The sequence below is a fragment of the Glycine max genome, chromosome 11, assembly GCF_000004515.6.
Source record: "Glycine max cultivar Williams 82 chromosome 11, Glycine_max_v4.0, whole genome shotgun sequence".
In the NCBI taxonomy this organism is placed as follows: domain Eukaryota; kingdom Viridiplantae; phylum Streptophyta; class Magnoliopsida; order Fabales; family Fabaceae; genus Glycine; species Glycine max.
In genome coordinates this window covers 10,698,640-10,841,288 of record NC_038247.2, presented here as the reverse complement: position 1 = coordinate 10,841,288, position 142,649 = coordinate 10,698,640, and the positions used below count along the sequence as shown (strand labels likewise).

The following is a 142,649-nucleotide window of genomic DNA, read 5'->3' as shown; positions in this document are numbered from 1 at the left end:
GTTATTCTATTGAGCTAAATTTACACAAATGGGGTAATTTTTTTAAAAAAAAATTATAGAAATAAGTATTTTTTTTAAAAATATTATAAGATATGAATAAGTGGTGTTTTAAAATACGAATTCATATAAGTCATATTTTAAAATATAAGTTTAAAATTGTAATTAAAAAAAATACTGAAGTCATGATTAAAAATATGACTTTAAGTATTTTATATTTTTTTATAAAAGAAATTGTGATATTTTAAAGTTGTATTTTAAATTATGACTTACTTATATTTTTAATATTTTAAAAATCTATCCAAATTTTTTTTTAAAAAAAATCCTATTTCTGTAAATTTGCCGTCTATTGATCATATGATTGTATTCTTTTTTATTCCCCTCCAAGTTTTATGGATGACATGTTGATTTGTAAGCTCCGAATCGGATATAATTCCGTTTTGTTTCTGGGCGTTTAGCCTATTTAATCATGAAAAAAAAAAAAATCTCACCACTTTCCCAATTCCTCAAACATAACAAAACATTTTAACCAAACAAAATAGAAGAAAGATATCTTCTTAACTGAATAATGAACTTTTGGTGTAAATAACATACTTATTTAAGACAAGATGGACATCTCTGATGTGCCTCTACCAAACAAAATTCTTTTTTTTCCAACGTGATCGAGGGCTTATTGGATTATGTGGTTTATGTGGACATGTTGAGTTTGAAAGAGATAAAGCCATAAAGGGAAAGTGGTTAAGGGAGGAAGGTACAAATAATGAGTGTGTTTTGATTCATTGGGTGTCGCCTCTACACTCTGAATTTTAGATTTTAGGGTGTGTTTGGAAATCGGTTAAAAGCGTTGTAAATGGAAAATCTCACTTTTTAAAGCACTCAATGTAGATGGAGGAAATGAGGTGAATTGGTGTCTATTCAACTAAACAGAATTCCAAACAGTGAAAGCGTTGAAAGCAATGCAACAGAGAAGCAACCCTCAAGTCGCCTTGGCGTTTTTGTTTTGGAAAATCAAATTTTTCTGTTGAACATGGTTACAAACACACTTTAGTCGCCCTGAAAGAATCTTTGCTTGTTAGTTTTATACTTAAGATTGATGAATAATGTTGGTTTAGATTGATTAATGTTTGTTTGGCCGGCACTGAATGGAATCATTGGGTAAAATCTATGGGATGATGAGTTCTGATTAGTGACAATAAGTGAATGGAATCATTGGGTAAAATATATGGGATGATGTTTAGTGCTTGATTCTGAAATTTTTTCTTAAATATACCTTCTTTTAATAATATTTTTTCAATTTACATCAGTTTCTATTTTATTAGCTTAAGTACATTAGTTTTTAGGTATTTTGAGAAGTCGGGATTGATCACCCCGACTTCTTATTTTTTTAATTTAAATTATTAAAATAATAAAAATATTAGACTATATGAAAATATTTTTAATTAATTTTAAAAATAATTTTTTTATTAAAATAATTTTTATTTATTTAAGAAAATGATGTTATTAAGTATAATTATTTTTTTATATTATTTAATTTATATAAGACTTTTTTTAAGTTAACATTTTTTTTAAAATCTGAATTTTTTCTTATAATATTTTAGCTTTAATAAAAAATTAAAACTTTTAATATTATTATTTTATTAAATATAATTTGTTCAAAAACACAATACATTTGCGGGTGTCATATTTGATGGAGGAGACGTACTTCAAGATTAAAGACTAACAAAATCAAATAATGATCAATTTTAGGTCAACAAACATCAAATACTTAACGAATTTGACACATACACAATCACACATTTATTATAACAGAAACTTCATCCCCACTTCAAACAAGGAGGACGTTCGATTTTCTTAGACAAATGTCATTTTGTTTAAATATTTTATTTATAATGTAATATAATATTCTTTTATAAATAAATTGTTAAACAAAAAGTATTATCATTTTAAAAAAAAATCTAATGACAAACAAATAAATTATATTTAGTAAAATAATAATATTAAAAGTTTTAATTTTTTATTAAAGCAAAATATTATTAGAAAAAATTTAGATTTTTTATTTAAAAATTAAAATGTTAACTAAAAAAAAAGTCTTGTATAAATTAAATAATATAAGAAAAATAATTATACTTAATAACATTATTTTCTTAAACAAATAAAAAATTATTTTTAAAATCAATTAAAAATATTTTTATATAATATAATGTTTTTATTATTTTAATAATTTGAATTAAAACATAAATCTAAAAATAAATTAAAAAAAAGTGCCAACTTCTAAGAGTTGAGGTTGTCAGTTCCGACTTCTCAAAGCACTTGACTTCTCAAAGCACTTGAAAACTAATGTACTTTGAATAATAAAATAGAAAGATATGTAGTTTGGGAAAATATTAGAGAAAGAAGGTGTATTGGTGGAAAAATTCCCTTGATTCTTGTTAGTGTGATATTTTCTTTGAACTTTCCATAGAAGTAAAATTGGAAGAGTGTGTCATGTGAACTTTGAAATTATAATGTTGACAACTTATGAAATTTTATTTTTAAGTATTGTTCATTTATGAAAAAAGTAACAATACCATAATCATGTTTAAATAAGCTTTCCTATAAATACTTACTTAGGAAAGAAGAAAATAAGAAAATAAAATGAATTGAAATTTTCATGAAGTTAACTTCATTTATAAAAACTCTTTTCATTTAGTATATCGGTTTGTAAGTTTTTTTTTTGTTAATACTTTTTCTCTAGTTAGATGGAGGGTGACAATCAATCAAACTGGGTTTGTTTTACATTTTGTTGAATTTTATTTTAAGAAATTAATTTATGTTTAAATTTAATCAATTAAAGTAGTGGGTCTAAAACATATTTTACTCAAATGTCAAAATAAAATAAAATAAAAAAGTTTTGGGATTGTCCCGAAAATACAGGTCCCTGACCCTAAAGCAGCATGCCAGCCTAATTGCCTTATCGAAATTATGTACTATAGGCCTTCATCCGAGAGGTCAAATACCCTCTAGGATATACTGACCCAGTCTTCCAGCCTTTTTTTTTTTTTACAGAAACCCAGTCTGCCAGCTTAACTATGCATAAAACAATAAATGTGCAGAGCAACAACTAAAACTCAGAAATAATGGATGACACATTACTCTAAGGACAATCCCAAAACTCTTTTTTTTTTAACATTTGAGTAACATATGTTTTAGACCCACTTCAAAATACTATTTAAAGGAAATTAAAAAGGTTTTATTATTAGATAAATCTCCACACTCGATGAAAAAGTGAGTTTTTCTTATTTATTTAAAGGAAATTAAATAATATAAAAAATGAGTGCATGTTGTTTATACTTTATACCTATTGTAAAGAATTGATTTGTGCATAATTGGAGGCACAAATTGATGGAATTAAAATCTTGCATTTCTAGGAAACAATGTACTAATATAAAAACTGTGCGAATATCAATAATTATTTAATTTGAATCGTAATTTCCTTTCCCCTGAAGGTGGCTTGTAGTTTCAGTTGGAACTTGGAGTCTCCAACAGAGACAAACATGAATACGCGGTCACGCAATCTATTCTTTCTTAGCTATTTATCCTGCACGAAAACTCGTATCACCCTGTGTCTTGATGCATACTCACACTTAACACCCCACTATTGTCCATTTCCTTCTTTGCAAAGAAAAGGCAATGGCAATTTTCTCGCACTAATTAACCGCGTCACTTCCCTCTTCCCAAACCAACATTGACATACATTATATATAGTGCAGTGCCCTCAATTTCCAAGCATATATTCCCATTGCTTTGCTTCCCCATTAGAGAACATTTTACCAATTGAGCACTTTCAAACAACGTTGTTGTTTTTTGTACACAACCATCAGAGATAAGGAGAGTGAGGTGGGCATGGCTAGTTGTTTAATGTTACTAACCAAAGTTAGTGATACCGAAACCCCATCAAGAAAGAGGGTTCTAAGTGGTGGTGATTTTAAGTGCAAGACTTGTAACAGGAAATTCCAATCGTTTCAAGCACTTGGGGGGCACCGAGCCAGCCACAAGAAGCTAAAGCTCATGGCTTCAAACCTTTCGTGTTCGACCGTGACACAAAAGATGCACCAGTGCCCCATTTGTGGAATTGAATTTGGGATTGGACAAGCACTGGGAGGGCACATGAGAAAACATAGAGCTTCCTTAAACGATGGTTTGATAACTCATGATCATGTTGTGCCAACATCTAGTGGTACTAAAAGGCTTCGTTTGTGCTTGGACTTGAACTTGGCACCGTACGAGAATGATCTCAACCTCAATTTAAGGACACCTACTTTAAATTTGTTCGTTTGATCGATTTGAGTGTTTTTAGGGCGAATTCTTGTTGGAAATTGTTTTATTTTTATTTTTTGTTTCTTACTTTGCCGTGCTTTTTAGTTTATGACGTACGCGTGATTCTATAGGGTTCTATGTATATTCATGGTGCTAACTTGAAAGTACAGGGAAAATTTTGCTGACTACCGTTAAGCAAAGCATATTAAGCATACTATCATGGCTCTTTTCAGGAACATGTTTTGAAAAGTCACTTTCAATATGAAGGATTCAGTTACTGTTAGTTGAGGGTAGTAATTATTGGTTGGATCTGTTATGATAGATACCATTAACTGTGAGATTAAAAACAAAATAGAATTGCCCACACTTATCTTTGTCTACCCATCATTTTTTTTCCTACTCGAATACTTTTCTTCGGTCCTTATCTAGCGGGATTATTTTCTCCTATACCCGTCCCCACAGGTTACTGCAGTTCTCGAAATTTTAAAAAAATATTAATTTTAAATTTTAATAAAAGTAAATTAAAGAAAAAGTGTTGTATATTATGTATGTTTTAAGTGATTAAGGGTATTAAAAATATAAAAGTAACCCTAACGGTAATTATGTAATTTTTTTGAAGCAAGAGGTGTGATTTCCGTCCCTACCATGCCACGGGAGAATGTTTATATCTTCCCCATTCCGGTGGAAAAAAAATCCCCGTCTATCATACCTCATATAGAACAGTCCCCACCAAAATTACCCTTTGCAAGTTGAAATTGACATCCGTAGCTTAGACATGCAAAAAAGGATCCAAATCTTAAAACATATGGGCCTCGGTGGTATTGAGTCTACCGATAACCAAATACACAAGCATTTAGAACAAAATTCAAAAAATATATAATAATTATTGACCAAAAATATACATATAATGACAGAAAAAAATTAAAAAATTTAAAATAGTTAAAAACTAATGAATTTATAAACAATATTAGAGTAATATAAAATTTCAAATTATTTTTTATATAAGTATGGATGATATGATAATTTCATTAATAAAGTGTGTGCGTGAATAGATTTATTATAGATTAAATTGACTAAATTTTGATAAATTTCTAAAGTTATATCTAAGAATCAATTTAATGTAATAAAAAAATACTTTTACTTATTCAAAATTTTCATTTTTTTTTAATTCTATTATCAATGTGAGAAGAAATTTTAATATTTTTCTTAAATTTATATATATTTTTCTCAAATCAAATAATCTAAAAATTAATTTTATTTCTTCTCTATTACTCTCTTCTTTATTTCCCATCTCCCCCAATACATCTTAAAATTTGTCCCCCCTGCAGTCTCTCTTACACCTCACCTATTAGATGTCGTAGAAGTTAATCCACCTGAGCAACGGTCCTGATTTATTTTCTATCATACACGTGTACGCCATCGAGTAACCCAACCGCGAGTTGTGCTCAAATATAAGTTCATCCTATCTTAATTCCTTGGATTAGAAAAGATCTAGTGCTCCTCACACACCCTATCATATCATATGAATGAATCTGCACTCTCTTTGAAAACTGTCACGCTTTCACCGGCGTCGGAAACATCGTCCGGTTAGGGTTCCGGCTATCGCTAAGGGCACGGATCGTAAAATCTTCCAGAAGCTTCTATGCTATTACTCAGTATTATTACCATTTGCCAAGGTGATCAATCGCTTGTTCCCAATTTCCGAGCTCGAATAGCGGCATTTCTTGAATTTCATTCTTTTTCAGTTTCTGTGATTTCTTTTTTGTTGAAAATTCCTTTGATTGATACGTTGTGTGGTAATTATCATTATTTGAAAGTATAATATCTATGAAATGTGAACATTCATTCATTCTTATATATTTATTTTATTTTCTTTGGTCACTTGCTGTGTTTGCATTTTCCTTCGTTGTTTAGATGTTGAGGTTGAATTATGTTTGTGAACAGTGTTGAGAGGGTTTTTTCTCTTGTTGCAGGTGTTGTTAGGCACCATTTTTATCACTTGAAGTCAGTCAGCAACAACTTTTCTGCGAATTTTTCAGGAATATTTTCGCCTGAAAAAGTTGGAGCAAATGGTATTTATAATTGTTAACTTTCACTTGATTGATTAGGTTGTGCCTTGAATACTCTCTTTCTTTTCACTTAAGTTTTGTGTTGTCCGTTTTGTGCCTTTGTAAGGGCTGAATCCCTCTCACAAGTAGTCAAGTTCACGTTGGATTGTAATGTACTAGGACAGTGCTGTGTTTGTTTGTTTCTCATTGGAAATTGGAATTAAGGAGCTAATCATGCTTTTAATTCTTTTTTCTTTGGGAATTGGGGGTAGTGTTGACACTCGAGGAATCTAATTGTCGACTAGAAAATAAAAGATTAACAGTTGGTAATATGATAAGATATATGTACATGTATAACAAACTACGGATTTAGAATCAAATCCCTGAATTTTCTCATCAATAGTTGAGATCCTTCACCTTTTCTTTTAAAGTGGACCCTCACGTTAGGAAAGTCAAATTAGTATATGACAGCCTTCATGTAAGTAGATGTGAACATCACTGGTATATTAGGGCCATGTTTGCAAATAACTTGCATAAGGACTTTTAGGAAAATAGCTCGTGATAAACGTTCTTATGCCAAAAGCTAACTTCTAAATGAGCTACTTGGAAAGCATGAATTTCTTAATTAGTTAGGAAACTCAAACTTGTAGGCCAAGTCATAGTAGGTTTGCTTTTTATTTGCTTTATTATAGACTTGGTGTTAAGTCCATGAGATTTCCAGCAAATTGCAATATACCTGGTTGTGTAACACAATCTCTTGAATGTGAGTTGGACTTAACTCAATTCCAATAGTTAGTTCATGAGATGAGAATTGTCCAAGCCTATTTAATTAATACCTCCCCTCTTGTTTATATAGAATATTAGAATGTGACTATCCTCCGCTATCCTGTGTCATTTTGAGTGAGTGAAATAGAAAAGGACAACTATTTTAAAGATGCACAGTTATATGTGAACCATAGTTGAAGTTTTTATTGTTTTTTTTCTGCAGTCTTTGCAAAACAAGGGATTTTGGATGGTAAAGGGTTCTGGACACATTAATGACAGAGATACAGTATTTGATAATCCCACCAAAATTGAACCAAAACGACCTCATCAATGGTTTGTTGATGCTGCTGAAGTAGATTTTTTTCCAAACAAGAAACAAGCCGTAGAAGATGCAGATGAAAAATCTAGTCCTGGATTTTCAAATGTAAATATTCCTCCCTGGGAGAACAATCCCAATTTTCATTCAGTCCCAAACCAATTTATTGGCCGGTTATTTGGGTCTGAAACCAGGCCTGTCAATTTCACTGAAAAGAATACTTATGTTTTGGCTGATGATTCTAATGTGAGATCAAAGATGGTCACCAATCAATATGGAGATGAAGCATCTTTTGGTTTGTCTATATCTCATTCTATTGAAGATTCTGAAGCATGTGTAAATTTTGGTGGAATAAAAAAAGTCAAAGTAAATCAGGTTAAGGAAGTTGATGTACAGGCTCTGGAGGGACATAATTTTGGTAGGCAGAGTAATGGTGATCTACATCAGGCCTATAACAGGGAAGTTGAGACAAGGTCTGCATCAATAGGGCAAGCCTTTGACAAGGATCGTGATGCCACTTTAATGGGACTCACCTACAGCAGAGGGGATGCACATGTCAGATCATTTGGTGCCTCCTTTGTCAAAGGTGATGACTCAATCGTATCGATTAGTGAATCCTATAATAAAGAGGACACAAATATAATTTCTTTTGGTGGGTTCCCAGATGAAAGGGATATTATCTCTGTGGGTAGGCCTGCTGCAGAGTATGATCAATTATATAATCAATCTTCAGTTCATGTGTCAACAACAGCCCACGAGAAAGAGTTGGATGTGTCAAGTTCTGATGCAGTTGCAAGTACACTTCAGGTAGCAAAAGTTAAGTCTGAAACTGTATCCAAGAATAAACAAGAGCTCAAAACAGCAAAGAAAGAAGCTCCAAACAGCTTCCCTTCTAATGTCAGAAGCTTGATATCTACTGGTATTCTTGATGGAGTTCCTGTGAAGTATGTCTCAGTGTCACGTGAGGTAAATTTTGGCCTTTGTTGTCTAATACTACTTTTGTTTGAAACATTGTTCAATAAGCTATACTCATATTCCTGCATGGATGAAGGAACTTCGAGGAATTATAAAAGGCTCTGGTTATCTTTGTGGGTGTCAGTCATGTAACTATACAAAGGTACTGGTGTACACCCTGACCAAACCGTAATTTAGGTTTTTCTATATTTCTTAAAATCTGTGATAGTTACTCAACGACTGATTGATAGTTTACATTATCAGGTTCTGAATGCTTACGAGTTTGAGAGACATGCTGGCTGCAAAACAAAACATCCAAACAATCACATTTATTTTGAGAATGGGAAGACTATTTATCAAATAGTACAGGAATTGAGGAGTACCCCCGAAAGTTTGTTGTTTGATACAATTCAAACAGTTTTTGGTGCACCAATTAATCAGAAAGCATTTCGCAACTGGAAAGGTAATGAAATCCTTCTGTCCACTGCACACATGAACACATTTACGTTTGTTTGGTATGTCACTTATCCAATTTTTTTATCTCCTGTCAACTTTATCCAGAATCATTTCAAGCAGCAACACGGGAGCTTCAACGCATTTATGGAAAGGAAGAACTTAACCTATAAGTCCCAACCCTTTGTGAAAACGTAACTTGGGATAGATTCTAGTGTGCATAGTAAGATATGTCTATTTTTACCATTTTCCTGTGTCTTTTATATGGCTCCGCAACCTTCAGTAATGTGCTCCTTTGGATGCCTTGCTTAAAATATTCGAAGCTTTATAAGTTAGCTTATGTACAAATCAATAGTATTAATAGGTGCTTTGGTGGACAGAATTATCTATATTACATTATCGATAAAGCTAATGTTCTTGTGCAATCAAACGAGCAAGACTTCTTTCTAGACTTCTTAATTTTGGGGCACTCGACTAAACTCGTGAATCGTCAAGTGTCAATGTGTCATGTAATTTTTTTTAATCTCCAAATATACAAAGATAAATCCAAGTAAATCTAATAGTTCCTCTTAGGTTGGCAATAGAAAGAAAGGTGTGCAAATAATGTTCGTTTGCTGGCTATTGCTTTGCGCATCAGTCAAATTGTTGGTGCTCTCAAATTGTTGGTACATCCAGCACAAGATGAATAATTTTAATATTATCCTTCCATAAAATTGATATGGATTTGTAATCTGTAAGAGTATTATAATTTGTAAGATTGCATAATCTGTAAACTTATGGATTTATAATCTTTAAGTTTACGGTAAATTTATGGATTCATAATTTGTAAGTTTATGTAATCTGTAAACGAATTCGTAACACATAATCCGTATATAGATTGGTAATTTGTATTTTGATTTTATTATAATTAATTTTGATCTAATAATGTATTTTTTAACATACATAAATTTTAAATAAAAATCATAGATTTTATAAAAATTTATATATGTAAACAAATTAATTATTAGATCAAAATTAATAGTCACAATTTATCAAGTAAATTTACATATACATTAAATATACATTAAAAATTTTAATATTATATATAACAACATTAATTTTAAATACATGTTGGTTAAAGAGACACTTTCAAGTTTTAGCACAGGAGTTTCAACTCATGCAATATTTGAATATGACTTTTAAATTATTAGCATGTTATTTTAATTAACTGAATTAATAAATCAATTATGTTTTTAAGTACAAGGACTAAAGAAGAAAAATATATTGTACTAAATAAATAATTAAACTTATTTTTTTTTATATCAGCTTTATGCCAAGTAATTAAATATGTCAATTGTATCAAGAAAATCTAACTCACTTAATTGAACGGGATTCATGAATTGTTATAAATCCTATAACACTTCTCTTTAATTTTTACAGATAAAAAAAATAAGAAAATAAGTAGGGTGTATTTAGATTTTTCACCATGTTGCCTATTCAGAACAAAATTTCAAAATGTGTACCAATTTCAAAATGTGTACCAATCCAGCACAAGCCATCGCATTTATACAGTCAAAGGAAAATAAAAAATCAACATTCAATGGATCTCACGTTCCCCAACCAAAGAAAGTGAGGGGCAGTTAGACATGCAATCACCACAATCACATTTAGTTTTGGATTTAATGTAACTTGTTAAAAAAAGTCAAACACTACTTATCACACAAATTTATAAAGAATGACAAGGTTAAGCACAAGTCAGCATCATGATCATTAAACACGTAATTTCTTCTTTCCTTCTTGTTCTTGGACAAGAATGTTGCCTCCAATTTGTAACATTTGTCCTCAACCACAACAAGCCGATTTTTGTGCAGCCTGTCCAGCCCCTCCTGACTGGTCTTGGTTGATTTTGATTGTTGAAGGCTGCAATGAAAATATCACGAGATATTCAACTTGAGAGAGGGACAGATAAGAGAGCTTTGGGGAGAGGAAACTAAGTACACATTAAAGTATGGAAATTGGCAAATGTTAAGAGTACACCCCATTTTTGGGGTGTATGGTTGGAAGGAAGAGAATGACAGATAAATTAATAGATATGATAAATGATGCTATAAAAAATAAAGAGACAAATAGGAAGAAAAGTTGGGTATATGATAATAATAATAATAATAATAATAATAATAATAATAATAATGCTTAAAATATTAAGAGAGGAAGTTCAGATACCTCTGCCTTGGAGTCAGTGTCAGCCAGCCTTTGTTTTATATCTCTTGCTATTGAGAAGAAAACTTCCTCCACGTTTAGATTTGTCTTTGCACTCTGCAATAGTGTTTTTCATGAGCATAATGACATAAAAGTTCAGGGGTTTCGATTATTTCAACTATACACCACTTACAGTTTCAAAGAATTTGATCCCATACTCGTCAGCCAGTGCTTGGCCCTTGGACGTAGGCACAGCCTTAAAAGTAAGCCAAAGGTATATTATAATCAGAAACATTTCAAACCTGACATGCATGCATACATACATAAGAGAGAGGAGGCTCCCAGATGTTTACTACTTCAATTGATGGCATCAAATCAAAACTAAACCCTCTTTCAAACCTCCCCAACCTGGCAACAAAAATATGTTTCATTCACTCGCAGCAAGTCCGTAACACAATTTCTCTAACATCCTCAATGATGAAAATCAACTATCAGTAAAACTTGCATAACAATAATGGAAGAACATTTGATGACAGTAATGATTGTTTTTTAAGCCCCTTTGATCTTATCTCTGCAACTCTGTTGTTCAAATCAAATTGGTGTTTGAAAGATGTGAGGAAAATATAAAAATGAGTTTCATTGAACATTGCAAAGTTTGTTGTTTACCCTTTTGCTTTCATCCATATCAGCTTTGTTCCCCACCAGTATTTTGTTAACATTGTCTGAAGCATGTTGCTCAATATTGCGAATCCAATTCCTGATATCTGAAATTAGCAGAAGCTGGATGAATATTCCAGATGGAAAAGCCTTCAAAGTTTGAAGAGTTGTGAAATGTGAACAGATTGGCAAATTTCAAAATTAAGCAATAGCTGGGAACTTTACTATTAAATGATGCTTCATCTGTAACATCATAGACTAGCAATATGCCCATAGCACCGCGATAGTAAGCTGCCAAAAAAGAGATTTTAGGAAAAGATATGTAGCACAAAAAACTTAAATGACAAATACTCTCACTTGTACATTTTTTCAAAAAAACAATGAAAGATACAAGAATTCTAGGGTAACATGAATGAAACAATGGCAAAGGATGGATACCTCTGAAGTTTAACGCTGGATACATTAATACTACAGGTATATTAGGATAAACATTATATCACTCTAACAACAAAACAAAGCTTTATCCCACTAGGCGGGGTTGACCACATGGATCACACGACGTTATTCGGCACAATTCAAAACCAGGAATATTATTTAGCCTAAGATCTCCCTTGACGACTTCCTCCAATATCCTTTTTTTTCTCCCTCACCTCCTCTTCACAGGATAAACATTGTATAACTCTTATTTATTTATTTTAAAAAATGCCCTCCCCTCCCTTCACCTCCAAAACCCAACTCTCAAATATATCCTAAAGGAATCTCCATAATATTCATCTCACGTAAATTAAATATAGGCTCACTAGTTCTAGTATCTTTACATAAATAACATTCAATAATTAACTTGAGTAAAAAATCTACATGGAAGCTGCTCCATGCCTCCAAGAAACTCTTTCAACTATAAGTTCTACAAGGTTTGCAGTAGTATAATGGCAATCAAAAACAAGGATCAGGAGACTATTTTAGGCTTCAGCTGGGACATAACTTAGGGGCTTCAAATTTTGCCATATCCTAAGTAGTTAGAATTATCTTCGAACTTGAACAGCAAACTACCTATACATTACAGTCTAACATATCAGATCAGATACTGAGTAACAATTATGATGTTTCTCACTGGTTACTTCCCTTTTCTATCCTGTCACTCTTTTCTCTAATTTTATATTTTTCTCAGTACTATTTCTCCCTTGTTTTTTTCACTATCTTTTAATCCTACATCAGGAAGTGCCACAAACCAGATGCCAACTGGTAAAGCAACAAGTTTCCATGTGTCACATACAATGATACTAAAATCAATATAATAATACCTGTAAGAATCATAAACCTTACCAGTTGTAATTGTCCGAAACCGCTCCTGCCCCGCAGTATCCCAAATTTGGAGCTTGATCCGTTTTCCATCAAGCTCAATGGTTCTTATCTTAAAATCAATGCTGCATTAGGAAGGTAGGCCTTGTGAAGCTAGAGAGAGAAACTTATGGCAAACAAAAATCTGCAGATTTACTCCTAATTCTAAATTGTAAAAACGTACCCTATAGTTGTGATGAAACTAGTGGTGAAAGACCCATCGGAGAAACGCAGGAGGAGGCAACTTTTTCCAACACCTGCAAAAAGACAAAACATAAGAGATTAACTTACAGCTAGGTTTCACACAAAAGCAACATAGTTATTCCACTGTGATTACTATGTTGCCCATTAAAATACTTCTAATCCTTCCTGGAGCATCAACCAATGCCATAATTTTGAGATTAATTTATATGAACTATTAGTGTTAAAAGTTTTACTCAATCAACTAATCAGAAATCATCGCTGATAACTTGGTATAACTTTTAAGATAGTAATTGGATGGTAAAAATCCTTTACACCGTCAGTGCATACACTGTTTACTCTAATTTTTTAAGGGAAAAATGAAATTGAAGGTATCGATAACACAAGAATAACCGGTAGAATAAACTAGGCCGCCTAAGTCGTATTTTGGGAAGCAAATACTTTGAATTAAACAAATGATTAATGGATCCAAAGAGAAGGTTAATTTTAAACGATAACCACACAGATCAGCACCAATTTGCAATTCAACCTCTTGACACCAAAATTAGCGTCACAACAACAGAAGCAATGATTCAAACGCAGACTCAAACCAGATCATGAAAAGATCAAACCTCTCACGATTTAGAACAAACCCCATTTCAAAAAAAAAAACTAGATGTGCATTTGTCACGAACTCCAAACTCAACGATTCGTGATAGATAAATAAATAAAAATGGTGAAATTACAAGAAGGGAACCCCTAGTGAAATCCATCATTTATCAATTACACAGAAAAATAGCCCCATTCTTAAATCACAATTTTTTCCCCTTGTTTTTATCTTAAAAACATTTTTTTTTGCCAACAAATTAATTAAGAGAGAGAGAGAGAAAAAAAAAAAAAAAACTTTACCGCTGTCACCGATCAAGAGAAGCTTTATGAGATAATCGTAATCGGCACGAGCCCTTGCCGGTGGAGCAGCCATGAACCTTCTTCAAGTTATGACTTTGCTTAAAATGAAAGGGTGAATCTGATGGCGAGATCTGGAATGGGAGAGAGAGGGATCTCGTCCAGAGCTCAGAAGTGATGAATATGGGAATTTCAGAGAGAAAAGAACGGTGCTTATGTTGTTTTGTTTTATTAGAAAAATAAAAATGGAAAATATGAATGAGGAGAAGAGAACAACAGTAAGAAGGTGGAGGTGCTTGCAACCTTGCACTTTGAAGCTGTCCCCGACTATTGTGGGTGTGAGTGAGTGCCCCTCTCTCCACTGCTATAAGGAATATGGGGATGATAAGTTTAAGGCTTCATAATTGTTTTTATTTTCTTAATTACTACATGTATATATTTCTCTGCATTTTTATTATGTTATTATGTCAAAAATTAATATATTATAATAATTTTTAGTTATAATTTCTGAATTATGTTCAATAAATGACATTTTTTATATGAAAAATTAAAAATAAATTGAATAACACAACTAAAAATAATAATAATTGATTTATTATAGGAAAAACATAATAATTTTGATTTTGAAAAAAAAATATTCTTCCTCTCTTCTTTCATTAATTGTCTTTCTGTTGATAATCACAGTTTCTAACAACATATTTCATGAAAGACTTGTTAAATTAATTAAAGCAGTATTTGGTAACGAACAATGGAAATAAGAATAGAAAGATGTGTAAAAATGAGTTGAAATCAAAAAATTAAAAAATACATAAAATGATGAGGAGGAGGACCATAGAAGAAGGATCATAGGAGGAAAAATGTGTTATTTATCAAAATTATTGTCATAGAAGAAAGCTTCTTTGATCAAAATTGTAGAAAGGATATAAAATGGAACAAGATTAAAATAATAGAAAAAAAAAACATAAATATGATTCGGTAGAGAAGAAAACTAGAAACAACCATAATTAAATGATAGCTTTGAGAAGAAGTGCAATTATGTTTATAGATAATGTGAATAAAAAATATGAGTGCAGTTTTTCAATTTAAAGTGATGAGAAGTTACAATTGGTAATTTAAAGTGATGAGAAGTTATAATTGGGTAACTTATGTTGGTTGGTGACACATCATGTAGAAGTGAAATAAATGGGCAAAATTGATTAGATGAAAGTGGAAAGCACCGTAAAGATTTTTTATTTTTTTATTTTCCTATTTGTATATGTTGTTATTTTTAGGTTAAATTATTTATTTGGTTCCTATAGTTTCATGATTCTTACCTTTTTATTCTTTATAATTTGAAAGTAGTTTTTTAGTCCTTTTACATTTTAATTTTCTTTTAATTTTTATAGTTTAAAAATATTATTTTTAGTCTACACCACCAAGTTTGACAAGAAACCTTAATAGATGACATTAGACATTCTTGCGCCACTTAAAGGAGCATTTTTTACTGGCGTTACAACTTACAAGTGTTCAACGTGGCAAAAATCTTCATATTGGTAAGTAGTTTTTTGACCGGCCTAGAATGATAAATATTTTAAAAAAAATAGATTTGTAAATTAGCCGAAATATTGGGGGTGGTAAGTTTAAGGCTGCTTTTTTCTCTTAATGTTTTTAGTTAGTACAATTAGGATGTCTTTTTTATAGTCTTTAAATGAAAATTTGTATTTTTTTTAGTTCTCAAATTCTGACAGAAATTTAAAAAAATCAATTTTTAAAAATTATTATTATTTATTTGGAGGATTAAAAAAATAGGCATTCTGATTTCAAAAACTAAAAATATAATTAAGTGTTCTTTTTTATTTTGTGAATTTTAATTTTTGATTTTTTTTATATAAATTTAGTTTCTTTATTGATTTAATTTTATAAATTTGTATTAATAGTTAACTTTTTTGTTAAATTGATAATAGCATGATGAACTAACATAAATGTGATTCCTATGCGTTAGTGTAGCTTATGGAGTGACACAAAAGGTTTAATTGCACTTTGATCCTCTTATTATTATAATCTCTCAAGATAGATTTTTCTTATTTTTTTAATTATGCAAACGTGAGTATTACCTGCCCATCAAATAAGTTATGAAAATGATAATCTGACGTTATGATGTGTTTTATTACTTGGAAATGTGGAGTGTGAAAATGTTTTAAAATAACATAAATAAAATAACAAATTACGCTTGCATTCTCTTGCATTTTTTTTAATTACATATAATATTACTTTTTTTTATTCTTACATCAACTTTCCTTTATGTTTGAAAATATTACAATCAGACTTCCTTATATCTTACACTAGAAGACTCTTAATGTTTGAAAATACTACATCACATCCCTTTATATATTACATTATCATTCTCTATTAAGGAGATTATTGTAATGGTTAAAAAAAATAAGAAGTGTTTGTGTAAAATCATAAAACCTTAAGGGTAATTAATGTAATTTACTCTAAATAAAATATAAAATAATAAAAGGAAATGTTTCAAAAATAATTTATCTCTAACTTAAACTTTCTTATTCCCTATTAAGGATGTTATTGTAATGGTTTAAAAAAAAAAAGAGATGCTTGTGTAAAACCACAAAACCTCAAGCTGATTAATATAATTTATTCTAAATAGAATATAAAATGATAAAAGAAAATGTTTGAAAAACAATTTGCCTTCCACATGTAACCTTTCCTGCTACAACCATTTTCCCCATCAAAATTGAATCCTTGGTTCCAAACAATAACCATAACCCTTGAACCCTACACCGCAACTCACCGAACTTGTATCATCCCCCTAGCCAAATCACCCACACTCCACCATATGATTAATTCAATTCAAGAAAAATAAATTAAATAAAAAAAAGTAGATAAATACACAAGAATCATAGAGTTTATGTTTATAAAAGATTGCTCAAATGAATTTATATTAGTTCACCTTAATTAATTACTAAGAGATTCATTCAATCCCAACTCAAATGATTGAGATTTCCCACTAGAATAATCAATTGTACAATCAAGATATCTATCTCATTTGTTGAATCTTGGAATACCTCACCGTTAAGACCGCAGAATATGAATCATTTCACGTGTAATCATATTTTATTCAAACCATTCAAGATATGAATCACAAGAAAAACATAAATGCGTGAGTTATTCTTTCACAACATTTTAGTCAGTTAATGCATTAAAACATGTACAGATGCTCCATAAATCTACGTATGTTGTAGATTTACCACTCACCAAATATTCAACCTTTTTAACGACATCTCACCCTCATAATGCTTGGAATTCCTATCCCAAAACTTAAGATCGCATAATACTCAAAAATCATTTAGCCTAGATGATAGTTATAAAAGAATTTATGAGTTCAAAATTATTCTTAATAAAGATATATAATATCAAAATCCATTTTATATGGAATCTTGTATCAAAATCATCATGGATGATCAACGATCAAATTACCCAGTAAGAAAAATCACGAGGAATTCAATAATAAAGAAAAAGAAAAAGTACATCAACATAAAATACTAGAGCAAAATCATCAAAACATAAGATGATCAAAGTAATTTTTTTTGTTACCAAAAACAGCAAGCAAAGCTCCATAGTGGCAATGATCCTAACTAGGTCAGCACGACTGCCACTAAGAAACCTGAACTGCAAGCTGGCAATATATAAAAGACCAAAGAAAAGCCAAATAAAAAACACATGGGGACATGAACCAAACCCATGGAACAAAACTTAAGAGAACCTATAGTTAGGGAAACCAATTCTATTTCTACTGAACTCTGCTCCAATGAAACTAGGAGGGGAGTCCCACCATAAAAATCTTGAGTATTTACTCCCTCAGAAGCTGATAAATCTACACATGTATTGCCCCCACAGTAAATGTGACCTACCAAAAAATTCATATTTTTAGCCAAAGCTATACAATGTCTCCACCTATTTTTAAGCTTCCAAGGGACGATAGTTTCATTCTTGAAAGCATAAACAACAAGAACTGAATCACACTCCAACCAAAGGTGATTCCACCCTTTCAAAACAACGTTTTCAATTGCAAGAATAGCTCCTACCAATTCCTCAAAAAGAGCATTTTGGATACCATAGTGAGAAGCAAGCCACCAAAAAATCAACATTGTTATTGCGAAAGATGCCCGCACAAGCTGAGAGACCAAAGGAGCCTTTAGAAGCACCATCAGTGTTACATTTTGTCCATAGAGGAAGAGGAGGATGCCAACCAACTTCCTTGATGATAGGATGCTTGGGAGTATTCCATCAACTGAAAATAACTTCAAGATGCTCAGTCGCTCATGCTAGAAGACATGCAACTTTTAGAGATAATCCTTGAAATTTTAACGTTAGCACGAACAGAAATGATAACAGATTCAAAGCTTCAGTTGGAATTATGAAATTGCAACTGATTCTAAGAATTCCAAATAGCCCAAACAATGATTATAATTGAAGACAAGATAATATCATTGACTTGAAGAGCCCAACTGCTATTGCAAAGAGAAATGATATTAACAAATGAATAGCAGTCAATAGATTTGCTAACATTACTCAGCCAACTCCAAAGCCTTTTAGCAAAAACACAATTCAAAAAGAGGTGATCAATGGTTTCTTAAGAATAACCACACAGGTTGCACATGGAAACAACCAAGCATCCTCTACACCAAAGGTTATTGTCAGTAGGAAGCTTGTTGTGAAAAAGACGCCATAAGATGAAAGATTTAGAATGAGGGATGCATCTAAACCAAATTAACTTACTCAAACTAATATGGTTACCTGGGGAGTTGTAAAAACCATAAGCTTGTCTGAAGGAAAGTTCCCGAGTTCGTATCATTTCAAACAAGGTTGTCCACATAAGAAAAGTCAACCAAATGCACCTTATCAATTCCCCTCACCAAATTAGGGAATTTGTCATACGAAGTTGATTAATTTTTTTTATCAAAATAAATTTTATTTTATTTTTAAATACATCAGTATCACATAATACATTTCAGACAAATAAGATATATTATAAAGTATCAGAATGACACCATTTTTTTTATTACTTATTTCGAAGTAGTTAATAGTTGTCTCACATTTGTAAAACTGAAATAGATGAAAGAAATTTAAAAAAAGACTAATAAAAAAAATCAAAGATATAATTAATTTTCTTTTGTATCATATCAAAATGCTATATAATATATAAAAGTCACATCACAATTGATATTAACCTATTATATTATCACATCATTACTAATGTAACCGGAAATGATAAGTCTAAATTTAGAAAATTAAATTAGTAGAGTGAAAAAATTCATAAAATAAAAGAAAAATTAAGGAACAAAAATTCATAAATTTGAGAAAGAAGGAAAGAATAAAAATACAATTAAATCTCTAACTCTAATTATAAACATACATCTCCTAAAAAAATATAAACATATATCTACCTCAATTTTTTTATCTCATTTTAACTCTTTTTTTTATATTTATCTCTTCTTTTTTCGAGAAACAACTTGTCATATTATTTTTGTTTTCTTTCTCTTATTTTTCTCTTCTTATTCATCTTTCTCTCTCCAAAATGAATCTTAAGGGTGGTAATCAGGCAACAAGAGTTACCTTGATTTTACACTCAAATATATTTTTATCCACTTAAGTATCTCTAAATTTGATTTTATTTTTTTCCATAAATTTTTTTAAAATAAATTTTATTATCATTTATGTTTTATTTGGATTAGAAATGAAAAAAAAAACAAAATAAATAAATAATAAAAAAATAAAATTAAAAAGTATATGTAACTTAGATAAATAAATAAATAAAAAGGAAATTAGTAAAGAAATGGACTCATTATTTATTTTAATCGAATGATTATTAGCAAGGCAAAAATATAATATTATGAGTTAATAAATTAAGCCATATCAAGTTCAGTTAAGCCTAATTAAGAGGATTTAAACTTGATTTTAATTAAATCTAATTCACATATTTTTAGTTGCACCAAATTCAAATTTGGTTTCCTTATTTTTAAATCAAAACATTTAATCTCTATTTTTTAGGCGGTTAACATAACACTTATGTGGAAAAAAAATTAAATGAAGTGAAAAAATAAAAAATGTTTTTAAAGGAATTGAACTCATGACCATTTATTTATAGACAAGATAATAAATTACCAGCACACTTATTTTTTTTAGTTAATTATGTTAATATTATATTTTATATATCATTACTCAAGAGTTATTAATTTATGTTTTCAAATTATCATAATTTATAAATTAAAATATATTTAATATATAAATTTTAATTTTATTTTATATGTTTTTATTTTGAATAGTTTACATATTTTTTATTTTACCAATTTATAATTAAATTTCATAAAATAAAAACATATAAAATGATATAAAATAAAAATAAAAATTTATATATTAAATATATTTTAATTTATAAATTTTGATAATTTAAAAAAAAAATAATAACTCTTGACTAATGATACATGATACATGAGAAATAATATTAATATAGTTAACTAAATAAAGTAAATATTTTATTGCTTTGTCTGTGAACAATTTTATGTAAATAATCAGAGTAAAGATAATTTGTATATTAAAATCAATTTACAAAAAAATATTATGTAATTAATTTACATATTAATTTATGAAATTTAATTATGAATTATAAATAAAAATAAAAATATGTAAATTATTCAAAATAAAAATATTTAAAATGATATATGAAATATGTTTTAATGAAACATAGAAAATAATATAAATATAGTTAACTAAATAAAACAAGTATATTAGTGTTTATTTCTTTGTATTTGAATAAATGATCATGAGTTTAATTCATATTAAGAAATTTTTTATTTTTTACTTTATTTAAATTTTTTTACATAAGTGTCATGTTAACAATTTATATAAGTTTCATGTTAGTATTAATATGTCATCTCAAAGTCAAGTAAAAAGATTAAAATTACAAATTTAAAATTATAAGGGATCAAAATTACAAGTTTTAATTTTTTATTTGGGTCAATTTATTATGGTTAATTTCTATTATCGGTGAGATGATGAGTTTTCCACTTTAAAATTTCCTAAATAACTCAAATGACTAGGCTTAGTTCTAATCTAAGTTAGGTTATTATAATTAATGCGTAACTTTGGTGTTTGTTAACTTATTTGTAAGTGCACCAAATTATCTCAAGTAATAAAGTATTCGAAAGTACAAGTGTCGAATCCACTTAAATAAAAGATAAGGAATTTTAAATAAAAGATAAAAAAAAATAGAAGATAAAATAGATAATAAATTTTAATGGAAAAGATAAGAAAAATAAAAGATAAAGACGATGATAAAAGATAAATTTAGAATGTGATAATGTTGAGACCTAACATTCCTTATGCGAAAGATGTATTGTTATTTTAGATTTTTCTTTATCAATTAAGTTAATTTTTTCTACTCACGTCTGTTAGAATACTTGTTATGATGTCTCGCGATGACAAGCTTATCTTACATATTTATGTCTCAAATGTCTTTGCAAAGACTGAACAGATAAAATGCATGAAGTTTTCATTCTATATTTTCCTTTGAGTTCTATTAGAAATTACCATCTATCGAACGACTAATTCCTATAATTGATACATATAAGACCTTTCTTGTATTTATACTAAAGGTTACCCTCTGACAAGTATCTAACCCTTAGAGATGGCGTAAGAATGAATGATACATAAAGTTAAACTAAGAAAGGATAATAGGAAAGAAAAGACCTATTTGTATTGATAGATATGAAACATATAATACATTTTTTGGCTTTTTAGGTTTGTGAGTAACTAAGGGGGTTTAGCCTTTTTTGACTTTGCTTCCTATTTCTTTTATAGGCCCAAGGTAGTTTACTTAAGCTAACCTGGGCTTTCGCACTAAATGAGCCTTTGGGCTTCCTCGTGTTAAGCCTGAGTTTTCCCGCTCAGCGAGGATGCATACTAAACCTGGATTGCACCTTAAGTGAACTGTCCAATTCTTCCAATTTTCCTTTAAAGTTTTTTTTTTCAATTTTTGAATCAATTTTTCGTTAAAATATTTGAAATCTTATTCTTTTAACTTCTGCTCATAAAAAATTATAAAAATATTTATTTCTTTATTATTTCATTAAAAAACAACCGTAAAATAAAGAAATTACAATCTTTTTTAGCCAAAATTAACTACCAAATTAATTCAAATTTTACAATTATCAGTCTATCAACATTTATAATCAAAATTATCTTTTAATTATTATAATCAAGTGTTATATATATATATATATATTAACTGCTATGCCTATAATATATTTAATATATTTTGTTTCAATATTTTCTTAGAAGAAGTCTCCGTTGAATCATTTTAAACCGCACTAGACTCAAAACTTCATATTTCACAAAAAAATAAGAACTGGATTTATTTATCTCTTTTACTGCAAAGTGTCTTGATAAGAATTAATTTATATGAATCGTTAGAATTATTTTTTTACCACGCCATCATTTCCATTAATATGATATGGTGAGAGAACGAATTTCTATCAGACGTCTATGTTAAAATGTTTTACGATGAAAATGTATATAAATTAAACTAAAAAACAAAGCATTCCAAAATCATTTATTAAAAACCTTAATCTTATGTCCTTAAAATATTTTAAATTTTTCATTTTTTTACATCTAAATATTTTAATCATTTTAAATCTCATATCCATCTTAAATCGCTAGTTCTTTGAAAAAATTGAGAATTTTATGTAAATATGTAAATAGACTTAAATGTAACAGTTAATTTAAAAAAAAAATGTTGAGATAATAAAGTCAAAATTTTAAGCGAAGTGGAATTTAAAAGACAAAAAAGAACATAATTGAAATCAATATTTATTAAGAAATCTCTGTGGTATTATTTCTTCATTGGACAGCAAAGCCTTATCAACTTTTTTTAAAAGAAATATATGTGGGCTCATAGTTGTACATATTGACATATAAAAAAAAATCTCGTACCACATAATTATTAAGATGTAACTAGTCATTATTGAGAATTATAAAATAATTAAATATATTAAGAAATTATCACTATTGGTGCATATTTATCATTTTTGGAAAAATGATTTTTTTTTATAAATAAAAATTTAGGTGAGTGTTTGTAGAGATGTGTTATTGTATATTCACCAAGAAAGATGTCGTATTGATGACACGAATTGAATCCACATTCTTATATGATTCAAGCTTGTTCTTTATCAACTTAAAAACGATTTTATAAGATAGATATTCCAATTGGAGTTATACAAAATTTAATTTAATATATAAACAAACCTTTAAATATATATTCTATATTACATGTGGTATATTCTAGATGGAAATCAAAATTATCACATTGTTGTTTTTATGTTTTCTTATGCCCCTAGCTTTTTTTTTATGTACAATAATCACATTGATGTTTAAATTTAAGATTTCATTCATATTATCTCAAAATCCATCACTTGGCTGACTCCAGTAATTGCCTAGGCCTGTCTGGCATAGTTAATTATTGTAGTTTTGTCCTAATAAATAAATCAATGTAGTAATATTCGTTCTACTATATATAGTGTTTATTCTTCTAACATTATATTTATAATTTCTAGCGTATGGTTAAAGACAAAGAATGTCACCTCTTTATAAAGAGTCAGATTAGTTAGTATGAAAATGAAGTTTAATTTTAATACAAGTTTCGAACCACACGATAAAGACCGATGCATCCTTGACATGGGTAACGAGGACAAAACTTCTAAACATTCTGGCTGAAACAATAACTAATCAATGCTCCTTTCATTTTTAAGGAAAACATGACTTGGTCTCCATAATGGAGCAAAAGCAAGAAGTTCTTCTCCTCACGAAACGAAACAAAAAAAAAATGATGTTATTATTATTTTTATGCTCGAATAATGTTTTCCATAACCATAGGAGAAGTGCATAAAAACACAAAAGCAAAAGCACGGTGAAAAGTTCTATATTATTATGTCAATAATAGTTAAGAACGTAACATTACAACTAATCTGAAACGCATTTATTTTATATAAATTATATAATTCCTTGATAGAACCACCAGAGTCTCTTTAATAGTTTAATGTATGTGATAACTATTTCTTATAAATTGTTTTTCTTAGCAAATAAACTTTGAGTATTCTTATTCCCTTAAATTGTTTTTTCTTCTTCACGTAAATCTAAGAACAATATTATTGGCGATCGGTTAAATATTCATTTGATTTAAAATTTGATAGAATATATTTTGAATAATTAAATCTGATTGAGATGTCTAAATTAACCTGAATTGTATATTTAAGTTGACATTAATTAAATTATTAACATTCAGCAAATTCCTATTTATGAAAGTCATTTTTCCATTTTTTTTTTCATTTGACATTAGGGATGTTCATGATGCAGTAAAAAAAAATCATAATTTGTCGCATCTTAATAACTTGCTTCAATCTCAAGGTTAAATTTGATGAGTTTGAGCTTTAAAATTAGGTCTAATTTTAGAAACAAGTCCGGTTTATATTTTAGGTTATCTTATGATCTCAATCTAATCCGAATATTTTTAATATGATGTGTATATATATAGTTTTGAAAAATTATATATTAATAATAAAATAAAGTGATTTTGACTTAATTAATAATATTTGATATAATATGATATTTTCTATCTTGAAATATATATTATAAAATAAAATATATCTTGATTATAATTATTTTAAATGCCTTTAATTTTATAATTCAGATATACATAGTGTTTAATACGCTAACATATTGCATTGATTTGGTTTTATTTCATATATTATGAAGTCTTAATTAGATTGAGTTGAAATTCAAATAAGATTATGTTAACAAAATTTTGGATTGAATAAGAATAAACTTATTCCGCCTCTCGATCATAAAACCTTCACATGACATAACTATTTGCTTGACAGGGGCAATACATATTAATTATTTCTGTCCACTTCATGTAGACATAAATAAATAACTAAAAATTGCGACCCTTCTGTACGTATTCAACAAAGCATGTGTGATGTGTTTGGTACAAGTGAACACCAAAGTAGTATAAGAGAGAAAGAATGATGTATTACAATTATATCTATATGTACGGTGTTAATTGTTCTTATACATTTTTTTTATATATATGCAATAGTACCGTTTTTCTTGGGTAAAAAATGTACTTATGCATATTACTGACAAAAACATAAAAGTAAATAGGTTGAATAAAGAAGTTTATATTATTATTTAATTAGAAATTGTTATAAATTATAAGTTTTTTAGTTTTAAAAATAATTATCATAAAATAGTTTTATTTATCATATTTTTTGTTGATTAACAGTTTGATTTTTTTTACATTGATACCACAGAAAAATTAAACTTAAAATATTATCCTTCCACTATCATAGAAGTTGAATTCTACATCATCAATCATTGTTTTTTTTATGATTAATTGCAATACACCTTTAATTAATGATTAATTTTTATTAAAAAATTAGACAAAACACCTTTAATAAGTCCTCCTCCCAGGTATTTAAATTTAAATAAATTGCAATACTATTTTGTCAAGAAATATTCTCTGATTTGTTTATCAAACAACAGATTTCGAAAAGTTTATAAAGTATTAATATTTTTTATTTAATTAAAGAAAATAAATTTAAAAAATTCCAAAATAAATTCTTTTATTTTCTTTTTCTTCAATTTAAATTTTAACTTTGATTCTCTTCATTTACTTTCTTTCCTTTCAAGTGAAATTCAATACCACATATATTCAAAGCCACGTATACTCGCACTCAATGTCCAACTGTACGCCATCCGTTGGGCCACAGCTATTAATGCCAAAACTGATAGCTTAGTCTGCCAAGAGCCAACAACTTTCTTTTTTAAGAAACAACGGGTTATTTGGGAATAAAAAACGTTAAATAATGGAGTATGTAAAAAATAAAAATATGTAAGAGAATATTTAAATTTTATTGTCTTCTAATTTTACTGTACAAAAAGTTATTTTTTCAAAGATAAATTTTAAAGTCGGGTTAATGTGAGAATATTTCATTCGGTCTTAAGAAAAAAAATACATATTTTATATTTATTGAAAAATTAATTAATTTTATTAAATCATGTTATTTTTAATTAAAAATAAATATTTTTCTTAAATTATATAACATTGAAATTTAATATCAAACATAAAAAATCTTTAATTTTATTAAATGAAAAATATTGTATATATAATTTCATTAAGAAAGAGATAAATAATTGAAATTTATTTATATTTAATACTAAAAAATAAAAGATTTTTATTATTTATATTTCACATCAGTACGAATACTTCTCTACTGATCTTCACCAGATATAACATAATTTTGCAGGTTTAAAACTATGCATAGCTTCATCAGCCTCTTCAAGCTTAGATTCCCCACCAACTAGTGTTATTTTTTAAAATTAAAATTTCCCAACAAACAAGTGATTTGCATGCTGCAAAGATATCATTTTTATATTACTGAAAATTTACTACAACAGAAATTATTTTTGGCTGGACTTTTGCAATCTTTGGATAATGTCTGCAATTGAGCAAGAATTCAATCACGCTCATTCTAAATGGCATCAATTGCTTATGAGTTATGACTTATGAGCTATGAACAATCCTTTATTAATTGACGGACTCGTGTTCATTTTATTTAAATTGGAGTCACAATTCGCTACTAAGTACCAGCAAAAGCTACTAAAGTGCAATTGGTGAATTCATAATGTTTATTATTTAATTAATTGCTTGTAAAAAAATGTTTATTAATTGGTAAACTCAAATCAAAATCCAAAGCAGGAATGTGTGGCCGAATACTTAACTTCATTTGCGCTTTCAATATGCGATCAACAGATTCTTCATAATTGACTTAAAAGTGTGCTTCCCAATGCTTTGTTAAACTAGCTTTGGGTATATTTAACTAACTCAAAAAATTATTTGATTAAGCTAGACTTATTTAATAAAAAAAATTATTTTTATAGATTATAATTTTTTGCAGTATTTTTACATTTGAACTTAAAAATTCCTATATTTTTCATTTTTATCTTAACTATATTATCGCTATTTTTTAATGTTTTTTAAAGGTAATGTTATTTTATATTCATCATAATTTTAGCAAACAATCAATTAAGTTGTCTATTAATTTTGCCAAACACTAATGTTCAATTAATGCAACTAGCTAGTGTGTACCACGTGCCATGGGACACCATTCAATTGCTACCCATGAGTCCATGACCCCAGCAATAGCCTTTCCTATTTATCAAGGAAAACTAGAGGACCCATTTTTCGCCTTTTTCATTTTGTCATCTTTCTGTTTTAGAAGTTGCGATTTAAGTAGCAAATTCAGTAATGAACGAATGACATCTCAAATCGCATAAAAAAGTAATCATTTCATAGAGTGAAATCCAAGACAAAGACCATTTTATTATATATTTTTTTCTAAGTAGAAAAAAAAATAGCAAACTAAAATCTTTAGGCATATCCACGTTCAAGAAAACAATTATATTAATTATTCATAGAAAATATGCTAAAAGCATATGTGAAAAAGAATGGGCCAGCAAGTTAATGCTCTAAGCATATGCTTGGAAGATCCTCTGAATATGTCCCCACCCACGCCCTTCATACCCAAAAGGAAAAGTACCTTCCCATCCCCTTTATAATTTAGAAAACGTTCATTCCCCTGTTCTCTCTTTGAGCAAGCATCTATTCATACCCTATAATTACCTACCTAGGTGTGTTCTATTGCAATTCAATTTCAAGATGCTAATTCGGATGGCAATTGAGGCATGCAAGAGCGAGATTAACGAGGGTGAAGACGAGGATGGTGACAACATACAAGTCGTGATCAACCAATGACAAATTGCAAGTCTTTGGATATGACTTGTTTGATCATTTGGGCAACTGAAGATCCTTTGGCAGTGACACCCTTTTGGAACGAGATGACAGAGATGGTCCTTGCTCCTCTATATACATTTTATTTTCCGAAGAAAAAACGAGGTTGTTGTTGTGATTTTGAAAATGTTAATTTCATCTACATATGCAGCTCCGTACGTGAAACAATACTAAGTTGTGGACTTATATATATGGTTTCTTACTATAGATTTTAATTAAGCTTTTTTTTTTTTATACATGTGTCCTATTCTACAGCTTTTTGCAATGTTATCCTCATTTTTGCTGATTTGTTCTTTCTAAACTTTTCTTGTTTGAGTTTGTTCTGTTCTGGCATTTAGAAAGCTACCCAGAATAAATGTGATTAATTTGCGAGATATGGTATGTTCTATCTTATGCCCGTACCTCTTCTTCGGTAATAACGTGTTGCGATAATACGTGCCATTTAATTTCGTTATCATATGTTTGTCTTCGTATTTACATCGTACACTGTATAATCCCGTACTATATTCAAGGAATTTAATGCGGAGATATGAACTGTCTATGATGAAATATGCTCTATTGTATCTGCTGTTACTAGGTATGAAAAGGCAATGGAAACTTGAATAAGAAAAGGGTAATGGTAATGTTCCCGTTTTTTATATGTTTTGTGTGGGAGTAGATAATTCTACCAAGAGTTCAAAGTTGAACTTGAAACACTTCAATTCAAAGGATGGGAATTTTCGTCTTGATTTTAATGGGTATTGAGATCTTGATTTGGATTATAATTTATCTACTAAAAATAAACAAAAAATAATAAGGATTCAACCTGACCTAACATTTTCCTGGGTTAGTTCAAGCTAATCCGAAGGTTTACCATTATATTCCTAAGTGTATTCTCCACAATTTATTGAGATGAGCTAATTCAGTTTCTGTAAAAAAAAAACATTTTCCTAGGTTGATTAACTTTATTTTCCTGGGCTTGAGAACTATATAACACAATTGCAAAATCCAACTAAAGTTTTTTCATTAAAAACGATCATGATAAAAGTGAAATATCAAATGGGAGCACAACTTCTTTGAGAGGTCTGGTGCAACTTTGTTATGGGTATTACTTTGGGCACCCTCCCCAATTGTTAGTACACCTAGTAATTAATGTGAAGTGACAAAAATGTCATTCACATTAATTTTAAAAATCCAACCTTTCCTCACATAGTCCTTCTTCTATGTGAGTTCCCTATAGTGTTACTATGCCATTTTTTTCGTGGTTGTCCTCGTTTTCTCCTTCATTGCCATAAGTTGGTCCTTGCATTTTTTGTTTTTTTTTTTTTTGTACTGTCATTGTCATTGTTGTGTGTCGAAGGAGATTTGTATAAGTTATACAGATTGTCAATTTGTATGTCTTATACGGATTATCAATCTATATTAATTTTATTAATTTAAATTAATTAATTAATAATTAAATTATTTAGTTGTTATAAAATTTATTTAATAAAAAAATATTGTTGTATGTTCTTAATATGTATTTAATTAATTAATTAAAATTGTTATTTTCAGTTGGTTTGTAATAATTTTTTAATTCAATAATTTTTTTTATTGGTTTATGCAAATTAATTATTTATAACATTTTTCTTATTGGTTTTTCGAATTCAATAAATTTGAAATAGTTATTTTAAAAAATTTGTATATTGATTTAAGAATATATAAAAGTTTTTTAAAAATTAAATAATAAATTGGTAAAAATATATTTATGAAAGTGATATATTATTTGAAGAATGACATTAATTTTTATGACTATTTTAATGTGCAGTACAGTGGACTATAGTAGCTCAAGCATTATTTGTTCAAACAACTATAAATAACACAGAGCGCCTTCAATACAATCACACAATTCCGCACAACACACTTTCACAAACCAAATTCAATTTCAATGCTATGACATTCTTGGGAGAAACAAGCAGTTGGACCATTGTTAACTCGAGATTAGCCTTCATTTTTCTAAATGGATCGATCATTCACAATTAAACTCGTGTTTATTTTCGAAATCTTACTTCAATACCAATGTGAGCTCCTAATGATTGTTCTTTTGAGACACTTAAAAGTAGAATGCACAACACTTTTTAGCCAACCAATGACCAACTTGTGGATGAAATGTATTACCGACAGTCATTCATAGATGCAGGCCAATAATAATTTTTTTCAATCTCTGTAATTGAAAATGATAATGATGTTTACACAGTGTTAATGTGCAACAAGCAATACTCATGTGTTAGTTCTATAGAATTATTATGTATCATAAATAGAACACCAGATAGTATACTCAACCTACTTCAATTCACCATTACTCCTACTCATGATGCAGTCTTGTATTACAATGAGAAGTAGAACATAACACGCCAAGGTGAGTTTTTAGGTTACTCATTCACTGTAACAAACCCAGTAAGATTTAACATTCCTTCGAGATGCAGCATCGATAAATTCAAGGATGTCATCAAGCAAGTTGCACCTCTAGGGGTTTCCCCTTTGTGGAATTCACGAATCACAGGTGGTCAGACGATTGTTCTTTCGACAGCTAGGTCATGCTAAATATTTAGAAAAATTAATCGAATATGAAATAACAAAGTTAAAAAATAGTGAAGACATGCTAAAGGTGTTAGCAGAATCCAACTATTGGAAGCAATTCTGACCAATAGAAATTTTAGCTATTTTTATCAAACATATAACTCAAATGGAAGAAGACATGTCTCATGCACAATAGAAATTTTAGTTATTTTTAAAGTAAGTAAATGAATGTTCCCTAAAGACTAAACTTGTATCGATTGTATTGTAGGTGCTTGTCACTCATGTTTCACTCGACGTTCATATAATTATATATTTTACTTAAATTTCAAATGTTATATAATTATTTATGTTTTTGTGTTTAGGGTTACTAAAACCTACTTAGTCATCAGGGTCATTGAACCATAAATTGGGACTAGGGTTGTTGGACTACCACGAGCTTCCTCGCATTGAAACTTCAAGAGCTTCCTCTCCATTTATCTATTTGTCGTATGCTGCAGTTCTCTTCCACAAGGGACACAACTACACAACTCCGGTGAGGTAAGTGGCTTTCTCCCTTTTTTTGTGAAGCATTTTGATTTATGGACCACCCTTTCCGAAAGGAAAATAATGGGAATTGTATCTGAAATAGTCTTTCCAGAAAAGTGCTAAATGTAATTATGAAATGACCAATCCATAACACAAATTAGCTTTTGGGATAGTTATTTTAGAGCAAGTAAAATATGGTTTTGAACTGATTCCATAAATGTATGTATTGACTCCGGAGAACTCATATCAATCTCAAGATAAAAAAGAAAACCTAGAAGTTAAAAGTTATTAACAACAAATACATACCATTGTTAAAATAATTTTAAAAATCAACAATTGTAATAATATAAAAGAACTTCTCGATCACAATTCAACATATAAACTAATAAAGAACAAGATTTAGCAACATTACATTAAGGAAAAACAAAGAATAAATGGTTTTATCTCCCAAGTAAAAGGAAATAAATAAATGTGGATAAATGTAATTTTTCCAACAAGTAAATATGAAATTCACTACACTGGATTATTTATGTCACATGTTAGAGATTGATAACACCAAGCTATATAATCTCCAAAATTGTGATAATTTAACTAAAAATATGGATATGAGGCTTTATAAGAATCAAATCTAACTTATTTATATGATATATACATGTTTCTTTAGTTTTAATATAACATTTATGATCTTATTTTAAAATATATTTTACAACAAGACATTTGAATAAAACAAATTTATTTTTCAATAAACTTAATTATAAACTTTAACTTGATTTTTTACGTAGATCAACATGATTAACACTTTAAAAGATAAAAAATGTGAGATTTTAATAAATTTAATATATTATTAATACTAACTATGAATAATTATTTGTGATTTTTTAAATAGATCACCCTATTAGACCTAAAAGACTTTTTGAATGTTTTGGAGCATGTCTATGTTTAACTAAAAGTCTTGACATAACCTATTTTTTGAAAATGATTGGTCTAATCTGAGTCTATTTTAGGATAGGCCATAGACCTTTCCTGAGTAGTCTGACCTATCTCCACTCCTAATTAGTGGTCAAAGTAGAGGATAAAAGATTTAATTGACTTGGCAAATAGACAAAATACACTTGAATGTTTTGGTCAGACCATCTCAAATCCTAGAAAAAATCAACACTAGAACAAATTGTTTAAAATTATTTTATATAAAATAACAAAAAAAGGGTAAAATATGTTTGAAGTCCCTATAAAATTTGAAAAATATTAATTTTGTTCTCATATTTTTTTTTGTATTAATTTGGTCATTGTAAAAATAAAATATAGTTTTGCTGTTGTTTTATCTCCCTCTTAATCTCATTAGAAAGTGCGAGAAAATCGTTTAAGAAATGATAAAAAAATACAATTTGGAAGGGGGGGGGGGATAGCCTCCTAAAATTGTCTAATTCGTTTTGAGAGGTTTAGTTACTACAAATTATTTAATTAATTTGAAATCAAATTACACATACAAATCTATTAGGTAAATCGGACTATTGTCTATTAGAGTTATTGTTGAAAATCACCAAAAATGTTTTACCAAATTAATAAGAAAATCTTTATAAAGAAAAAACTAATACTTTTGATTATAATCCAAATTGGATCTAAAAAATTGTATCTTGTTAATCAATCAATCAATAAAATATTTTATTAGATATCACAAAAAGAAGATATTGCTGTAAAAAAAAAATACTGTTGACAATTTTTTTTTCCTCATAAAAACCTCTTTACTTTGAATTTTTTTATGCAAAATTTTAAAAATTATTAATATTTTCTTAATCCCAATTTTCAAACACATCTAAATAGTAACAATAATTATATTTTTTCTTTTTATTTCAATCAATCAAATTAGTACTATAGATCATAGTTGTGAAATCTAGGCTAATCATTAACTTGATCGAGGTAATGGGTTAGTGATCTAACCGATGAGTGAGTAATTGGTCTGATTTGATCTAATATATATTAAAAATTCAAAATTATATATATATATATATATATATTATAAGTATATAACTAATATTATTTGTGTAAGAAAAATTTATTTATACTAAAAAAATTTAAAATAACAATTAATAATAATGAGACATGAAAACAACATCATAAAAGTGATCAATTACTTAACTCATCCAATAATAAAATCGGTCCAACCACCGAATCTTGAATTTTACAACTATGGTATAATATTTAAGAACATTATTTTGCGAAATATCTAAAGATTTTAGCCAAAGGTAAACCGCTTGATGAAAGCGGAGGGAGGGAGTGATGTCTATTTGGGCGCGCAATGAAATCTCAAAAGCAAAAGGAGAGGGATTCCAATTTTGAGGAAAAAGACAAAAACCATCTCAACCGTCCATCTACAGGGTCCTTGATCGCCAGCTCATCAATCCGCACCTCACTCAACTCAATCGTAATAGATCGTAACCGTCTATTTTCATTTACTTCCAAAAATCAAATTTGACAGATAAAGAAGACCCACGTCATCGATCCGCGCCAAACCCCCCCTAGCCAATAAGAACACGAAAACCTTTCTCTATATTAACCATTGCTGCAAGCCCTTCTCATTCACAACTTCAATCCCTCTTTTGCTTTACCAAATTCCAATTTCCAATTCAAAACCCTAACTCCGTTCGAAGCACCAAATCGTGATGGCACCAAAGGCAGAGAAGAAGCCAGCAGAGAAGAAGCCCGCGGAGGAGAAGAAATCGACGGTGGGAGACAAGGCTCCGGCGGAGAAGAAGCCAAAGGCCGGAAAGAAGCTTCCGAAGGAGGGAGGCGCCGGCGGAGAAGGGAAGAAGAAGAAGAGAAACAAGAAGAGCGTGGAGACATACAAGATCTACATCTTCAAGGTTCTGAAGCAGGTTCACCCTGACATTGGTATCTCAAGCAAGGCCATGGGAATCATGAACAGCTTCATCAACGACATCTTCGAGAAGCTTGCCCAGGAATCTTCTAGACTTGCCCGCTACAACAAGAAACCCACCATCACTTCGAGGGAAATTCAGACCGCGGTCAGGCTTGTGCTGCCCGGTGAATTGGCCAAGCACGCCGTTTCTGAGGGTACGAAGGCTGTCACCAAGTTCACTAGCTCTTGAATTAGCTATCTTATCGCTTTCCAAAGACTCTTTTCTGTCCCAATTTGAGATTTTAATCAGTAGTAGACTTTTTTTTTTTGTTTGATAGGATTTGTAATTGAAAGAATGGTCCTGGGTTGATCCTTTTGTGTATTGAAGTGGCAAGATGTATTGATTATATAGGAACGCAGTATTGTTTAGTATTATACTTTCAAGAATCTCCAATCGGCCATTCGTTAATAATTGTTTTTTCGGATATTTGTTTGCTTGAACTTTCCAGTTAGTTATTAATAGTGTGCAAATCTTTTGAAAACTGTAACATTTATCGTATAGGAATCATTTTCCCTAATCGATTAACTAGAGTTGATATTTGTTGAAGGCGTGTGTGTGTGTCTAACAATGAAGGCGCAGTGTTGCATGCTATATTGCCAAGATTTGTCGATTCTAGGAGACCTCTTGATCGATCGTTTTGAAATCTGAATCGGATATTTCGTGTATTTTCTTACATTTGATGGATAGGTTGATTTTTTTAATAGGCGATTGATAGGTTTGTTGATTGCATTAAATTGTTTTACTATTTTTATAAAATCTTTTCAAGAGAATTTAGAGAACAAAAAGCAATTTTTAGTAGGAATTTTCGATGGCTGTGTAATCATGGCCTGAAATATTGTATCTTGTTTGTTGATGGTAACATTCAAGTAAATATATTTGTTTTTTCACAGAATTTTGAGCACATAGCCCATTCTACTCTTTAAAGTTTTGACAGGTTCAGATTTCAAAATTATATCTGATGTGTTTTAAAGAGGAGTTAATATTATATCTGGATTCTGGAGTCACTCTAATAATTTATTCATGAACTATTGGGTCTCAACTCTCAATTTGGTCTCAAATAAACAACCTTTACTTTATTAATCGATGTGAATTAATACAACTACTTTTATTGACGCCTCAAGCTTTTAATTTTTGGCATGGTATTTTTAATGGATTCCATTAGTCCTTGAAATTGTATGAACGAGACATTTTAATTCTTCAGATTTTAAAAATCTTTCATTAGTTCTTAACTTTACAAACCAGCATTCACTTTATTTCTTTTGGATGCAAAATGACAGTGAAAATGTAAGGATTAAAATGAATGACTTTTGTAAAACAGAGATTTACCAAAAGATTTTAATTTTACAGAGACTAGTCACTATAGACTAAAATTTAGTCTAAATCAGTATGTACACGTAGTCTACCCCTTTTTTCACAGCTAGATGCGCCTGCTAATAGGTTGCAAGTCAGTTTGAGAGGGCATTGCCAAGAAATCTCTGCATTAAAGGGTGTAATGTGAAGAGATTTGGACCGATTAGTGCTGCATTAGAGGGTGTAATTGCATTAAAACATACACAAACGCCAATCCATTTTTAGAAAGAACACAGTCACTTAAAACATCTAACAGTACCAATCAAACTAACAAAAGGTAACAACATTTAACAGCACACTTCACTTTCTCCCGCATTCATACCACAAATCGGATTTAATCATTGTAAGAATTTCCTTTTAATCCCTTTGATCAGAACTATATAAAGGCACAAAGTATAACCTAAGATGTTCAAAACTTGATCTACTGTTGTATATACAAAAAATCCAAATCAGAAACGTTAGTTGCAGAAAACCAGAAAATGCTTGTAACATGAACATAATGTGTCTCTAAGAAAATCTCATTAAAAAAGGGTTGTTGTCTGCCCTAAATATCAAGCTCGACTTGTATATGTCCAAAGATCGGTAACTACACCAAATACTTTCAACGTGTGAATTTGCCAAACATAAAATGCTGTCCAATTAAATTTTCCTTACATTTGAGGAATGCCCACATTGTGGCACATATAAGGTAGCATCAAATGAAGAATTGTCAAACCCAGCGATATCCTAAAGTCTTACTCTTTCTTTCGTTCTAATTAGAGGATAAAGAAAATATGGCTGAACAAGTGACAGCTGGCAACAATGCTCGTGAATTACAAAGAATAAGAGGAAGGGGGAAAATTACCTTGGGAGGTGCAGTGGATCATAAACATTGAAATAGTGATGGAGCATTGGAGCTCTCAGCTCTCTAAGTCAAGTGGCTGCTTCATTTTATGTCATGAGAGGCATTGAATGAGAGTAATTAGAGGGTAAGCACAGACAAATAATTTTATAAAATTTCAGACTCTTTGTTCCATCTCATTCTACCCAATTTGGAAGGGAAGAAAATTGAGAAAAAACAATGGTAATTGATGATATATGTATGTTCCATCATTTTTTTACCCATATCCAAACAATGAAATTTAATCTCACTACATTTCACTCCCTTCCATTCCACATCAATCAACCAATCAAAACACATCCTGAAAATAGAAAGGGAGACAATGCACAAGTTTCAAACTGCTACAGCCATCATCATTCTGCTGCCAGTAACAATTAACGGCAAAAAATCACAAGAAACAAACAGGGAAATAGCTGAGCCCCAAATTAAAGATGAATGGTCAATGATCGTATTTTAGTCTTTCAAGGACAAGGAACATCAATTTGAACTATCCACAAAATGAGAATATCTAGAAGGCCACTAAGTAGAAAATTTGTTGAACGACTAAAAGCTAAGAATATGGACTTCTAGAATCAAGGTTAGAAATTTAATATATTGCAAATGTGAACTCTTATGAATTGTTGCCACACTTGGTGGCTACCCTTTGTGTGCATAACTCACTTGAATGCGTCTGCCGTCCAGTATCTGAAACAATAAGGAACAAGATGCAAATATAACAATGTTAGATGAAATAAAAGCAAAATTTTCAGCCAAAAAACCCACATAATTTTAAGACAATGATATACAAGTGAGTTCATATTAAAAAAATTGGGAAAATAAAAAATAAAAATCTGGCCATTCATTTCTTTGAGTTGTGGTGGCAGTAGTTTCAGAAATGAAGCGAACAAATCCATACCCTCTTGATTTCCCAGTCACGTGATCACATTACTTTAGCTGCAAAAGGAAAAATAAAGAATTGGTTGCAACCATGGTTGTCAAAACCGAGAATCTACGTAGACTCATGGAAGCTCTGTAGACTTGTAAAAGTCTACTTCAAACAAAAATAGTAGTAAATTACCTATAAATATCATACCAATTCAACATTTTAACAATATTTTAAAGCACATAAATGCATAATAAAACAAACTACACCAAGTCAGAGACTAAAGAAGCTTACATGGTTCCAACAGATGCGCGCTCGAGCCTTCACTTGGAAGCAAATCACAATTGGGAGTAAAGTGAAGCAAGCAAGCCGTGCCTTGAAGTGAAGCAAACATTACCTTCACCTTCAAACAAATCACGATATGAGAGAAGATTCGCGAGTCGTGATGTTCTGGGTCTGAAAGAAATTGTGACTTCCTGAATAATTGAAGAACCAAATCGTGAATTGGGAGAGATTGGGAGATAGAGAGAGAACAGATGAAGCAAAAAGGATCAAGGTGGGTTCGTTTCAGGGTCACGCAATCAAAGACAAAATGACAACCCTAAACACCCAAATTGACCTAAGAAAAATGCACCAAACGACGTAGTTTCATGTTAATCTTTTTTCCAAGCAAACTCGTTTGACTCGGTCTAGACTCGCGAGTTAGCACGAGTTTAGTCCAAGTCTATCGAGTCCAGTCTGAGTCTGCTAAAAAATGAGTTTGAATGCGAGTTAGCCTGCGTGGACCAAGTAGATTCTTAAACTCGTAAGAGTTTATGAGTTAACTCTAGAGTTTGACAACCATGGTTGCAACATACTTATATATATAACAAATTAGGAAAGCCAAAATACAAGAAAAAGATCTTTGATTTCACCTTCAATGATTTCACTGTGTTGCCTAAAGGCATCTATGAGAATCAGTTCATTGGCGTCATAGGAAAGCCCTTTATTCCAAAAACGAAACAGTTAAAATGGAAAATAGTTAGATTAAATAACAAAACTCAAAAACTGCAATTATAGTTAGTAATTAAAAAAATTAAAGAAGTTGGAGAACACCTGCAACAAACAACTTAGTTGTTGAATGGTGGCATGTGCATAGAAATTGAGGTAAAGGGAAAAGAAGAGTGCTGCGACACACTAATGCACTGATGATACGCATAACTGTGAACTTTCAATTCATACCCGAAACACAATAAAGTGTTTTCCACACACTAGGGTAGTGGAGAATTAGAAGGACAAACCATTTTCACATACAATTCTTCTGAGCCATCCCACTCCCCATCAGTGACAACTTAAGAGTGAAACAGAGGACATTTAATTTCCTTCTTGGACTTGGAGTAGTTTGTTGGTCGTACAATGGGTTAAGTTACTTCTAATCTGATCTGCAAGTGTATTCCAGCAGCCAAAATAAATTTATCGGTCAAAAAATCAAATTTCACAGTTTGTAAGTATGGTTAATTCATCAAGTTTTTCATGACTGAATTCAAATGATAGTAAATGCAATGAATCAGTTCATCTTTAGGACTTTAGTATTTTCAGCTTGAGGTTGAGACTCTTGTAAACTAATGCTCCTATTTGAAGCCCAAGACTAAAGAAGCCAACTCTATTCAGTATTCAATAGAGCAGTAAAATGAACCAATGTGGTCAAAATGGTTAGAAGGATGAAATGAAAACAATTGTTGTCAAAGATTAAAGGCAGGAAACGCATGTCTTATTCCCAACGTCTGCACCAAGAGGAAATAAAGTATATAGTTAATGCCAAAGTTCAATGTATTGTAATGGTACACGCACACACACACACTCCTTAAACATAGGAACAAACACTATTTCAGGCCAAGAATACGCTTTCAGCTACAAGTGAAATGAAAAGCTCAAAGGAAAATTGCAATGCGAAATAATATCTAACCAACTTTTCCTCGAAACCAAATCAACAATTAGATTGCAATAACAAAATTGGATGTTAGGAGAGAGGGACCTAAACGTAGGGCGTCAAAGGAGAGAGCTGGAATGCCAAACCGACTTGGACGCGTCGAATTGAGGTCGATCCGGTGACGCAGTGAAGATGGTTGATAGATAGTTTGGGATATTTTGTTATGGGTTGAAATTGGTATCTTTAGATTTGTTCCATACTTTGGGTTTTTCTTTGTGCGTCCACTAAAATTAATGATACACCTAACTTTAAGTGAAGTAACCAAAATGTTCTTTACTTAAAATTTTAAAAACTGTCTCTCTCGCTCTCCCTCTTCCTCACGTGTTCCGCTACTGTTTCTTTTCTTCTTCTGCACTTCAGCGTTTTGCTTCCTCGCACTGTCAAGAGGCCGCTGTTCGTCCCTCCGTTCGTGCCACACCGCCAGTGAGTGCCCTTGCCGTCGACGTCAACTTCGTCATCGTCTCCACCGTAAGTCGTTCGTCTCCGCCCCTCTTGTTGTTTCGCATTTGACAGTGGATTGAAAATTTGTATAATTAATATGGATTTACAATTGTATAATATTTTAGGTATAATTTTTTATTTTTTAATTTAATATTTTATAAAATAATAAATGAATCATTTTTTTGATTAAAAATAAATTAATATTTTTGTTGTAAAAATAATTTTTTAATAAATAAATATTGTTGTATATTTTTTATGTGTTCTTATTTAATTAATTATATTTACTTTTAAGTTGGCTTTTAATAAATAATTTAAGAATTTTTTATGTAATATGAAATTATAAATAGTATTGTTATTTATTTATTATTAAAATATAAGTAATTTAATTATATTTGCTATTTAAAAAAGTTTTTTTATAAATTTGTTCATAAATTTCAAATTTTTATTAGTATATATATGACAATTTAGTTTAACAAAAAAATGTATAAATTTTTAAATTACAATTTTTTTATTGATATAGTTATATATATATATATATATATATATATATATATATATATATATTGTTAACCCATATATTAAATATTTATATAAATATTGTTTGGAAGTATAAATTTAAAATTTCTTCATTTGTTTAAAAATATTTAAAGATATTGAAATACTAATTTGTAAAAAAATGAAATAGTTATTTAATAAAAAAAATTGTAATTAGATTTTGGTCATTAATTTAAGTTTATTGGAATTAGTGATGTGAAGTGTATAAATTTGAAAAAAGATTTGTATTCATTTATGAATATATAAAAGTAATAAAAAAGTTATTTAAAAAATAATAAATTTTTTATTTATGAATTATTAGATAGTAATTTATTGAATCATTATTTGAACGATGACATTAATTGTTATTACTGTTTAAATGTGCATATTAAGGTTAGAACCAGATGATTGCGTCGGGCTTTAAACAAGGTTATAGGAGGAGTCTTAGTGATAGAAGTTAGTGGTAATGCGGAGGAAGCCCTTCAACGGTTAAGGACAACAACATATGCATGTAGACCATAGGTAGATGCACCTGTTGCTGAGGATGTTGAGCATGTGAATCATGCAGTTGAAGAGATCCATGAGCAGCCTTAGGAGTCAATTACTGATGATGTAGTTGTTGATGCCTAGGATTTTCCAAGTGGGTCTCACGATACATCAATTTTGACGAACTATGTTCATCATGTGACGGTCACAATTTGGAATATAGATGTATTTTTTTAAGTATATAACATTTTCATAACTATTTTTTATTTAAGTTGAAATGGTTTAAATATTTATTTTCAGGAACGTCCTAAGTTGAAGTTGTCCTCCCATGGAAGGAAGGTAGAGAAATTTGGAAGGTCTGCTCTAGAGACTGAAGACATAGTGGCTGCCACAAGATTAAGTTTTCAGATAGCATGTTCCTTAGACACTAGTGACAAGGGACTTATATCTATTTTGGCAGAGATGTGACATAAGGAAACTAGTAGTTTCCATCTTTCAGTAGGAGAGGTCACTATCACCGTCAATGATGTGGCATCGTTGCTACATCTGCCCATTACAGGTGTCTTCCATACCTTTGATGCTCTTCATGTAGACCAAGTCGTGGACTTGTTAGTGAAGTTGCTTAAAGTCAGTTCACAAGAAGCAAGACATGAGACATTTCAATGCCTTGAGGCATATGTTCGGCTATCCTGGCTGCGAGACATATATCGCAGCAAATGTGACGCAGCACAGTGAACTGTGGCAGCTTGAGCATATTCATCTACTAGGTTGCACACTTTTTGATAACAAGAGTACCACACGCATGCATGTGGTATTCTTGGACGCATTTTGTCACTTGACGCAGAATGGAAGCTATGCATAGGGAGCTGCTGCATTGGTGTATATATGTGACAATTTGAATGATGCGTCAAAGAGTAGCGCCAGACAACTTGCAGGATATATCACACTTTTATAGATATTTATAATTTATTTTAAATTTAATTTTTAGTTTTGTAGTTTATATTGAGTATTGTTTCGATTTTTTTGTTTTTCAAATATGTGCAGTGTTCGATCTACGAATATTTTCCTACTATTGCTTTTTGTATTGCTACTAAAGATTATCATGAGAGGAAACCACGTACTTGCTATTGGAAGTCTGGGAAGGGATTACCAATGTCGACGTATTGTAAGCAGTTGAATAGATTGATGTCCGATGTTGTGTGTTGGATCCCTTATAGTGACCACCGTATATTCAAAGAATTTGAGTTGATCTCATTATTTTGCGGACAAATCTGATGGGGTATATCTATTGTCATACATTGACTAGAAAGGGTTGTGCAACAGTTTGGTTATGTGCAAACCATTCCTCCAACCTCTACTGTCCCATTTTTATCTATAGAGGAGATTGATGATAGATAGATGTACTTCTTTGAATACCTTGCACCGGTAGGTCAGAGTTGTGTTGCTCCTAGACAATGTGCAGCATACTACATGGAGTGGTTCTATATGATATCTCATCCTTTCATGTGTTCGACATAGGTTGGGGATCCTCCTAGACATCCACCTGTGGTGCACAATGATACACTTATTGAACCAGTTCCTCCTCAGTAGCCGGTCGACGCATTGACTATGGCAGAACCACCTCCTTCTACACCTACTGATGTAGACATGCCTCGACATGCACTGGGATAATATATTTTGAGTTCTCAATGTTAGTCATTTTATGTGTCATGCATCAAATGTTTACTTTTTATCTTGTTATCAATGTCGTAGGAGGCTTCTCAAGCAATAGTAGAAAGGTTGGAACACTTGATCAACCTGAGGGTAGTTACTGAAGGAACTGAAGCATACACTGTGATCGAGGAGTGCCTTAGGATCACCAGGGGTGTGACTATGCAAGGGAATGTATATGTTCGATCGAGACGAAAGCAGTGCACGCCGAATGTATGAAGATTGTTACATTTTTTTAAGTTTTATATGAATTATATATGCAATATGATTGAACAATGTCTATTATTTAGTATTATTTGATAAGCTTTTTATTTATTTTCGTTTTTGTAGTATGTGAATATTAAATTATTGACCTAAGTAGATTATTATGTTAAACCTTAAACCAAATTATTTAATCCCTCAACCCTTAATACATAATTCATCAACACTAAAACCCAAATTATTTGATAAGCATGATTCCTCTAACACCTTTTCAAATTTTGACGTACACAATTTTTGAGATAAATCTATATTATTTGAATCTTTTGTCCTCATCCTAAATCTGATCCCCGAAGAAGAAAGGAGAGGTTGGCAAAAAGATGAGGTCCCTCACTCTTCTCTTTCAAAATTCAAAACCTAATCCCACCTGTAAAAAAAACATTTGTTCTTTTCTCTTAAATTAATTTTTTTTAATAACTCCCTTTCATCTTCCTCATCCACACTCATGAGCTCTAGCACCTCCCCTCTCCAAATCTCATGGTTGTTGTAGTGTTTCAAGCAACGTTTCAGATTTCAAACTTCTACATGCAAGGAGGCCGGGGGCACACACGGAGCTGTTATTTAGATATGATAAGTTCAAATCTTCTTCCCTTAGGCGTTGATTTTGGGAGATCTTGTTTTAAAAAAATTTCTTCCTTTCCCCCTTTTTTGATGTTTCCAGCTACTCTAACTATTCTGGGTCACGATTGAATGCTTCCTAACTCGCTATCTATGTTTGTCCTCAACAAATTTCAGGGAAAAAAAAAATCTTTTTGAGAGATCCTCAACTCACACGTTATATTATTATCACAATTACCATTAAAATAAGTCTTCTTTCCTCTTGATATTCCAATGAATATGATTCAAAATAAATCTATACGATGTAAACAAAAAGGATGTGTTACATAGCAAATTGTGGCAGTCAGACTCCTAAAGTATTTATTTATTAATTAAATATGGATCAATATTATTAATTAAACAACAAAGACAACAAATGAACTCGATTTGCTCGCGCAATTTTGCTACTAGAAATACCTTATTCATTTGTTGCTTGGTGCATGGGTTGTTAGCGGTCAAGCATGACATTTACTTTGTTATATGAAACAAATGCCAAAATTCAATAACATACAATAAAAGGAAAATAATTGTATGATATACATATTTAAGTTTTAATTATTATTTTATCTTTTAATTTAATTTAAATACCCATCATTCATGTTATCTAATATGCTATCTTATTTATTTAAGAGAAATAATTATAAATATAAATCGTCAACAAATGCAACCAGTGCGTCTACATGGGTTACCGGCTAGTGAATCATCAAAAAGCCAGCATGTCATTTTTGTACCAGATAGCAGAACTCAAGTATTTTTTTTTTAACGGAACATACTAAGACTACAATAAAAAACAAGTAATCAACATCTATAAAAATTGCATAAGCGAATAAGTTAGAGAATCTCAAATGTATTAATTCTCAACAGCAATTCAATGTACCGTACCAACAATATGCTACACTATACTATATCACCACCCCTACAATTGATTAAAATCTGAACATAGGTGTCCAGATACATAGAACAGACTTGGGCGTGCAACAAGCCCATAAACAACAGTTTAAGAGCTAGTAAACTTGGTGACGGCCTTGGTACCCTCAGAGACGGCGTGCTTAGCCAATTCACCGGGCAGCACAAGCCTGACCGCGGTCTGAATTTCCCTCGAAGTGATGGTGGGTTTCTTGTTGTAGCGGGCAAGTCTAGAAGATTCCTGGGCAAGCTTCTCGAAGATGTCGTTGATGAAGCTGTTCATGATTCCCATGGCCTTGCTTGAGATACCAATGTCAGGGTGAACCTGCTTCAGAACCTTGAAGATGTAGATCTTGTATGTCTCCACGCTCTTCTTGTTCCTCTTCTTCTTCTTCCCTTCTCCGCCGGCGCCTCCCTCCTTCGGAAGCTTCTTTCCGGCCTTTGGCTTCTTCTCCGCCGGAGCCTTGTCTCCCACCGTGGACTTCTTCTCCTCTGCGGGCTTCTTCTCCGCCTTTGGTGCCATCACGATCTCTCAATTTGTTCCAAGGGAAGAAGGGTTTTGAATTGGTGATTGGAATTGATAGAATGAAGAGTGGGTGAAGTTGTGAATGAGAAGTGGCTGCAGCGGTGATTAATATAGAAAAGGTTTACGTGTTCTTATTGGCTAGGGGCGTTTCGCGCGGATCGGTGACGTGGATCTTGCATTTTTGTAGACTGAGATGCGGATTGATGAGTGGCGATCTAAGGACCATGTAGATGAACGGCTGAGATATTTTTGTCTTTTTCCTCAAAACTGGAATCTCCCTTTTTCACTTCTCAGTTTTGGTTGCGCGCCCAAATGAGCATCTCCCTCCCATTCATTAGTGACTTACATGCGCGGCTTACCTTCGAAATCAAACGAAACTTTAAAATATGTTTAGTAATTTAAATTAAGACAATATTAATAATTCCTTTAATGAAGAATGTTAAAAATATATTACTATAGTAAATCAATAAAAATGACAGTTAAAGTATTTTTAATCTATTTTTATATTTTTTTAGTAAATATCTAACTGATATTCATGAATAATTGTGCATTTGTGAAGTTTGAGTTGTAGATGTCACGTTATTAACAAATGTAAGAATTCCTACAACTTTAGTCGATAACTCAAGCTCTGTGGCACGATGTTCTTAATGTTTCCCATTAGTGATTAGTCCATTAAATTGTATGAACAAATAAAATTATTTGTCAAGATTTAAAAAATCTTGAATTAGTTCTTAATTTTACAAACCATTCATTTGATTTATTTATGCAAAATGATCATGAAAAATATAAAGGATTCAAATGATGAATAACTTTGTAAAATAAGAGATTAACACGAGTTCTAAAATTTACAGAGCTAAACTAAAATGAAAAGTTTTTTTGGGCAAAATCTATCTACTTCTAAGAAAACGTGAGCTTATTTTGTCTATGAAGAAAATCTTAGAGATGAATATAAAATAAATGTTTCCTAGAACAAATAGCTTTAAGTAGATTCAATATGTTGTATGCGATGAACGTAGGGTTAGGATAATGCTACTATAATACTAGAACAACTCTACTATAGTAATAAGTATTGTCTTTCTCCTTATCTCAAAGTATATTTACCTATTACTAAGATTATTTGTGTCAAAATTAAACAATAATAAAAAGGTAATCAAATGATTCATATTTAAGTATCTTTTGAAAGATTTATATTACGTCGATTTTAATTTATATGAAAGAGATAACAAATAAATTTTTATATATATGATATATGTGAAATGAACTTTCAATCCAAAGATGAATTTGAAGAAAATATTATCAAGTTAAAAGTTATAAAATAGTGTAATAGTTTTCAAAGTTACACCAATATATACACATACATTCCTTTAGGATTAACGGTTGGGCATAAACAATTTTCATAGTAACTAAATCCACCTCTTTCTTAAGTTATTAAGACCATTTAGTTAACAATAATTTTGTGTCCATTGCACAATAAAATAATGAAAAGTCAAAATTATTTTTTATATTTATCTCTCTTTCACATGTTCTCCCATTTGTTCTCTATAGCATCTTTGTAGTTGTCTTCCTTCTCACACTTCTACGGTGGTTTCCTCCTTTACATGGTTAATTTCTTTTGAATCCTCCCCACAATAAAGATTTACATTTGCTAATAAATAATAAGAAAACAAAGCATCTTGTATGCGTGGAAGAGTTATTTGTGATGTTCGTTGTTGTGCGGAGAGATTTGTTGTTTTTTGGAGTTAACATACCAATTTACAATGTAAGAAAGGTCTACACACTTTCCAAAAAAAAGGTTCTCTTCCTTTGAACTACCACTCCCAACCATGCATGGAGAGACACACTTGTGATATTTTAGAATTCACCCATTTCAAAATATAGTGCAGTAAATGGGTGAAGGGTTATGAAAATGGTGTAAGTTTTTTAATGCAGTAAATGATATTTTAGTAAATTTAATAGTATTGTTTTTTTATATTGTCCATTGTCCATCAAACTATGTACATGATAAACCTTTGTATAAAACATTTGTGCCTTGATCTCTTTAACTATGTATTTTTGTTTTTGGTGAAGTCTTAGACCTATATATAATTGTGTTGTATATTGGTTGCCCATATTTTCCATTTAATACTTGTGACTTGGATCAAATATGGATTGCATAAATCACTATAACTCTTTTAAGTTGGTTAATGAATGTTCCATTAATTTTTAATATACTCTTATCAAATATTATCAATTGAGAAATAATCTTTCAAAGAATCAATTCAACCCCTCTTTTTTTATTCTTATCAACAAACCACACCAATCCAAGTCACTTTAAATTCATTTTCTGTTATTTTAAATCCAGTGCATTTAATTAGATATGAATTGGATATTTTGATTAGATTTTTAAAAATTCAGTCCATGCTCATCTCAACAAATTGACATGGAAAAATATCTAAAACGAACGTTCTTGGTTGAGCCTAAATCAAAGATACTTTAACTGAGGTCAAGTTGATGATGCATATACTAAATCTGACTGAAGATAGTCTAATTGAGACCAAGTTGCAAAAGCTCTAGCCGATGTTGATTTGAAGATGTTGTTGTCAAGGCCAAGGTAAAACTACTACTTACGCAGAGGTTGATGTGAAAAAACTTTATTTGTGGTTTGGAATTGATTTATGGTTTGAAGTCGATTTTAATAAAGAATTGGGATTTTTTTGGCTTCTTGTTGTGTCAGAAGTAATATGTTGCTAATTTTTTCGGCTTCTTGATGCAAGAGAAGTAAAGTTTTTGTTTCTTTGCTTAAAATTTTTGAATGTACCACAAAAAAAAAAAAAACTTCACTGAAACAATTTGAGATGGGTGAAGGAAGTAAGAAGATGAGGAATTTTAGGGTTTAGATAATTAATTTTAAAAATGATATTCTTGTAAATTTTACTTTATTTTTATTGTGATGTCCAATGTTCATCAAAGAAAGAAGAATATACAAATTTGTCTTGGAGCTCAAATTTGTCTCACTGTGTATCAAATGGACCCTAAGCCTTTTTTGATAATTCAATTCGTGCCCACCCAACATTGCAAAGTGAAAAAAAATTATGAAAAAATTAACTTTATAACAATTTTAGACGTACTATTATTTCAAATTCAAACCATAAACTGGTTTTAAAGGTTTTTTTGGGCTATTCACCAATTTTTGTTTTTGTTTTTGTTTTTGGGTTCAGATTCGATTCTAAAACTAGTTGTAAACCATAAATCAAATTTAAAATTTGGTTTTAAAACTAAACTGATTTTTATGGTTTAAAACCGGTTCCAAATCAATTTAAAATAAATCCAAATCATATATTAAGATCCATATCCATTTAAATGGATACAGTTTGAACTTGGATTAAATTTTAAAAAATATAATCCATGTTCACCCCTAATTTTAATAGTAGATATGTTTAATTGGTTAAGGTCTTAATTGAAGTGTCTAAAAAAAGTGATGATAGTAAATCTACTCAACTAATTCATCTTAAACAAGAAAAATTACAACGATTTTGTAAAAAATTTTCCTAATCCCCATCACTTTACATAATTTAGAAAAAAATATATAGCAATATTCTTATATATCTTAGATTTTTTTTTTTATCAGAGTAGTTGAAGCTATCTCATTCGGAGTTCTAACAAACGACCAGGAATTAAGAGAAAATGAAAGCTTGCATCTTTTTAAAAATCAGAGCATGTTACATGATTTAAAGAAAATATATAACAATTCTTATATATCTTAGAAAAGGATTATCAAAGTAATTAAAGCTATCTCATTTAGAGATCAAACAAACCAGCAGGAATCACTTAGATATTGATTGATTTTGCAGTGATTCAACTAATATGGTGATTTTTTTAATAATTTATAATAATAATAATAATTTAAATAAACATATTTTTATATGAATGAAATTGATGTCTAAAATCAATTTGTAAGGAAATTATTATTTGTTTCTTATTTATTATTTATTTTTCATTAATTTATATTATTGAAATGCTACATTTGATCTCTTGGTCAGTTATTTTGTTAAGATAATGTGCACTAGAACAAATTTTATTTAATTAGTTAATTTAATCTTAAATTTTGAAACATTTGACATTTTTATTTTTATATAGTTATAAATGATTTATTTTGCAATTTTAATTTAGGAGCCCTTTGTGTTTTATTTCATTTTGCTGAACCTCGATCTGCAATTGACAATTTTACATACAATTAGTTCGTGTATCTTACGGTCACTCAACTAGTATCTACCAAAACACAAGTGACAAATGCAATAAAATAAATTAAGGGTGATTTCTCACTTTAGTCCCATTAATAAGTGTAATTCACTTACACTTAAGTTTTTAAAAGTACAAAAATGTCATTGAAGTCATTCAAAATGTATTTTTATTTGTTATTTTAGTCTTACGGTTAATTATTTTTTTTTTGTTAAAGCTAATATTGATTACTACGTGACATGTTATCCACTTATGTGTGAGTTGAAAGTACATACATGAATTACACATGATAATTTAAAACACGTAATAATTAATCACACACATGTGGATGACAAACAATAGTTCAATTATGCCATTTTGATCTCCAAATGGACTATTACTTGCATGCCGTTAGCTGTTACATATGCATCATAGTGTCATGTATATCATCAATTATCACATACATAGATAATGTCACAAAAAATGAACATTAACTTTAATCAAAGGTTTTTATGACGAAATTAAAGTGACACATATTACATTTTCATGAATTTAAATGACATTTGTATTCATTTATTCTTATTAATTTAGTGGATAAAATCCAATAAATTAATAAGAATGAATGAATTATTGCATTGCATTGCATTAATGTTATATACTTAAAACAAGAAAGATTGCAACATTACGGTCCGTTTGGAAAGGATGGAAATGAAAAAAAAAAACCTATTGATAATCTATTTTTGTTTGTTTTGTTGAAGAGAAAGTAAGAAAAAAAAAAAACTCATAAAAACAAAATTTGCATAGCATTGACTGAACCGCGCCTGAGGAAGCCGAGGGAGATATCCATTTGGGCGCGCATTGAAAAGTGAAAAGAAGAGAGACTCCAAATTCCAGTCTTGAGGAAAAAGCATCTCAGCTGTCCATCAAACGCCAGATCAATCCGCATCTCAGTCTACTCAATGCTAGACCCACGTCAAGGATCCGCGCGAGAACCCCTTAGCCAATAAGAACACGAAAACCTTTTCCTATATTAATCATCGTTGCATCCATCTGTCTTTCACAATTTCACCCACTCTTTATTCTCCCAATTCAAAACTCTCACTCCGTTAGAAGCACCAAATCCTGATGGCACCAAAGGCAGAGAAGAAGCCAGCGGAGAAGAAGCCCGCAGAGGAGAAGAAGTCCACGGTGGGAGACAAGGCTCCGGCGGAGAAGAAGCCAAAGGCCGGAAAGAAGCTTCCGAAGGAGGGAGGCGCCGGCGGCGAAGGGAAGAAGAAGAAGAGAAACAAGAAGAGCGTGGAGACATACAAGATCTACATCTTCAAGGTTCTGAAGCAGGTTCACCCTGACATTGGTATCTCAAGCAAGGCCATGGGAATCATGAACAGCTTCATCAACGACATCTTCGAGAAGCTTGCCCAGGAATCTTCTAGACTTGCCCGCTACAACAAGAAGCCCACCATCACTTCAAGGGAAATTCAGACCGCGGTCAGGCTTGTGCTGCCCGGTGAATTGGCCAAGCACGCCGTTTCGGAGGGTACCAAGGCCGTCACCAAGTTCACTAGCTCTTGAACAAAATATCTTTGCCTGGCTCTTGTTTTTCTTCATGTGTTTCTGTTAGATCTAGCGACCTATGCTTAGATTTGAACAGTTAACTTTTTTATTATTATTTGTAATTGAAGTATTGGGATTAGGTTCATCCTCTGTGTATGGAAATGGTAGAATCGATCGTATAGGGGTAATTTGATACATGGAATGGCTGTTTTGACTATTTTATGTACTCGTGATTGTCTCTCTAACTTCGTTCGAGGTCGATATTCCTTTTTAAAAATGTTTATTTGTATGCCCATCTTCTTTGTGTTCAATGTTCAGTATACGACGATGACCTTTAAAAGATTTTCCCCCGTTTTTTAATTTGGGTGTAAACCGTTAATTATTCTGTAAGTTGGCTAAATATTAAATCAAAACAATTTTAAGTATGGTTGCCTAATGTGATATTGTAATTGTTATGAAGATAAATGTTGAGTATATATAATTATGATGTGATTCAATGGTATAATTAGCTAGGTCCGTTTTCTAGGGAATTTGGTGTTCAGGTTTTATCAAGTACTTGGGTTTATGACATGAGAATCATAATTAATTTAAATGAATTCAAATAATTTAAGTTGAGTAATTTATATATTTAAATTAAAATTGAATTGAATTGATTAAAAATATTTATATTTAAGTTTGATCACGGGTGTAAATTTATAAATTTGATTAAAATCAATTGAATTGAAAAGAGTAATTTGATTTTACTTTAAATGTTATTAGTATTGAAATTTTAACTGTTGGAATAATAAGTGTTAAAATTATTATTATTTTTACATATATTGTTATTTGTTTCATTATTTTATATTTATTTATTTAGTAATATTTATAATATTAATAAATTATATTTTGTTTATTTATTTTTAATAAATTTGATTGTAATAAATCTGGTTATAATAAATTTAGTTATAATAAAACTTACGGAAAAAATTAGTTTATAAAAAATAATTATGATTTAAATTGTTATAATAAATTATAAAAAAACAAATGAATCAATTTTATTAATTTAAGTGCATAACCCACCTTCTGAATGGGTATGTCATTGAGTATCTGTGAGATGACAAGGAAGAAGGTCCACATATAATGATGTTGGGTGAAATAGAATTATAGAAGCAAGGTTTTTAGCCAATAAATCCGTATATTTTTAAAGACAGTGATATATAATCAATTTGGGACCCAAAATAAGAGAAAAAAGATCTTTGATTTTACCTTCAATGATTTCACCATGTTGTTCAGAGGCATCTCTGAGAACCGGTTCATTGGTATCATAGGAAAGGCCTGCATTGCAAAACAAAATGAAAAAACTAACAGTTAAAATTGAACATTTAAGGTGAATTATCAAAACTCAAAAGCTGCAAAGTGCAATTATTATTGATATTAAAAAAAAAAGGAGAAATGAAAGAAGCTGAAGAAGACCCGCAACAAACAACTTAGTTGATGAATGATGACGCACACAGAGAAATCTAGGCGAGTGAAAACAAAAAGCACGGCCATTCGTCGCAAAAATTCCAAATTGGGTCTTTTTTACAATTTTTTTTTATTAAAATAGGTCTGTTTTGTAATTATTTACTCTTTGAGTCTCTTTTTTTTACTATAACGCATCTATTCGAGGAGCGCATTCCATGAGAAGCTGACACGTGACATGACGTGACTAGATGACAGGGGAGGTGAGACACGGAGAGGAAGTGGTGGTCTGCCAGACACGACCACTAGTTGTCAGGCGGGGCCACTAGTGTTGGCCAGCCTGACACTTCCTCCTTCCCTATGAAACCCCTTGTCCTCCGTTTCATTCGCGCTACAAAATCGTTAAAATAAATTAACATCAACAAATTACTCAAAATAAATTAAATTTCTGTCAGAAATTTTACTCAAAACTAGTAAATATTTTTTATGTTTGATATATTATAACATTATTTAATATTTATTCTATTGATGATAATAATGATTATATTTTGTAGGTGTATAAACAAATTGACACGGACTATAAAATGAAATACTAATTTTGTTTATATTTTTTTGTGATAAATAGTAATTTTTTATAACTTAATAATTTAATTTTTGGTTAAAGTTATGTTATGTTTATATATGTTATATTTGTTTGTTGATGACAACAATTATTTATTGTAGTAGTTTTTATGTCCACCACATTATTATTATTATTAGTTAAGCTCATAATTATTGATGTTGTTGGTATATTTTTTTAATAGGCAAAAATTATATAGACGTTAAAAATAAATGCGGATTATTTTGCATCATGAGTGTGTAAAGTAATAATTTGTTATGACAGTAATTTAATTTATTTTGAGTAATTTGTTGATGTTAATTTATTTTAATGATTTCGTAGATCAAATAAAACGGAGGAAGAGAGATCTTATAGGGAAGAAGGAAGTGTCAGGCTCGCCACCACTAGTGGTCGTGCCTGGCAGACCACCACTTCCTCCCCCTATCCCACCTCCTCTGTCACCTCGTCACGTCATGTCACGTATCAGCTTATAGTGGGACGCTCTTTGGATAGACGCATTATAGTAAAAAAAGTGACTCATAAAGTAAATAATTACAAAACAGACTCATTTTGATAAAATTTTTTTATAAAAAGAACCCAATTTGATATTTTTGCCGCCATTCGCTAATGCACTGATTATTCGCATAACTATCAACTTTAAATTGATATCTGAAACACAATTAAGTGTCTTCTGCAGGCTAGGGGAGAAACACAAGCCGTTTTCACATACATTTCTTCTAAGCCATCCCATTCCCAGTCTCCTACAAGGATAGGCGAAACGACATGCTCTCTAGATACAGAGTGAAAAGGAGGAACTACAAATTTTGAGTAAAATTCAATATTTTTTATAACTATGTAATTAGAACTTTTGATTTTGGATAGAATTTTAGGTATTTTTACAAATTTTTATTCTTTAAATTAGTTATGAGACTAATCCTTCACTAAAAATTAAAATTGAATAGTTTAGCTCCAACAGTTAATTAATTTAAATTATAAACCACCTTTTTTTTCTGAATAAATTCTAAACCACATATTATAAGTAACTTCTTCTCCTTTTTGTATTTTTACAATAAAAGTACTCCGATAAAACCTTTGTACTGTAAATAAATTTATTATATATATTACACACTTAAGCCATTGATAAAACCTTTTTACTGTAAATAAAATTCATTTTTAGTCTCCGATCATTAAGATTTTATAAAAATGAGTAATTTTACACTTGTTTTGAAAGTCATCGTTGTGCGGGGAATAACTTGTATTGAGAATGTTTACCTCAAGGTTTCGACAAAAGTTTATTAAAAAATAAAACCCATCGTTCTGGTAAAAAAGGGTGGGCAAAAAGAAAAACTAAAACCCGCGCGAGATAAAAAAAAAAGAAAAAGAAAAAAGAGCAATTAGGCGCGCAGTGAAAACCAAAGTGAAAAGCAATTAAATTCCACCGGGAGAAATTCAGTTTTGAGAAAAAAGAGAATAAGCATGAAGCATCTCAGCCGTCTATCTGTAGGGTCCTTAAAGAGCCAACTCATCAATCCGCAACCCTTTGTGTCAATGATAAATCTGGGCTGTCTATTCCCGTCTTATTTTGAGAAACGTAATTCAACATACAAAAGAGACCCACGTCATCGATCCGCGCGAAACTCCCCCAGCGAATGAGAAGGCGAAAACCCTTTTATATATCAATCATCGGTGCAACCACTTCTCAATCACAGCTCTTGGCTTTAGCAAATTCCAATTCCCAATTCCCAATTCCCAATTCGAAACCCTTATTCCTTTCAAAGAACCAAATTGAGTGATCGTGATGGCACCAAAGGCAGAGAAGAAGCCAGCGGAGAAGAAGCCCGCGGAGGAGAAGAAGTCCACGGTGGGAGACAAGGCTCCGGCGGAGAAGAAGCCAAAGGCCGGAAAGAAGCTTCCGAAGGAGGGAGGCGCCGGCGGAGAAGGGAAGAAGAAGAAGAGAAACAAGAAGAGCGTGGAGACATACAAGATCTACATCTTCAAGGTTCTGAAGCAGGTCCACCCTGACATTGGTATCTCAAGCAAGGCCATGGGAATCATGAACAGCTTCATCAACGACATCTTCGAGAAGCTTGCCCAGGAATCTTCTAGACTTGCCCGTTACAACAAGAAGCCCACCATCACTTCAAGGGAAATTCAGACCGCGGTCAGGCTTGTGCTGCCCGGTGAATTGGCCAAGCACGCCGTCTCTGAGGGTACCAAGGCTGTCACCAAGTTCACTAGCTCTTGAACTGACTATTATGCCCCTTCGCTTCGATCTAGGTGTCTCTGTTAGGAATATGTTTTATGTTGAAGTGTTGGTTTATTTTTTCTTTTTGGTGAAAGCAATTTGTAAGTGAAGAATATGGGATTTGTTGATCCTTCTTTGTATGGAATTAGTTGCTAATACAGAGACGTATATTATTCCTATCATATGTTGCTTGAGTAATAATTTTTCTTCTTTCTTTTCCAGTTTTTATTTATTTTATTACTGAAGAAAAAAATTAAAGAAACGCGTGTGATTAACCTTGCGAAAGTCATGGTAGCCGTAGGAACCAGTGTCTCTTGTCGTTTACTTAGGCAAATGTTAATGACTTTGTGTTTGTGTTTGTATGACCTGAAACCTGCTTTGCACGCTCAACTGAATTCTACTTTCGAAGTATTTAAGTTCAATTGAACGCATGGTTGGTTCAATCACTCACTATGGTCAAGATACTGCTGAAAGAAGCACATAAACTTTTTAATTTAAAATACCATTTTTTTAAATGAGAAATCTGTGCTATATGTTGCATTCTTGTTGTTATGTATTTCAAAAGTATGTAACGTGCTTTTAGTTGTGTATTTTATAAATAGTTAAATTGAAATTTTCGGTTTTCCTATGTAAAGTTTTGAAAATATATATAAAAAAGTAATAATTTTTTTTATAGTTGATTGATGGAATAAAATATATAAATTGTCGTAGACTTATTGATATTTATCTTTAATTCTTATAGATAAAAAAATTTCATATGATTCCATACTTTTAGGTGCAATATAAATTTGAAATAATGTGACGAGAAGAGCCAAGAAATTTAAAAACCGGAAGAGCTCAAGGGGAGTAGTGTAGAAATAGAAAAAAAATGGTATTATATACAATTTAAAACAATTCCAGATGTATGAGTGTATTTTGCTCTAATTTCTATATATATCAAATATGTCCGGCCTTCATTCATGGAATGTAAATTATTATTATTATTATTATTTTACTTCACATGCAGTCTCTCACCTTGCTGTCTTTTGGGTTAATCACGAAAATGAGTAGAATTTTTAAATCATTACCGTAATTTGTATATTTTTTAAAATAATACAAAAATAGGTAAATCATACTTTAATATATGATTTCACAATAAAAAATTGTATATTAAAACACAATTTTGCTTTTTATTTATTTAAGATATTTTTTTCTCTAAGAATTGAAATCATATGTTAAAATATAATTTTAGTTTTTTTCTAATGAAATTGTATGTTAAATTATGATTTCTAAAATAATTAAACATAGGTTGAAATCATATTTTAAGATACAATTTCAACTTTTAATAATAAAAAACAAATTAAACAACTGAAATGATATATGCATATACGATTTCAGATTCAATGTAACAATTTTCTCAAACACAAAATCGTACTTTAAATCACCATTTTTTATAATGAAATTATATTTTAAAGTACAATTTACTCATTTTCATAATTTTTTTAAAAATCACACCATTATGGTGCAAGAGCCCTCTCTTTTTCTTATTTTTTACTTTTTACTGTGATTGTCTGTGCAAAGCACAATTGGATGGTTCTAGTAATAATAGCTATTAACCTTAACTACTTGTCAAGAGACAAGAAAACTTCGTTGGTTATTCCTTAACAAAAGTATCTGCTTCTTACGGTAGTACTTATAATTTTGAATCAATTCAACTTGTATTAGTGAACAACTATTTAAGGAAATGGAATAAGTTTGTTTAAGTAAATATAAGTTAAATCTACAGGATATTGTAAGTTTGTCCACCATAAACCACTTCACGCCATTTTGACCATGCTAGCTTGCGCCAAAATAGAAAGTAAATAATTCAACTAAACATGAAAAATAAATAAGTACTCTGTTTTTTTCTTCTTGAAAGATAAGTACTCTGTTTTAAATATATAGTGAAAGAAATGAACATAAAACAATAGATAATTAGTGATAAATAGAAGTTTCAAGATCATAGACATTATATTTTTGCAAGTAGAAATTAAATAAGTGATTTTAATGTAGCACAAACAATAACTGTTGTCCGCACATGGTACTTCATCAACAAATAGGAATATAATGGTTCATTCTGAATTCAAAAATGAAATGACATTATCATTAGGTTCAAGGTAACACATATATAGAAAGTCAACTATAACTCAATTAGAAGTAAAATAAACCTTCAATTGTACTAAACAACACCAATATCCAACTTTAAATTGATGCCTCATATACTTTTATTGCATCATCAACATGTTCACCATTCATGTACCACAAATAATGACTTAATCACTTCGTATTACTATACAATACTTGAACCATAACCATAAATTATATCATTATTATTGTCTAGTGGGTTTCAAGATATTGTCCTAATCAAACAGTGCATAATTGATTCTACAGTAATCACTACATTGGTTGAACGATGGAGGCCTGAAATACACCCTTTTCACCAGCCATGGGGTGAGTGCACCATCACACTTGAAGATGTTGCACTACATCTAGGCATTAGGATTGATGGTCGTGCTGTGACAGGACCTAACTTCCTACATTGAGATGAGTTATACGATGAGTTACAAGGCGAAGTCCTTTCAGATAACGCACGTAAGGAAACCACATTGAAGCTGACATGGTTGCTTAACATCTTGTGCGCATTATTACCTAAAAAACCAACAATACACCAACTACAATACATGTGTAGAACTTACATAATGTACATGATTGGTGGTGCTTTAATACTTGATAAATCTGGAAATAAAGTTCATGTAATGTATTTGAACCTATTACGTGATTCTTACAACATAAAAAATATAGTTGAGGTTCTGCTTGTTTAGCAAACCTATACATAGAATTGTGTCCAACATTATTGGAGGTTATAGAGTTATGGGTGGTTGTGCCTTACTATTGCAGTCGTGAGCTTGGTATTGCATGTCTTTTATTGCACCAAGAGTCTCACGACCCGAAACAACTTATCCGCTCGCTAAAAGGTTATTACAAATAATGAAATCACAATTTTTAATTTCAATGATGCGCATTATAACATTATAATGAGTAGTGATTTTGTTTCATTTACATTTTAGATGGAGTGAAGGTAGATTAGAACTTAGGGGCACACTTCATGGTGAATTGGTCAGGTATAGATCATATGGAGAGCCATCATGTATATTACTATCATCAACTACATCATCAATATGTACATATTAACATTTACTAATGTTACATTATTAACATATATTTCTGTTTTCTTGGGTCCCATATAAAGGATTTAAAGAACACCTACCAAGGCATGCATACAGAGACAAGGACATTTGGTATGCATGTATTGTAATTATTTGTTTTCCCATCATGGAATGAAATCAAACAAACTGGGTCAAGCTACAATTTAGACTACATCAAGACATCCCTATTGATCCCTTGAATCTTAATCGACTTCACCAAATTGACATTCGAGGAAATCATTACAGTGATTTGGACGAAATATCATGCATGGTGGATTAATATCTAAAAAAACAAACACATTGATGTTTTAACTGGACAATGGGTTGAAGAACTAGTGACATATACACCAGAGTATATGTAATGGTATAGGCAAAATACTATTTTGTTCTTGTCTATTGTACAACAACTAAATGATCCTCGCACAACAATTACCCCTCATGTTGTAAGGACAACTGTTAAAGAAATACATTTCCCAGTTCCATGTCCTGAGTCAACGTTCTGTACTCCATCACTTGTTCATCAAACTTTTGGTCAGACTCGCGAGTCAGGTAAGACAACTAACCCTAAATGGATGACCAATTTATTTGGTGTTGATTTAATTACACCAAATTATGTGACATCAAATTTAGCTTTTTTACAACAATTTGATGCATCATATTCATTTGGAGAACAAGGACACAGTTCTTTAGTTGTAGCAAAATCTTGAGACAGAACAACAACATCATCATCATGAGGGAGAACCAGTGATACAAGAGAGAAGAAATTCGCGAGGTAATCGTCGTCCACCACCCTGTGTGGGACTGATCATTGTCTTGGTCATTAAAGTATAAAATATTGTGATGATGAGATCAGTTATGTTTAAGTATCCTTCTGGTGTAGTTTTCAAAATTACGTTAAAGTAGTCATGCCATGTTTAAGTGACCATGTAATGCAATTTATAAAATTTATTTATACATTAAAAATATTTGTGACAAATTTATTTCATATTTTCAAGTCAAAGAATCCAAAAATATATATATCGTGTAACAATTTCATAAAAAAAGATCTCAAATTAATAGTTAAAAATAATTAAAAAAACCATGTTTTTTACCCTTAAAAATATGTTTAAGTGGTCATGTTATGTAATTTATAAAATTTATCCCCAATACATTAAAAATATCTGTGACAAAATTATTTCATAGTTTTCACATCAAAGAATGAAAAAAATATCGTGTAATAGTTTCATTAAGAAGAACCTCAAATTAATAGTAACAAATAAAAACAAATTATGTTTTCAACCTTTAAAAATATGTTTTAGTGGTCATGTTATGTCATATATAAAATTTATTTCTAATACATTAAAGATATCTGTGACAAATTTATTTCATAATTTTCACGTCAAAGAATAAAAAAATATCGTGTAACAATTTCATCAAGGAAAACCTCAAATTAATAGTATAAAATAAAAAAAAAACTATGTTTCAACCCTTAAAAATATGTTTAAGTGACCATGTTATGCAATTTATGAAATTGATCTCTATTACATTAAAAATATCAGTGGTAAATTTATTTCATAGTTTTCACGTCAAAAAATATATCGTATAACACTTTCATCAAGAAAGACCTCAAATTAATAGTAAAAAATAAAAAATAATATTTGTGACCCTTAAAACTATATTTAAGTGATCATGTTATGCAATTTATCAAATTTATTTCCAATACATTAAAAATATATGTGTCAAATTTATTTCATAATTTTCTCGAAGGACATCAAATTATTACCTAAACATCTAAACAATTATGTTTTCGACCCTTAAAACCTCGTATTTATAATTTATGAACAATTCCAATAATTTTGAATTTAAAAATCTTTTGTTACCATATTGATCCTTATCCCATCTTGAGGCCTTGTGCTAGTCAGGCTTGCATGCCAATTGCCAGTGCATGTGACCGCATAGTAAACACTTACACGCAACATACAAAAACATGTGCAAACGATTAAAGTTGTTTTTTTTTATTATTTCTGCTTACCGCACTAACCTTTATCGCATCTCGAGGCCATTTACCATTGCATGTGACTGCACAGTGAACACTTGCACGCAACTGACAAATTCTATAAATACCATTACTAGCCAAAGACATTCGAATAACTTTCAAATATTCATCTTAACCCCTACCATTATGTCTCACCCAACTACATACGTTTGTGTTTATTGCAACAACCAAATCTGCAACATTAATGAAGGCACCACTTTCATTAGTAACAATGCAAAAACTTTCATGGTCAACAAGTTCATAACCCTTACACAATTGGTTGAACTTTTTCAACAAAAAATAAACATTGAACCACACCAACATCTCCACTTTCGATGCCCCATATTTGAGCCAGGACAATCACATATGTACACATGTTTTATTCTGGGACATGATCATGATGTTGCACAAATGTTCAACATTTTTTACAATAACCCAACACTACCATTTGTGGAGTTATTTGCCACAATTTGTAACAACAATAACCCACCAAACAACCAACATGATTCAAACCCCAATCTTGAAAACCCAATAGATGAATACGAGTGCAGTGTAGATTGCTGGGTCAAAGACCATGGTAGTGATAATGACTCCTTTTTTGGGCCGAAAGGATGTAACATGTCTAATTCCCACGAACCAAGAATCAAATGAGATTGGTAATCTGGGGATGATCCGCGTGTTAGTTTTTTCTACTTTGAGATTTTCCCTTGGTGTGTTATGTGGATATTCAGTGCTTTAACATTATGTCATTATGAGTTTGCATTGCCTATTTCGTTTCATTGTTGTTTGTAACACTTACTTTACGCAATGAAAAAAATCATTTGTTTCAGTTTATACAACTCCCTAAAACGCAAACACTTGAAATTAATAAGTCTGTGCAAATTAATCAAGTTTATTATTTACAGAAAATTGACATTGAATTGACAATTCACAATTTAAATTTAAAGTTTGAAAGTAATATTGGATGTCTGGTGCACCATGTAACAAAGTAAAATAACATTCAAAATTGACAACACTTTATAATTTACCCAAGTCTTTAAAAAAAATAATAGATGTTTCATTGAAAAAACTAACATTGAATTGATAAATCAAAATTTAAATTTAAAGTCTGAAAATAATAATGCATTAGTACACTAGGTAGCAGGATAAAATCACACTAAAAATTGACAATACTATGCACTATATTGATAAAAGTGAAATTGGAATAATGACATGTCTCAATCAACATTGGATTAGAGAAAAACCTCCATCAAAAAGACAATTCTAACCTTATGAGAATCCAATACATATTAATGGGGCAAATATTCAAACAACTATAAATAATACCAAATACCTTTAATATAACCACACACTTCCACACAACATACCTTCACAAACGAAATTCAATCTCAATATTATGACATTATTGGAAGAAACAAACACTCAAATCATTGCTAACTCGAAATTAGCATTCATTTTTTCAGATGGATCAATCAAACACAACCAAATTGATGTTTATTTTCAATGTCCTACTTCAATACCAATGCGAGTTCCTAGTGAGTGTTCTTTTGAGACACTAAAGAATAGAATGCACAACACCTTTTGGCTAACCAATGACCAATTTGTGTATGAAATCTATTACCGATAGTCATCCATAGATACATGTCAACAATCTTTTTTTCATTCTCTGCAATTGAAAATTGATGATGATGTTTGCACAATGTTAATGTGCAATGAACAATACCTGTTTGCTGGTCCTATAGAATTATTATGTACCATCAATAGAACATTTGATGGTATACTTAACCTACTTCGATTCACCATCACTCATACTTATGATGATACAATGTTGTATTACAACGGCAAGTGGAAGATACCACAACAAGATGATTTTTTAGGTTACTCTTTCACTGGAACAAACCTAATAAGATTTAAAATTCCTTCGGGATGCAACATCAAAACACTCAAAGATATCATCAAGCAAGTTGCACATCTAAGGGTTCTCCCTTATGAAATTCACGAGTTACATGTGGTCAGACAATTGTTCTTTCGACAGTCAGGTCATACAAAATATTTAGAAAAATTAATTTAATATGAAATAACAGAATTGAAAAAATGATGAAGACATGTTAAAGATGTTAGCATAATTCAACTACTGAAAACATTTTTGTTTAATAAAATTTTTAGTTATTTTTAGCAAACTAGCAACCCAACCAGCTCTAATAATCGATCAACATGTTGCAATATCTGATGTAGATGTTGCGCATGATGAACAAATCGCTAGAATGTTTTAAATGAAAAAAGACATATTTACTACACAACATCTTTCAAATTATGATTAGTTTCATCATTTTTGTGTTTCAATTGTTGTTACTAGTACGTTCTGTTATTTTCGTTTTATTATGTTATATTTGTTTATCTAATTGATAGTATTTTTTGTTATCTGAGTGTTTTAATTTTTTTCATTTAATATAACTGAGTTGTGGTAATTATATACCCAGTGTATTTTTAATGAATCTATTTTTTTAATCCCTTTTTCTTTTTTTATTTATTTTAAGACTATTAATTATTTTCATTTAATTTAATTATAACATTTTTGAATATAATAAAATAACATTAAAAAAACAAAAATGAAAAGTCGGATCTGAAAACATGACTTCTTAAAGGATAATATAGTTAAAGAATTAAATTAAAAACTAATATATATGGATAATTATTTAGAAAGAAATAGTGTAAATAAGGAAAAATGACCTTATCTGGTTAGTTTGATATTACCTTTACCTTATCTGCCTCAAGATCAGATGGAGAGAAAGTTTAAAAATTCTAAAGACCCAATCTCAATACCTCAAACTCTAAACACTGCATATTTAATTATCATACCACCACCCACCCTTCTCCCATCCCTCACTCTCTCGACGAAACCCTAAGCTTCCCCTTTCAATCTCATCAGATCCTTTCGTGGTTGCGCGAAACCCTAATTTTGAATCTGCAAACATGTCTGCAGCTATGGATATGTCGCTCGACGACATAATCAAGAACAACAAAAAATCTGGATCCGGAAGTTCCCGTGGCCGGATCCGACCCTCCGGTTCCGGACCTTCTCGCCGGTTCCCCAACCGTGCCGCCAACCGCGCCGCTCCTTATGCCACCGCTAAGGTACCTTTTACTTTCTTCGATTATTTTAGTTTTTAATTTCGCTGCGTTCGGTATTCGATTTGAAACCCTAATTTTGCGTTGGATTTGGTTAATTATCGGTTTTAGGCGCCGGAGGCGACGTGGCAGCACGATTTATATGCAGATCAGCAAGTGGCTGCGGCGGGGTACCCTGCTCAAGGTGGTCGTGCGGCTTCCATAGAAACTGGGACTAAGCTTTACATTTCAAACTTGGATTATGGTGTTTCCAGTGACGATATTAAGGTAATGATTATCTCTTTGTTTTTCTTGTACTTTGCCTATATTTTTTATTTGGCATGACCTTGAATTTTCGCGTTGAATTTTAGTGAGACATGGCCGTGATATTTGGGAGTTTGTAAGGAATCCTTGTTCTGTGTTGTTTGTTGCTAGTGTTTGCGAAGTTTGGGAGAGGCCCCTTTAAAAAAAAAAATTTATAAAGGAAGAAGGTACTTGAACAAATTAGGTGAGGGATGCGTACGGTTTACTGTTATGTGAACAGTGAAGTGTATGTTTGTGCTAATGTCTTTGTGATTTAGTGTATGTTTGGTTCTGCAGATTTTCACTGTGTCTTTCAGAAGCTACTCCTTGTAGCTCACCATATTAGCGTTTTCAAATGAAAACAAACACACGTTTAGTGTTGTTCCCGTATCAATTTCAAACTGGGACGCAGGCTACGGTGGGAGAGGGGATTAGGACTCCCACCACGGGAAAGTTATTTAACACCGCTAGATGTATTAATTTTAAATCATTGACCAGGATTTTTTCCTTTTCCATTTTTTTCTTTCTCCTGTTCTACCCCTCTCTTTCCCGATTTTTGTCCTGCTTCTCATCATCATGCTGCCGTGATGCTCCCCCGTCAACTACTTCTTCCTCCATCTTGTACCCCCTATTTTCACACAGGCACAACACAGGATAGACAATCTCAAACCAGCAACATTATTTTCATTTGTACATCACGGTAACAAACAGAGATGAAATAAAAAACAGAACCATGAAAGTGCTTGAGTGAGGCACAATTTGGTCAGGTGTGCCCCCTTCACTCCAAGCCGCTCGCAAGCAACCATGTTTCCATAACCAGTGAATATCAGGACCAACGTATGGAGAATAATCAATCAAGAAAAGATAGAATGAAACGGAGACCAGTAAAATTTGCAAGAATATAAGGATCAACTCTCCTCTTTCACTGCAGCGATTTGCCGTCCGCCATTGGGAGCGATTTTTGGCAGCGGTGCCACCCGTTGTTTTTTCCTATTTCCTTCTTTCCTCCTTCCTTTTTCCTTATGCTCCTCTCTGGCCAGATTGTTGCGGCAGTGCCTCTACAAACATTCCCTCTTGCATACGTTCCGAGCACCACAGGAGACCACCCTCTGGCTGCATCTCTTCCACTCTTGTTACGATCAATGACACAGTGACTGCTGCAAATTGCAGCACCGCAGCTCCAACTATACAACCTTTCTCTTTACCCCAGCAGCCTCTGAAATTAGGCTGGAAAGAGAATTAGCTAAAAGAATAAAAAGAAAAAATCCTGATATATCGAACAGTGTTCAATAACTTTCTCATGGTGGAAAACCTAATCCACTCTCCCACCTTAGCCTGCATCTTCAAAATGGTTGCTCTTTATGCTTCTTATTACTTTTCCTTTGCTTGGGGCTTCATGAAGACACAACAATTGTTACTCAGTTTGGAAAAGAAGTCAATAATTATGTTCTTTGATGTGTTCGAGTAAACAATTTAATTAAGCACATATCTACCATTTGTTTTGTTCAACTTATTTTTTTAAAAAATAATTGCTTATTTGCCAATTTCCTAGAGAGCTTCAGTTTATTTTTCCAAAACAAACATTTGTTTCCAAACATCTCAATTAGGAAAAATATTTTATTTCTAATAAATATTCTCTTGTTTGATAATTTTTCAAAATGATAGATTAATATAAATTTGAAGTCCTAATCTTTTATTTAGTTATATAACTCTCTTAAGTTTAAAAATAAAAAAAAATGTCCTCCCTTCCCTGTCCTTGCAATACTAACTAACAGTCCCTTAGGTGTGCCTTTTGGTGCCTTTGGCTACCTTGGTCTGCCTATATTCTACCCCAAAATCTAATTTTCCTGGTTCAGTGTTTTATTGAGAAAGAAAGCAAATGTTTAATTGCAATAATATATTATTCCAAAATAAGAAAAAATGTGTTATACTTATAGTTTTACGGTCAAAGTTTGATATCCAATTTTCTTACTACGCAGGAATTGTTTGCTGAAGTTGGTGACCTGAAACGGCATGCGGTTCATTATGACAGGAGTGGCAGATCAAAGGTATCTTATCCTGTTGGCATAATCTGTTCTTTCTGGTCAATTTGTTCTGTCCTGCAGTAGTTCAGAAAAACTTTTTTTCATAGGGTACAGCAGAAGTAGTATTTTCACGACGAGCTGATGCTGTAGCTGCTGTAAAGAGATACAACAATGTTCAGTTGGATGGGAAACCAATGAAGATTGAGATTGTGGGAACCAACATTTCCACACCTGGTGTGGCTCCTGCTCGTAACGGGGCTATTGGAAATTTTGATGGAGTTCCTCGAAGGTATGCACTTGCTTATTGGCTCTGTTCTTTGATCATCTGTTCTTATTTAATTTGGTTTTTGGAGTTGTGAACCTTTGTTACATTCTATGGTTTAGATTTTCCCCCCCTAGATTTGACTGGTGATTTTGGATGCATATATATTGCTCTATGATTTGAAATTGAATTCATTTTAACTCTCGCTAGAAAACTTAACAAGTCTTGCTTTATGGTGTTTGCAATTAGTTTATGACTGTTACTAGTGTCCCTGTTGCTAGCAATTTTCATTCTTTAAAATTGCTGAAAGCTTTTGGATACTTTGAATTTTGAGTCAATTACTTATTGATCCTTTTACATATTGGAGGTATCTTAACTGATTGATGCCCTACCATATGCTCGCTGTTGAGATAACTGTATGTCCTTTCATTTTACTTTTGTAAAAGTGACCCCGAATGAGTGAATTGCTATGCTAGTGTTAATTTTAATCACTATGATTCTTTATGGATGCAAGAAGGCTGCATTTCTTTTTTCCTATGCAAGATGTTTGTTCTATTTTCACTTTTGGATTTTTTGTTTGGCATTTTAATTTGAATCAATAACTATGTCGTGAGATGGCGTTTATTGTTTTATCAGAAATATTTATTTGGTTGTGATGGTTTAGTTGGCTGTCTTTTTGTGCATTAAAGATGACTGTGTGTTGTTGATCTGGCTCAGTGGACAAGGAAGAGGTGGGGCATTAAGAAGGCCAGGAGGAAGAGGGCAGGGCGTTCGAAGGGATCGGGGACGGGGAAGAGGTCGTGGCGGAGCAGGTCGCGGTGAAAAGGTATCTGCTGATGATCTTGATGCGGATTTGGAGAAGTATCATGCAGAGGCAATGCAATTGAACTGAAGGAATTGGCCATATTTTATTTTCTTGCTATTACATCTATGATGTTTATTAGGGACTTGGTGCTGGAACACCATGTGTTTATGTATCTTTCACGCTGGCCTACTTTTTAGGGAAAGAGAATGGATTTCCTGAGTGAAAACATTTAGACTTGCCATATGGAGTTTGGGCTTCTGTTGTCTATTTTTGATTTTCCTTGGGTATGAAATATGGATTACGAAACAGAAGTCAGCATGTAATATGCAGTCAAGCTTGCCTTCACTGGCATTAATTTGTTTTAACGAGTGGATTATGGAAGTGGGAACCATGATTTCATCTATCAATGTACAAAGAAATGTTTGGCTGCCAAATGTGGGAGGCTACAGAATTCACCCACAGCTGCTTTGTTGTTTTGGTTAAACCATATACCCAACACAGTGGAATCTTCAAATAAAGGTAGATTCCCTGCCTCTTCTTTTAACACCCTCATCCCCAGAAAAGAGTCATGTGATCTCTTTTGTTTTTATTATATTATATGACCTTGCCCTGTGCTATACTTGTTTGATATATCATGAGATGTTGGTACTTGTTTTGGGTGTGAACATCTTCCTGACTTTCTGGTAATTTTGGCTTATTATCTAGTGAGATGGAATCTATCATCTGTTCTATTTGACTTCAGCGGCCGATTGCACTGGTCAAGATACACGTCTACAGATGAAGATTGCACTCCTGGCTAAGGATGCTATAGGAGTTAGTATTTATTTTACATTTGCTGGTCATGCTCATTCAGGTCCAGTTGTCTGTGCTGTGTCGTGTATTTTACACCCGCTGTAACCCAGTTTTCCTTGTACTGAATCTGTGAGAAATGTCCTTGCGGGTTAAAGCTGGTCCATTCTTTGATGCCATATTTTTACTTGTTGGAACCAAGAGGGACAGCTGATAGAAGTGCTTGCTATAAGTCAGTGTCTGTTCTAGTTAACAGGCGTTGGTGAAACATGATACACATGCCTCCCTAGCTGTGGGAAAGAAAATGGTATTGTTAACTTCCTTTGAATCTAGCAACGTTTTTTTCCTTCAGTATGAGTTTTTTAGGGTAGCAGTCCGAGAGCCTAAGAATATTATGTCACTGGGGCAACTGGGCATTAATCCATCACGTAATACAATATGCTCAGCTTGTTCTGTTTAACGTAGGTTGAAGTATAACTGGATTGAATGGTGGTTCGACAGCTGACCTATAACTGACTAGTGTTTGGATTGTGATGACCCTTGCGTGTTTTAAACTTTTAGAAACTGTGCTGTGGCAAATGAATGATTCAATAAATCTACGTCTTCTGCTGGTAAGTGCTGCTGCTGTCCTAATAAAGAGGCAAGTACAAAATTAGATGGTAGTGTAAAATTGAAGATATCGAGATAAAAAAAGACTGGTTTACATGTTTAGTTAGTTTCTACAAATAGGTTCAGTTCAGTTTTTAATACATCGTTTCCCCTTGATCTCATTTTTGAAATTTGAGAAGAAAATAAAAAACGATCAGTCATCACATTTGGATTAATAGACAACAGAAAACCTTATTTGTAGGAATTATAACAAAAGTACTCGTAATATTAATATTTTCATTTCTTTCATCTTGCTCAACTTATAATATGTTGCAGTCTGCTATAGCTCATACTCGAACAAAACGAGTGCTTCTAAATAAACTTACTGTTGCCATAGTCAAAAAATATACAAAGCCTTAGCAAGCAAGCTTGTTTGTACACAAATATTCACTATTGAAAAAAAAAAAGGAAAAATAAAAAGGACGAGGCGCTAAGAATTCACGACGGCTGGGAAGATATGATGCAAGTTCTGTACAGATATAAGAATCTATTGTGATTTTGGCTTGGCAATCTTATCCCACGTAGAAAATATAAACCCCAGCACGGAGTAAAAAACTGCCTGAATGCAAGAAATCACAAAGTTCCAACAAGAGGAAGGCCAATACCACGGATAAAGCAACCTGAAGAACAAACTAATAAGATGCCGAGGATAACGTCCCACCTGTATCATGGTATAACAATAACATCATCACTTATATAAAATAGAGGAACATTGCTTGTGTATGCATGTAGCTCGCTCTGAATGACTCGAAATAAAAGACGAATTGTGTGGCATAAACGTGAACAATTTGCCCTTTAGGAAATCAGTTGAATAACCAAAAGAAGCAGAAAAAAATAGCAGCATCCGTGTGCCGATTCCACTAAATCCCTTTATTAAAGAACTGCATTTTTCTCGATCTATTGATAGCTTCAGCAATTTTCCACCATACTTTAATCATATATTGCTACCTATTCAACAATCCTTGTAAGCTTTTAAAGTTGAAATACTTTAGTTAACGAGGGGCACTTTCTTGTTTGTGGCTCAAGTACGAAATAATAATAATAATAAGAAAAAAACACTAACCGGAAAAAGTAAATCTAATGCTTCCCAAGCTGCATGACGAACGGCTCTAGTGGGATACATTGGACCACCAGGTGAAGTAAAGCTATACAAACAAGTTTTCAGTCTCGTACTAGTAGTCATTCTCAATTCCATACCTGTGCCATAAACAAAAGAATGACATAGCTAAGTCAGGATGAGATACGAATAGTCCCTGTCCAAATATTGCACCTGTATGGTTGATATAATACCCTGAAGGATCTTAATTTCTGAAAGGTAATGAAGCAGCACTGGTTCAACCTTTAGCTTTTGAAGCTGATACGTGACAACAAAAAATTCAAAACCATACATTAAGGGTTTACATCTTCAACTCTTCATAGAAAAAGAGGATACGGCTCTTAATTATGAAGAGGTAATTCAAATGTACCTGATCAGTGAGTTCGGTAACAAATATATCTGCTGGACCGCCAATTAAGAAAGCAGTTGGGAAAGCGGGACATTGCTTCAGGAAGCTATCTATTTTGTCAGCTGCAAAGAAAATATAATATTTTAAAATGCTAGATCATCATCATTCATGGCTTAGTCCACTCCCCCAATAGTCTGTCTACCTTTGTTGTAAAATAGAATGAACCTTGAGAGCAAAAGATACATATCCCGCTGAGCCTGATAATACCATGAAGGTAAATAATTTTAGAATGACATTACCAGAAACCATAATACCAAAAACTATAACTTATAGGGTCAATCTGACCTGGAAAGGAATTTTATTCAATCGAGTGTGGTCTAATCCAACATCTTCCAAAAGGTACTGAACTTGAGGGAAACACAACGAATATGGAAAATAATTGGGAGAAGGAAGCAATAATCACTACATTAGTTAGATTATCCATATCAGTGCAAATAAACATTAGATTCCTTCTAGGACTCTTACACGGAATAGAGACTGGAATCGCCTTGTATTTGTTTGAATGTCAATCCTGTACATGGTATCAAAAAAATATTATTGCAATATCATCCCAGATTGAATTTATGAGTATGGTACCATGTCCACTGTACTATAGCAGATGTTCTAGCCCATGGAGACAATCTTAATAACATTTGCCATTACTTTCTGTTATGCTTTTTTTATGGAGGGGATAGGCCTGAATGGATTGCTATGGAATTGGCATATTAAAAATCAGGTAAAGCGAAAAATATTAATAAAATAATTTTAAAAGAAAAATAATGAAGAGAACCCACAACTATTCTTCTTTCCAATGAGAAGAAGAATAGAGCATGAAAGGAAGTTCATATATTTTGTCCAGTCATGGTAAATTGGTAATGAAAGTCAATATAATTGTAACTAGCTATGAAGCACGAACTCCGACACAAACACTTGGAACAACTAAAGTAAAAAACATAAGACACAGGAACACATTATATATATATATATAATCAAGATGACAAAAGTTTAAATTGCTAATTAAGATTTATATATTGATCTTACAATAAGTTGTTAAGCTTTATAATTTTCATATGAAAATAAGCCTCACAAAAAAGGTACTAAGTCATCATATTCCAAAATTCAAGAACTTCATCTCTTCACAAAAAAAATCTAAGAAAACAACAACAACAACAACAACAACGCCTTATCCCACTAGGTGGGGTCGGCAAAAAAAAAAAAAAAAAAAAAATCTAAGAAAACAGAAGGCAGAAAGTTTTTAAGTGAAAGGTTTACCACAATAGGTTAACTTTTAAAAAGGAAATTTGATTATTGTTATAATTTAATCTTTAGGTTGATTTTTATTTTAAATTTTTGATAAAGAAAAAGATGTGTCTGGGCCGTGTTGCCGCTGTGTCCAAGCTTAAAAAAAAATTGGACACCACAAAATTTGCCACATGTCCACTGCGCGTCAGTGTTGGAAATGTGTTGGACACCCCGACCCCGACACCTCCTTTAACCACTGTGTCTGAGCTTCACAGGTAACTAGTAAACACCAGTCAATCCAAATCCAAGCTTGGCTTTTGCTAATTATGGACAATTAAGTAAAGTTTTCTTTTCAACAGCCTGTATTCATACCAGAAAACATTTGTGGCACCTTGAACCAGAGCAGATGAATACCGGAGAAGCACTTCTGGATTATCAAGATGAACTTCAAATAACTGCAAAAAGTTATGAAGTTATTGTGAAACACAGTAGGAAGCTACATGGAAAATGTTTTACTGACAAACTATATACCACAATTACGATCCATGGAAGATATATGCAAGTAATTCATCAAACTCATTAGAAATTTAGAGGAACCTAGGCTTGCTTAGGAAATACGGAGATTGACTCTTTACAACAGAGGAAACCCTCCGTAATCATTAAAAAGCAGAAGAGAAATAACAGAAATGAAATTAAATAAGCTTAAATATGTTTTTTTGTTCCTCAAATTTGGGTCAATTTTGTTTTGATCCCGAAATTTAAATTTGCTTTTATTAGTCCCTTAATTTCAAAAATGTTCTTTTTAGTTCCTCTCTGTAAAAAAAATTCTCATTGATTTTGGGGTGACTGGGATGTTTCTTCTTTTATGGAAAATTGCTAGCAGCCCACAAACAACATGGAATGAAAATTGGAGAAAGGGAAAAACCTCGGAGGTTGTGGAACTGTTGATGTTAGGAGTGAAGAACCTAGGGCTACTGCAGAGGTGTTCTTGAACTGGAACACTATGTGCAATGTTCTGGAACCTTGGGCTGTCAACATAGAAAGCATTATCGGTTCTGGAACCAAAAGATGAATAGAAAGGAGCGAAAAACAAGGAAGTGTCTAGGAGAAGAGAATAGACAAACAGGAAAGAGAAAGGGAGGAACAAGGAATGGGGATGAATAATGAAGAACAATGTGAATAGAGAAAGCAATGTTCCCAAAGGAAGTGTGACGGATAAATTTCTTAATATTCTTCATGTTTTAAATTTTTAAGACAATAATTTTCACTTTTTTTTTATACGAGACATATCCTTAAAGTGTCAAGTCATATTGGAGTGTTGGTTGAGCGTGCACACCATGTTTGGCATGTGTCTAAGCCAATAAAAAATAATTTCCAATTGGACACCTGGTGAGCAATGTCAGCGTCATTGTGGGAAGTGTATTTGACAATTCGAGAAGAAGCAGGCTTTGTGCTTCATGTATGGACAAATCTCTACTTTAGATGACCATGAGAACCAAAAATCATTGCGAAACCAGTTTAAAAGAATGTCTGACTTGGCTTCCATTTGCATTAATTATTAAGGGCATGGTGATCGTGAAAGAAACAATGATATCTATGCACTTCAAATACTTACCTTTTTAATAGAATCCAAACTGGTAAAGCAACTTGAGTAAATCGTTCTTTTTAAATTGTGAATGTTAAAATTCAAAACCAGTGACTAAAGACCATACAATCACACATGAAAAACGTCATCAAGAAAGCAACAAGACAAATGTAGACACAAGCTCACATACCCATTTGTGAAACAGTAGGGCAAAAATATGTGAAGCAAATGATTGGCTCCAAAGTTGAACAATCAAGTCAAGGATAGGTTTTCCACTCTCAGACACTCGCACAAAATAATCAGCAAGCACATCATAGAAGCATAACGGACCATCATTAATATCCTCTGCGGGAGAAATGCCATCTTCTTCCTTGTTGACAATTACATCTGTTATTGTAAAAAATAGAAAACATGCACTTTATAACTCTTGTTTAACAAATAAAGGATAATACACATACATCCTCCCCCTTCTAGGAAACAAAAAAAGAAGTTCCTGATACGTTATTAGATTCAATTCAAATATCCACATTTTAGTTGTGATTCTTGTGAATTCCATCCTCCTGTATCACACTCATTTGTTCAATAAAGTTCCCAATCACACGTGATCAAGCATATCCAGCATTCAGAGATCACCATAACATAACAGAGCAGCTAATTATGTTAGCAACACATAATAATCCTACTTTCTTAGCCACATATATGCTACTTTAACCTCGGATTAAAACTTCACTTCATACCAAAAGAAGTATATATAAAGACAAGATTTAGATACAGTTCCATCGGTGCTTGTGATGCTAAACTTCTATCAGAATTAGAGTTTTACTTCAGTAATATATGTTGATCTTTAATGCAAACCATTATTACGCAAATTACCGAGATGAAACTCCAATTCGTGCTGAAGAACTACCAAAAGCGCATACTAAACTGTTTCTAAGTTTTATTCTATATATATATAGATCGTGACCACAAACATTTTAATTCCAATAACATGCTAAAAGCACAAGTTGCCATGTGAATCGCCGTACTCTATAATAAATCACAAGACTCAAAGTAGCATCACGGCGAAAATAATCAGATTGAATAACGCAATGATTTTAATTGCAAACTCACTCACCTTTGGCTCGCTCATCGACTTCTAAAGCTATGTCCGCAAACAGCTCCTGCAACAAATTGCGCCTCTGCGAGGAATTAGCCAATGCCTGCACCGCATTCATCACACGCAACAAGAACTAAATCAATAGCTCGTTCCACTCGTTGCTAAGAAAAAAATGGAAGAAAAAACGAACCCGCTGAAGTTTCTTGTGGATCGCCTGAGAGAGCGCGTCGAGATACGCGGAGGTACGGGGCGGTGAATGAGGTTCGGACATTTCCGATCGAAATCCGAAGCAGAACCGGATGGAGCGAACAAAAACCCTAGGGCCCTAATCCCGATCCAGACGCGGCATCGGCATTTATCTAGCAACGCAAGGGAAAATAAATCAAATTAAACTAAGATTTAAATTTAACGGAGAGAGGTTGGTTTAGGAGTGTTAATAAACCGCTTTTCTTCGATCTTTGTTTTGAAAATGAAGAGCGTGGAAAACAAGCGGGTTGAAAGAAATGATGGAAGCGTGGCCGTTGGATAGAGTCACACGCAAACACTTTGCGGCAGAAACAAAAATGTGTTTGGAAAGGGAATGGTGGATGCGGGGGCGCGGTGCGGTTCGGATAATGAAACAATCTGAGGTGGCGTGGAATTAGTGACATGGTGAATGGGACTCGTGGACATTAGCACCGCCATACACCACATTACCGCTTTTGTTTCTGCTCGAGCCACGTGGATTCACCACGACCAATCTCTCTCTTTTCTTTCCTTTAAATATAATTAAATCGCTAGATTGAAATAAATCTCAATTCACAAATGTTAAATAAGCGTCCTTAGACCACTTTTTTCTGAATAAAAAAATGTAATTAATACACTGTTATTACTATAACTAATGTAAATTTCCATAATAACGAAAAAATGTATATTTCAATACAAAATATCTGTTTTTTTTATACCGTATCTAATGCTCAAAGAACATTAATAGTAAGACCCAACTCAATTTAATTAAATTAGACTAACATTTTGTTTTTATTTTAGAGGAGTGAAAAGAACAAAGAAAAAAAATATATAACTAATGTGTTGTTAGTTGGTGTCAAACTAAATTCGATTCCATTAAATTTTAAATTTGAGTCATGAAAAATATTCACTAAAAGAGATTTTATTAGTCATCAACAATAAAATTGGTGAATATTTTACACATAAAAAGAAAAATACAAGCTAATACGTATAAGTTAAGCTAAGAAATATCTATAAATATAAAAATTATATTTTGGGTTTATAGAGATAATTAATTATTGACAGTTTAAAATTTTAATTAGAGAGATTGTAAGATAATCAATTAAGAAGATAAAGTATATAATGATAAAACGAGAATAATTCAATATGATTGAGAGAAACTATTGACAATGCTAGAGTATAAAAAAGATTCTATATGTATTATAATATGATATGATACAGAGGAAATTAGCAAATTTATTATGGCATGAAAATACAGAGCTAATTATCAATATGATAAAATTTATCAGAAGGTTTTGCACTTTTAACAAGTGTTGGTTGGACTTTGTTAATATGAAAATGTTTGTTCAAGTCTCATTAGAAGCCCCCGTCCAACTTTCTCTTTTCACCGTGGTCCATTAATTAAACGCTGGTCAAACCTTAATATTTAAGTTGTATGAATACTCTTTTATTTTTCCGTCCATGATCACCGCCTACAAATAACATGTTTAATAATACCGAAATAGTAAGCATGATTATTAATTAATAACATCAAAAGTCTAAACTTAATACCGCCGACGTATAACAACCCAGTTTGATTTTTAATTTTTAATCAATTACGACTTGACAAGTGCAGTTGAAAAAAAGAAGAAGTAAAGAACTAATGATTTAGTGTAACAGAATCTTGATTATCAAATCACGAATATTAAAGAATGCATTCACGTATGTTTGAAAAGAGAACCATAAAGGAGGGACTTTTCTTTTTACTATAAGAAAATTTTAACTCAATAATAATTTCACTGGCAAAATTTGCACAGACATGATTGCTGCAGTGTTTTTTTGTGAAACAAGAGTACGATCGAGGAAACGAAATTACAGGTATCCCTACTTCCTAAGTATCATAAATATGAAAACTTATAGAATAATCCAATACCACTTATTATCGAAATATTTTGACTAGATATACAAGGAAGAAAAATAAGTTAATTGTTTTTGTCAAGCCTCAAACGGAAATCCTCTTCCATAAGAGGAAGGCCATCTCGCAGCTTAACCTTTGGTTCCCAGCCAAGCAATTCCATTGCTTTTGTTATAATTGGTTTTCTCTGTCGCGGATCATCAGGAGTGTTCTCCACTACCTTTATCTCCACATCTGGATTAATTAGCTGCAAATCGACCACAAGAGTATGAATTAGAAACTATTTTCCGAGAAATTCATTAATATAGGCGAGTTTAATTATTCATTTAATTTCTATACCTTCATAATCTTTACGTTTAATTTTTACACCTAAAAACTACTCACTTTAGTCTCTACACATACATTTCTTAAAAAAATTGTAGGAACTAAAACGAATTAAAAATTTCACGTGTAGGGATTAAAATAAGTTAAAAGAATATATGCATAGGAATTAAAATGAGTTAAAATGTGTTGTAATTAAATCATACATGCAGTCTTCCCTATAAAAATAGCTCCCTCCCGGATTGGTAGCTAAGTTTCAAATCACACTTTACAACTCACAAGCTTAATTAAGTATGAACCAAACTTGAGAAGTGAAAGCTATTGAAAAGGATAAAAGCTTGAACTAACCTCCTTCACTGTCTCAGCAAGTTCAAGCATTGTAAATTCACCTGATAAAGGCAAAGAAATTAAAGATGTTTTCACAATTGGAAAAAAGTTAAGATACTCAAAAGCAGGCCTTGCAATATAAATCTAACCTGGATTTCCAAGGTTGATTGGCCCAGTGTCGGATCCTTCCATGAGACGGATAAGTCCATCAACCTATCACAATAAAACATAATCAGCTTACCAAATACTAACAGTAACTCAATGAAACAAAGATGCAAATGAGATATATACCAGATCAGAGACATAGCAGAAACTGCGAGTTTGTGTTCCTGGAGACTGGACTGTCAAGGGTTCACCACTGAAACACACCAAAGATTGAGCGAAATGACGGATAACAGATAAAGCAATAAAACATCAATTTAGAAATGGGGAGAAGACAGAAAAAGAAGTCACAGTTAGTCAACCAAATCAAGGTACTGAAATAATTAAATCAATAATTGATGCAAGTGAAAAGCATGCCCCATTGCATGCATCACGCATTCAACTAAAGACCTGAATGCAGCAATCAAAAACCATCATTAACAGATCAAACAAGGCACATAGAAATAACACTACAGTACAACATATAAACTACAAACTGAAAAATGTTTTAATTACCGAATCGCTTGAGCAATGAAGTTGCTGACAACACGTCCATCATCAATATTCATGCGTGGCCCATATGTGTTAAAGATTCTTGCAACACGTATTTCTATGTTGAAAGAAATATAAAAAACTCAGTTAACTTACAAAAGAAAATTTTCTACCAGCTATAACAAGGAACAAAAGACAACTATGAAGAAAACAACAACAATCAACAACAACTATGAAGAAAAGAAGAGCAGAAATTACCTATTCCATGCTGCCTATGATAATCAAACATCAAAGTTTCAGCCACACGTTTCCCCTCATCATAGCAACTACGAACTCCTGTTAAAGATATATAATCAAGTGCTTAGACCATAATACATCTACATAAATATTGTATTGAAAAAATTCTTTGCTTCAAAAAAGTTAACCTTGCATTAAGGAGCTAATACTTATGTGGCAAAAGAAAGGTCTCTCACACACATGCATACTTCAATGCTTTTAGCTTCTTAAGTTCATAACCAATTATAGTTTGTCATGAAAAAGAAATTCAAACAATAAGCTACCTTATAATACAAAAATTAAATAAGAAAGTAGGTCTCTATGGTTTATACTGCACAGATATTTTTCACAATCATAGCAGAAGATATAATTTAATTTAAGAAAGATACAGACTGAGACAAAGAGAAAAGCATGTACCAATAGGGTTCACATTGCCCCAATAGCCTTCAGGTTGGGGATGCACAAGAGGATCCCCATATACCTCAGATGTTGATGTGAGTAAAATCCTGCCAATAAAATAAGAACTAAGACTCTACTAAAAAGAAAAAGAATAAAGACCAAATGATGATAGAAGCTGAAATTATCATTTTCCAAAGACAATTTTCCAACCTTGCCCCAACTCGTTTTGCAAGCCCAAGCATGTTCAGTGTGCCAATCACATTTGTCTTTATTGTCTGTAAAAATTATTTTCCTAACATATTAGATAGTGTCTCAAGGATCAGCTGAAAAACAGAACTTTCAAGCAATAACACATGACAGAAGTAGAATTAATATACTGCAGATTGCAGAAAGCCACAGAATGCATGAATTCTAAATACTGCAATATAAATTGGACAAAGACTATTCAATGAATGTTAAAAGCAAAACCTTTATCAGCTGAGAAAAATATGTTTGTATGCTAATCAAAATATAATGAAATATAGACAAAACAAGACTCAAAACTATACCTTCACAGGATTATATTTGTAGAAAATAGGAGATGCGGGGCATGCAAGATGGTAGATCTGATCAACCTCAATCGTCAAAGGTTCAGTGACATCTACAAAGGGATCATAATGATAATGTGTATCCGTATCATTAACTTTTAGACATTTAAAGACATTCTGAACATGATATACTATATACACTAAGGTATCACTGTTCATGATTCCAGAGAATATCATACAACCAGTTGATCAACATTGCAGTTGATTAAGAAACAACTGAACCTGAAATATCAAATACTTAAATTTGTGGTGTAACAACTGTAAAGCTTCTGCTGATAGAATGATCTTTTGCAGTCTTTTAACTTTTAACATAAATCAGTTTCCAACCTTAGACACTAGTGCTCACACATGCTACCAAATGAGACAAAATATAATCTAATCTTCAGTCTATCATATGCACAATAATTTAATTTTTAGATGGTTGAGAAGTTGAATAGTAAACAAAATGGAGTATACCATGACGGATAAGCTCAAATCTTGGATGACCAATCCATTTTTTGAGGTTGTCCTTTGATCCAGTGAAGTAGTTGTCAGCAACAATGACCTGATTAGAAGTTATGTTTTGTAAGCATAATAGAATTGCTGAAAAGAAAAACAAAACTACTCAAAAACACAATAAACTAATTAGCTAACCTCATTTTTTTCATTTTCCATCAATCTATCAACTAGGTGAGAACCAATGAATCCAGCTCCTCCCGTAATCAAGATTCTCATGTTAGACTATGGTCAAGAATGAAAGAAATGTTGGTTAAACAAGGCATCAAGAAAAATTAAGTTATGCAGACTAAGGGATTCTTTCAGACAAAATCCCTGTTTATAATCACACAACAAATTTCAATCAACAGTTGTAGGATGCATGTTTTCATACACATACTTCTGAACCATAGGTATACAAGAAAATAGAATAATAGATAAATGAAAAAAAAAAAACTTAGTTTCACTGATCAGTATTAGTATACCCCCCATTAAAAAAAAGAAAGAAAGAGGGATAACTTTGAACCCTTTTTTCTGTTATCACTCCCCTCCCTCCCTGGATATAACTCTGGCCTGTTGGTCATATTTTGCAGAGTAAGCTCTCACAGTTTGATTTGTGATTGCAATCTATGTAAATAGTAAATGATACTGATTTGCAGAGCTTAAGAACAAACTTAAGCACAACAACAAAGTTCATCCATCATATCTATTTTGATCATATTTAATATGGTGTAAAACATATATAATCCATATTCTTGTCCTATGCATCTGGTACACAGGATAGAAAAATCGAAAAGATCTCCATTGTATAAACAATATCAAGCCAATTAACAATAAATTTTAATTGTGCGATCCAAATAACAAACGAGAACAACAATGTGGCAAGAAGATTGTTAATAATAATAATGATAATAAAGTGATAGTACACCTGATAGAATTTGGAGAAACGCAAGGGAGATGGCAAGGGAGGTTGCTTCGGCGACAGTACATCAGAAGAATTCGTTGCCATTGCAAGGACCTCTGAAGTTCAATTCCTGCACCAATTTCGAAGAGGTTAACCAATTTGCTCTCACCACGGTTCGGAACAGCATAACAAAATTTTCATAAACCAGATCAAGTGCCATCAAATCTATCAAATAAAAGGGCCAATTGGGGAGAGACAGAGAATGAGAACAAAACCAACCCAATCCAAATTCCAAACCAAAAACCTATCCACTCTTCTGATTCAAACACACCATGATCATAAACCAAATTATATAGATCCAAAAACAGAAGATTCTTCAATCAAATGCCAAATTTAGAAAAATGAAAAAAAATGAAAACATGTATCAGAAAAACAAAAAAGAAGTCTTAAAACTCACGGAATGTTGAAGAACGTAAAATGAAAGCACCTATGCAACGACAAGAGCGATCGAAATCAAAATCACACCAAACAGAACATGCAAAGGGAAACCAAAGCGTATATCTACGGAAGCAAATACGTACGGTTGGAGAATTGAACGTTAAGCAAAATCGGAGACTGGGAATGAGTAATTAATAAGCAAGCAAGGGGAGTGTAAATGTGTAATGCACTATTATTTATAGCATAATGTTTTGGAATTGTTTCTTAAAATTATAATAAATAAATGTGATGTGATTCACACGTCTGCTTGTTTGCATGGGCTCACGTGGAGTTTTTGTTGGACAAAGACAAAGACAAAGACATCTAACTAAATCAAATCATGGAAGTTGCTAACTAAATCAAATCATGGAAGTTGTTTGTTTTTCGCTTCATCAAAGATATTTAATATTATCAGTTTGTTGCTCTCACTCAATTTCTGTTGTGGACGAGTTTGGATTAATTCTATCCTTAAAGAATACCTGCGAATTGATTTAGATGACTTCATTATCTCCACTACTTTAATCTAATCTTTTACCCTTTAAATCTAATTGATATTTTTTTAGAATTGACAATTTATTTTAGACATAAACAAATCATTTTATTTTAAGAGGGAACAATGCTCTACTGAACTAAATCATAGTGTAATTTAAGTTATTCATTATAAATGTAAAAAATATAATTTATATATTTAAAAAGGATAAATATGTTTTTAAATTTTTTAAAATTTAAAAGGTTTATTTGTATTCCCTCTAAAACAATTTATTCATTTTTAATCTCTTTAGTTTTGAAACGTTTGTTTTTCTTGAATTTTTTAATAAAATGGGTTAAACATGAAAACTAATTACATGAATAATTTGATAAAAAAAATATTTATTAGAATGGGTTATTCTTGTCACATATGACATAGGAAGTGTCACTTTGAGTGATATCTTATACTTACCCCTTCATGCAAAGCTAAATACATGTTTAATGATTAGATTTCATGTCACATTTTTACTTTAACATAAGTTAAATCCCGTCACATTGTCACGTAGTAAGTTCATAGGACAACACAAATTAATTATTCAAGGACAGAACCAAAACTCAATTTCTTTTTAGTTGCTTTAGGTAAAAATTATTCAAAAAACACTATCCTCACCTCTCTTATTTCTCACTCATTATCTATCCGTTGCAACAATCTTATCATATCATGTAATGTATTTTGAATTCACATGATCTGTTAGTTACAACAACTCTTATTATGTCATATATTTAAAATTCACATTATCTACTAGTTACAACAACCTTATCTTGTAATATAGTTCAGATTTACATGGTCTACTAGTTAGTTTATGTATTATGTATTTTGAATCCTCATACAATATAATAATAGCAATGCAAATTGTTTTAAGATAATTAATATTAAAAAATATATTTTAATAAATTTTATATTGATATGCTTGTGTTGTCCATTGTTAATCCAATAATACACATGATAAAAATTTATCCTATAATTCAAGTATTTATCCTGCGTTGCTCTCTTTGTCCTATATCATATTGTATAACAAATCCAACCTTAGTTTTCGCTTTTAAACTATCTTGGTCAAGAGATCGTTTATCTTTTTAAGTTCTATTTAGAACATATTTTAAATTTAGAGGGATAAAAAACAGACATTTCAAAAATAAAAATACTAAAAGCAGACAAAAAAAATCTAGAAGAACTAAAAATAAACTTTTAAAATTTTAGAGGGACCAAAAATATATTTTCTTCTTTGAGATAAAAATTATGTGAATTAATACATACCATCTCTCTTAATATGACATGTTAGAATTAAAATTTTAAGACAAATTTAAATTAGAAGCAAATAAGATTAAATAACCTTTAATTTCAATTTATCTTTAATTTGATTTATTATCACATAAATTATGTACACGTAAACAAACATGGAGATCACAAGGTGAATCATCTATACCAATATACAAACAAGATACAACTTTATATCAGTATTTTTGTCTCTACATTTTTTAAACCATTTTATCCTTATTCTTAAGGATATTCCTTAAAATAGTAACAATAGTTAATCTTTTTTAAACTATTTCTTAAATTTTAATTTTTTTTAACTTACATTAACTTTTCACTGCTTTTATATTATTAGTTTTTTTTTTATTCTATCATTTTTTATTTAACTTTTATTTTTTTATTATTCAAAAAATTTAAAGAGAGACGGATCTCCGTTCCCCTAGTAGAATATAACGACTGGAAGAATAGATCTCAACAAATAAGAATTGAGAAACACATTTCAAGTAGAACCTATTTCACATTCATATCAGAACATCGTAACTTTATTTCTTAAGGAGATTCAAACCTCCTCAAATCCAAATATGAACCCACCAAACACAATCTGAATTGTATTTCGGTACAGAGAACACATTAAGACACACCTACCCTGACATACAATGGGTAAAGAAAGTCGAAAGAGAACTTGTAACACCTAAATTTCAATAAAAAATAATTTCAACTCATCTCAACAACAGCATTTCCAATAGAAGTTGGGTGGAGAAGCAATCTTATTGTATCAATTTGAAGAGCAAGTTCAAGTTGGCTTTGCCGGCTGCAAGTTTAACCTTCCTCTCCATAATTTTCAATATAAAACATCTCTTAACACTTAACAGGTTCATCCACATCCCCGTTACTATCAAAATATTCATTATGATTATATGATAAGAAATGAAGGAGTAAAAGGAGCTTAGTTGCTCTTGGGAACTCCAAGCCTCTGACGGAAATCCTCTTCCATGAGAGGAAGGCCATCATACAACTTGACCTTTGGTTCCCATCTCAGCAATTCCTTTGCTTTTGTAATGTCTGGTTTTCTCTGACGAGGATCGTCAGGAGTGTTCTCAACCATATTTATCTGCACTTTTGGATTGATAAGCTGCACAACCATACATAAAGCATTAGCTAACTTCAAAGTTTTTCACGAAAAGCTCCATCATTAAACCACAAGGTAAACAAAAAAACATTTTTTCCCCACATCACTTTGTTAATTGCATGTTGCAAAGCACATACACAATCCCTCTCATGGAAACATGTCCACAATTCACTATCAAAGAGTTCCTTTTTTCAAACTTGTTGGTCAAAGCTTATAGTTAAAATATAACCAGACTAACACAGAAGAGAGAAGTGGGGATTCTCCAAGAATTGAAATGGTTTGCAAGTTACAACTAACCTCTTTCACATTCTCGGCAAGTTCAATCATTGTAAATTCACCTGGAAGAATGAAGTATCAACACATATTAATATTTGGCAGAAAAGTCAGCACTCAAATGTATTGTAATATAACCTGGGTTCCCAATGTTGATTGGACCAGTGTTTTCCCCTTCCATTAGACGTATAAGTCCATCAACCTAATAGATTTCAAATGTATAATCTTAGTCAATCACGCCTAGTACTTGAATCAAGATAATAAATCACAAATAAGAAACATGTATCATATATACCATGTCAGAGACATAGCAGAAACTGCGAGTTTGAGTTCCTGGAACTTGGACAGTCAAGGGTTCACCACTATAACAAAAAATTATATGAGAAGCAACAGATAGAGAGTGCAACTTGAAATGGTAAAAAAATAAATTATGAGTGGTCAACTAAATCAAGGTATTTGAATCAACCTAGCAAATAAGCAGCAGGCTCAACAAGCACATAATTACTTATTACTGCAGTACTGCACTCAAACAGTTATTTGTTTGGTGTGCATCAATGTTTCTTGAGAGTTGAGATAATATAAAGTCTTAAAAAACTATTTATCAGCATATCCATCTTGCCTATAACATTATTAAGTTAAAGGATTTACCGAATTGCTTGAGCAATGAAGTTACTGACAACACGCCCATCATCAATATTCATGCGTGGTCCATATGTGTTGAAGATTCTCGCAATGCGTATTTCTGAGAGAAAAATATGAAAATAAGCATCACATTGAGTTATTGCTTATTAGTTAACAGCAGTGCAAAACGTGTACTGTTTGTGCCCTCAATCAATGAGATGTTGCCAAGGAGAAAAGGAAAAAATAAAGATAAGGAATTACCGATTCCATGCTGCCTATGATAATCAAACATCAAAGTTTCTGCAACACGCTTGCCCTCATCATAACAACTCCGAACTCCTGTTCATACATATTTTTATGTTTAGGCTATTGATAAAGCAACATTCCAAGAGATAATGATATGGTATATATTAAAGTCGATGGTCATTCCAAATTCCTATAGGTTTGGAAATATATGATCGCCATGGATCTTATCAAAATATAATTCAAAAAGATCATATCTTTGCAGCTTTCAGATTATGTTCTTTAACAAATGCATGATCAAAATGACAAATCACTTTGAAGTGTGAAAATTAAACATTGAGGTAAACATTATGATGAGCTCAGCTAAATTAGCATTGTCCCCATTATGATGCCATTGATACACAAGTTTGGATTGAGAATGAGATGTGTAAGTACCAATGGGGTTTACATTGCCCCAATAGCTTTCTGGTTGTGGATGCACAAGAGGGTCCCCATATACTTCTGAAGTAGATGTAAGCAAAATCCTGTCAATCAAAATTACTACTTGTAAGATACACGGATGGCAATGATGTAGATCATCCACTTTTGTATTTAGAAAAAGAGATAACCTTGCTCCCACACGCTTAGCAAGCCCAAGCATGTTCAGTGTTCCAATCACATTTGTCTTTATTGTCTGTAAAGGTTTTACTTTAACTGTTAGATAATTTCTCGAAATTCACTAGATAGAGAGAATCGACCAATGAGTAGGTCATAAACACAATCTGAATTACTGGACATACTAACAATTGGAAACATCATAACAATATATATGAAATTCAATTTTTAAATCTACAATAGAAGGGGGAGGGGGGGCAGTGGGAGGAACTAAAACTACTCCTGTGCAAGAAATAAATCATGTAGACAGCTGACAGGATCATGGTAAATGACAGAAATATAAAAGTAGAATCTAAGAACCCCCACCTTTACAGGGTTGTATTTGTAGAAGATTGGAGAAGCAGGGCATGCAAGATGATAGATTTGATCAACCTCAATCAACAATTGCTCTGTGACATCTGTTCAGGGAAAAGAAAAGTACATGCATTTTAATTAAATTAAAACACATCTAAAAACGCAGAGAAACTCTGCACCTGATAGAATCATTCATGTTATGTTGAACAGCATGATGCAGCTGGCTGCTCTACATTGGTAACTGATTTAGAACAATTGAGAATAAACCATCAAATTAATCCCAAACTGTGAATGATTGCAATGAAGAGAATAGTAAAATTATACCATGACGAATTAGCTCAAATCTTGGATGGCCAATCCATCTTTTAAGGTTGTCTTTAGATCCAGTGAAGTAGTTGTCAGCAACAATGACCTGATTAGACCAGCATACTATCACATATTGTTCCAAAGTTATATCGTACTTGTTGAATAACTAATAAATTTCAAAACTAAGAACAAAAAGATATCAACCAAGCTAACCTCATTTTTTTCATTTTCCATCAATTTGTCAACTAGGTGAGAGCCAATAAATCCAGCTCCTCCAGTAACCAGAATTCTCATATTGGACTTTTGTCAGAGATGAAAGGAACATTGTAAAACCAAGAATTCACGTAAGGAAAGGGAAAAAAATGATCATGTAAAGTAAGACATCCTGACAAGAGCATTGTTCAGATAATCAGTGTTCTCACGATAATGAGATGTAATATGATGTTTTATGAACCTTTTTTTTGTCAGCATGTTTTATGCACATAATCCCATATGACCTGAACTATGTTGTGCAAGAGAATATATAAAGTGAAATGAAGCAGTGAAAAGGGAATTTTTTTTTTATTGACCAACTGGAAACAAGAGCTGAAAAGCAAAACATAAGAATGCAACCATAACATATATTTTGACAAGAGTGAGCATTGAATAAAAACTAAAATGCTAACAGCTTCAAGATCTAACCAGCACACAAGTTGAAATTTAGAGAGATCTGAATTTCGGTACTACTCATGTTCCCTGCAAACATTAAATTTACTGAATTCCTATAACATTTTACACCTACAAAAAAGGTATATTGATTTCATAAATTGTTTCTAGACCACAATTGGCCATATAAATAAAATATCACCATCAACTCAGGCACATTAAAATAAAGATCCATTCATAAAAGCAAAAGGGGAATCTGACAAGCACAGGTAAGTCACTCATCAGCAAATAAACTCAGTTGTATACTTTAACATGTCATAATCAAATGACATTATGCCGTTATCAATAGAAATCAACTTATAACAAAAGTGAGAAACATGACAACAACAAAAGTGAACTAAAATGAAACCCGCATACCAGGATCCAAGCAACAATTAGAATGAAAGAAAAGCATGAGAATGCTACGCGAGAGAGTTCACCTGAAAGAACTTGGAAAAACGCAAGGGAGATGGCATGGGAGGTTGCTTTGTTGCTCCATTAGAAGAATTCGTTGCCATTGTAAAAAAAAAAAAACCCACTGAAGCTCAAATCCTGAACCAATTCTCAAAGGGTCAAAATTTCTTACACATACATTAGGCTAGTTACAAAATTTCATAAAATCAAATCAAGTAATAAATATCAGACACTTCAATAACATTCAGAAGAGAAAGAGAGAGTGTGAGAAATAATAGTGGACCTTATCGCAAAGACACACAAATCTAAAACCACAAATCACGGATCTGATCCAAACGACCTACGATCAGAAAACAATTTATAGAAGAAAGAGGATCCAGTACTTTGAAATTCCCCACCAAACGCTAAATTAAATTTTATTTTTTAAATTACTTAATTCCATACCAAAAAGAACCAATAATTTTAATAATAAAAAAAATGAATTTTGGGATCCTTCAAACTCACGGAAAGTTGAAGAGCATAATGAAAGGTCTTAAGCAACGGCGACGACACCAAAACAAAAGGGTGGCATCATACCAAACTTTGAAAAAATCAAATTTCTACTGAATAGTTAAATACCTGTTTGTTAGACAGAGAGAGAGGGGGGAAAAATTGTATACAGGGATATAGATATTAGAGTAGTAGCAAGCAAAGTGAAAGGATTAATGAGAAAACGTAAATGCAGTGGCTGAGGTTGATTAATTGTGTTTTTAAGACATAAATTAATGAGCTCTGTCTGTGTCTCGTTATTATGTTACTGTTTCTGGAGTTGTCAGAACTATCGGATAAGTAAGTCACAAGTCATAAGTTTTTTACACACGGTCAGAGATGACGTGGCGTAACGCATTAAAATAAATTAATGAATGAATATATTTATTTGTTTTTAATTTATATTATGGCATTTCTTATTGTTCCCTCTCTTATTATATATATAAGATTTAATCATCTAACTTATTAGTATTAAAAAAAGTGATTAACTTAATTAATAATAATAACTTTTTCTTAAATTTATAAATTTTTTTAAAATTATTCTAGTTATTAATATTATTTTTTTCTATTTGTTCATACATTTTTTTCTATTCTTAATGAGAATTATTTCTATTTTAAAAATAATTAATATAATAAATATTATAAATTATGTCTTTAGAAAAGAATAAATATCATTTCAAAATTAAGTATTATAAATAGAAAGAAACTTTTATCAAAAGGGTATAAAAAATTTAATTTTTCTATTTGGGGGACAATTTTAAATTACTACTAGAGATAAAATAAGTCCCAGGTGTTTGAATTAAAAGTTATAATATTTTATGACTTATTATTTTTTACTTTTTTTTAACTAAAGTACTAAAATTTTTACGACTTCAATTTATTTATTTTTATTTATTTATGATTTAAAACTTGTACATTTTTTTTTTCTTAAGACTTTTTCTAAGTTTAGTTTTTTTTTACAATTTTTCATTTCTTTAAATTTTTTATGATTAAAGTTTTTATTTTAGGATTTTTTATTTGCTTGTATTTTCTTTTTTGTTTTGTTTTCAACTGTTTTGATATTAGAAATAATTTTATTTATTTAATTATTAAATAAAAAAAATTAATATTACTTATTATTAGTTTTATTTAATATTTTGTATATAATTTTTATATTATTTTATTTAATATGTTATATTTTTTAATATTGTTTTGTTTTAAATATTTTATATAATTTTTTAATAATGTTTTATCTAAAATATTTTATATATTTAAAATTTAGATGATTTTATATATTTAACATAATTTTACTAATGATTCATACAAATAAGTAAACAGTTAATATAATTTTTAATTTTTATGTTTATCTTTAATTTGTATTATTCACTTTATATTAGTGTATTATGTTATTTTTAACAACTACTTTTATTACTAAATTATTAGATGTTGTTAATAGTAAATTATTTTATAAAAAATAAATAATATTATTTCATAAGTTATAAGTTAATATTAGTAACAAAATATTTTAATATTTGTTTTAAAATTTTAATTTTTTAATATTTAAGTATTTAAAATAAAACAAATATTCAAAAAAATATTAAATATCATTATGTTAGTTTTTTATTTCATTTACAAAACAAATCAAATTCAATAGCATTATTAAAAAATGATATAAATTTTAAATATATAAAATATATTAAATAAAACAATATTAAAAATATATAAAATATTTTAAATAAAAAAATATTAAGAAATATATAACATACCAAATAAAACCATATAAAAAATATATACAAGATATTAAATAAAACCAGTAACAAGTAAAATTAAAATATTTATTTAATAATTAAATAAATAAAATTATTTACAATTTTTTTTAAAAAATTAAAAACAAAACAAAAAATAAAATACAAATAAAAAAATCCTAAAAAAAAATACAACTTCAAAGTGAAAAAAAAAAAAACTAAACTTAGAACTTCAATTTCGTAAGTTAAAAAAATAAAAAATAAAAACATATACAACTTTGAAGTTCTAAATTAAAAAAATTAAATTGTTACGACTTCAGTTAAAAAAATAACAAATTATAACAGGTGTTACAACTTCTCACTCAAAAGTTGTGACATCTATCATGACTTACCCCATCTTCAATAATAATTTAAAATCATGCCTTAATGAAAAAATCAAATTTTTTTTACAACCTTTTAATAAAAGTCCCACGTAGAAAGTATATTTCTCACTTATTTATAACAAGAATGTAATAAATATGTGATTATTTAAATAATAGTAATAAATATGTAATAATTAAAATGATACTTCTAGTTAATATTATTTATAGCAAGGATGTAAAAATCAAATAGTAATAAAGATGTCATTAAAAATGATACTACTACGTTTTATGCTCCATTTGATAGATGCAAAATAAGATAATAAAAAAATGAATGAAATACATAGTAAAATTTTGTGTCACTCACAATTTTTATTCTCTACTTTAATTCAACATTTCTATCTTTATTCACTTCCATTTCTTTTTTTCTCATTCCACCAAACATTCACTTAGTCATTGTAATCCATATTTGCACATGCAGTTTGTGATGTTGCTTAGAATGAAAGGGCAACTGTGTTTGTAAGATCCACCTTATTTTTGAAAATTTCTTCATCTTTTTTCTCAATTTAAACTCAATCAAACACACACTAAAAAAAAATTATATTTAAGAGACCAAATTAATGGTTTAATCTAATACTTCCTATGTCCCAAAATGACTGTAGTTTATAGAATTTTTAAAAAAAATCAAATTGATGAGTATTCTTACTCTTTAATGAGACATTTAAACATTTATTCTAATTTTATCCTATAATAAATAATATTATCTTGAAAAACTTAATAATATATTTGTTAATGAAATTAAGAGAGAACAAAAATACATTTTAGTAAAAGGACGGAGGCAGTAATTATTACTTTGTTTAATTTTTAATTAATAAAGATATTTTTTGATGCAGAATTAATAAACTTATTTAAATAACATATTCCACTAAATTCAATTTTGAACGGTAATAAATTTGGATCACGTGAATTGATGTTTAATTTATTTATCTTCTCTATTTAATTTTGATTTTAATTGTATCCTCGAAAGAATAACTCAATTCTTATGCTACATTTTACTTAGCCAACTTGGTTATATTTTGATGTGAGTGCTGTCAATGCAAGGTCACACCAGCATGGCTGCATTCTTCATTGTAACATTCAATTTGGAGGATCAAACAATAGAGTAGAAGCAATTTTCTGCGGTAAAATGGAATATTTGATATAATTTATAAAACCAAAAACGATTTTACAATGCATTTGTTCAAGCCATAACCGGAGATCTATATATTTAAAGAATCTGAAACAGTGCACCTTTACTGTTCTGAACTTTGGATAACACCACACTAGCTCCTAATTCAAAAACACAACTCAAACTAGAGGTGTCCTCTAAAAATTTATTCAACTAGGGAAACAAAACTAATTTTCCCAATCTTAGGTTATGGGGGTAAATGAAGACTACCAGGATCGTAAATTCCAGCACCAAGAGCTATGAAAACCCAAAATACGAGAATACTTATGACAGCCTTTCTCAACAGCTGGTCAGAATTGCTGGTTTGGTGGCCATCTAATTCATTAGATTGATGCAGTGATGGCAAACCCCTATTGTCACTGATATCCTCCTCTCTATCAATCCGGCTGGTCCCAGTTGCATGAGGTTGCAGAATATCCCAGTTGCCAATTTTAGAACATCTCATGCAAGAGCAGCTGCCTCCAAGATATGATGGTAGGGTCGGAAAATTGTCATAAAGTACCTTCCGATATACCTCTCCTCCTAACTTCAACTTCTTCCTAGTAGATGGCTTTAAAACCTATGATTCAAAGTCTTGGATTAGTTCATTAAGAAAAGGCAAAAATTTTACAGTGATATTGGTTTGAGAAATAAGAAAAACTTCATTTTAGGCCAAGAAACTGTATCTGGATTAGAGGCACTCTAAGGATAAGTGAAATTGCATTTAATCGAACAACTCTTTGTTATTTTATGCTAAATAAATGGAAGGGAAAATTTACCTGAATAAAAGTCTGGGCAATAACACGAACAATTGCTGGAAGTCGGATGATAAACAAACAACCAAGACGATTAGGAAAGTGTTCTAGCAGAAGGGAGGAACAAGATCTCAACATTTTCATAGGAATTCTCAATGGAGATAACCCTTCACAATCCACCAATACTGTAATTTGAGGGTTGCTTGCATCAACCAAGTGCAAGACTCCGTATTCTACCTGTGATACTGAAGTATAGACCATTGATTGCCATTAAACTAAAGCAAGAAACCCATAAGCTAAGAAACTGGTTAATTATGAACTGATGGCAAGAAAAAGAAAAAACATACTAACTGCCTGAGCAAATTGAAGTCTATCTTCAGATGCCAAAGAGCGACAGGCTATCCCAAGCCGTACAATGAGGCAAGGTCTGTGCGAAAAATCAGATCCATGCCAGAAAACCATATTTGACCACGTTTCCAGCTCTTCCCCTGAAAGAAATCTGTAACTGTCCCGCCAACTTATTGTCTTCTTGATTGAGGTAAGGAAGCATGAAGAGTCATTATTAGAAGCTGTGTAAAATCTGTGGAGCTCATCATCATTGATTCTGCATAAACACTACTAAATCATGGTCCGCTGCAACAGGAGAAACCAAGAAATATGCAATATGCTATTGCTATCTAATAAAGCTGCTCTGGCCAGGATTTCAAAACTTTCCCTAAGAAATGCGATAATACAAGTTCAAAATGAGAATAGATAAACTATTGGCATTAATTTAGCAATCATTATTAGTAGCTGGATTATCAATTTACTATACTGTTAACTATTGCATAACAATATAAAATTCAGAAGTTGGTGTGGAATTCACATCGATATCTATTACATAACTATTGCATAATTATAAAATTTACATTGATATCTATTACTATACCATTAATTATTTAGTGAATGTTATTCACTTAATAGGGATTATTTAATGACAAATACTAGGAATACACTCTTTTGAACACATTCTATCTTATTGATTGAAAATTATTTAAATCACAAAAATTGTGGGTCTCACATCTTATAATGTACCTCTTATGGTTTTGCAGTTTCAAGAAATTTTAATCAATAGTAAAGAGTGTGCTGCTAGCATTCCTCTTAATGTGTTCAACTCTGGGAAAAGAGACAAAACACAATTGTGGAATTGCTGATAAATAAATTATTTCTTATGCCCCTTCTTTTTTTTTCAACAACTGGATTATACAGGAGAAAGGGGTAGATATCAATGTAAATTACAGAACAACTGTAATTGTAGGAATATCAAATAGCCTAGTTTTGCAATGAAATTCTGAGAGAATCATATCTTAGTATTTTTTCAGAATGGTGCATTTATGCACATAACAGAAACTGTCTAATACCTTTCTGGCAAACTAATCCCTTGATTTTCCAGCTCTTGATTGAGTAGAGTCAACCAGTTTTCATATTCTAAAACTTCAGGATCTATCTCACAATGACTGCAAAAGACAAGAAAATATTTGTAAGACTAAAGAAGCTTGCATAAGAAAATTCCAGATATGAAAAGCTCCAAACAATTAATTTCAAATTTATCCTGCAAAACATGTAGAATATAAATAGCACTTTATTCACCAGAAACCTTAGTTACTGAATGAAGTTGTTGCTTTGGAGATTCATCATATGTATGACATTAAAAACATTGAAAGATTAAAGTTGATTTGGGGTCAGTCCTTCACATTGCTTCGAAGATTCATCAATATGCTACATTACTTTTTGAGATTTATATCAGAGATCATTGAACATAAAAAGCCACAAAGAAGTATCAAATGAGAAGCATATTTTTATTAGTGAAAGGGACAAATATTGGTTATTAGATCTTATCATGAAAAGGTAAAGATTAAAATACAAAAGTCATGTAACATTATTTAAGTGCCTATGTGAATTTAAGTAACCTTTTATCTTAACCATCCATGCATGGTTGTAAGGTTAATGCTTCCACTCCTCAATCTCACATAAAAATAGTTCTCTGACTAGACACTTCCCCTACATATTACTAGAACCACAGTCAGTGCACTTTGAAAATCATTCATGTTGAAACAAGAGTAATACAAGACACACAACAATTTTATGCAACCAAGTTTAGGAAACACCTCTAAGAAAGGGTGGCACCAAACATCATATGTAAATAACAAGAAAAATAATCTTATTTTATAAGGCCTTTCAGTTTGTGTGTGTTCTCGCAATTTTATCTAACCAGTGTTGTGCAGATGAAAGCCACAACTACATCAGACTGTATGGTTTTTAAGTTATCATAGAAAAATCTAGGTAGGAGAAAGTTTGCAAGATTTTGGCAATTTAGTTTTCCATATGATATATGGAACAAGCAGGCTCAGTTAGATTCTTAATCCTGCAAAATGCACCAAGTTTGAAACAAAGCACTAAGCTGCTAAGCTTTTTTCTAGTACCCTACATTAGAAAAAATAACCCTTTGGCAATTATGGGCGGAAGGTTAATGATAACTCAATAAACATCACAGTTCTTAAGAACATAGATGTTGTCATTCTTAGTTAATAAAGGCTAGTATATATAGTCAGAGAATAACAGGGTTAAATACCACAGATAAACCTTAGGCCTTAGCATGAAGCTTCAAATCATATACCTTGTATTCAAATTAGCCTCTGCTGGAGATAGTTCGGCGGATGCTTCAGAATCATGCGAAGCAACACAATCTGAGGTTCCATCACTACATTGTGGTTGATCAGTAAAGACGGTTGCAATAGAAAGGACTAATAGAGGTCTTGATAGTACCTGGTAATAGAGCAATTTATTAGCTATCTACTTCACAAATATAGCTAAACAAGGGATATGAGAAAAAGGGGTATGGGGGGAAAAACAAACAGAAAAGAGAGAATTCCTTAATTTGATTTTGGTCCTCCTTAACCTCAATAGTAAGAGGGGCTGGGGAAATATGAAACAGTACATCTCATGATTGCTAATGATGACAAAATACTAAAAGCATGAATAGCTTTAAAAAAATCAGTATCCATAGTCTTTACAAAGGCAATACTAATCTTTTAAAAATGGGGAAGAAGAATTAATATTTGAGAAACTTTCCAAAAAGTACATGATACATAGAAGCCACCCGTAAAAAGCCCTCTCAAATCCCAAACAATGATCTCCCAGAAGCACACAGATACAGATGATGTGAATGATTTCTAGAACTTCAAAATAATTTTCCAAATTCCAAGATAATTCACATTTATAGTTAATGATTTCCCGGGGCTATCATATTCTGCTGCTTTAAAATGATATTCAAATATAATTTTAATGAATCCTTCAGAAATCAAGAATCACAAACCTGCATGCTTTTCACCAAACCCCTGAAGGGTGCCCACCTCTGAATCCATTTGAATGGTGGATAGACAAGGATTTGGAGACCCTGTAGGCCTCGCCATACACACGGACATTTACTCCTGGAGAATCTCCTCACGGTTTCTAATGCAGCAAGTTTTAGTAGAAAAAACGTGACACGTCCCACAGCACTGCTTCCAAAGTCACCATGGGTTAATGACACAAGGTGTTCATAATTTCTCTGTGCAAAGCCTTTAGGCCGTGATGCAACCAGAAGTTTTTTGTACGTTTCTTTCCCATTAACAACAACACTGCTTTCTTTAGAATTAGAACTCAAGCTCGAGTTAGAATTATCCATCCTATCTCCCATGTAAACTGAAGGCATGTCAGCTTCTCTAGCAAATAGCCAAAAAAAAAAAGTACTTTCAGTTTCATTTCAGATGCAACCACTAATATCAAACAAAAAGTCTTCAGAGTGAAATCCATCTGCCACACTATAACATGTCCTCATCACAAGAAATTATTGCACGGTTTTATTACAAGCTGCATAGCCTACATCTACATCTGCATAAATCCAATACACTAAAAAAACACCGCAAAACTTGTTAAAATTAAAATGTCAAGCATATCACCAAAAAACAAAATATTTAAATAAGAAAATGTGAAACATACATGTCTTAAAGAACAAAACCAATAAACTAAATTGAAATAATACGGATTAGCATTGTAATTTGTAAAGTCAAAAAACACTAGAGTATGAAATTAAAATAAGAAACAACGCGATGTGTGAATATATAACTACGGTGACGATAATCCAAACAAAGTATAGAGCAGAAGCAATTGTAGCATGCATAACTGTCAAATTCGATCCGAGATGTTTAAAACGTTGAGGTTCAAAAGTTGACCTGAAAGAAACGTGTAATTGTCAGGTTGGGGAGGTTAGGAATGGATGTGAAAAGTGATGTAACGGATTTTGATTTTATAGGGCGAAGAATTGAATTGAATTGATGAGGGTGTGAGGTTGTTGATGATGATCTTCGTTCGTCGCCGATTTCCACCGAATGGTTCTTCGTTAACTTTCCGAGTTACATCACAGTGGCAGATCGTTGGTTTGCAAGAGGGACCGGAACTGAACCTGATTCTGAGACGTGGACGGTGGAGATGCGTTGATTCAGACGTCATTGTCCCTCCATCTGTTATTCAACAGTCTAACTCCATCTTTAGACAGCAGACACGCAAAACGCCAGACTCTCGTGATTGACGATATGATGCATTTAAATCGAATTAATTAGAATAAAGTATAAAGAGAGGATAATGGGATTTAATCCACTTAATTCAACATGAGCTTAAATTTATAATAAACTTTTCAATATTATATATATATATATATATATATATATATATATATATATATATATATATATATAAGTAAGGAGTTTTGTTATGTACCAAAAACAATATGAAATTACTTTATTTTGTAACCAAAGATATATGAATTGTTACAAATTTTTTAGTACAAATAAAAAAATTTAATTTAATATATGTATACTGCTTGGGATGAACATTTCGAGGATACCTACTCTCGGGAAAGAATAAATTAATCTTGAGTATTTATGTCATTAAATTTAATACTTGGAGGGTTATACACCATCTCAGATGAACATATTGGTAATACCCAGTTGACCGATTTCTCTTATTGACATTGGGTAGTAGAAACGATAGTTGAGTCACTCTATAGCTAAGAAGATGAAACGATCAAAATTAGTATATTGTTGATAAAGAGTCGCACCCTAAAAATATAATGATAAAATCAAAGAAACACTCGGACTCAACATGTCAAATGCACATAACCATGTGCCCGATACTATGTACAAAGGGGACAAAACTCAAGTTGTACAATGATGTGATAAAAAGAAACCAATAAAAATACAACACATGGATGGTATTGTCGAAGGATGTTGTGTATAAATAGAGGTGAGCTGAATGATTCACCTCATGTTCATGGTTAAATAAGATTAAGGAGAGACATTGATAATAACTTTAAGTTGGAGTCCTCTACTTCTCTTTTTGGTGTTCTCTAAAGTTGAACAATATGTAATGTATAATGATAAATTATGTGGAATAAGAATTTTTGTGGCATATTTACATCCTAAAAGTTTATTTTGAATATAAGCACTAGTTAGTTTCTCGTGCATATGCACGGATTGCTTCACTATTCTTTTTTTGTTTTAGTATTGAAATTGTACTAAGATTAAAAAGTATAGAAATTGTAAGAAAAAATATACAAAGTCATTTGAATTGTTTTTCAAACTATTTTTTGGTCAATAAAAGGAGTTGGATTCTCTCTCTTACTAAAAAAAATGAACATCTCTCGTTCTACTTTTCTTCACATAACATGTGACTACTATGCGTACCGAGTACTCCTGTACCATGTATTTATCCTCTTTCTTTTCCAGTTTCCAAAATTCTCATTTTGTCTTATGTTTGAGCGACGTGTCAACAATCTAAGATAATTAGAGTCATATAATTGTGTCAACAATTTATTTATTTTTAAAAATGAATGAAAATGACTTATAAACTTAAAAAAATTTACCTTCTCCAACTATAGTTTAATAAATGAATAATATGTGCATAAATTATATTGTTATTTAATCACAAAATTATCATATATGATAAATTTATTATTTTATAATAATTATTTCATGAGTTATATTGAAAGAAGTTTATGATTGATTAATGATAAAAAAAAATCAAATTTTTTAATTTACTTTCATATAAATTTCTTAAACTACTAAAACGGTTGTATCTATTATTATATTTCCTTTTGGATAAGAAGATCATCCCATAATATTAGAAGGTCATGTGACATTAGAAGGTCTTAGCAAATTTTATCTTTTTATACATTTATATACTCTTTTAAAATGAATGAAAATGACTTATAAACTTTGATAATTTTATCTTCTCCATCTATAATTTAATAAATGAATAATATGTACACAAATTATATTATAATTTAATCAGAAAATTATTATGTATGATAAATTTATTATTTTTTATAATAATTATTTTATAAGTTATATTGAAAAAAATTATGATTGATTGATGATAAAAAAATTTAAATAAATCAAACTTTTGAATTAAATTTTATATAAAAAAATTTATACTATTAAAACTGTTGTATATATTATTATATTTTGTTTTTTGGTTTAGATAAGAAAATCATCTCTTGATATTAGAAAGTCTTAGCAAACTGTACTTATATACTCTACGTACTTATATACTCTACTAAACACAGGTATTTTTACTAACCTACTCTTTTATATAATTATATATATATATATATATATATATATATATATATATATATATATATATATATATTACTTTTTTATATATATAATAGATAGATTAAATTATAAAAAAGTATTTATAATAATGAGAAATTATTTCAAATAAATTGTGATAACATAAAGAACTAGAAAAACTTAAAATAACTTTTTAAAAATTTGAAGGACTAATAAAAATAAATTATTTTTAAAGGAATTAAAAAATATATCAAAAGAATAGGCTGTTCCCGTGCATATATAAAAGAATAGGTTGTTCCCGTGCTTATGCACGTTTTTTTTATAAAAAAATCAGAAAGTGAAAAAAAAGAAAATGAGAAACAGAAAAAAATGAGAAAGAAAGCAAAATGGCAAAAAAACATCCAATATCAAACGTGTCAATTTTTAATTGGTCCAATTTTATAAATTTAACAACCTATTCTTTTATATATATATATATATATATAGATATTCCAGTCTTTTAAAATCTCACAATAAACTTAAACTAGTAATAATATAAATTTAGTTGGGTATCATAGATGACAACTCATATTTTAAATGACCTTATGCGAAAACTATTATAAAGATCTAAAGCCGACCACTTACCTTTTCGGTACTATGAAGTGAAAGTTCAAAATATTCGTGCAATGAGTAGTTTTGATATCCTTTTCTTTACCAAGTTAAATAAAAGTTCATCGATATATACCTTTTTTTTTTTACAAAAGTAAATCGATTTTATTATTGAATAATCAATATCAATTATTTTTTTATTATTACAAAAAATTCCTTTTTATGTGAAAAGGCAAACAATAAAAACATATCATTTCTTGTTTGTTTTAGATTTTTTTTAAAAGATTTGTATATCATTAAATGTGATTAAAATGTGTATTTCAATAATTTTAATTATCATTTTTTATATTTCCTTACAAAATTATAATTTTTATATTAAAACATTATTATGATATGTGAAATTATTTTTTATGTGAAACTAAATGAACTCTAAGTTTGCCAATCAATACAAAAAAATAGTTAATTATGTGTAAGTGTAGTTAAACAACACAAAAATCTAGTTAACAACTTTAAATATTTATAGTTTTTTTTTATAATAAGAACAATTCTTATTAATTTGATATACTCCCTTAGTCTTAATATCAATATCTAAAATAAATATTTACATTAAATGTAAGTAGATATTTTATTTAGTTATTAATAAAAAGTATACAAGTAAATATTTGTATTGTTTAAAATTATTTATTATATATATAATTGCATATATAGATTAATTTAATATTGCACTCGAACATTTCACAATTTTTAATTTTTAAATCATTCTTAAATTTATATTTTTATAACTATCACACACACATAATGTAATATAGTGAGAGAATTGTTTTTTCATATAAAATTAAAAGGAATGAATATTTAACTCTATTTTTTTCATATATAATCAAAATTAAAACATATAAGTAATGTGAATTTTTTTTTTAAAAAAAAAGCTTACATAAAAATTCAATTATGAAACGCGTGAATATCTAAAGTAAATCATTGAAAAATTCAATTATAAATATTTTAAAAAAATTCTGTGTTAGTGAATAAAAAATTATTTATTATCTTTTATATTGAATTTAAAAAGTTTAATAATAACACAGTGTAAAATAATTTTATATTATTATTTAATTATAATTGATCACTTTTTCTCTTATTTAAAAACTTTTTTTCAAATTGACATCATGTCACTGTCACTGCTCCATCTTGCATGTTTTTTTCTCCCATTTCGTGTAGTATTCAATTACAAAACACCGGTTCATTCAGAAACTTGACAGCTCATCAATTCATTCATACCAATTTAACTAAGTCATAAGTTCAACTAGAAAATCAGTTGAGTGACACTCATAAAAATACTAGATCCATCATAAACTTCTCTCATTTGACAAAATCCTTCATGCCCGTTCATTTTTTTTTTTTGAAAAAATTTAAATTATATTAAATCCAAAATGATACAACAATAATCGAGACATAGAGTGAAAATCAAAAGTCTCTCTAATAAAAAAGATTTATATCAAAATATTAAAATAAATGCAACAGTATAATGTCAGTGGGCTTTTCTTCCGCGTCTGTCCATTTTCAAGATTCGTGTTTATAACATTAGTGGAGATCAGGAGTTTCTTTATTAAGATTTTTTTTGAGATTTACGATCAGGCTAAGATTTTATATACACAAATATAAATATAATAATGTTACAACGAGTATTTGTGGTGCTTTCCTTCAGAGAGGATTAAAGAGATGCAACATGCATGAAATCCCTCCTTGGCCTTTCTTCCTTCTTTGGTTCTGGTTCTTGCTCTGTGTCCTGCTGTTTTCTGCTCTTATTCGTAACACTTCGGCTATTCTGTTCGTCGCTTAGACGAGTCTCACAGGTTATACATATAACATAACATTCCATTTATTATCTTCATATCATGTCCAAATTAAATTACAAATTTAAGGTAGCGTTGTTTGTTTGATTTGATGAGCTTAGATGGGGAGAGATGGAAATGGGGAACACAACGATCGCTTTCACTCCATTCACCAGTACGAGACCGATGATCTGACCGGTGCGGTTCATAACCCTCGATCTTGTCGAGAATGGGTGGTTTTGTTTACTCTGACGTTGATGCTGCTTATAAGGTAATTATGCATGTTGTTAGTTTAATTGACTTATTGGTTCATTTTAATATCACATGTGTTGGTTGTGTTGATGGATTAATTATGGGATTGAATGAATCAGTGTGCGGTGGAGAATGGAGCTGTGGCGGTGAGCGAGCCTGAGCTGAAGGAATGGGAGCAGAAGGTTGGGTATGTCAGAGATATTGACGGCAATGTTGTGAGAATGGGAAGTCATGTGAACCCACCCAGATAAGCATACGTTTAGGTGGACATCGCAGTAACTGGGAAATTATGCTTTTACGTTTATGCTTATGTTTAGGAATAAACAAGAACCACTGTGAGATGTGTATTTACTCTACAATAAATCAACTTTTGCCAGGCACTTTCTCGTAACTAGTTTAACTGAGATTTTATATATGATGTAGATGCGATGGAATCATGGATTTTTTAATAACATTTATCTTCTGATATGTCAATGGGTAACATTGGTAAAAAATAATGCTTTATATTGTTTCTTAACGTCTATGCTCAGAGGCTTAGTTACATCCGACAGCTACTTCGTTTACTATCATACTATTAGATTTTGATCCTTAAGATTTAGCAATTCACAACGTTTGAACACAAGTATTTAGCTAACTAGGTAGTGATTAGTTGATTCATGCTGCAATGTTGCTATTTGGTACTCATGAATCAGAGTTTTCAAGTCTACAGACGGAAGTACTTTGTCGCAATTGTCTGTCTAGATGAAACTAAAGTTATAAACCTATGAATTCCTAGTATGAGATTAAATCAGTGTTAACTAACAGCCTACGGTAACCCTAGGAAAAAGGAAAAACTTTTCCAAGAGATGGGAGAATTTTCAAACAAATTTAACGTTTATCTGTTGTGAAAAATAACTCAATCCGCACTCAACTTGAGAGCTACAACTGGCTATATAGTGCAAAATCAGCCGAGCCATCGCAATAAGAGCAAACAAGTACCAAAACTAAAATAATAAACCTTTTTTTAGATAAGAAATCCAATATAAACTTATGCGAATGAACAAAGTAAATTTTCCAATAAAGTAGTCAAAAGACCGGCCAAAACACTTAGAATACAGTTTGTTTTCCAAGTTATGACAAATGGCCATGCAGAGAACATGATGGAACTGAAGAAAGGAAGAATGTGGACACTTCCAATGCGATTCTTATACGGATCAACAGTAACAGGTGAACCAATCCATTACACATTTATATGTCCTCCAGTTCACAAAAAGCAGCAGCAGTATGAGGCATAGGCGACGAATCACAACATTTCTTGTGACTTCCTTACGCATCGGCTAACCTTTTTCTTGAAATCATCCCTCCTATCTCTCCACTCCTTCTGCAATACCAAGATCATACAGGTCAGAACAAATCAAAAGAACTTTCAGACTAGGTATCAAGGATGACATACAAAAATGTCAAAAAGGCTCTTGTAGGCCCCAAACAAAGCATTTCAACAATATTAGCAATGGCAATGTGAAATCCACAGAACAAAAAAAATTACAGAAAAACATACAAATACATGCTAGTTTCTGTAGAGTCAGAAAGGATATCAAGAAAGCCTGATGGATAAATACAAAACCAAGTTTAAAAATTGCTTGAAGTTGATGTCCCATAAAAAAATCTTCCTACAGGTACTAATAATTATTAATGTGGAAAACATAACAATTACATACTAAACTATGAGAAACATTCTCAGCTTTTTAGCTTCTGTGCTTCATAAGTCATGAGTACCTTATTAAATCTTAATATATTTAGTCACTGTAGTTAATAACTTGGGAAATTTGGAGACCTTGCCTTGTCGTCACAATTTACATAGTTTAAATATCTTGGCTCCATCATACAAAACAATGGAGCAAGTGTAAAAATCAGGATGTTGCTCAGACAAGGCCACTGTACTTGTAACTTGTGGAAATTGGAGACCATGCTTGTCACAAGTTACATAGTTTAAATAAATTGGATTCTTGGGTCCATTATACAACAGAATGGAGAAACAAAACGGGATGCAAACAAAAGATTTCATGCAGGGTGGATGAAATGAATAAACAACTTAAGTGTTATATTTGACGAAAAAAGCACCGCATCAGTCTAAGGAAAGCCTTTCAATGTTGTAAGAAATTAAGAGTTGGGTGGTAAAAAGTCAACAAGAGAATAACTCAATGTAACAAAGACAAGAATGTTGCTTTGGATAAATGGACATACTACACAAAAAATAGGAATCAAGGCATTACGAGAAAAAAATTGGAATAGCACCTATTGTACAAAATATGGAAGAATCTCACCTTAGGCAGTTTGAACATGTGTGTTGAAGACAGATAGAAGCCCCAATTAGGAGAGTTGATCATATGGAAGTTAACCTTATTGCTAGAGGTAGGCAGAGATAGTTAGAAAAGGCTTGGTTGTGTTGTTGTTGTTGTTGTTATTAACTTTAGTAACTCAGGGAACTTTGAAGTCATTCATACTTGGAGAAGGAAACTCTATCTTATGCTCTGTTCTGCTTAGTAATTGGAGAAGTACTATACAAGCCCATAATATATTCAACATTTTGACCCAGTATCTCACTAACTTACAGTTACACCAACTAGCAATCAAGCTCAAACTAAGAGAACATACATTAAAACTTGACTAAATGTTGAATACTTACTAAAATAATTAGAGCATATACAGGATCAAAAGCAAACTAAGGGAAACTGGTTTACAGGGCATAAGATAAAAATAACTATAATAGACAATCCATTATACTATCAAGTTAATGACAGTTCTGCGGCATCTAATAGCAGTCATGCTTGCATTGTCTTCTCTAGGATACAAATAAGTAGGAAAGACAAGTAGGTTGTAAATAAGAAATGATCAAACTTACTGCAGCTTCAACATTTGCAGGAGATTCATCATTAGGGCTGGAAAGCATTGATATGATACTCAATACTATACTCTCTACCTGCAAGATAACATAACGTATTAATATATTAATACATATGATGTAAAAACTTTTAACTTCACAAATGACAAGTATATAAATTTGCTAGTGATGGACAAAATGCAATATCATTTCTAAAGGACATCCAACAAAGTTATTAATGGCAAACCAACCTTGAAATTTTTAACAGTCCAAATTAGTCATGACATTAAACGTTGAAGTCTTCACAAACATTTTATGTTATTTCTGTTTGATATGTTAAGCTGAAAAGCTCTTCACTCAACCTTAGTCTTTCACTTCATAGTTCTTCAAGCCATCCCAAACTTGAGAAACTCAAACAACTAATGAGTCTTTTACTCTACCTACATTCAGCAGAGACTAATGATAAGCATAATAATGAACTCATGCTTACTGCTTAACAGATTAAACTTGTAATATCTAGTAGCTTGGTAATATTTTCTTTTCTATGGAAGTGTATGGGATCAATATGATAGAACTGGATCAGAAATAACAAGAAAAAGCAAAATTTTATTTAAGCCCAATCCTTAATTTTAACTAGAATTATGGGGCTGATACGTGGCCTAATATTCCAGCTTGTAACAGCCCCTCCTTGAGTCATATAGCATGATCTTGCTTTTGATGGGGTGGTATTGTGGCAAGCCTTATGGGCCCCTTGAAAATCTCCTCAAATTCCTTCAAACCGTCTCTCATGAGTCTTGGGGTGTTGTCCTTATCTGGAAAATCTTCCAATACTTCTACTGAGAACCCCCGATCCTTATCTCAAAGGGCCTTATTATTAATTTGAAAGATGTTGAAGACTTACAAGGTGTTGGTTCCTGCTTCAAAACCATTAATGTACCAGTAAATGTCAATCTTCAATATTATCTTCAAAATCAGCACTAATCTCCCCAAAGCTCACTTACCAATCAAGCCCAAGTACTCTTCTCCCAAGGCAAACAAGAAAAAATCTTTTTGAATTTGTAGGCCTTGTACTTCCAGAAGCAACCCTTTACAAACGGATTCTATGCCTGACACCAGGCTCCACAATCACCTTCCTTTCTTTCACCATTCCCCATAACTTCAAAGATCTTTTAGAGATAATACCCACCATACTACGCAAGGATCTTAGCAAGGATTTATTTCCTTCCAAATATTCATCAACACATTCAAATTCTGTCATGTTGGGATCTTCTTCTGTCTCCAACATCACCTGATTTGTTTTTACATATGTCCACACCCATATTTTCATCACATCAAAAACACACACCCTTTCTCACATTCTATTGTAATTCAGCCTTTGACAACCTTCTAAACCCACCACCCCTATTTTGAAAGATCCATTAGGGCTACTGTTTTTGTCAATTGTAGATCCTGTGACTGAAACTCTTTATGAACTCGCCTTAGATCACAATTCCACCAATACTGTTCTAGAGGATGGAATATTTCTGTAAGTATTTCCACTTCTGGTTGCTGGATTCAGTCCTTTTCTTGTAGGTTTCTTATCAATCATTGTTCCTAATGTCCTTACTAGGTGCAACTTTAAATTCTGCCTTCACTTCCTCCCTTAACCCATTTAAGAAAATGCCCTTGAGGTACACTGGATCAGTACCCCTCAATGGTCCCACATACAACTCAAATTTCTCCCAAAATTCTTCCACTAATAGTTACTGCTCATTGAAAGTTGAAACCCAAAGCAACGCAGAGGGATATTGCATCATTGAAAGTTGGAACCTTCTAGTGACAACAGTTCTGAACCTCTCCCACGATGGCTTTGGTGTGTAATACTCCCACCAACTCAAGGATTTTGCTTCCATGGCCACCATTGTTGCATGTAAATTCTTCTCCTTTGTTACCCTTTAATTTGAAAATATCCTTCCAACCAATTCACCCACCTATTGGCATCATTCTCATAGAATAAAGGAATCTCCAATGCTCCCTCCTTGATGCTCAATTGACGATCTCCCCATTGACCTTCTCCCGTGGTCCTCATTTTCTAATGTCCTTGAGGATGCTCCATCCATAGTATATCCCAACCATTAGAGTGACTGAGGATCTCTAACAACTCCTTGATCTTCTTGAGCCTGGCTTCTTGAACCGCTCTAGGCCTCCATGATTCAACTCCAATTGTCCCTCCACTCACTCTGCACCATGAACCAAAAAGGATCCCTGGATTATCCAATTTATTCCAGCCTTCTCCTGATTAGAAATTATTGTCTACAGGACAGATACAACTCTCACTCTTCCCCCATTTATTCCCTTACAATTAGTTACCCACTAATAGTTACTGCTATTAATAAATCCTTATGACTCTGATATTCTGTTACCACTCTTCCTCTTCCTGCTATGAACATTCTTAATGGGTGGTTTACTAACACAATACTCCTAGTATCTCCATTATTCTTATACACACTAATCTCCAACATTAAGAGTATAATATTGGAATTTTTAACATTAGATTCTCCATTTATGGAATGAAATCTTAGAAAAATTATCCTTACTGTACTTTCTTATAGCATCTTCAAGTTGCACTTTATTTGAAAATTGATTTTAATTTTGTCTCCCTCTTTTCTTCAAAATGGTGTAGGAGGATGAAGAGTGGGAAGGGAAGATGCATATTATGCAGAGCTCCATTTTACTACAACTACTTAAACAGTCTTTAAATGCAATACCAATGATGCCGTAGAACACTGATATGTAAACTCTCCAGGAATAGGCATAGCATGCACACGGCCAAAACACAAGGAGAAAAAACAGTACAGCACTTGCATCATACCAGCATCTGGAAAGTATTTAGGCACTTTAGTTGTAATGTTTGAAATTTCAACTTGATTATTAAACAAGAGCATGCTCGATTTGGATGTATTGAAGATAAACTCATCTCAAATTTCCACCACTAAGTTGATTCTTAGTCACCAACAGCCAAGCCAAACCATAGTAAAGAGTAATTTATAATTTTATATGTTCACGTACCGTATGAACAGGTGTCCAGCGCTCACTTGCAAGCTCATAACCATTTGGATCCTCACCAGGAGGATGAAGAATTGATATGCAAACCCGGCCATCAGGATATACTGCAAAAATTGAACAGGAAACATCACTGATCACTTTCATGTTGTTCCTATCAAAGCAAAATCACAAATTAAAAAAAAAAAAACTAACCATTGGGGTGCCATATCTCTGAGGTGAACTTCACTGAAGGTGGACTATTTGGGTAATTGGATGGGAAACTCATAATAGCATTGAAAAATCCCCCCTCGCTATGAGAAACCCAACCAATTGACAAACAAAACAGCAGAGAGATGTCAGTAAAATTCTAATACCAACCAAAGGAAAGCAAAGCGATAACAATATAGAACAGCGTCCGGTGCAATCAAACAAACTCAAGCTAGATCAATCCCAATAGTAAAAAGCATAAAAAGTAATTTTGAAAAGCATCAGCTTTGAGAGAGGAATCACAACAACTAAATATTAAAGAACAACAACAACCGCAATGAATTATCGTGATTAGGGTAGGCAAGGAACAAACTCATTAATTAAATCTAGTAAAACTGTCCAAGTACCCAAAAAAAGCAATTAAAAACACGATCTTCAGGAAGTGAAGAAGAATCCCTGCCCATACCCCAACCCCAAGAGAAATACAGAATCAATCAAAACCCAAAAATCCAAACTTTGAATCGAGAATCACAGAAAAAATTCGTCAGAGGGTGGCAAAAGCAAAAGCATGATATATTAATCAAAAGGGGGCTTACTAGAGAGTATCGGGCGGCCCAATTATGGTGACACTCCATTCAAAAATGTTGGTTTCATCGACCAAACCGGCAGAGAAGCCGTCGACGGGGTTTTTGCAAAGATCTGCGAGGAAAGGCCAATCAGAACATCGCGGAGAATCCACGCCAAACAGGGCCTTAATTTTTATTTTTATTTTGCGAGAAAACAAATCAGAAGAATAAGAGAAAGAGAGAGAGGCGGCGTGCGTGTATGCGTACCTTTGAGCTGCTTTTGAAGGAGAAGGCTAGCCTGAGATGCCATGAAGGGCAAAGAAACAACAAGTGCAGGAGCGAAGAGAAGAGATTGTTAACTCTTTTCAAAACCGACACCTCGATTCGGGAGGATTATTTATAACTATGAATATGAATATATGCTACGGATTGATTGCACTGATGAGATGAGATGAGATCACCAGTAGCAAACACCACCCTTCTTTCTGTCCTTTGTTTAACCCAACCCGGCCCAAATACTTTCCACAGTTACAATAGATATATAAAAAGGGTAAGGTTAAGAAATTTCTTTGGGGAAAAGTGAAAGATAATACTATATATCTTTTTGGGCTGATTAACCATTGTGGTCACTTTTAAAATGCTTTTTTCAAAATTGGTCTGTTTTATAAAATATTAGTGACATGAATCTGATTTGAGTCTTGTGTTTGGACGAAGATTTTAAAATTTTTAAGAAATTTAAATATATAACATTTTAATTGTCTTAATTTAAATTTCTTTCATTTTGTAAATATTTTATTTGAATGAAGCAATTCAATTTTTTGTATTTTAATTTTTTTGTTATGATAAAGTAATTCAATTTTATTAAAATTCAAATTTTCATTTTTAAATATTTATTTAAAAATTATCTCCATCAATGCTTCAACACATAAAATTATCTAACCAACTTCATATAACAATAATAATATTTAAGCTAGATATGTTGTAAAAATAAAAATAAAAACATATATAATTTCCTTAAATATAAGGCAAAGTTTGTATAAAAAAAGGGAAAGAAGACAAGGTTAGTATAATTTACTCAAAAAAATATATCATATTATGAGTGTGTATATATTATTTAATATATTTATTCTATATCATAAGTTATAAATTAAAATGCATAATATGAATATGTATTTTTTATATGAACAAATGGAAGTTTGAAAAAAAAAAAAAAAAAAAAAAGCTTCAAGTCTCACATCGCTCAGGATAAACACTTGAATAGTGTTTCACTTCCTATATATAGAGAGCTCATTTCTTCTTTTTTTTCCTTGCAAGCATTTCCTCAACTTTTCTTTCTCCCTCCCATATTCCAGTCCGGTGAATGTCTCCTCCCTCTTTCTTTCTGTCGCTCTAAAATATTGGTTGCCTTTAAGAGTGACTTTGTAAGTCATATTTTTCGGTTACCTTTAAGAGTGACTTTATAAGTCATATTTTTCGGTTGCCTTTAAGAGTGACTTTGTAGGTCATATTTTTCGGTTGGTTTTAAGAGTGACTTTTTAAGTCACATTTCTCGGTTGGTTATTAGAGTGACTTTTCAAGTCATACAAAAGGGTGTAATTCTAGAAAAAGGTTCCCTCAGTGCAGTGGGAATCTTATACAGTGATCTGGGCTGTTTTATCTTGGGGACGTCGTGGTTGATAGTCTGCTTGCACAATTTTTTACAGTGCCACGAAATGTCTTAAAGAAAGCGACATTGTCCGTGACTCAGCCAATAATTTTTTCGATTTGCCATAAACTATTGTTACAACAGTTTCCATCTAAAAAAAAAGTAACCTTGGTGCACCTTCCGATGCTCACAGTGATCCTCGCCTATCACCCACCACCAATGACGTTCTGATCTTCTTCCCGATTTCTCACGCACCTCGCCAAACCCCACTACCCTCTCACCTCCATGCGCAGACAAACACCTCGTCGACCAACACTCCCACCTTTTCCTCACACCCATTCCCAAACGCGAAAAAACCCGTCGATGCGTTTTTACACCCCAAAGACAAACTATGCGGAGTCTTCCTCCAGAAGCTAAATGGTTAGGCCGCAATCCAAAATGTTGTGTGCTTGTCGTCGTAATTAAAATACATGTCGCCGCAACATTCACTTCGTCACCGTGGATTCAAATCCTCGTTCACGCAAACACCTCCACGCACAGAAGTGTATCTGATGACACTGTCAAGCCTCGCTCTCGTGATTTTCGTAATCGAAGATCGGGTGTGAGAGAGAATGAAGGACCTACTGTGTGATAGGAGAGAATTTGAAATTCTTACTAATTAAGTGAAATTTCAATTCCTACAATTTTAGTAAATTAAAATTCTTTTAAAATTGACATAAATTTAAATTCTTTTAAATCTTATATCCAAACAACTGAATTACGATAAAGATATTTCAAATTCACTAAAAAAATTATTTGCCTTATTTAAATATCCCATCCAAATTACTGTTAAGAATAACAGTTTCATATTATTATCTTATCATTATATTTTTTGTTATGCATTGAAATTGAAATAATAAATAAGAATTATTATTTTAATGTTAACAAAGAAGTAACAATTTTTATTTTATATTTCGGTGACTTTTTATAATGCTCACAAAGTGAAATAGCAAATAAATATTATTACCTAGACAATAATAAAAAAAGTAGCAAATAAGAATTGTTACTTATTTGTTATCATAGCACTTCTTATTTGCTAATTCATTTACTATAAATATAAATATGTATATTTCAATTTGGCAAAAATATTTTAATAAATATAAGTTGAATTTAAAAAAAATGCTAAATAGAGACATAAAAAACATCAACTTTTATATATACACCAAATTAAATAACACATAAATTAATTACCATGACAAGAAATAATAACAATAGAGACCGTTAGTTTAAGGGGAAAATAGTAAAATACTAAGAACATATGAGATGAAGTAAAGTGATTGAAGTTGAAGCAAATAATTTTGGGTAATGTGTTTATTAAAAAAAAACTAACACACAAAACTTTTAAAACATAGAATAAAATGACTAAAATAAATATGTTAAATATACATGTAATTATGCAGACACATAATATATATATATATTAACATTTAAAATAAAATAATAAATAAGAATTGTTATTTTTTTGTTAACGTTAAAGTAACAATTTTTATATGCTACTTCACTTCCTGGGCGTCAGAAAAAAGTACAATGAAGTAGTAAATAATAATTTTTACTTCTTTGTTAACGTTAAAGAGGCAATTTTTATTTGCTACTTCACTTTTTGTGCATCAGCAAAAGTACAATGATAAAATGACAAAGTGAAGTAGTATTTTTTTTGTTTGGCTAGTAAGCAAGATCAGAAATTTATATATAGATAATATTTATTATATCTTTGTAAATAAATATGAAGAAGATAAAAGATTGAAAAATAATTCAGTTTATATATTTTGAAAATTATAATAATTATTTTTACTTTCTTTAAATCCTCTTGATGTTAAAGAAAGGATAAAAATAATAAGAAATCATTTTTATCTTTTCGTTATTAGGAATAAGAAAATTATCCTTTCCGAATGATCTTATGTAACTTGAATATAAGACTTCATATATATTGCTAAAATCTTGTATAGTTTTAATTCATCATTGTACACACTTACAAAAAAAGATAATTCACCATTAGGAACATAATTAACTTGACCCAACTCATTTAATAAAAACTCGAGTCAATTAACTCTATGTAAGAATAACTAGTGGCAGATCCACTATAGTTTGAAGTAATTGTTTTTTCTTTACTTTTTTTATAAGAGTTATGAATTATTATTATTTACTCTCCCTTGAAAAATTTTCTTGATTCGACACTCAAGATGACAATTGATAATGTATTTTGTGAGTACCCAAAAAAATTATCCATGATGGATAGGACAAATACCCAATTGGTGGGTATTAATTAAGTTACATGTAATTACTCACAACTTTAATGGGTAGAGCGGAGATCCTACACATACCACACATATAATAATAATAATACCTAAGAGAAAAATTATGTTTTTTAATCCACCAAACATAAAAACATATCATGTTCTTTATTTACTAAAAGATAGATCATGTTAACTTTTTTAAAATTACATTTCTTATAAACATAGATCATGATCTTTATTTGCCTAAAGATAGATCGAGTGACTGTGTTTTATGATTATCACTTTTATTTTTTGTAAAACACATTTAAATTGACTATCGAGTACATAAATCAACCGAGGGATTGTTTTAGTTTAACTAAAGTTTTCGAGTTTGAGTCCTGCTTATATTTAAATACTCGTATAGAAAGTTTTAACATTCATACGAGTTTTATTCGACTAAAAAAAATGGTCTCAAATGAAAGATATATATGTTTTATAAAAAAAAAAGAAATTTGAATAGGATTTTATGCTTGTGATGTTTTTTTTTAATATATGCTTGTGATGTTTATGATTACGTTTAGTAAAATATTTTAAATTTGATTTTAATTTAATTACTATTGTATTTTTTTAGTCAATATTTTATTTATCATTTTCTCATTAGTGGTTGTGGGTGTTGCTGAATTGGATTAGCTAAAAAAAAAAAATATTATCTAATCATGTTCAAAAATTAATTTGATTGGATCCAATATAATTTAAAACAATTTGATAAGGATTAGTTTTTGATTTTAATCTTACTTTTATTTTTCTTTTAAAAAAATATTAAATACATGATAAGATATATAATTATAATAAAAATAAATTAAAATATCAAATATTTTATTTATATATTATTGTATAACAAGTAATACTATAATTTCTTTAAATACATACTATATCAAAATAAATCTATACAACTTGACAATTATATTTGTGCATTTTAATTCTTAATACAAATAGTTAGTAAAAATTTATCTTTAATTAAATATTTTTTTATAAATAAATATACGTTATGTGATGATTTAACAGATATATAAGAAATACAGATATAAACATGAATGATAATAATAATTTATAAATAAAAATACATACATATGGATAAATTTGGTTTGGATTAGATTGAATCCCCTTTCAAAATTAAATTCAAAATATCATCCAATTCAATAAAAAATTGATTTATTTAATTTTTTTATTGAATTGAGTTGATTTATATATTTTTTATTTAAGAGATTGGCCTTTCAACACATATTTTTTTAACATGTGCGAACCAGAGATCGAATGGACGATTTAAAATATGGAAATATTAATTATGATACGATAAAATTGCGGTGTGCGGATAGAACTGTCAAAACGGGTCAGCCCGGCCCATGTGAGCTGGCCCGCAACGGGTTGAGCTAAAAGTGAGCTAGCCCAACTCGGCCTACTTTTGTGTGGGCTAACAAATGCCAACCCAGCTCGCCCCACCACGGGTTGGTGGGTTATGCGGGCTGACCCACTTTTCTGTTTTTTTTTTTGTAAAAAAAAATTATTCCAAACAACTTAAAATAAAATCCAATATAGAAACCAAACTAAATCAAATTCAAACATTCAATATTAAAGTGATTGAAGTCTTCAAAATAAACATTTAACATTAAGATAATTGAAATTTAAATGTCATCAAAAATAAACTTCTAAACTATTGAAATTAAACATTAGAATCATGGACTGTGAAATCCATAACAACTTCCTCTTCTTTCTCAACATCACCATTAATTTCATCTACAAAGAAAAAAAAATAATAAACAATATCATTAATAAGTCAAATAAATAAAACATCACACCAATAACAAACTAAAAATTATGAAAAAAGAAATGTAAATTACCAATATCTTCAAAACCATTTATCCAATTTTGGGTTAAAATTAATGCTTAAACATTGGAAGGAAGAAGACTAGCGCGGTACTTGTTTAGCACACGAGCACCAATGTTAAATGCCGATTCACTAGCAACAGTTGTTATAAGAATGCTTAACACCTCAAATGTCAATCTACAAAGATTTGGATAACGTTCTTGGCGATCCTTCCAATAACTCAAAATATCCAACTTAGGAAAAAACTTTGACTTAAGCGGTGTCTAGCCAAATAGAGATCTAATTCAAACTTGCCATTGACATTAACATTTTGGCTCACATAATTGATATATTCCTATGACAATATAAGAGAAAAATTAAATTAAATAAATTGAATCATAAAACAACTAAATAATTAAACAAAAGAAAAGACTAACATTATATTATATGGATCATCCATCTCTTGATTTTCTTATATACTGAAATCTTCTTCAACAGTAGGATGTTGAGAACTTGACGTAGTAGATGAACTTGACTTTACACTCACATATTCATCAAAGAGCTTCTTAACAATTATAAATTTATAATAATAATAAAATAAAATAATATATTATTTAAATTTAGTGGGTTGACGGACTGGCCCACAACCCACGGGTTGAGCCCACCTAACCTACAAGCTAAGTGGGCCTGGATGAAAAGTTGCCGGTACCAATTTTTTTATTTTAAAATTGAACCCGACCCACCTCTAGCACACAGTGGACCGGGTTGGCCCACGGGCCGGAACCCATTCTAGCGGCTCTATGTGCGGAGTATCTATTTTTACCTCTGGTTCTATTTTTATCCGTTACGGAGTATTTGAGATTTTAAGCACAAATTAAAATATTTAATTAATATATTAAAATTCTTTTTAAAATTTTCAATACATCCTTAATTTATTTTAATTATTTTTCATGACTAAGTTTTGTTAATTAAAGAAAATAGTGATTTATATAATTTTTTCAAATTATATAATCAATAGTAAATAGTTTTATCTTAATCTTTTAAAATAATAGATAAATAAAATATTTTCCAAATGCAATAATTAAAGACAAAAAAATAATAATTTATAACTTTTACTTAGATACGACACCGTAAACACTAATTCAGTTTATTGAAAATCATACATGAGTTATTGTTTAAGAGAACATTAAACGATTTTTAAAAAAATTAAAGGATACTATTATATTATTGTACACATATAATAAAGAATCTAACTTACTTGTTGTTGAAAATAATTCAAGTCCTACTGCTAAAAGTAATCCACATTAGAATATACAAGTGAGGGACAATCCTCACCCCTTGAGATAGCTTTTGGGGTTGAGTTAGGCCTCTCATATTACATACTCTAAGGTGGTACCAGAGTTAGTTCTGATCCTCGGACCACGCTTCCGTTAGCCCTCGCTTTGTGCATCAAGCTCAAGGAGTGTTTGGCGTGAGGGGGTGTGTTGAAAATAATTCAAGTCCCACATTGGCTAAAAGTAATCCCACATTAGAATATACAAGTGAGGGGCAACCCTCACTCCTTAAACTAACTTTTGGGATTGAGTTAGGTCTCTCACATTACATACTCTAAGACTTGTTTATGCAAATTGTGTGAATTGATGGAGACTAAACATATGTTGATAATATCATTAATATGTATGTGTTTTTTGGGTGGAGGAAGGGATTATTAACATACTTTCTCTTTTTTTTTTTTTAATTTTAATTCTCATATTTTATTGATTCCATCTTAATTTTATTACATGAATCAGTTATGTGTCAATCATTTGATTACTTAACCATCTTTTTTAGTTTAAATATCTTGACAACTTACATCAAAATTTTAAGAAAAAAAATACAATATATTTTATTTTAGAGATAAAACAATGGTTTAATTAATATATTTTTAAAAATATTTATGTCTTCTTTCTCCTATCTCCTATTTCATCTTATGATGGATGGGCTCTTGCATGCTGAAATATTCCAAGCGAGTTGGGGTTGTGATATTTTAATCTATAACTATTAATTAAGAATTATTTCATTTAATGCTCGTATTTTATTAGATAATTTTATTCTTAAATTACTTATTAAATTTAAAAAATTTTCTTTTAACCTATCTTAACTTTTCATTATTTTTATATTATTTTTTATTCTATCATTTTTTAATAACTATATTTAATTTCTATTTTTTATTATTTAAATTATTTAGAGTGGCATGGGCATTCTCTTCCCCTAATGTGGATAATGAAAATCGAATTTAAGTATTTAAGCAATATCCAAATTCCTACCACTAACATAACGAGTAATTATCAATTATTTTTACACCTGAAGCAATTTGTTTTCATGTCATAATTAATTATGAAATTTCCATATGGTGTATTTTAATAAGGTCTTGCTAATAATTTATAATTTACGTATATTGAAAATTATATGAAAACGCTTTTTTACGTATAGTAATAATTTTTTTACTCGCGTCTAGGGTGGGGGACCTCAATAGGTCTTCCAAGGTGCAAAAGAAATATTAAGCGTAAGATATGAGTCTCTTTTTATTAACGGCTACATATGAGTGTGGAGTACCGTGGAGATACTGGACTAGAATAAATTTAGAAAATTAAAAAATAACAGTGACGCATTTGTAATTTAAGACATTTAACTGTCTTTGTTTTATTTTCTTTATCCATTGATACAAAAATACAGCCACCACCAAACAAATATCATCAAATCGAAAATCGATAGCATTTTTTAAAATAAAATTAGAATACAAATATAAACTTCAACTCTTACAACCGCCACCAAACGAAAACATCGTCATCTCAAGAAAAATTAGCTAAAATTACATTTGTGTTACCTAGTCAACAAGTTAGCATCTAATCAGATCGTAATATGTTATAATCATCGTCCGATTAAGATGTGATATTTAGTAGTTAATATTTTTTTAGCAACGTCTAGATTTAGACTTACAGTTCACATTTATGATATTGAACATTAGAGATTAAATGCGTCAAGGATCAAAATCAATATCGGAGACCATTAAGAGGACAAAAAATGCAATTTTCTAAAAAAATTATACAAAAATTTCCTTAGATCTGAGAAACTCGTACAAAAATTAAAAATGAAAAGGCACAAAACAAGTCTTGAAGACAGATATGAATCGTAACCGAAAAATGAAAAAGCTTCAAATTCTTTCCTCGGGACTGAGATTGTTCAATGTGAAACCCACTGCGAACTCCACCGCAAACCTCGACGCGAATTGCAAATCGCAACAAACGTAAATTATTATAAATCTATTGACTGATAGTGTTTTTAATTGATATGGATAAAAAATATCCTTATATTCTCGCTATATTTCTCACAAATTTTATTTACTTTTTTTTTTCTCACTTATGTCTTTTCTTCGTACTAAAAAAAACATCGATAAAGTTCTATAATACTACTACTTCTTGCCAAACTTAATATTATAAATAAATATGTGGGCGATGAATTCAATTTTTGCTTTCGGTAAAGTTGCTAAGCTGCATTAAAAAAGTTCCTAAATACATCATTATCAATTCTGTCCAGTGTCCACATCTTTATTTGGATAAGTTTAAGTAGCCAGTTAGCCTAGCTACAAGTTTCCCCAAATACGAAACATTACCAATTAAATTCAATATTTCAAAAATAGTCAAATATATAATTTGTAACTTATCCCATTTGATAGCGCACATAGAAAGAATCTAAGTCGGTCCTCAGAGAATAAGCTTGTGGTGATATCTTATGGTCCAATTAAATCCAGCACTTTATAATTAACTCTACTTGGATATAAATTGTGACTAAAATCAATTTAAACTCATTTTAATTAAATTTGTCAGTTTAAAATTAGCCCCGTACGTCAAGATTAAATTTATTTTATTGAAAACACGTAAGCAGGCACCAACAGCATGCCCTAGACGATTCCTAGTTGCTAATTACTAGCTCATTATACGAGCATGGAGAACATTGACCAGATTGCTGACTGCTAATGATGCCCCCTACCTCTCTTCAAACTCCAAAGTCCAAACAACACAAATGCCAGCTTTCTTTATGATCTAATAAAACGTTCAAGTGATCAACCCTCTTCTCATTAACTAGTAAAGCAACAATGCGATAAAATTAATCTCGGTAAAATCTATTTTTGTAACCTTTTCTATTTTTATATTTTCAACCCCTTAAACCTAGGTAAAAAAAAGTAGTTGGATTTATCGGTTACTGCACTCGGTTATCAAAATAAAAAGAATCAAATTCTCGAGATAGGAGCCAACATTGAGGTGTATTGGTCCCTTTCTTTTCACACTGGATAATCATCATAGTCTTCCCCTACCAGTCGCTACTACTAGTAGCAAGGGCAAGCAGAAGCAGATTTTTTTTATCAAAAAATATTAGTTTGATTAGAAATATCAGTTTCCTAAATGTCAATCCACAAACTATCATTTCTTCTCCAATCATTGAGTAATATCTCCTAAAACAAGCATTATTAATTTTGCTGTTATTTTTTCCATAAGATAAGAAGCCGAAGCTTTGTCCTTAAACACAAGTAAAAATTACACTTTTTGTTCTTTTTCAAGCTACTAATCACAAAACACAAGCATCTTAACCAAAGAAAATAAGAAATTACAAAGACATTCCAACAAAGACACACGACTACTTTTCTTTTTTTCTTTTCACCAACTTTCCTTTCTTTTTAGTCTCGACGCAGGATCTTATTAGAAAGACAAGAGAGTCGAGTCACTAAACAATGACCCAAACCTTAACACAAAAGCTTTGTAGTTGGTCCCTTCTATTAATTAATGGCAAAAGATAACCTTAAGCTCGCGCGGGGAGGAACACTGGTGCATGAGCGAGGGGGTGTCATGAGCAAAAGTGAACGTGGCAGGGTACGCATGCTTGAAGAAGGAGGAGTAGATAGACCCCTTGCACGTGCTAGGGTTGTTGAAGTGGTTCCTACAGCAGAGCTCGTCCGTGTGAAAAGCCTCGCACCCACTCTTGCAAGCAACAACGGGTCCATGAACCGCAGGCACACGGTGCTGCAGCACGTGTGGACACGTGGCAAGAAGATCGTCGCGGCAACCCACGACAGGGCACACGCCTTTCCCCTCGTGCGGGGTCACAGTCATGGGGACGTTAAAACCGTCAACGAGGCTGACGCCGTAGGAGGCGTAGTCGTTGCTTCCGTGGTGGACTTCGAACTGGGCGAGGGTAGCCGGGGGGGCGCCGCCGGCGCCGTTGCACTGGAGGCGGCCGCCGCAGTCTCCGCTGGCGCAGGAAAAGGCGGTGCCGGAGTAGGCGCATCCGGTGCGGGCCCAGACGCGGCCGGACCAGTGGGCGTCCGGGACGGGGATGGATTGGTGGGTGAGGGTGCGGAGGGTGAGGCCGCCGCCGGCGAGGACGGGATGGCCGGCGTTTGGCTGGATGGCGGGCCACACGGTGTAGTTGCAGTTGTTGACGAGGGTTAGGATAAGAGCACCGGTGGGTGAGGAAAAGGTGGTGACAGCGAAGATGAGGAGTGAGCATAGGAACAATGAGCGAGCCATGGCTGGGGGAAAGAAATAATGAAATGAAACTATGTTGTTGCAGAGAGGGTTTTATTTATAGGCAGTATTTATGTGAGAAGAACGAAGTTGCGAAAGTGAGAAAGGCCTGTTATATTACTACTGACTGTTTTATATTTTCAAGGGATGCCATCAACATTTTTTTTAAATATTCTTTTTATTTTATGTAAAATTTATTACAAATTATAATTTTTGAAGAATTTTATTTTTAAATCTAGGAAGAGTCGTTAAATAAAATGGTAAATTTTACTAAAATTTATTATTTTCAATTAAGCCAATACTACAAAAATGTTAGGGAATGTTTAGTAGAGCGAAGAAAAATGAAATGAAATTAAAAAATGTTTAAATTAAAGTAATATATGAATGTTAGGTGTGATACTCACTGATTTAAAAATATTTAGGATGATTTGATTGGAATCAAATTAAGGAGAGAAAAAATACATATAAAAGAGAGAGGAGGAATGTTCATGAGGTGATTTGGCTGGTAAGAGATGTGCTGTTCTTTAGGTTACCTTTGGTTGTAGGGAGAGGAAACGAAATAATAGAAAAAAAATGTGAAAAAAGAAATAAGATGAAAATATAAGTGATTTGATTAAAAAATAAAAATAAATAAAATGATAGGATTTATGAAAATATTCTTTTATTCTTTCAAGATTAGTATATATATATTTTTTCATAATTAATGTAAGAGAAAACAAAGACAACAAGATAAAATATCAAATTTTACACGATTCTCGTCATATGGGTTGAAAATTTGCAGAGATTTTAAAAAATTCTCTCTCATGCTCAACCAAAATCATGGATCTCTCTTTTCTTCTCTCCCTTCTTATTGCATGTACTCATGTCTTATGAAATAATATATTTTATCTCTTTAAATAATGTCACGTCCATAAAAATAATAATAATAAATAATTTTTTATTTTTTTAACTTACATAACAAGTTTAATTTAAATATTTTATATTATTTTTTATTTATTTATCTTCAACTAAATGACTTCTATTTTTATTCTTTTCTCTTCTCATGTTCTCTTTCACTCATGCTCTTTCTTTTCACAACCGAACTTATCCTTCATTTCAGCTCTACCAAATCGTACACACAGAATTTTATTTTATTTTTTACCACTTGCCTTTGTGTAGGACGGAATTGTCCTTTTCTATGTGCATTTAAGTGGCGTTTTGAAATGTGAATTTGTTATGGTGTAAGGGGCAAAATTGATACATAGTAGGGGGGAAGGTTTGCTTTTTCTGTGACTTTTAGTCGTTTCAACAAATTCTGAAAAGATGGTCTGAAACCACGGACAAGATTTCTGCTGAAACTAGAAACCTCCGCTTGTTAAACAAAGGGCTCGAGCCTCCGCTTGAAAATAAAAATAATAATAAAGAAGAGAGAAAATAGAATAACCTAGTTATTTTGTAGTTAAAAAAAGAGTTTATTTTTTTGAGAAAAAAAATACTATTTTAATTTAAATTCCGCTTGAAGTGAAGGATTCTTAAAGTGAGGTTGTGGTTGTGCACAAGGAGACATATAGAAGCTCAAAAAGAATCTCATGTTGGTTTTATATTTTTTTTATTCTGTATAAAAACATTAACAATAAAAAATTAATTTGGTTGAACGTATGAACTAATATTACACTCGAGTGGAGTTTTTGAACGGATCTACTCTACTCTGCACGGGTCTCCGGCCAGCGGCCTCATCCCTAATGTTAATATGACAAAGCTTTTGACTATGGATACTTTTCCCTACGCCCTGTTTGACAGAGGAGAAGGAAATAGAATAACTGGGACTGGAAAATATGTTGGAGAAAAATAGATAAGATTTGAAGTGAAATTGTAGATGATTTTTATTTAATAAAAAATAAACATGAAATTATGAGATTGTTTGGTTTAAAAAGAATTTAAAAAACGAATTATTACTAGATAAATACTATTTTACCCTCTAAATATATAGTAGTCGTTCTTTTTCATTATTTTAGTATAATCAATTATATAGTTTTTTTTTCTGACTAATCATTATATAGCTCCATACCATCAATTAATATAGTGAAAGTATTTTTTTTTTTTTAAGTCTTAAGTCACACAGCTCCATATCATCAATTACTACAGTAAAGTATTTTTTTTAAGTCTTAAGTCACATGAGAACAAGGGTGTCTCTTAAATCACTTGGCCGAATAATATTTTTGCTTGTATTGTATGGTTACGTTCTCCTAGTGAATAAATTATTATTCATTCACAAAAAATATTTTTTTTCTTATAAAATAAAATGGAATTGTAGTATTTAACATAAATATTGTACTATAATCAAACGATACAAACGTTTGCTGCTTAGGAATGAAACCTACCATCTAGGTTTTTTTAAGGAGATAAAACATGGTGTAGCTCATGCTTTAGTTAGCGCAGTACCATCTTTAGCTTGTATCCAATATTTTTTATCAAGTTACTAATTGTATTGGCTGATATGATTATAACGAAATGCCATAAGCTTATTTTGGTAAAAAGAAAATCATAAATATTGTAGTTTTTTAAAATTGTGATTATGATTACCTTTGAGAAAAAAGTTGACCGGCAAGGACATCGTAAACAGAGCTTCTTATCCTCTTGCAATCTTGCACAAACGTTTTTGTAGTGACCAACTCACCAAATTACGACCAGTTCCATGTGCATTCCTTTTCTTATCTCAACAAGCAAATTTAACCCAATGTTTGATCGCAAAATAAATAAATAACACGGTTCTAAAATTTGTTACCAAGAAACGTTGCACGAACTGGGGACGAATTGGTTTGGCTTGGTCACATTTTATGGGATAAAATACTACTAAGAAATATATGGAAGTAGGAAATGGAACATAAATAAGGTTCGAAAACCATATTTGTCGTGCTTTTTTGACCAAATAAGCAATTTCTTTTTTATTATCCATTCAGATCATATGTTGGTTGTTGATAGATTAACAAGTGTACTAATTTGTCGCAAGTAATAAAGTTAAAATAAAAATTTGAGTATCGTATCCATATGAATTTTGTTTGTACATAAATATTTGATTAAGAAAAAGATTTAGAAAGGTTGTAGAAAAATAATAATTTAAATTGACAAAAAATTAAATTAAACAAAAATTTAAATTAAAAGACAAAAAGATTAGAGACCCAATAATATTATAGAAAAAAATTCAGAATATGAGAATGTTGAAAACTTAACTTATTAGAGTTACTTTTTGATGTAATGTTAAAGATTTTTCTCTATTTTAAATTTATAACCGCATTTACTAATATACTCTAACTTTGTTCCTTCGGATGAAAAAAGTTTAATTTATCTATTTTCTCTTCAAATGCCATTACATAGCTAAATAGTGAATTACATCAAGGAATAGAGATATATAATAGACTAAACAAATATCAACTTATCCCTAGTGATGAATTTATTTCTATTAGAAAATGCACTTACCATGTAAATGAGTGATCAATCCATAAATAATAATATTAAGCACAAGAAATGATAATGCAAAAGTAATATTATTAAATAGATAGGAAGAAAAATTACATCAAAAGTAGTTGGTTATCAAGTTTCCAACAAGTACAAGAAAGAAAATAGAAGGAAGAAATGACTCATGTTTGCTTTTCCTTCTTTTGGCATTTGTCTTTGATAAGGAATTGTATTCTCTTGAAATTTCTATGTGTCTTTTTCTTTCTTCTCTCTTCTTGTATAGGTGCATTAACGAGATTCTTGAATTAAATCTGTCTTTACTTTTCTTAATTATTATTTTTTACTTAATTAATCATGTTGTCCTCAATTAGTCTTCACTTAGTCCTATTTTCCTCCCTTAGTCTCCTTTTCTTAACTAGTTCTATTTTCCTTAATTACCGCGCTTTACTGGGTTTTAATTCACTCATTGCTATATTTTAATATTTTTTTGTACATAGATCATAATTTGAGATTAATGAAACATTTGAAAAAAATTATAGGAAATAAATATATAACTTTTATAAGTTTTTGTGATTTATTTTATTGAATTTATTATAACTTTATAACATCCGGCCATCATAGTTAATTATAAATTTTAACTTATACAAAAAAATTATAAATTTATAACTCGATTTAAATTTTCCAAAACAATTAGATTGAAAAACAAAATTTTATTTACCCTAAACGTGCAATCAAATATCTTATGTAGGGTATGTAAATATTTACCCTTTTATTATTTGAATTTTATTCATTAAATGCATTATCGCCCATAGATTTAAAAGGAATTTGGGGCTGTGAAATGAACCTCTCTATAATGATATACTTTTTTTAATTAAATTTTTAATTCTTCAACTTTTTTGGATTCTAATTTTTAGTCTTTTAAAAGTTTTTTTTAACAAATTTTAGTCTCATTTTTTCATCAACATTTTAGTCCCTCAATTTTCATTCCTTTATTTATTTTTATTGTTTAAGATTAATCTTTATTTTATCTATTTTTAATCCCTCATTTGTTATATATTTTGAATAATAAAAATAAATAAACGATTAAAAATAGAAAAAAAAATTAAGGGACTAAAAATATTTATAAAAAATTAATGGAAAACTAAAAGTTTTTATATAAATTTTGATGGATTAAAAATTAGAATATGAAAAAGTTAATGTGCTAAAAACTTAGTTATTATTTTTTAATAAATTTATTTTAGGATTCTATTAACAGTATTGTCTTTTTGTAGAACTTCTGATCTTTTCGGTCAAGAATCATCTAATACTTATCACAATGCTTTATTTAAGGTTTTTTTTTTTTTCATTTTTTCCTTTTGGTCAGTTATCACATTGTGGTTGTTAAAAGGATTTTTTTTGGGTTGTCAAACATGTTGTTACTTATTATTTTGGGCCGAATTACTGCAAAACACAATACGATGTTAAAAGTTTGAAATCCGAATTAAATGAAAATAAAAAGAAAAAATAATTTATTTTTTAGAAATACTTTTTTTCTCTATTTTTATTATTTTTCTTTAATAAAATTTCATTATTATTTTTCTTTTCCATTTGATCCGAATATATCATTAGATTACTCTTAACGATAATAGCCTTGAATAAGAAAATCATTCTCACTTTTCTCCGGCTTTCCAAATTGGGACAATAATTCGTCTAGATTCTATCATGGATCCTTTAAGTGTTGCCCATGTTTTTTAAGGAATTCAAGTATTACCATTGAATTTCAAAAATAAAATTAATAAATGTTATTTATTTTAGGAATAAAATATATTTGTCTCTTAAAATTGGATTATTTTAGTTTTTGTTTTCTTAAATTTAAATTTATTTAAATTTGAAAGATTAAAAACATATTTAAATTTTTATTTTATTCACCTCCAAGTCCAATGATTAACGATTATGCATGTATTGTACCAGTGTACCTTATCTTAAAGGGTATATATCTATTCTTAAACATCACTTAAGGATAAAATATAGATGCAATTATGCTTTTGACATTGTTATTCAATTATAATTAAAATTTTATTTCATTAATAATTTTTTATTCTAGAAGTTAATATAAATTATCAAAAATAAAATTCTAATTTTAAAATAACGTTAAAAATACTTTAAAATTTACATACAAGTTTTGTTGAATACAAAATCTCCCATGCAATACATGGTTCTGTGTTGTATAATATAAATGTACACAAGAGGTAAAAAAAATCATTTAACATTATTTTCCATACAAATTTATTACTTTTTTAAAATTGTTACACCCTTGGGTTAGGCATGAGATCTTTCTATTGAAAGTCTCCTTAGGAGCGAAATCATATACATAGATTGAAAGTCTTCTTGGTAATATGAAGGTCAGGTTTCGTATCTTGTGGTTGTGAAATGGTGGAGGGTTAACCATGGTGTCTATTAAGCTCTAAGAGCCAATATTGAATTCTCATGAGTCATGAATAAAAAACAAAAAAAAGGACTTATGTTGAAGGGGAGGATTAACCATGGTCCTTTGTTTGTGGGAGGATTGTTGGGGTATATAACCAAAGTCCTAGATAAACAAGGGATGGAACATGGGTTTATAAGCATAAACATATCTCCATTAAAGTGGTCAATATCATACCAAATGCAATTCCAAGTGGAGGAAAACACATAGTATCATGTATAATTTTGATGAAAAAGATAATATTGTATGAATATGAGGGGTGAAGACGAGGTTAAAGATTAAGGTTTGAAGAACCCTAAATATATGGTGAAAATAAGAATTTAAATAATAACAAATATAAGGGGTTTTAAAAATAAGATTTAAAGAATCTTTTGGAAATACAAATATAAAAATGCAGAATATGGAGTGTAAATAGCAAAACTCTACATAGACCGTGACTTGCCTGGACTTCTCATAAGCTGTTTAACTTTGAAGACCAAGTTATTAATTACAGTATTATTTTGTTTTTGCATTGGGACGAATGATTAAGTGTGTTTGGATCATTGGTAAAATTAATTTTGAATTAATTTATTATGTGGAATTGATTTTAAGATAAGAGTTGATTTGGAAGTGGTGACTTAAGGGGAGGAAGAGGGTTTTGTTTATCCTCTATGATCATAAGGGTCATCGAAATTGAACCCGATACAATGTTTAGGTGGGTTTTAACAAGAACTTGGTCGAGTGGGTTATATTGTGGGTCTGGTGGTGCTAATTGTTGGGATTAGGAGGTGGCTTCACCGCATGTTTTTCTCATGCTCGAGTTTGGAATTCATGATGCTGCCTCAATGTTTTGATTTCTGGTATAGGGTTGGGGGGATGTGCATGATATTGTTTTTTGTGCTAGAGTGCCAAGGGCTACACTTGTACTTCCTCCATTAATACTGTCTTTAATTAAATTTGATTTGGCTTTAAAAAAAAATTCAGTATAATATTTTTTATTCAATACAAAAATTACTCTTTCTTAGTCCCTAATTATAAAATTATTTTTAAAAAATTATTTGTCTCTTTCTTTTTCTGAAATCATTTTTTAATTTTTATATGTATTAATTATTTTTTCTCAGGTTTACTTAATTGTTTTCTCTCCAAACATTAAAGAGAAATAAGTAAGTGAATATAAAGAGAATAAAAAAATAATTTTAAAATGATAGTATAAATAATTGATAAATTTATTGTGATAATTATTTTTCTTAAAATATTTAAATTAATTGAAAAAAATCTTATAATTAAGGATTGAGAAAATAAAAGTTTATTCAACTCTAAATCAATTTACCAAGGATTAGCTTAGTTGTTTAAGTAGAATGTGCTCCTGTTATAAATTTTGTTATTATGTTCAATTTCTATGAATAAAAAAATTTAAAATTAATTTTGACTCTATAATTAATTTTTTTAACATAAAATTAAACATCCAAAAATTTGACAAAATTTAACTAGAATATTTTTTTATAGAATAAAATAAAATCAGTTATGCACTCAAAGTTAATATTTTAATGTGAAACAAAACATGGACTCATTTTAACAAAAGGAAAGAGAGTAACAACGACCTCCATGGCTCCATCCCCACCGTTTCAGCGTTACCAATCCCCGATCACCGTGCTCGGTCAAAGCGAGTCATAATTATTAATCAGCCCCCACCTCTGTCTACAGGCATAAGATGGTTTATGGATAGCCAAATGATTAGGAAAAATCTTACATAATTTATTAAACAGCAAATTAGTGAGACATAATTGATTACGTGGTTAATTATTTATCAAAATTTGTTGGTATAATATTACTAACTTAAGTCCTTAAGTTCGTGCAAATATATATATTTTCTATTGAATTATCCGACAAACCAGATCAATGAGTGGGTTTAACTTAAGCAGATCGTCGTCCTAATTTTACGGGCAACACATTTGTTCGTTTAGGTCGCTGCCACAACATTTTTGTCACATTTTGCATTAGTGTGGTTCGGTGATTGATTTGATTAAATTCTAATTGAAGCAATCATAACAACACTTGACTTTGTAACTAAAGATTTTCGTCATGTCTCACATAAGTCAGGCTGTCTATCACGCTAGCTATAGCGCCTAGTCAACTTCTTTAAACAAACGTACAAATGGAATAAGTGAGCAGCGCATCAGCATAAGTCAATTTAATTTAGGTCAAGTTCAGTGAACAAGAAAGGTATATTTGCAAACCGAATACACACACACGGTTGGAAATAAGGGGTAAAATACTGGGAGAAATAATATCACTTACTGGAAATACGAAGAGAGTAAAAGATAATAGCAAACTCCATTAATGAGCCACAACCAAACAACAGGGATGAATTTAAGTATTTAACATCATGTCCGATCAAGAACGTTTCCCGCCTTTGGTTGAAGTATTTAAAGAGGGTAATGCATCTTCTGAGGGTATTTGAATTGTTATTCATTAGATTGCTTCCTTTGGACATTTAACTTGAGAATTTGAAGAGTTATTTTCATTAAAATTAGGAATTTAAAATTTCACCAAAACAATTGGGATTTTAAAAATGTCTTATTCTATGTTTATCATACACGACACGTTTTATCTTCATATGTAATATCATTTTTTTTTTCACTTTTCAATGACTTGATAGGTGACTGACAAGGTGGAGATAGTAGCGACAACTACGATTGAGAAACGAGTTTGCATTTGAGGGAGAAGGAAATTCACTATTGTGTCTATACTCTATAAGGGTCCTGTCCACCATCATCGCTAGCACCCCAAAAAACCCTTTTCAAATCGTTGAAGATTTTCAAGGACATGATGATGAATCCCTGATTTGCATAATAGCAACAAGGGGAACCAATTTGGGGCTATATGAAATTGGGAAAAATAGAAGGAAAAAAAGGGATTAGAGGAGAAGATAGAGATAACAACGCCCACACAATCTTGGGAGATTGATAAGTTAAAGATAATTCATCATAAATAACAGAATTCTTTGATAAGAACTTAAGGTTTCACACAAGAACTAAGAGAGACACTCACTTAATTGTGTATAATCTTAGATTTCATACAAACAACCAATTGTTTAAAGAGTTTATTTAGACCTCATACTAATAATTATAAATTAGGCCTAGGGTCCAATGAATAATCTAATAATTAAAAGACTTAAAAGTAACAATAAAAAGATAACAACCCATTACAAGTCCAAAAATAGACCCGAAAATATAATTAAAAATAAAAATAAATAAACTTCACTTCTTCTCTTTTTCTTTCATGAGAGAATTTAGTCTCTTCTCAAATTCAAATTTGTTATTGCTCAAGTGATTGTTGAGCCTACCTAAGTCAAACTCTTTCTCTTTCGATAGTTCTCTATCACATGAGTTTCGTCATGAGAATCGGAGATGCGGAGATTGATGTTGCTATGTGGGTTAAGAGAGATGAGGAGAGAGAAAAAAAATCAAAAAACAAAATTTATTTTGAATTTCAGTGAATATATTTATAAAGTTTTATAATCCAAACAAATAATTTTATAATTGATTGAAATTTAATTACTCTTAATTGAGTTATTTGACATTTAAAATACTTGTCATTTTAAAATTTTTTATCCAAATATAAAGTAAGACTACGACCAATCCAACAAAAAAAATAAGGTTAAAATAAAAAATTGAGAGGATTTTTTTAACCTTAAATAAAAAAATAATATGTGAGATCTTTTAGTTAAGCATGACTTTTTTTTATTTAAAAGCTAATAATAAATAATTTTTTTATCAATAAACTTAAAACTTAAATTTTATCCTTATATTAATCCAGCTTAACACTTTAAGTTTATAAGTCTTTGTTACTTATATGTTGTTCATATATTCACTTTTATCTATAATGTGAGACTTCTTATTTACACCAACACATACATGATCTAGATGTAGAAGAAATAATTCAAACCATCAAGCATTTGTATTATGGAACAAGATGTTCAACTCTAATTCAACAAAAATGAATTTTAAGACTTGTAGATTATTTTTATTCACAAAAATAGATATAAAAAAGTTTATAACAATTCACACCCCCTATTCAACCAACTAAAGTTTCTTCTATTTGTAGATTCGATACACTATAATACCGCTCAAATTTTATCAAACTAATCCATTTAAAAAGGATGCCGACATAACGGCGAAGCACTCAAAACAAAAATAATAGCAAGTACTTGTGAAATTAACATGGAAGCAATGATAACAGAGAAATGATAACGGGTAAGAAGTCAATCCATAATGAGGATAACAACAGATTCTCGATCTTTTAGAGACAGAGTGTAATGGCATAGGATTCCCGGGCATCTTTTAACAAACATTCTCACATAAAATTTCAAGTTTCGTCATGATTATATAATACCAAAAGACATAGCATATAAAAACTGCAAAAATGCTCGTGACATACCCCATTCACTAGAAGAGTAGAAGTATGGCACATATGAGAAGACAAATTTTCGTGTATCTTCTCTTTGCATGGCTTCTGCTTGCCGCTTCTGCACTCAATCACGTCACTGCTAGTGTTCAGGCTATGCAGTCAGGTACTTCGATCACTTTCTCCTGCAAATTGCTCTGAAACTGAAACTACTTCCTACTGTCTATTTAAAAAGCACAAGCTGATGACTCTGCAATGGTTATTGCAACTAATTGTATCTTATGTTAACTCTATATTCTGCACTCAGTTCATTTCAAGCTCAGAACCTTAGAGGCTAACCCAAAGCAGCAAAATGGACATGTCATACCTTCTTGGGTTAGTAAATACATTAATCATTTTTCTTATTTCTATTTTCAATCATTTTACTTAATTTACATGACAATATTCTGATTCGAACAACGAAATCACAGGTTGAAGAAAAGAAGAATCGTAAAAGCCCATCAGGGCCTAATCCAATAGGGAATCAACACCCACCATCTAAACCATAGAGGTGGAAACACTCATTCGGCATCAGCTTTCAGTAGAGAAATCAATAGCTGTTGGATATCAGTGGATTGGTGTAGACTCTCAATTCCGCTTTTAGGAGCATTGTGTTTGTACAAAATGGTATTTAATTGAATATTCGTACTTTACATGCATTGACGTCGTCTAAAGTCAAGCAATTCTCGATTTATTAACTAATCAGCTTGTTAGTTTTTTTTCTTCAAAGGATCAGCTTGTTAAGTTTGTTGAAAACTTCCCTAAAAAAAAAGTTTGTTTAATACTTCCTCAATTAAACTAAGCAATACATGTTGACAAACAGGCCGTGTAAAGAACACATTAGGCCTTGCCTTACGGCTTCAACTAAAATATTTTCCCTAATTTTGCAGCTAAGCTCTGATTTTGGAGCACTCATTTATCTAGTGGCTCTAATTTTATATGATCAGTTTGATATTAATTTAGTCTATTTTATAATAATGAAACACCATCGCCCCTCAACTGGGTTTTAACTAGGAATAACCACAGATCAATTCGATAATCCAATGAATCTGAACCAATTCAAACCGGAAACTTCATATTGGTTCCGGTATGAGTCTCGCTCTGTATGAGTCTCGAATTTCATTTTGGGGACACACCCGATACCATAATCTTTTTATGTTTTCTTATATTTGATTAACCTTTAGAATTTACGACTTTATCCCAGTCAATTTAATATTTTTCATCCTTCACAAAGACCAAGCTAGGAAGAATTCAATCTAAACCGATTAAAATTGATTAGTTCAAATAACAAAATGCCATGAACCCCAATGTGAATCGACCCAGTTCAAATTTTAACATCAAGCCAAATTTCAACATTAAAGACAACTATTACCAGCGAATTCAAATTCCATTCAATGTCATTTTCATAGTACTGTGCTGTTAGGAACCTGTTGTGTCTGTCTAATATTCCCTCCTTTCCAAAATAATAGACCTTTAAGGTTAAGACACATTGATTAAAAATAATCATTGCTGTAAATTTAGAAAAAAAAATACCCTTAATTTTATAACTAATCATAAATTATCCTACTATCCACCAACTTATTTTTATGACTTGTGTATCTTTTCAATGGATTTATTAATTTATCTTCTTAATCATGTCTAGAGATAGTTAGAAAAATAACTTACAAAAGGTATAAAAAAAGAGAGACTATTATTATAGTGAAAAAAAGAAGCTAAAAGAACTACTTACTGTATTATTTTGGATCAGAAGGAGTATAAGTTTTTATACTCCTAGTTTCAAGGGGGGATAAATCTTAATAAAATTAAACACGTCACAAGACAAATTGCTTTAGCTAACATGTGGAACTTAAACGTAACAAAGATATTTTAGTGAATTAAATTACATATATTTAATTAATAGCCAACCCAAAAATGCTATAATCTCTTGAGATATACAAAACTCACTATAAACTAATTGTATGCGGTCCTTTATACAGCACGCTTCCGCTTCGAACGCTTGCTTCTTCTTTCCCTAGAATAATTTTGAACCTCTTCGCCAACTTTAGAAGCATATGCTTCTTCTGCATCTTCCTGTCCCTGTAACAAGGTAACTTAGCATTAGGAATTTTATCTACAAGAATGAAAATCCCAAAGATCTTAAAACAATAAAATATAACAAAGTCACAGCAATTTTCTTTTGCTGTATGGGACGGAAATAAGGAAGGGGATCGGACAGGTGGTTAGAAGAGAAGGGTTCAAATAACAGAGAGAGCATTGCTTCAAATAGTTCTGCACTAGTTTCCTTCCACTTTGTTAGCAGTAAAACAAGACAAAAAGATACCTCCTTTCAACTTGTGAGCTATAGGAAATATAATTTGAAGGTCGAGGTTCTCTTTAAAAGGCAGACATATCTATCCACACAATCGGTTTTCAGCGGTTAAAATATTTGGTTTAAAGAAAAATGCTAGCAATATACTTTCTAACACATAATTCTAATATTGGTTAAAATTTATTGAAAACTGCCAACTTAGGAGAGTAATTAAATAACAAGTGATACCCACGAAAATTTGTGATTTTCAATAAATTGTAATCAACATTAGAGGGTGAGATCTAAATAGTGTGTTGCTACTTGCTAGCATTTCTCTAGGTTTGAATTCATTTATGATTTAATCTCCACTCACATTATGTCATGGTAGCAAGGCTATAATATGGAGCAAGGGATACGGTGCTGATAGTGAGGGGAGCTGAAAAACCCTGGGAAGATCTTTGACAATGGGCTAAGAATCATTTAAGCAGACTAAACACCATGTAAAACCCAAAAGCTCAAGGGCATTAGCATTAGGTATATGAGTGTTTGACACTTATATGTTGCTGAACTTCCACATTCTCATCCTACAATTGCATCTAAATTTGTTTTGATCCTTGCCCATTTCAAATTAGCCCAAGACCCTTAACTAACCTTTACCTGATAGAAAGTTGGGTGAAGGCCCATCAAATAACTAACTTTACTTTCTGAAGTTAACGTCATTGGTTGTCATTTTATTATTATATATACATTCTCAAGAATCATTATGTGATGAGGCTAAACAATGATCATGTGTAACACACAATTACAATAGGGAAAGAAAATTTTGAACTTTCAATCTATGGCTGGACAACTATTTTTTCATGCAAGCAGGCAAATTAACTTGATGTTTCATCTTAGAAGTGATTGGAAATTAAGGATAGTCAGGCATTGTTCTTTGAAATGTATACATTGAATTTATAAAAAAAAATTTCTGTGCAATATCAAATAATGTTAATGTGGAGATTTTTGTTTTTCCTTAATTCTTCTTTCCTCTCAAAAAGACAGCCATATCACATAAATTTTAAGCAAGAAACTCCACAAGTTAATACTTACCTTATTGTCACTTTCTGTATCCGAGCCATCATCAGAAGCAGACACAGAAGCCAGGGGCTGAACTTCTTCCACTGGCAGTGCCTTGCTTACCTTTTTCTTCTTGTCCTCTTCTTTTAACTGCTTAAACCTGTAGATCACCAATTTGTTATCCAAAAGGAGTTGAAACTCTGCAACTTGTACTAGAAGAAACTGACCTTTCACCATTCCTTACTGGCTGCAAATCTGATCTTTTAGCGCGTCCAGCAGTAATAATCCCACCAGCATTTTCATTCACAACAGGCTTTGCACCTCCCAATTTGCGCAACCATACTTGTTGAGCTGTGCTCAGGACATTGTTTATAAACCTAGTAAAAGAAATAGAAAATCAAGCAGTAATGAAATTGCTTCTTTTATTTCCCCTAGGCCCTAGCATACAATCAATGTTGTCAAAAGTCAAAACCATCTCCCAAATCTAAAACATTAATCAGGAGAAAGCATTCACTTGATGAACATGTTATTGTTTCCATTAGAATGAAGAATTTTAGCTCTTGTGCATTTGTTCTTTGTATGTTTTTGTTGCATGCATTAGGCAGGCATATCAAGGAAATGGTTTCTGAAATAAAGAAGAGTTGTATAGATACCATTACTGGAGTTTTCGGACCAAATCGGACTTGCCTAGATGGTGTAGAGATAAATATATTTCAGATTTGCAACCCATAATAAAGCAAAGAATGTTTCAAGTTATGGCAAAATCATGAAAAATAAGAATTTATTGACTAGAAAGGATGGTATTAATATAGTTTCTGAAAAACTAACCAGTAAATTGTTAGTCCTGATGGGACAGATAGTGAGAAGTAGCCAATCATGAGTGGAAGAAACTTTAAAATAAGAAGTTGATTCTTTTGAGAAGGATCTGTCTGTCAAAAGAAGTCATTTAGGCCAGCCTTGTAAACACAAAAAAGAAACAGAAACAGAAGAGAACTGATGTGTTTACCTGAGGTGGTTTCATGATTTCCATTGAAACGTATTGAGAAACGACAAGAAGAATAGGTAAAACAAGATATGCTGCAGTATCTTGCCAACCCAAAGGTGGATGCCCGTCCTGCATGACCGATGTTTGTTATGACTGTATAATGATTTAGAGTACAAAATCAATTTACAAAGTTTTCCATTTATTTCCTCTTGGAACATGACTGCAACAAGTGAACTGTGAACATTCCATGTATAACTTCATTCCAACAAAGTGTACAGAGTAAATAGACTGCTTCGAAAGATCATAATGACTCACAGGATTAGGGGGAAAAAGCCCAACTACAACTTATTATTTCAACTATGAAGCAAAAGATATCTTTCTTACCACAAATGGAAAAAGCCAAGAAATTCCAGCTCCACTTTGTCTAGCAGCAATGGTAGTAGGACCACCCAAAGAGGGGATCCAAAGGAAACCTTCGGTTAGCAGTCCCTTCAAATTAAAGATTTAACATAATTAGCAAAATCATATTTTCTGTGTGTAATTTGTCCATCGAAATCTCTGCTCAAATAATAAAAGTTTATATCATTAATTACCTCATTTGCCACATTTGATAAAGCTTGGTAGAGACCAATCCAGACTGGAATTGTAGCCAGAGTTGGTAAACAACCTATACAAATTGATGACAGCACAGTTGAAGTTGAGACTATATGTCAGTACATGAACAGAATATGTACAATCCAAACTAATATGATATTGCTAATAATTAAAAGAAATGTCGGGGAGATATGGATGGACAAAATAAAATTAAATAAATACCATTGCTATGAGAAACTCTACTTCAAAACCATTTTTTTTGTCATGAATGATCATACAAGTTCTATTAACTTCACAATTATTACACAGGACCGGTGTTTATTGGCTTCATGTCTCAGGGTATTATTATACAGAACCGTTGATTAAGAACTGGAAAACCAACAAAATAAAGACAAAAAGTACCTGCCAATGGGTTAACCCCAGCCTGCCGATATAGCCTTGACGTCTCAAGTTGTATTCTTTCCTTAAAAAGAGGGCAACAAAATGAATAGTTTAGAAAGAACAATGCTTTTGTTTTAACATACAACAAAATCAATATTTACTCGAGATCAAACTGGATGCCTAATAACCAACAACATCCCTCACCTGATTGCCAGCATATCTATCTTGAATGGCCTTAATTTTTGGTTGAAGATTTTGCATAGCTAGTGTAGATTCAACCTGTATTCATACATTATATTACAATCAGCATTTTGTGTAATCAAGTGAAGCATCTATGTTAATTGAGAGCTCAAATTCATATATAAAATAATTGCAAGTTCAAAAGTTCAAAATGATTTGATGGTGTATGAAATGTCAGGCTTTGAAGAACAAATATTCCAATTACTCCAGTGTGAAGGAAAAAAACTGTTACAAACAAAATGAATTACATAATTTAACGGTTTCAGTAAATTTGCAAATTTGTCACGCTTTCTTTGGCTCTAGAAATTGCTATAATTTGTACCAACCTGTTGCTTTGTCAAGGGAAGCGTAGCGGCCTTAACTATAACAGTGAGCAATATGATAGCAAATCCATATGCATAAGGGACATGCACGGCAGAAAGGCCATCCTTCAACACCTGAAAACAAAACAATAACAATAACATAACATAAAAAATACATGTACCTGAATAAAATCAAGCAAACATTTCGTATTAGAAAATGTTAAGGAAAATGTTAAGTCCTCAAAAATTTATTATAAAAAAAAGGAATAAGTGTGCTCCTATTTTCTTCTCCTATAATAGAAGTTTATCCAAACAGCGTTTAGTAAACTTCTGTCCTATTTCAATAAACACTTAAACGAGAAGAATAAGGTAAAATGAACTAAGCTTCTTCAATTAAAATCAAGCTTATGCATAAGTTCAATTTTAGAAACTCACTCGTTTAGTTTCTCCAAAAGCTGATTTTAGCTTATGTATAAATTAAATTTCACTTCTGGAAGAAGCTTAATTCATGTCCTATTTTCTTCTTAATAAGAAAATCTAAAGCAAGTTACACGATCTCGGGAAAACAAGTTCGATGAATTTCGAGGCTCGTGCTCACACGTGACGCGTCACACAACTCGCTCAGTCTTAGCAAATTCAACAGAATACTTATATATAGGAAGTTAGCAACTACGAAGCAGGAGTATGAAGTTTACCTTGAGAACGAACTCCATGGCTTCGGAGATGAAGCCGAACCAGCCTCCGCTCTTCTGTACGGCAGCATCGGTGGTGGAAGCCGCAGAGTCCGCAGCAACCGCAGGGTCCGCCGCAACCGCAGCATCGGCGAGCGTGTAGAGAAGGCCTTCGGCTCTAGTCACGATTCCGGCGAAGTCAATGTTGCGGCTTATGGAGTGGATTGGGGGAATTTCGTGGAGGCTGACGAGGACTTTGGTGGCGACGAGCCTGGTGCGGTGGGGGAGGTGGTGGCGAGGGAGTGAGGGGAGCGGTGTGCCGATGAACGATTGAGACGAAATGAGCGTTTTCGCCATGGATGAGAAGCTTTTTGAAGGAGATTGTGCAGAGGAAGGTTCAGCTTCTCATAACGGATTAGAGATGAGGGAATGAATATTTTACGAATTATCCCCATTTTTTTTTTTTTTGCGAGGCGAGGACAAGGTGCCACGATGACTAGAGCCAGATTTTCCTCTCGGTTTTCAGCCATCGACAGAGTGACACGTCACAAGATTAGGGGTTCTATGGTCATTGCAGATTTATTAATTTCAGCAAATGGGATGGGAAGGGGCAATTTTCTCCAATGTAGCACAACATGGATATATTAGTGTCACAATATCATTTTACCTATTTCGTTGATTTTTTTAATATGAAATATGATAAAGAAATTACATAACTAAGATAAATAAATAAATAAATACACTTGGTAATGCTATACAAAATCATCAAAAGATCAAAATGGATGAAAAATAAATAAATACATAATCTCTTTTGTCCACAATATTGGATGGCTACATAAGTATTTGGATTTCCCCTTATTTATTGAAAGAGCCAACAAATATGACTTTAGTTTCATCACTGGAAAATTCCAAACCCTAGTGGTCTCATGGAAACACCACTTCATTATTATATAATTATATCTTCTTTTTTTTCTGCATATTATATAATTATATCTAATGTCATGATATGCTGCTTTACAAATGCACCACCTATTACCTTATTTTAGATTTAAAAAATATTTTAAAATAATTTTTACCATATGCTAGTGATCTTACAGAGTTAGACGATGCCAAGATGGGGGTCAAAATGGAGGCCCCTAGTTTGATTGGTCACAGTGCAGGTATGCAGCTGCTAGTTGTTCAACATATTTTTTCTTGCGGTATTTGGTCCTCAATTATACCGAATTAATTTAAATTAAATTTTATCCATAAAAATATTGGTAAACTCTTCATATTTTTAAAAAATTTATTGTGATTTATTATATTAGGTTTAAATATGTGTTTAGTTATTTAAATATAGGATTTTCCTTTTTTAGTTCCTCAAATTAAAATATTTTTTTAGTTACTCAAATTTTAAAAATATGATTTAATTCATTCGGCAATACGACATTAATTATTTATTTGATCTTTAAATATAGCTTAAAATTGTTTAAAAAATGTAAAGAAAAGAAATAATAAAAATGTGAATTGAAATCCCTATAATCCAATTAAGCCATACCAACGATAATCAATCCCATTTGTTGAATCGTGGGGGTGCATCTTTTCAAAAAATTTGAACCAAGATGAATATTTCACCCATTGTTCCTCTGCACCAGGCCATCACATCGTGTCCCTCATCTCCACCACCTAGAGCCAATTACCAATTCACCCTTGACTCCCCCGTCCCCCTCCCCCACACCCACACTCATAACCTATGATTGCCCTGCTTTAAAAAGGCTCACTGATTTCCTAGTTTCGAAACAAACACATTGCAAAGTAAAAACGTAATGTTAACTCCATGGTCAACTCTTGGCGAAACCATTTTTAGGTCATTCACTTTGTAAGCACCACACATAATATAAGAAACAATTCAATAATCCTTAAACACACAACACACATTTAATTTCTCATCCCAAACCCTAATCGTCATTTTTTATTCCAATTCCAACGAGATTCCAATGAGCATAGAAAAGCCATAAAATTAAAGTTTTCTTCTTCTTCTAATAGATCCAAATTTCTTCATGGCACATCAAAGAATCAAGTTGTTGTTCCTTTTATGTTATTTGTCATTCTTTCAACACCATTGTTGGATATTCTCTCTTTGGCTCACTTCTTTATACCACTAGACACACTAGATATGTTTTGCATTAGTGCACTTCTCCTCATATGTGTATTTCCATTTAGGTTATGTTGGGTAAGTTAATTTTTAACTTTTCTTTACTCGTTGAAAAATTTAGTTGACTATTTGGTAAATATTTTTTTTAATAATTTTTTATTAGTTATTAGCATTTTTTGAAACACCACTTGAATTAATATTTTTTAAAATACTAACTTTTAATTTATTATATTTTCTTACATATTCATCCTTAATATATTTATTTATTTTTCTTGTTACTTCATTAGGTAAATCATAATATTTTTTTATTAAATACTTATAATTTAATAAGCTAATTCTTAACTTTTAATTATTAGTTATCATTGGTTATTAGTTCATTTTTAACTTTTAATTAATTTTTTAACTAATTTTGAAGATAACTTTAAAACTGTTGCAAAAAGAGCTATTAAAGTATACTTAAAGTGTTGAAGAGTGCATCAAATGAGCAAATAAAGAGGGCGTATAGGAAGCTTGCATTTATGAGAGACCCAAGTGCCCTTTCATGGGACATCAAAGAGCCAAGTTGTTATTCCTTCTATGTGTTATTTGTTATTCTCTCAACACCTTTGTGGGGCTCTCTCTCTCCCCCCGCCCTCTCGTTTCTTTAAACCACATAACACACTAGATATGTTTTGCAATGCACTTTGCTTATATGTGTAATTCCATTTAAACAAGTTGCAAAAAGAGATATTACCATATATTTTAAGAGTGTGTTTGGATGGAGGAATTTAAAATTCTGAGAAATTTTTAATTCTAAAAATTTTAAATACTTCAATTGAAATTCTTTTATTTTCAAAATTTTGTGTTTGGATAAAAAAAGTTAAAATTATGAGGGTGAAAAAAAATGAATGAAAAAAAGAAAAGATATGATTGGTGTGCTAGTTCCTCTATGCCGAGACCCAACAATCAATGTTCCAGAATCTTAGACGGTGTTTCTTGATAAGAAGAGAATTTCAATTTCTCACCTTTTTAATTGTTTAAAATTCTGTTTTAAAATTCCAAAATTTTAAATTCTTCATAAAAAAAACATTCAAACAATGAATTATAGATTACAGAAATTCAAATTCTTTGATAAAGTATTTTTCTCAGTTAAAATTCTCTATCTAAACATACTGTAAAAATGTCAAAAACTCCATCAGATTTGTAATTTCATTTAAACATGTAAAAATTCAAGAAAATCTTTGTGAAATTGGAGATGAGAAAAACACATTAGTTTAAATCAAGAAAAACATGAAAGAATTAGAAAAAATAATTAAAATAAGAATTTTATCTTTATTTGTGAGAAAAAATTTAAGCAAATCAAATGTGAGAAAATGAAGAGAATAAGGTAAATAAGTATTTAAATTTATAGTCCTTCATAAAAAGTTTTATAATTTATACAAGTGATATTTATTCAGTATTTTCTTTTAAAATATTTAATTACTATTTTTTTATGTTAAATATATTTTAAAGAAAAAAAACATATCGGAGGAGGATAAAAAACTGTAAAAAAAGAATTTGATTAGTAACGAGTAAATTTTGAAAATATGAACTGATGATTTTTTTAGTTGCGTATTTTATAAGATAAGATAAGACTATATTATTTTTTATTTAGTATTTTTTTATCTTTTAAAAGATTAAATAAAAATATTAATTTATCATTGATTTTTAAAATATCTTGAACATATATCTGATAAGATAAGAGTAGATTATTTTTTATTTAGTAGTTTTTACACTTTTAAAATATTAAATTAAAATATTGTTATTATTATTATTTTTTAAGGTTAAATTTAAAGCTACTATCTTATATACTCAAGATATAATTTAGAGAACGATTGAATTGAAAAGAAAATCGTAAAAGTAAAAGCCAGGGTGATTACTGATTTACTGCAATGAGTGAATTTTGAAAAGATAATAAAATCATGCTTTTTGAACGGGCAAGAAACACACCAAAAATAAAACTTAACTAACGCGCTTTACACGGAGTTAGTGAAATCCAATTGGCCAGTTATCTAAAGCGCACGGACGACGTCATTAATTCAACCAATGGCGCGGGAGAATCACAGATACAATCTATCCAATACCAAAAAAAAAAAAAGCGACCAGTTCACGTCAACGGTTAAAAATCTTTAGTTTAAGCGCGTGCCACGCCAGCACCGTTTCGTAATCGGAAAATTCTCGAATCACCTAGAGAACGTTGGAGAAACCCCACACAACACTTCGCTTTTTCCCCAAGTCCAATTCCATTAGGAACAAAAATATCTACCGTCCAAAATTACTGATCCAACGGTTCACAGCGCATGAACCGAACCTTCCAGAATTCAAACACGTTCTTTAAAGCACACCCCTTCCCACACATTTCTCCTCAATTCAGTTGAAGGAATTGTTGTAACTTTTTGATTCCTAAATTCTCTAAAATTCGAAATTCTAATTTCGTTAGGGGAAAGAGATTGTTTGTGTGTGAGTGAGTATGGCTGGAAAAGGCGAGGGTCCTGCTATCGGAATCGATTTGGGAACGACGTACTCTTGCGTCGGCGTGTGGCAACACGATCGTGTTGAAATCATAGCCAACGATCAGGGTAACAGAACTACCCCATCCTACGTGGCTTTCACCGACACAGAACGGTTGATCGGCGATGCGGCGAAGAACCAGGTCGCTATGAACCCAACCAACACCGTTTTTGGTAAGTACTACTTTCAACTCATACTGTAAATCCTTGATTCTCTGCAATTTTTCATTGTTCCAGTGAATTTATAACTCTACACGACGTGATTTATATCAGCACTTGTAGAAAATTCCAATTATCTGTAATCTAACCCTAGCTAGTAATATTCTGTAACGATTCTTTCGTGTTTATTTACAGGAAAAAAAAAATCAAAACAGAGTCGTGAATGCTTTTGTGTGGATTGTAGACGTTTGTTAATTAGGCTGTGATTTTCTTTTCAATTCTTTGTAACTCGAGTTCTATCATTAGTTCAATTGTCTATGGATTTTATTAAATGGCTACTTAATTGAATTTTCTGTGCAAAAGAATCCTTGGTTATGCGGTTAGATTGCGAATCCTTTTTGGTGCATGCAGTTGCTAAACATTTGATTGGTAGGCTGTGTATACTTGATTGAATTGTTTTATGTTTTGGATGATAAATTTATTGAATGGATACTTGCTCAAATAATCTGTGCGAAAGCTTCCTTGATTATGCGATTATATAGTGAATCGTTTGGTGATTGTATTTGTTTGATTTGGCGCATGCAGATGCTAAGCGTTTGATTGGAAGGCGTTTTTCCGATGCATCAGTACAAGGTGACATGAAATTGTGGCCGTTCAAGGTGATTCCTGGCCCTGCTGAGAAACCTATGATTGTGGTGAACTACAAGGGGGAGGAGAAACAGTTTTCCGCGGAAGAGATATCCTCCATGGTTCTTATGAAGATGAAGGAGATTGCGGAGGCGTATCTAGGTTCCACCATAAAGAATGCGGTTGTCACTGTGCCTGCTTACTTCAACGACTCACAACGTCAAGCCACCAAGGACGCTGGTGTCATTTCTGGGCTCAACGTGATGCGAATTATCAACGAGCCTACCGCGGCTGCCATTGCTTATGGGCTCGACAAAAAGGCCACTAGCTCTGGGGAGAAGAATGTTCTCATTTTTGATCTCGGTGGTGGGACTTTTGATGTCTCTCTTCTCACCATCGAGGAGGGTATTTTCGAGGTGAAGGCCACTGCTGGTGATACTCACTTGGGAGGTGAAGATTTTGATAACAGAATGGTGAACCATTTTGTTCAGGAATTCAAGAGGAAGAACAAGAAGGATATTAGTGGAAATGCCAGAGCTCTGAGGAGGTTGAGAACAGCATGTGAGCGGGCAAAGAGGACTCTCTCTTCCACTGCTCAAACCACCATAGAGATTGATTCCTTGTACGAGGGTATTGACTTCTACACAACCATTACCCGTGCCCGTTTTGAAGAGCTAAACATGGATTTATTCAGGAAGTGCATGGAGCCCGTGGAGAAGTGTTTGCGGGATGCCAAGATGGATAAGAGTACCGTCCATGATGTTGTTCTTGTTGGTGGTTCTACTAGGATTCCCAAGGTTCAACAGTTGTTGCAGGACTTCTTCAACGGAAAGGAACTTTGCAAGAGTATTAACCCAGATGAAGCTGTTGCTTATGGTGCTGCAGTGCAGGCTGCGATTCTCAGTGGCGAGGGTAATGAGAAAGTGCAGGATCTTCTTTTGTTGGATGTTACTCCTCTATCCACTGGTTTGGAGACTGCAGGAGGAGTCATGACTGTGTTGATTCCCAGAAACACAACCATTCCCACCAAGAAGGAGCAGGTGTTCTCAACCTACTCTGACAACCAGCCCGGTGTGTTGATTCAGGTCTATGAAGGTGAACGAACGAGGACTCGTGACAACAATTTGCTTGGCAAATTTGAGTTATCTGGAATTCCTCCTGCTCCCAGAGGTGTTCCTCAGATCACTGTTTGCTTCGACATTGATGCCAACGGTATATTGAACGTGTCTGCGGAGGACAAAACCACTGGACAGAAGAACAAGATTACAATTACCAACGACAAGGGCAGGCTTTCTAAGGAGGAGATTGAGAAGATGGTGCAGGAAGCTGAGAAATACAAGTCTGAGGACGAGGAGCATAAGAAGAAAGTGGAGGCCAAAAATGCATTGGAAAATTATGCCTATAACATGAGGAACACAATCAAGGATGACAAGATTGCTTCCAAACTGTCTTCTGATGATAAGAAGAAAATTGAAGATGCGATTGAGCAGGCTATCCAATGGCTAGATGGAAACCAACTTGCTGAGGCTGACGAATTTGAGGATAAGATGAAGGAGTTGGAGAGCATTTGTAATCCCATCATAGCAAAGATGTACCAGGGTGCTGGTGGTGATGCGGGTGGAGCCATGGATGAGGATGGTCCTGCAGCTGGCAGTGGAAGCGGTGCTGGACCCAAAATTGAGGAAGTCGATTAAGCAGAAGATTCTCATGGGTTGTTCTTGATTTTGTCAAAGACCCTTTTGAAGTTTAGATAACAGCGTGTCATTATGTTTTTATTGCGATTTTATTTTTCTCTTTTTTTTTTAATGTACTTTTCCCCGTTTCTACTTGAACAATGATATAAGTTTTTGCTCATATGGTCTATTGATTGTTTCGTTTCGGAGACTAAGGTGGTAAAAGTAAAACATCTTTTTCGCAAGTGATTGGAAAATAAATAGAGTGTAGGATATGTATCCTTTGAAATTAAGGGATAATTGGAGATTATTGAAAATTAGCGTGGCCAACAGAAATAAATTAATTAAAAAATTAAAACGTATTGTCTTCCTTCTTAGTTTTCATCTTCTTTGATGTTTTGCCCGCATTGTGTGAGATCTTTTGCAAGATAACGTTTTTTTGACGGAGCTTCCTTTTCATGCCTAAACCACCATTAGCATTTGTCTTTGAAGGATGATCTTTGACAAAAAAACTCAGAGATACCATAAAAAAAAACTAGATCTGGGCTTCTCATGCGTACCATGTTGTCACTCACCGGATCGAGTAGTTGAGACCAAATTATCACATTCGATTCAACGGTTAAATATTCTTTGGCACGGTGTAAAAGTAGTTAGACTATCACACCCTAGTTTTCATCTCGTTTCCATAATATGCTCATATGGTTTATGAAGTACTATGGTTGCTCGAATTTGGAGAGTTGAACGCGCCTTCTCAAACATTGATACATTGCAAATTTGAACATGGTTTGCT

At 31.4% G+C, this 142,649-nt stretch overlaps 18 protein-coding genes and 2 long non-coding RNA genes across 31 annotated transcripts; 10 read left to right on the top strand and 10 right to left on the bottom strand.

Annotated features, from left to right (window-relative positions):
• The first annotated feature begins 2,735 nt into the window (after positions 1-2,735).
• Positions 2,736-4,670, top strand: LOC112998408 (zinc finger protein ZAT8). Its single transcript, XM_026124515.2, has 2 exons — positions 2,736-2,762; positions 3,796-4,670. The coding sequence occupies exons 1-2, from the start codon at positions 2,736-2,738 to the stop codon at positions 4,312-4,314; spliced, it is 546 nt and encodes a 181-aa protein (XP_025980300.1). The 3' UTR covers positions 4,315-4,670.
• A 1,094-nt stretch (positions 4,671-5,764) lies between these two features.
• LOC100802229 (uncharacterized) lies at positions 5,765-9,254 on the top strand. The gene is made up of 6 exons (XM_003539042.5): positions 5,765-5,969; positions 6,267-6,365; positions 7,330-8,388; positions 8,474-8,539; positions 8,641-8,839; positions 8,938-9,254. The coding sequence occupies exons 2-6, from the start codon at positions 6,363-6,365 to the stop codon at positions 9,000-9,002; spliced, it is 1,392 nt and encodes a 463-aa protein (XP_003539090.1). The 5' UTR covers positions 5,765-5,969; positions 6,267-6,362; the 3' UTR covers positions 9,003-9,254.
• A 1,088-nt stretch (positions 9,255-10,342) lies between these two features.
• On the bottom strand, positions 10,343-14,428 carry LOC100775804 (ras-related protein RABE1c-like). Its single transcript, NM_001255440.2, is given in 8 exon segments — positions 10,343-10,728; positions 11,032-11,124; positions 11,201-11,263; positions 11,674-11,771; positions 11,890-11,955; positions 12,988-13,088; positions 13,187-13,259; positions 14,092-14,428. Coding segments are annotated over 8 exon segments (645 nt in total). The 5' UTR covers positions 14,165-14,428; the 3' UTR covers positions 10,343-10,650.
• A 13,385-nt stretch (positions 14,429-27,813) lies between these two features.
• On the top strand, positions 27,814-28,365 carry LOC100526977 (uncharacterized). The gene has a single exon (NR_157268.1). It is a non-coding gene; the product is annotated as an uncharacterized lncRNA (long non-coding RNA).
• A 5,264-nt stretch (positions 28,366-33,629) lies between these two features.
• Positions 33,630-34,494, top strand: LOC100305866 (histone superfamily protein). Its single transcript, NM_001250963.2, has one exon. The coding sequence runs from the start codon at positions 33,715-33,717 to the stop codon at positions 34,159-34,161; it is 447 nt and encodes a 148-aa protein (NP_001237892.1). The 5' UTR covers positions 33,630-33,714; the 3' UTR covers positions 34,162-34,494.
• A 799-nt stretch (positions 34,495-35,293) lies between these two features.
• LOC121173031 (uncharacterized) lies at positions 35,294-39,564 on the bottom strand. Of its 3 annotated transcripts, none has more exons than XR_005887145.1 (7): positions 39,079-39,541; positions 38,160-38,485; positions 37,979-38,047; positions 37,359-37,540; positions 37,098-37,135; positions 36,167-36,886; positions 35,294-35,491 (listed from the first exon to the last, which is right to left on the bottom strand). It is a non-coding gene; the product is annotated as an uncharacterized lncRNA (long non-coding RNA). The 3 variants fall into 3 exon arrangements; XR_005887143.1 differs by having other exon boundaries at positions 35,294-35,447; XR_005887144.1 differs by having other exon boundaries at positions 35,294-36,886; positions 39,079-39,564.
• Positions 39,565-43,890: 4,326 nt separating this feature from the next.
• Positions 43,891-44,743, bottom strand: LOC100820177 (probable histone H2B.1). The gene has a single exon (XM_003537964.5). The coding sequence runs from the start codon at positions 44,486-44,488 to the stop codon at positions 44,057-44,059; it is 432 nt and encodes a 143-aa protein (XP_003538012.1). The 5' UTR covers positions 44,489-44,743; the 3' UTR covers positions 43,891-44,056.
• Positions 44,744-49,744: 5,001 nt separating this feature from the next.
• LOC100817849 (probable histone H2B.1) lies at positions 49,745-50,537 on the top strand. The gene has a single exon (NM_001360366.1). It carries the CDS (start codon positions 49,814-49,816, stop codon positions 50,258-50,260), a length of 447 nt encoding a protein of 148 aa, NP_001347295.1. The 5' UTR covers positions 49,745-49,813; the 3' UTR covers positions 50,261-50,537.
• A 3,444-nt stretch (positions 50,538-53,981) lies between these two features.
• On the top strand, positions 53,982-54,707 carry LOC111828532 (probable histone H2B). Its single transcript, NM_001360367.2, has one exon. It carries the CDS (start codon positions 54,079-54,081, stop codon positions 54,523-54,525), a length of 447 nt encoding a protein of 148 aa, NP_001347296.1. The 5' UTR covers positions 53,982-54,078; the 3' UTR covers positions 54,526-54,707.
• A 7,788-nt stretch (positions 54,708-62,495) lies between these two features.
• On the top strand, positions 62,496-66,491 carry LOC100817317 (THO complex subunit 4A). The gene is made up of 5 exons (XM_014764044.3): positions 62,496-62,898; positions 63,004-63,159; positions 65,154-65,222; positions 65,306-65,487; positions 66,178-66,491. Exons 1-5 carry the CDS (start codon positions 62,737-62,739, stop codon positions 66,350-66,352), a joined length of 744 nt encoding a protein of 247 aa, XP_014619530.1. The 5' UTR covers positions 62,496-62,736; the 3' UTR covers positions 66,353-66,491.
• A 1,429-nt stretch (positions 66,492-67,920) lies between these two features.
• On the bottom strand, positions 67,921-73,733 carry LOC100815374 (uncharacterized). The gene is made up of 12 exons (NM_001255004.2): positions 73,552-73,733; positions 73,300-73,468; positions 73,128-73,212; positions 72,204-72,400; positions 70,801-70,883; positions 69,673-69,718; positions 69,493-69,549; positions 69,350-69,404; positions 69,169-69,269; positions 68,993-69,056; positions 68,766-68,899; positions 67,921-68,363 (listed from the first exon to the last, which is right to left on the bottom strand). Exons 2-12 carry the CDS (start codon positions 73,378-73,380, stop codon positions 68,190-68,192), a joined length of 1,077 nt encoding a protein of 358 aa, NP_001241933.2. The 5' UTR covers positions 73,381-73,468; positions 73,552-73,733; the 3' UTR covers positions 67,921-68,189.
• Positions 73,734-74,984: 1,251 nt separating this feature from the next.
• On the bottom strand, positions 74,985-79,839 carry LOC100816443 (SDR family oxidoreductase). Of its 3 annotated transcripts, none has more exons than NM_001370246.1 (13): positions 79,607-79,735; positions 79,174-79,279; positions 78,405-78,491; positions 78,228-78,315; positions 77,733-77,824; positions 77,395-77,459; positions 77,203-77,291; positions 76,768-76,845; positions 76,534-76,627; positions 76,168-76,234; positions 76,026-76,089; positions 75,898-75,938; positions 74,985-75,475 (listed from the first exon to the last, which is right to left on the bottom strand). In NM_001370246.1, the coding sequence occupies exons 2-13, from the start codon at positions 79,252-79,254 to the stop codon at positions 75,296-75,298; spliced, it is 1,026 nt and encodes a 341-aa protein (NP_001357175.1). In that variant the 5' UTR covers positions 79,255-79,279; positions 79,607-79,735; the 3' UTR covers positions 74,985-75,295. The 3 variants fall into 3 exon arrangements, with proteins under 3 accessions (NP_001357175.1, NP_001357174.1, XP_006590990.1); NM_001370245.1 differs by lacking the exon at positions 79,607-79,735 and adding an exon at positions 79,429-79,576; XM_006590927.4 differs by having other exon boundaries at positions 75,074-75,475; positions 79,731-79,839.
• Positions 79,840-81,893: 2,054 nt separating this feature from the next.
• Positions 81,894-86,806, bottom strand: LOC114819094 (SDR family oxidoreductase). 5 transcript variants are annotated; one of them, XM_041006457.1, is made up of 14 exons: positions 86,643-86,799; positions 86,308-86,364; positions 86,051-86,162; positions 85,140-85,226; positions 84,945-85,032; positions 84,633-84,724; positions 84,281-84,345; positions 84,108-84,196; positions 83,691-83,768; positions 83,457-83,550; positions 83,104-83,170; positions 82,947-83,010; positions 82,833-82,873; positions 81,931-82,538 (listed from the first exon to the last, which is right to left on the bottom strand). In XM_041006457.1, exons 3-14 carry the CDS (start codon positions 86,126-86,128, stop codon positions 82,353-82,355), a joined length of 1,029 nt encoding a protein of 342 aa, XP_040862391.1. In that variant the 5' UTR covers positions 86,129-86,162; positions 86,308-86,364; positions 86,643-86,799; the 3' UTR covers positions 81,931-82,352. The 5 variants fall into 5 exon arrangements, with proteins under 5 accessions (NP_001357170.1, NP_001357172.1, NP_001357171.1 ...); XM_041006458.1 differs by lacking the exon at positions 86,643-86,799 and adding an exon at positions 86,529-86,630; NM_001370241.1 differs by lacking the exon at positions 86,308-86,364 and having other exon boundaries at positions 81,894-82,538; positions 86,529-86,806.
• Positions 86,807-89,812: 3,006 nt separating this feature from the next.
• Positions 89,813-95,273, bottom strand: LOC100814843 (uncharacterized). Of its 2 annotated transcripts, none has more exons than XM_014764042.3 (7): positions 94,851-95,273; positions 93,953-94,340; positions 93,254-93,402; positions 91,998-92,093; positions 90,945-91,201; positions 90,622-90,842; positions 89,813-90,422 (listed from the first exon to the last, which is right to left on the bottom strand). In XM_014764042.3, exons 2-7 carry the CDS (start codon positions 94,328-94,330, stop codon positions 90,051-90,053), a joined length of 1,473 nt encoding a protein of 490 aa, XP_014619528.1. In that variant the 5' UTR covers positions 94,331-94,340; positions 94,851-95,273; the 3' UTR covers positions 89,813-90,050. The 2 variants fall into 2 exon arrangements, with proteins under 2 accessions (XP_014619528.1, XP_014619529.1); XM_014764043.3 differs by having other exon boundaries at positions 93,953-94,335; positions 94,851-95,212.
• A 4,247-nt stretch (positions 95,274-99,520) lies between these two features.
• Positions 99,521-100,404, top strand: LOC100527835 (uncharacterized). Its single transcript, NM_001251253.2, has 3 exons — positions 99,521-99,685; positions 99,787-99,935; positions 100,036-100,404. The coding sequence occupies exons 1-3, from the start codon at positions 99,563-99,565 to the stop codon at positions 100,064-100,066; spliced, it is 303 nt and encodes a 100-aa protein (NP_001238182.1). The 5' UTR covers positions 99,521-99,562; the 3' UTR covers positions 100,067-100,404.
• Positions 100,405-100,996: 592 nt separating this feature from the next.
• On the bottom strand, positions 100,997-106,964 carry LOC100305813 (uncharacterized). Its single transcript, NM_001250126.2, is given in 6 exon segments — positions 100,997-101,276; positions 102,798-102,875; positions 105,825-105,925; positions 106,014-106,111; positions 106,604-106,706; positions 106,841-106,964. Coding segments are annotated over 6 exon segments (501 nt in total). The 5' UTR covers positions 106,884-106,964; the 3' UTR covers positions 100,997-101,198.
• Positions 106,965-117,092: 10,128 nt separating this feature from the next.
• On the bottom strand, positions 117,093-118,089 carry LOC100814312 (osmotin-like protein). Its single transcript, XM_003537952.5, has one exon. It carries the CDS (start codon positions 117,896-117,898, stop codon positions 117,152-117,154), a length of 747 nt encoding a protein of 248 aa, XP_003538000.1. The 5' UTR covers positions 117,899-118,089; the 3' UTR covers positions 117,093-117,151.
• A 9,886-nt stretch (positions 118,090-127,975) lies between these two features.
• LOC102661942 (CLAVATA3/ESR (CLE)-related protein 46) lies at positions 127,976-128,878 on the top strand. Its single transcript, XM_014763676.3, has 3 exons — positions 127,976-128,346; positions 128,488-128,555; positions 128,651-128,878. The coding sequence occupies exons 1-3, from the start codon at positions 128,238-128,240 to the stop codon at positions 128,726-128,728; spliced, it is 255 nt and encodes an 84-aa protein (XP_014619162.1). The 5' UTR covers positions 127,976-128,237; the 3' UTR covers positions 128,729-128,878.
• Positions 128,879-130,083: 1,205 nt separating this feature from the next.
• Positions 130,084-135,186, bottom strand: LOC100813782 (inner membrane protein PPF-1, chloroplastic). 3 transcript variants are annotated; one of them, XM_003537951.5, is made up of 11 exons: positions 134,763-135,186; positions 134,092-134,202; positions 133,730-133,804; positions 133,547-133,607; positions 133,144-133,217; positions 132,935-133,039; positions 132,572-132,679; positions 132,394-132,494; positions 131,793-131,942; positions 131,599-131,725; positions 130,084-130,295 (listed from the first exon to the last, which is right to left on the bottom strand). In XM_003537951.5, exons 1-11 carry the CDS (start codon positions 135,093-135,095, stop codon positions 130,188-130,190), a joined length of 1,353 nt encoding a protein of 450 aa, XP_003537999.1. In that variant the 5' UTR covers positions 135,096-135,186; the 3' UTR covers positions 130,084-130,187. The 3 variants fall into 3 exon arrangements, 2 of the variants coding, with proteins under 2 accessions (XP_003537999.1, XP_040862663.1); XR_005887142.1 differs by lacking the exon at positions 130,084-130,295 and adding an exon at positions 132,219-132,252; XM_041006729.1 differs by lacking the exon at positions 130,084-130,295 and adding an exon at positions 132,219-132,252 and having other exon boundaries at positions 131,710-131,942.
• Positions 135,187-139,064: 3,878 nt separating this feature from the next.
• On the top strand, positions 139,065-142,040 carry LOC100812707 (heat shock cognate 70 kDa protein 2). Its single transcript, XM_003537949.5, has 2 exons — positions 139,065-139,574; positions 140,145-142,040. The coding sequence occupies exons 1-2, from the start codon at positions 139,361-139,363 to the stop codon at positions 141,878-141,880; spliced, it is 1,950 nt and encodes a 649-aa protein (XP_003537997.1). The 5' UTR covers positions 139,065-139,360; the 3' UTR covers positions 141,881-142,040.
• Positions 142,041-142,649: the final 609 nt, after the last annotated feature.

Excerpts from the sequence above, each read along its gene's own strand:
- LOC100817317 (XM_014764044.3), top strand. The coding sequence starts at position 62,737 with ATGTCTGCAGCTATGGATATGTCGCTCGACGACATAATCAAGAACAAC. Across the intron at positions 62,899-63,003 it reads CTCCTTATGCCACCGCTAAG|GCGCCGGAGGCGACGTGGCA; the intron begins GTACCTTTTACT and ends TATCGGTTTTAG. Across the intron at positions 63,160-65,153 it reads TTTCCAGTGACGATATTAAG|GAATTGTTTGCTGAAGTTGG; the intron begins GTAATGATTATC and ends CTTACTACGCAG.
- LOC102661942 (XM_014763676.3), top strand. The coding sequence starts at position 128,238 with ATGGCACATATGAGAAGACAAATTTTCGTGTATCTTCTCTTTGCATGG. Across the intron at positions 128,347-128,487 it reads TGTTCAGGCTATGCAGTCAG|TTCATTTCAAGCTCAGAACC; the intron begins GTACTTCGATCA and ends TTCTGCACTCAG. Across the intron at positions 128,556-128,650 it reads GACATGTCATACCTTCTTGG|GTTGAAGAAAAGAAGAATCG; the intron begins GTTAGTAAATAC and ends ACGAAATCACAG.
- LOC114819094 (NM_001370241.1), bottom strand. The coding sequence starts at position 86,128 with ATGGCAACGAATTCTTCTAATGGAGCAACAAAGCAACCTCCCATGCCA. Across the intron at positions 84,725-84,944 it reads ATTTGAGCTAATTCGTCATG|ATGTCACAGAGCAATTGTTG; the intron begins GTATAATTTTAC and ends TTCCCTGAACAG. Across the intron at positions 84,197-84,280 it reads GCTAAGCGTGTGGGAGCAAG|GATTTTGCTTACATCTACTT; the intron begins GTTATCTCTTTT and ends TTTGATTGACAG.
- LOC100816443 (XM_006590927.4), bottom strand. The coding sequence starts at position 79,254 with ATGGCAACGAATTCTTCTGATGTACTGTCGCCGAAGCAACCTCCCTTG. Across the intron at positions 78,492-79,173 it reads GTTTCTCCAAATTCTATCAG|TCTAACATGAGAATCTTGAT; the intron begins GTGTACTATCAC and ends TCTTGACCATAG. Across the intron at positions 77,460-77,732 it reads ACAAATATAATCCTGTGAAG|ACAATAAAGACAAATGTGAT; the intron begins GTATAGTTTTGA and ends TAATTTTTACAG.
- LOC100820177 (XM_003537964.5), bottom strand. The coding sequence starts at position 44,488 with ATGGCACCAAAGGCGGAGAAGAAGCCCGCAGAGGAGAAGAAGTCCACG.
- LOC100812707 (XM_003537949.5), top strand. The coding sequence starts at position 139,361 with ATGGCTGGAAAAGGCGAGGGTCCTGCTATCGGAATCGATTTGGGAACG. Across the intron at positions 139,575-140,144 it reads CCCAACCAACACCGTTTTTG|ATGCTAAGCGTTTGATTGGA; the intron begins GTAAGTACTACT and ends TGGCGCATGCAG.
- LOC100815374 (NM_001255004.2), bottom strand. The coding sequence starts at position 73,380 with ATGTCCGAACCTCATTCACCGCCCCGTACCTCCGCGTATCTCGACGCG. Across the intron at positions 69,057-69,168 it reads TTACCGAACTCACTGATCAG|CTTCAAAAGCTAAAGGTTGA; the intron begins GTACATTTGAAT and ends GTCACGTATCAG. Across the intron at positions 68,900-68,992 it reads AGAAATTAAGATCCTTCAGG|GTATGGAATTGAGAATGACT; the intron begins GTATTATATCAA and ends TTTATGGCACAG.
- LOC100305866 (NM_001250963.2), top strand. The coding sequence starts at position 33,715 with ATGGCACCAAAGGCAGAGAAGAAGCCAGCAGAGAAGAAGCCCGCGGAG.
- LOC100527835 (NM_001251253.2), top strand. The coding sequence starts at position 99,563 with ATGAAATCCCTCCTTGGCCTTTCTTCCTTCTTTGGTTCTGGTTCTTGC. Across the intron at positions 99,686-99,786 it reads CGCTTAGACGAGTCTCACAG|ATGGGGAGAGATGGAAATGG; the intron begins GTTATACATATA and ends TGATGAGCTTAG. Across the intron at positions 99,936-100,035 it reads ACGTTGATGCTGCTTATAAG|TGTGCGGTGGAGAATGGAGC; the intron begins GTAATTATGCAT and ends TGAATGAATCAG.
- LOC111828532 (NM_001360367.2), top strand. The coding sequence starts at position 54,079 with ATGGCACCAAAGGCAGAGAAGAAGCCAGCGGAGAAGAAGCCCGCGGAG.
- LOC112998408 (XM_026124515.2), top strand. The coding sequence starts at position 2,736 with ATGGAGGGTGACAATCAATCAAACTGG. Across the intron at positions 2,763-3,795 it reads GTGACAATCAATCAAACTGG|AGAACATTTTACCAATTGAG; the intron begins GTTTGTTTTACA and ends CTTCCCCATTAG.
- LOC100802229 (XM_003539042.5), top strand. Across the intron at positions 8,389-8,473 it reads ATGTCTCAGTGTCACGTGAG|GAACTTCGAGGAATTATAAA; the intron begins GTAAATTTTGGC and ends GCATGGATGAAG. Across the intron at positions 8,540-8,640 it reads AGTCATGTAACTATACAAAG|GTTCTGAATGCTTACGAGTT; the intron begins GTACTGGTGTAC and ends TTACATTATCAG.
- LOC100817849 (NM_001360366.1), top strand. The coding sequence starts at position 49,814 with ATGGCACCAAAGGCAGAGAAGAAGCCAGCGGAGAAGAAGCCCGCAGAG.
- LOC100814312 (XM_003537952.5), bottom strand. The coding sequence starts at position 117,898 with ATGGCTCGCTCATTGTTCCTATGCTCACTCCTCATCTTCGCTGTCACC.
- LOC100814843 (XM_014764042.3), bottom strand. The coding sequence starts at position 94,330 with ATGCCTTCAGTTTACATGGGAGATAGGATGGATAATTCTAACTCGAGC. Across the intron at positions 93,403-93,952 it reads GTTTGGTGAAAAGCATGCAG|GTACTATCAAGACCTCTATT; the intron begins GTTTGTGATTCT and ends CTCTATTACCAG. Across the intron at positions 91,202-91,997 it reads GGGATTAGTTTGCCAGAAAG|AATCAATGATGATGAGCTCC; the intron begins GTATTAGACAGT and ends GTGTTTATGCAG.
- LOC100813782 (XM_003537951.5), bottom strand. The coding sequence starts at position 135,095 with ATGGCGAAAACGCTCATTTCGTCTCAATCGTTCATCGGCACACCGCTC. Across the intron at positions 133,608-133,729 it reads ATAGATATGCTGGCAATCAG|GAAAGAATACAACTTGAGAC; the intron begins GTGAGGGATGTT and ends CCTCTTTTTAAG. Across the intron at positions 133,040-133,143 it reads TATCAAATGTGGCAAATGAG|GGACTGCTAACCGAAGGTTT; the intron begins GTAATTAATGAT and ends TTTAATTTGAAG.